The sequence below is a fragment of the Anomaloglossus baeobatrachus genome, chromosome 4 (genome assembly GCF_048569485.1).
Source record: "Anomaloglossus baeobatrachus isolate aAnoBae1 chromosome 4, aAnoBae1.hap1, whole genome shotgun sequence".
NCBI classification, from domain to species: Eukaryota; Metazoa; Chordata; class Amphibia; order Anura; family Aromobatidae; genus Anomaloglossus; species Anomaloglossus baeobatrachus.
Window position 1 is genome coordinate 201,767,712 of NC_134356.1, and position 144,179 is coordinate 201,911,890.

Here is a 144,179-nt window from a genome sequence, read left to right on the forward strand (position 1 = left end):
AAATAGAGCACTAGGCTGGTGCAGCCACAGGAATGTGGAAAACAGAGACAATAATGAACAGGGAGATAAGGATTGATGTGGAGAGCTTATTAAAAACTTATTAGAAACACAGGACCTATGAAAGCTCAATGTTCCAATGGGACCCGAGAAGAGAGGGCTAATCCACAGAAGGCGACCACCGAGGCAAACAGGAAGGGGAGGGGGGGCACTGGGGTAAAACACTGAAGGGGGGGGAGAAAACGGAGGGGGGCAAGATCATCAAAAATGATAATAAAAAGTTACCAAGAAAAACGGGGCCAATGGAAAATGGCAGGGAATCTAAAGTGCATACTAGCCACTGACCCTACAAAAAAGTTCCACCATACCTAACATGTGGGGGTCGGCACCCTACCAGTCCATACGCCCTTGGTGCCCCCACTCGGGCGTCGACTTTCCCTCCTAGTGAGACCCTAATCCTAAGGTGCTCCTAGGAAAGAGGTGAATGAAAGGGATTCATTTAATCCCATCGGCACCATTGTATCCAGGGTGTAAATCCAGAAGCATTCCTTCTGGAGGATGATCTTGTCCCAGTTTCCACCACGTGGGGGAGGGTGGATCAAATCAATACCCATTACCTTAAAGCTTCCCAGATCACCATTATGGGAAGTGTTAAAGTGTCTTGCCACTGGTGCATCGTTTTTGTTGATGATATCATTCTTATGCTCCCCTACTCTGCGCCTCAGCTCCCTGATGGTCTTGCCCACATATAGCCTACCGCATCCGCAGCTTACCTTATACACCACCCCCTTTGATTTGCATGTTATGAATGACCTCAAGGAATACACTTTACTGCCTTTTGAGTTTTTAAATTCTTTTCCTTCCTCCACATACTTGCAATTGATACAGTCATAGCACTTAAAACAGCCTTTAACCTCACTCTTTTTCATGGCTGATTTGTTATCTTGAAAGTGGCTATGAACCAATCTGTCACCCAAGGATCTCGCCTTTCTGAAGGTGATCGATGGGTGACCGAAAAGATGTTTGTCAATTGTAGGGTCCATATGTAATATGGGCCAGTATTTAGACAGTATTCTCCTTAGGTCCATTGCACCATTATTAAATGTTGTAATAAACCTCAAAGTACCCGGGGTGGCAGTATTATGGCAGTTAGAATTTAGTAGACCACTACAATCCAAACTACAAGTGGATTTATACGCCTTCATGATGACCTGCTCAGGATAGCCCCTCTCTCTCAGGCGTCCCATCAGGTCAACTGACTGTGTTTCAAAGGTGGCATCATCTGAGCAATTTCTCCGCATCCTTGTAAATTGTCCCTTGGGGATACCCCTTTTTAGGGGGCCAGGATGGGCGCTCTCCCATTTTAACAGGGAGTTGGAGGAGGTGGCCTTTCTATACATTGTTGTTCTTAGATGGCCCTTTGGTCCTTTTTCGACCAAAACGTCTTGGAACGCCAGCTTATCTCCGCCTATTTCACTAGTGAAGCGTAGGCCTATGTTGTTATTATTCAATTTGGTCATAAACGCGTGGAAATCCACCTCTGAGCCCTTCCAGATAACGAAGACGTCGTCTATGTATCTAGCCCATAAGACGACGTCCTCGGTATCCACCAGGCCACCAAAGACCACCTTCTCCTCCCACCAGCCCAGGAGGAGGTTAGCATACGATGGGGCACAGCACGTCCCCATCGCAGTCCCCCTGAGCTGGTGGAAGAACCTCCCATCAAAGGTGAAAACGTTCCTGGTTAGACAAAAAGTGAGGGCCTTGATGACAAAGTTATTGTGCTGCACATATTGGTTCCCTCTAGTACTGAGGATATACCTCACCGCCTCCACCCCAGCCTTGTGGGGGATAGATGAGTAAAATGCCTCCACGTCAATACTACACAGTAGCATGCCTTCCTCGAGAAAGATGTCATCAATTCTACGTAGGAAGTCGGTGGTGTCCCTCAGATATGAATTGAGGGAAAGCACGAAGGGTCTTAAAATCCTGTCTACATACACGCTCAGTTTCTCTGTTATACTGCCAATGCCTGACACAATAGGGCGGCCCCTCAAGGGGTTACACCCCTTGTGTATTTTTGGCAAAATATAGAACGTTGCCATTACTGGAAAGGGGGGCAGTAGGTATTCAAACTCGTTTTTGTCTATGATATTCAAGTCAAGAGCTTCATCAGCATGTTCTTTAATTCATTTTTAAATCTCAAAATTGGACTTGAATCAAGTCTGGCATAACATGCCTCATCATTGAGGATATCAAGACAGATGCTTTTATAATCCTTGGAGTCCAGTATCACCACGTTGCCCCCCTTATCAGAGGGCTTAATGGTGATACTGGAGTCCTTTTCCAGACCTTGTAGACTGAGCATTTCAATCTTTGACAGGTTATTAGAGATGAGCGAACCGGTCGCGGTTCGGCTCGAGGTGGTTCGCCGAACGGAGGTCTCGTTCGAGTTCAGTTCGTCGAACGTTCGACGAACCGAACTCGAACGTATAGGCTATAATGGGAGGCAATCACAAACACATAAAAATGCATTATAAATGTACACAAACAGTTAATAAACATTGCCATAACACTTACCGGTCCTCGCGATCCCTTCTGCACTCTGTCTCCTGCCGCTATTCCATCCGATGATCGCTGAATCCTCCCGGTGACCTGCACTGCCAGCAGAGATGCAGGACCTATCGTGACGTCAAAATAGCCATGTGACCAGTCATGTGGCTATTATCTCATTGGCTACAGACTGGTCACATGACTATGACACGTCATGTAGGACCTGCGAGTGCATCTCTCCGGTACACGGTGCACATATGTGTATCGCCGTGTACCGGCGACATGCTCTAGCACACGGTCGACTCCCCGTTCCGTTAGGGACCGGCTGACACAGCCGGTCATTAACGGAGATCACCGTTGCCATAGCAACGCAGTTAGCGGTGACGTCACCGCTAACCGCGGCTCCGAGAGCACCGTTGCTATGGTAACGCGTCTGTCAGCGTTACCGCTAGCAGCCAGCAGTGATCACTCACGGAGTGAAGGCTGCACGCTGCTGCACGATTGTAGTGAGCATTGTAGTGAGGATGGAGGTTCCCCAGCCCCAAGTGATGAGCTGGTGAATCTCATCCTTCCTCACTACAATCGTCACTACTACTACACTAGAAAGAAAGAAGACAGAAGAGCAGGGTCGTGGAGGGCTGACAGGGGGTAATAAAGATGGAGTCTCTAATGTGTCTGTGTATTTATTTCTATTAAAGTATTTTTCCTCTGTGTGGTGTCTTTTTTTTAACCCTTTATTGGAGATTCTTAATGGCCGGGTCAAACGTGCCTGACATTAAGAATCTCTGGCTTAATACTGGCTAGTAAAACAAAGCCAGTATTAACTCATGATTACCCAACAAGCCACCCGGCTCCAGGGCTGTTGGAAGAGTTGGATACAGCGCCAGATGATGGCGCTTCTATGAGAGCGCCATTTTCTGGGACGGCTGCGGACTGAAATCCGCAGCAGAGGCGCCCACAAACCTCGGGCTAACCTGTGCTGCGTATTCCAATCCCCAGCTGCCTAGTTGTACCCGGCTGGACACAAAAATAGGGCGAAGCCCACGTCATTTGTTTTTTAATTATTTCATGAAATAAGTGAAATAATTAAAAAAAACGGGCTTCCCTATATTTTTGGTTCCCAGCCGGGTACAAATAGGCAACTGGGGGTTGGAGGCAGCCCGTGGCTGCCAGCTGTACCTGGCTAGCATACAAAAATATGGCGAAGCCCACGTCATTTTTTTGGTGGGCAAAAAACTTCTGCATACAGTCCTGGATGGAGTATGCTGAGCCTTGTAGTTCTGCAGCTGCTGTCTGCTCTTCTCCATACAGACAGACAGCAGCTGCAGAACTACAAGGCTCAGCATACTCCATCCAGGACTGTATGCAGAATTTTTTTGCCCCCTGAAAAAATTATGTGGGCTTCGCCATATTTTTGTATGCTAGCCAGGTACAGCAGGCAGGTACGGCTGCCCCCAACCCCCAGTTGCCTATTTGTACCCGTCTGGGAACCAAAAATAAAGGGAAGCCCTTTTTTTATTATTTCATGAATTTCATGAAATAATTAGAAAACAAATGACGTAGGCTTTGCCCCATTTTTGTGTCCAGCCAGGTACAACTAGGCAGCTGGGGATTGGAATCCGCACCACCGGTTGGCCTGAGCTTTCTGGGCCCCACTGCTGCGAATTGCAGTCTGCAGCCACCTCAGAAAATGGCATTTTCATAGAAGCGCCATCTTCTGGCGCTGTATCCAACTCTTCCAGCACCTGCCTGCTATACCTGGCTAGCATACAAAAATATGGCGAAGCTCACGTCCTTTTTTTGTAGTTTTTTGGCAAAAAAAATAAAAAATGCTTCCCTGGATTTTCCATTGCCAGTGAAGGTAACACCAAGCAGTGGGGGTTAGCAGCCAGTAGCTGCTTGGATTACCCTTAGCTAGCAATACAAAAAATGCAGCGGGAGCCCATATATATTTTTTTTAATTATTTATTTAAATAACTAAAAATAAAATGGGCTTCCCTGTATTTTGATTGCTGGACATCACAGTGCTGTAAAAATAAATCTTTAAAAAAATGACGTAGCGCTCCGCGGTATTTTTGATTCTCAGCGCAGATAAAACAGACAGCTATGGGTTGCCACCCCCATCTGCCTGCCGTTACCTTGGTTGTCAATCAAAATACAGGGAAGCCCATTAATTTTTTCTATTTAAAAAATAGTTAAAAAAAAAAATTACGTTGGGTCCCCCCATTTTTGATAGCCAGCTAGGGTAAAGCAGACGGCTGTAGCCTGAAAACCACAGCTGGCAGCTTTACCGTGGTTGGGGATCCAATGTGGAGGTCCCCTCAGGCTCTTTTTTATAATTATTTTATAAATATTAATAATTACACAATAAAAGTAGGGTCCCCCCCAAATTGGATCACCAGCCAAGGTAAAGCGGACAGCTGTGGTCTGGTATTCTCAGGGTGGGAAGGTCCATAGTTATTGGGCCTTCACAGCCTAAAAATAGCAGGCCGCAGGCACCCCAGACGTGGCGCATCCACTAGATGCGCCAATCCTGGCGCTTCACCCCAGCTCATCCCGTGCCCTGGTGCAGTGGCAAACGGGGTAATAAATCGGGTTGATACTAGCTGTAAAGTCACCTGAGATCAAGCCCAGCAGTTTGTGATGTCATGGCGTCTATTAGATACCCAACATCATAAACTGTCAGTACTAACAAAAACAAAAAATCGACAAAAGAAATTTATTTGAAAAAACAGTCCCCAAAACATTTCCTCTTTCACCAATTTATTGTAAGAAAAAAAATAAAGGGGTCCCACGACGACTCTGGACCGTCTAGAATATGGGGGGGAGACACTCAGGGAACGTATCCCCCATTTTCTAGGAGTGCGGACCCTTCATGTGAGGAGTGTGGGTGCAATGAATCTGCACTCACTCTCCCCGGGTCCACAGCAGCAGAGTCCATGTCATAATGGTTGCTACCAAAGCTGCAATGCCCTGCTCATGAGGTAAGGGCATGCCTAATCAGGAGAACTACTGTAGAGGAAGCTCTGCTCACTGGTATATAGGTGCTCAGAGGTAATAATAGATAAAATTAGTGAGTAACCTCGGCACTCTAAATCTCCCAGACTAAGTCAGTAAGTCCCAATGGATAGTAATGCAAAATCACTCTTTATTGGTCCGTATTAAGAACATTTTTTTTTTCATAAGCATATATGTTTTTGTCCAAAACAAGTTACAAATGACGTTTCGGCCTGAGCCTTCGTCAGATTGGACTTATCTGCATGTAATCATGAAAAATGACAATAATCAGTATCACATAAGAGTGAGAGAACAATAACATAAACTCGAACAATGTAGAGGTACAATTGGGATGCAGCAAAAAAATTGCAACACAGCAAGAAATGAAACACATGATACAAATGTCATAATACAGTACAAGGACAATATAGTAATGACAAATATGGGGTCAGAGTAGGCTTAGACAGCTCTGGTACGAAAGAGATGTCAATCATAAAGTAACATGTGCAGTAGGTGTAGAGCTACAGTATGCATGGCAGAGCTAATGGGTAGACTGACCATAGAAAAAGAACGGTGAAAAAGTGGAGAAAAAGTGGAGAAAAAGTGGAGCATAAGAGGAGAAAAAGTGGAGAAAAAAGTGGAGAAAAAGTGGAGAAAAAGTGGAGAAAAAGTGGAGATTAAGAGGAGAAAAAGTGGAGAAAAAGTGGAGCATAAGAGGAGAAAAAGTGGAGAAAAAGTGGAGCATAAGAGGAGAAAAAGTGGAGAAAAAGTGGAGAAAAAAGTGGAGAAAAAAGTGGAGAAAAAGTGGAGCATAAGAGGAGAAAAAGTGGAGAAAAAAGTGGAGAAAAAGTGGAGAAAAAGTGGAGCATAAGAGGAGAAAAAGTGGAGAAAAAAGTGGAGAAAAAGTGGAGAAAAAGTGGAGCATAAGAGGAGAAAAAGTGGAGAAAAAGTGGAGAAAAAGTGGAGCATAAGAGGAGAAAAAGTGGAGAAAAAAGTGGAGAAAAAGTGGAGAAAAAGTGGAGAAAAAGTGGAGCATAAGAGGAGAAAAAGTGGAGATTAAGAGGAGAAAAAGTGGAGAAAAAGTGGAGCATAAGAGGAGAAAAAGTGGAGAAAAAGTGGAGCATAAGAGGAGAAAAAGTGGAGAAAAAGTGGAGAAAAAGTGGAGCATAAGAGGAGAAAAAGTGGAGAAAAAAGTGGAGAAAAAGTGGAGAAAAAGTGGAGCATAAGAGGAGAAAAAGTGGAGAAAAAGTGGAGCATAAGAGGAGAAAAAGTGGAGAAAAAGTGGAGCATAAGAGGAGAAAAAGTGGAGAAAAAAGTGGAGAAAAAGTGGAGCATAAGAGGAGAAAAAGTGGAGAAAAAGTGGAGAAAAAGTGGAGCATAAGAGGAGAAAAAGTGGAGATTAAGAGGAGAAAAAGTGGAGAAAAAGTGGAGCATAAGAGGAGAAAAAGTGGAGAAAAAGTGGAGCATAAGAGGAGAAAAAGTGGAGAAAAAGTGGAGAAAAAGTGGAGCATAAGAGGAGAAAAAGTGGAGAAAAAAGTGGAGAAAAAGTGGAGAAAAAGTGGAGTATAAGAGGAGAAAAAGTGGAGAAAAAGTGGAGCATAAGAGGAGAAAAAGTGGAGAAAAAGTGGAGCATAAGAGGAGAAAAAGTGGAGAAAAAAGTGGAGAAAAAGTGGAGAAAAAGTGGAGCATAAGAGGAGAAAAAGTGGAGAAAAAGTGGAGCATAAGAGGAGAAAAAGTGGAGAAAAAGTGGAGCATAAGAGGAGAAAAAGTGGAGAAAAAAGTGGAGAAAAAGTGGAGAAAAAGTGGAGCATAAGAGGAGAAAAAGTGGAGAAAAAGTGGAGAAAAAGTGGAGAAAAAATGGAACATAAGAGGAGAAAAAGTGGAGATTAAGAGGAGAAAAAGTGGAGAAAAAGTGGAGAAAAAGTGGAGCATAAGAGGAGAAAAAGTGGAGAAAAAGTGGAGCATAAGAGGAGAAAAAGTGGAGAAAAAGTGGAGAAAAAGTGGAGCATAAGAGGAGAAAAAGTGGAGAAAAAAGTGGAGAAAAAGTGGAGAAAAAGTGGAGTATAAGAGGAGAAAAAGTGGAGAAAAAGTGGAGAAAAAGTGGAGAAAAAGTGGAGCATAAGAGGAGAAAAAGTGGAGAAAAAAGTGGAGAAAAAGTGGAGAAAAAGTGGAGCATAAGAGGAGAAAAAGTGGAGATTAAGAGGAGAAAAAGTGGAGCATAAGAGGAGAAAAAGTGGAGAAAAAGTGGAGCATAAGAGGAGAAAAAGTGGAGAAAAAGTGGAGAAAAAGTGGAGCATAAGAGGAGAAAAAGTGGAGAAAAAAGTGGAGAAAAAGTGGAGAAAAAGTGGAGAAAAAGTGGAGATTAAGAGGAGAAAAAGTGGAGAAAAAGTGGAGCATAAGAGGAGAAAAAGTGGAGAAAAAGTGGAGCATAAGAGGAGAAAAAGTGGAGAAAAAGTGGAGGAAAAAGTGGAGAAAAAAGTGGAGAAAAAGTGGAGCATAAGAGGAGAAAAAGTGGAGAAAAAGTGGAGAAAAAGTGGAGCATAAGAGGAGAAAAAGTGGAGAAAAAGTGGAGAAAAAGTGGAGAAAAAGTGGAGCATAAGAGGAGAAAAAGTGGAGAAAAAAGTGGAGAAAAAGTGGAGAAAAAGTGGAGCATAAGAGGAGAAAAAGTGGAGAAAAAGTGGAGCATAAGAGGAGAAAAAGTGGAGAAAAAGTGGAGAAAAAGTGGAGAAAAAGTGGAGAAAAAGTGGAGAAAAAAATGGAGAAAAAGTGGAGAAAAAGTGGAGAAAAAGTGGAGAATAAGAGGAGAAAAAGTGGAGAAAAAGTGGAGAATAAGAGGAGAAAAAGTGGAGAATAAGTGGAGAAAAAAATGGAGAAAAAGTGGAGAAAAAAATGGAGAAAAAGTGGAACACCCTTTGGTACCTTTCATGTGGCACTAAGGGATGCTTAGCTTTGTATTTAGCCAAAAAAATGAAAAAAAAATGACGTAGGGTTCCCCCTAGTTTTGTAGCCAGCTAGGGTAAAGCAGACGGCTGCAGCCTGCAGACCACAGCTGGCAACCTCACCTTGGCTGGTAATCCAAAACTGAGGGCACCCCACGCTGTTATTTTAAATTAAATAAATAATTAAAAAAAAAAACACGTAGGGGTCCCCCAAAATTGGATCACCAGCCAAGGTAAAGCAGACAGCTGGGGCCTGATATTCTCAGACTAGGGAGGTCCATGGTTATTGGAATCTCCCCAGCCTAAAAATAGCAGGCCGCAGCCGCCCCAGAAGTGGCGCATCCATTAGATGCGCCAATCCTGGTGCTTCGCCCCAGCTCATCCCGCGCCCTGGTGCGGTGGCAAACGGGGTAATATATGGGGTTAATACCAGATGTGTAATGTCACCTGGCATCAAGCCCTGGGGTTGGTGAGGTCAGGCGTCTATCAGATACCCGACATCACCAACCCAGTCAGTAATAAACAAAAATAGACGACAAACACATTTTTATTTGAAAAAACACTCCCCAAAACATTCCCTCTTTAACCAATTTATTAGAATGAAAAACAAATCCAGGTCTGGTGTAATCCAAGGGGTTGCCATGACGATCCACACTGTCCCAGTCAATGAAGAGCAGGATGTTCCCCATTGGCTGGGAGAGCAATGCAGTGACCTGAGCTAACATCAATGGGTCAGCCCAGGTCACTGCAGGGCATGACAAGTGCTGCTGTCAGCGAGGTACATTACCTGCGCTGATCTCCAGCACTGCCGACAGCCCCTGTCACTGAGGTCAATGACCGGCGCCTTCACATCAAGTATCGCGAGAGGTCCGTGACGTCTCGGGTGGGAAGCGAGAGGTGATGTGACAAGCGGCGGCCATGGAGGACAGTGACAGCGCTGAGGTCTGGATGGCGGGACTTCACCACCGCAGGTAAGCCGAGCGGGGGGGGGGGAGGGGGGGTGCGTGTGTGAGAGTGTGTGTGTGTGTGTGTGTATATGTATGTATACATGCCGCGGGCAGGAGGGGGCGGAGCGAGCTGAGCGGGAAGTGTGGGCTTCCTGCACGTAACTAAGATAAACATCGGGTTACTAACCAAGCGCTTTGCTTGGATACCCGATGTTTATCTTGGTTACCAGCTTCTGGCAGGCTGCCAGCGATGGCTCCTGCACACTGCAGCTGTAAAAAGCCCTGCTTTTTGCTGCTAGAACCGTTCTCGAACGTTTCTAGAACTATCGAGCTTTTAGCAAAAAGCTCGAGTTCTAGTTCGATCTCGAACAGCCCAAAAATCACTCGAGCCTAGAACTGGAGAACCACGAACCGCGAACCGCGCTCAACTCTACAGGTTATACTGACCCCTACGTGTTCCTGTACTGTTTTTTATGTCCTCAGTAACCAGATTAATGAAAACATCTATAGCATCAGTCTCCGCAAATGTAGGAGGCGTTTTCATGCTTTTATTTTTGAGATCCGTAAACGGCCCTTCACCCAGATCATTAGGGTTAGTATCACTCAAATGGAAGAGTAATCTAACGTCCTGTACAAGATCTTCTGGGATCCCTAGTTCTGCTGATGTTTTCTCATTTTGTCTACCAAAAAACTTTTTCCATTTAAGAAGTCTGGCGAATAAATTAAGATCTTTTATTGCTGTAAACTCATTAAAGTCAGTGGTGGGGACAAAGGACAAGCCTTTGTTTAGAACAAGTAGCTCAGTATCAATGAGGGGTCTAGAAGACAAGTTTATCACCTGGGTAGCTCCACCCATTACATGGGATTTATTTGACCTTTGCTCCTCAGGTGATATTGGTTGTCTAAAAAAAAAACCCTATCTTTAGGTTGGAGGGCTGCAGGGGGAATTTTAGGCTTGGGGGGGTCAATATCCATCGGCCTCCCCAGTCTGGGAATACCAGCCCCCAGCTATCGGATTTATCATGGCTGAGTTTCAAAATTGGGGGGGACCATAATCTGTTTTTTTTTTTAATTATTTATTAGAACATTTATTTAAAAAGCCACATAGGGTCCCTATTATTTTAATACACAGCCAAGATAAGCAAATGGCTGGGGACTGCAGCTTGTAGTCATATGCTTTAGCTGCACTGGGTATCAATAAACGGAGGACCCTACGCCAATTTTTTTTAAATTCATTTATTTATTTTTATACTCTGTTAGGGGACCCAAACAGCTTATATGATTCCAACCAATCACAATCGCTGTGAAACAGGGTGGGGGAGTGGTCTGACTACAACCAATCACAGACACAGGGACTGATGTTATGTGGGCAAAGTAGTGAATATGTGTGAAAGTTAATGAGAGGACCCGGAAGTAGTGTTAGAGCTGCACGAAAACTGGAATGTCCTGTTTTAACAATTTTGCTTCCTTTGTTTCTTTTACAGTTCTTTCCCTGGCCATTCACAGCCATACCAATACTTGACATGGCAGGGATGGGGCTGTAAGTGGATGGTTTATGCAATAGTGTATAGTAAACATGCACAGTTACCGAACAAAACTGAACTTTGACGATTTTTGAGAAAAGTGTTTGTGAATCCAATCCTGACCAGAATGAGCCAAGGCCTTTGCCAAATTTGAGATTTGTGAACCTTTTTAAAACAAGTTCACTCACCTCTACTGTTGAGCTGCACCAATTCTCTGGAATGCACTACTCAGGATAATTAAATTAATTTCCAATACCTGCAGTTTTAAGCGTGTCTTTAGAATTCATTTCTTAAGACTGATCTATCTCATCACCGCATTTTATTCTTGCAGATTTTCTTGGATGTATTGATGCAGAAAATAATCTGTAGCATGTCAATTCTTTTCACATTTTCACCTGTGTTTTTCCACATTGACAGTGATGACAACTACATGCAAAAGACTAATCATAAATGCATGGCAAAAACTCATCAAAAACACAAGTTTTAGCACTGCAATTTTCCTGTCAAGAGATGCAGAAATGGTGTAAAAATGTCTGCAACCAAATTCCCTAATGTGCGCACATAGCCTTATATTGATGGCTGGACCATACATGACAAACACTTTCTACCATTTACCTTTTGTGTCTCCCCTATCTCTTCATAGATTGTAACCTTGAGATCAAAATCTTCACTCCTCTTGGTATCTGTTGAATTATGTGTAGGGCTACCAAAACCCAAACTGTAAAGTTCAGGGTTCGTACTGAACACCAGTTGTCCAGATATTGGCCCTCAGCACCACTGTCGGGACAAAGGGCTGGCAGGGTAGGCAGTTGCCTAGAAAGCCCCCTGATATCATAAGGGAGAGGCGCAATCTTCCCTGCACACAGTAACCAAAGCACAGCGCATGGAAATCCCTGTGGCGCTGGGTCAGGTCCGGGCATTGAAAGAGAGAGGAGAAGAGAGGAACGTGGCCAATGAACGCTTTCTTATCAGTGTTATGAGAGCTCACTGCTGCTGGTTTCTCTCCTACTTCATGGAGCGAACCACTGGTGAACAATAGAGCAGGGCTTACATTGCACTCAGTGCATCCTCTACTGGCCTCAGAATTTCAGGGTGAAAGTAAAGGGTGGGGTAGGAGGCTCACCATATGGACAGCACAGCAGGAGTAGGAGCTGTTATCAGTCCTGTCTGTGCCCTGTCCTCTCACAGAGATTCCTGTAGCTGCTTTTCAGCTGCTCTGTTACTGTTGCACTGCTAGACATTATAGAGTGTGTGTGTGTGTGTGTGTGTGTACATATATCCATATATGTGCATGAGGGTGTATATAAGTGTGTATATACATCTGAGTGTATATATGTATGAGTGTGCTTACATATATGAAAATACATGTATGTGTGTGCGCGTGCTTGTGTATATATGCAGTATATGATAGTGTTTGTGTGTATGTATGTGTATAGTGTGTTTGTTTGAATGTATAAATATGTCTGTAATTGTAAAGAGTAGGAAAATTAACACTGCGTGTACTAAATCTCGGCCAGTCATTTCCACAAGATACAGACATGACTGGCTCCATGTGTTTATCTACATGGTGGATGGGTGCAGGAGCCGCCCGTTGTTGACATACACTGCCTTGGTCCTTATTCAAGCCAGACTAGTTCATGCTGCGAGCATTGTGAAAAATGATGCACAGCAGTCAGGTTATTATTGCGCACACTGACAGCACACTGACAGAAAACGCATTTGTTAGAATGAGCCCTTAGGCTCAGTGACCTCTGTTTAGCATATGTGCCAGGATACATACAAATTGTGTCTTCAGGAAGAAATGAGACGACCTCTAGCGCCACCTATTGGAAGTAGCAAACCTAAAAGTCAAAAGTGACCCTTTAACGAGCCTAGTGATATGACTTAAGATTTATGCCAGATCTGAACCTCAATTTGCAAAAACGGTGTTTCGGGGTGATTGCCCCTCGTCAGTGCAAAGTATGAGATCTGATCTGGCTGTATGAGATGTAGGATACATATAGGGGACATACAGACATACATTAATCAGTTACCTCCTTTGGGTGCCATACAGCGACTTCCTTAACTCATGGTAAAAATGAAAATGTTTATTGCATATGTCTTTTGCAAGATTTGTTTTGTTCAGTTTGCTATCCATGTGCTCACTATGCCAAAGATTGATCCAATACTAACCTGGGCATCTTATTATTGGTCCATGTGAGAAATATTACAACGTGCACATTCCAGTTTATAGACTACCCTAGTGCATTTCAATAACAGGCACCTCCTGTTTCTGGGTGAAATATCCCCTGTGCATTACAATACCAGTGAAGTGGATGAGATTTTTCTGAAATCTTACCTACATGCTATGGAGAATATATGGACCGCTCGGGTCCGTGCTCATCAGTGGGTGGCTCGAGCTCCTCCCGGACCCGGGGGTCACGTCGCTCAGCGGTTGCATTGGTGACGGGACCTCGGCCTCCTCTGCCGCAGGTCCTTCCTCCAGTCTGCCTCTCCGGAGGCTGTGAGATCTGAAAGGTGGTCAGGAATTATTTACAAACGGGACTTTGCTGCCGGCGCAGCCTCCTCCAGCCACTTTCCCTCAGTCCACTACAGGGCAGCACGGGTCCCCAATGCCCCTTCACTCATGGGTGACACTGTCCATAAAGACCCCGTTCTCCACTGCATGCGGTGCGGGTATGGTGAGCCGGGCTCTGGAACAGGAACTGTCCTCACTCCTTCAACTCCCTGCCGTCCTCCACTAGGGGCTCCGAACCCTGATGGCGCCCACTGGGACTCCAACCGCAGCGGCGTTCAACAAGTCGAGCAGGGTCCTCCTCCTTCCATCCGTGTGCTGGATGGCGTCTCCCGGGAAAATGGGGACGTTCAACAAAGGCAGGAGGTTTACTGCAGGAGCGGGTCCTTTAAAACTTGCAACTTTAAAACTGTAAAACGTTGGAACTGAAGGGGTTAACTTGCGGCTGTTCTCACCATTGCAGGGGACCGCACTGCGCCATCGTCGGATGGGTTATTGGGCTCCCCTTCCAGGTGCAGTATTTCCCTGGGCTGTAAACTTCCAGCGGGAACAGCGGCGGGGGCAGTGTACATGGTACCTCTTCCTCCATGAGTTGTGCTACCCCGGGCTTGCTGGTCACGGTTCTGGCGGGCTCCAGCTTCCAGCTGATGATGGACGACATGGGGGTCTGCGTGGCTTTGTCCCGGCGTGGCACGGCTGCGGCGGCCCTCTGCTCACGGGCCCACACCACGGCAACCATCCTTCGGACCTCCGCCTTCCAGTCAAGCACCTGCTGCAAACTTTGCGCCCTCACCTTCACGCAGAATCGACCCAGCTCCCGCTCCAACCAGGCAGCGATTCCTGCAGGGAGCTCGCCTGGGCCGCAGTCCTCATCGTCAAAGGCTACTACACCTCTGCCACTTCTGGGTCCCGCCACTCCGGTGACGGGCACCACTCCATTCGCCTCCCGGAACGCCGACATCCTTGCCTTCTCCCGCGGGCATCAGTAGCTGCCCATTCGCCCGCTCCCCCTTGGTCTTTTCGGGGCACTTCGTTCTCTTTCTGTTCAGCTTCACTTTTCAGTCGCACAAACTTCTACACCGCTCTATTCCCAGGGGGCGGGGCTTCAACTCTCATGCTATTTTCGCGGAGAAGAGAGGCCTGGCGGGAAACTTCACGCCAAGGGATAGTGACAAGATGACGGATTCTGAAATTTTTCAACGGGTCACCGCTGACTTCTGCTTCAAGGCGCACTTCCACCGGTAACTGGATGGGTTCAATCCTGTTCGTGATGCCAGAAGAGTTGATGTGTACCGCCCCGGGGCTCGTACGGCTGCCGAGCCACTCGGGTCCATGCTCGTCGGTGGGTGGCTCGAGCTCCTCCCGGACCCGGGGGTCACGTTGCTCTGAAAGGGAGCTGGCGCTACGTGTAGGGATTTCGGTGGGGAAGGTTCACGGCCGAGGCCTTGGAGTTTAAAGTTGTAAGTTCATGACGCCACCCATGGGTTGTGGTGAATGTGCGCAGCACCGCTGCCGTTAACTAGGCTCCTGGGGACGGTGTTATGCAGCCTGGTGTTGACCCCTCCATGGGCAGGGGGTGATGGTCCCGAGGCCCGGTGGTTGTGAGGTGCGGGCAAGATGGTGTGGTGCGATGCGCGGCCCGAGGGCACTGTTGTACTCACTATGACAGATACACCGGAGTGTCTGGTAAACCAAAAAGGATGGTGGTCGGTGCCCGCAGCCGGCTGCGCTTTGCCCCTTTCTCAGGTTGGTGGTTCCCGCCTTTCTCCTGCACCTCTGTGGTAGAACTTGACTGCCTATGCTTCAGCAAAGGTAGTCCGCTCCCAGGCTTGATGTGTGTCGGGGAACCCGTTTGCCCGCAGGCACTGGCCCATGGGATCTCTCTGCCTGTGCGGTGGCTTTCTATCCCCCTCGGTGGGCTGTTGACATCTTTCGGGTCTTGGGACGGGAAAGGACCTAAGGTCCAGACCTCAATCAGTGAATTCAACATGGTCCAGTGGCTTCTGGAACTCGTTCTGGGTCTGAGTACCCCTCCTGGTGCTCCGGTTCCCAGTTGTCTCCCCGGTTCGATACCGGCGGGCCACTACCCTGTCCCGGTCCCTTACAGTTCCACCAGCCGTCTTCCCGGCTCCTGCAGGCGGCAACCACCGTCTGCCTCCTTGCCACAGTACCAGGGCTATGACCCCGGCACCGGTCAGTGTTGTTGCTGCAGACCTGACGCCACAGGCCTGCTGCACTTGAACTCCACTCCACTGTACCCTCTGCACTCTCTGCAGTGAACTGTTTGAGTCCTGTCTCAGGTCCTCTGGACTCCTCGATGGGCGTGGCCAACCGCCTGGCTCCGCCCTCATGGTGTGACCATTGAACCCTAAGAGAGGTGACAAGGGTTTGTAGGTTGGCTGCTGTCACCTTATTAGGGGCTGGTGTTTGAGCAGGGGGTTTACCTGTGACTACCTGGCTACTCCAGGGCGTCACATATATGTAGCAGAAATTGACCAGCACTGTTGATTTGTCATCTGTAACATGTGATTTTCACCTGCAGACCTCACTGGGAGCATTCGGAACCATATGAGCTGATAATTTATTGTAGTATCCTCCTTCTTAAAGGGAAGCACAAAATGGCTCTACAAGCTAATCACAGCACCTTGTCGGGGACATGTCCCTAAGAATCCTACTTTTATTGTCCAAATCTATTGCCGTGCTTCCTACTTTTTTCCCATCTATCTCTGCCCCCTCTTCTTAAAAGGGATATTATGAAGTTTGGAAGTTATCTACTATCTGTAGGATAGGGAATAACTTTCAGATCGCTGGGGGTCTTACCACTGGGACCACCACCAATGCAAGAACCACGGCTTTGCACACTGTCGCTCCCTTCATTGTATTGGGACTGTTGGAAATAGCTCAGTGTTGTGCTTTACTGGTCTTCCGCACTCCCATATTTATGAATGGAGCAGCAGTGTGTGTGATCAACCATCACTGCATTTACACGGGGCTCCTTAGAGCCCTGGTTCTACGGATCAGGGGGATCACAGTGATCAGAAAGTTATCTTCTATTCCATGGATAGGAGATAACTTCCAAACTTGGGTATATCCCTGTAATTGACTGTTCTGGCCTTACTGGAGCCAAAGGAGGGAAAAGGAGATAGTGGTTAAACTAGTAGATGGAAAAGTGAAATGAACTGCCCGGTCATGACAAGGGTGCACTAAGTGCAGTTTTGGCCTTTTTTAATAAAAAACACACCTTGTAAAGGTATGATATTTGTTGGGGCCGTGTCGCCTATAAGATGCTGAACTTGGTTTGAATAGTCACTTTATGGTGAGAAAATTCTTTTCATTTTCTTTAGCTGAACAGTAAATATCTAAACAGTTTGGCCCATAACCAACATTTATCACCTAATCACAGGATAGATGATGAATGTTTGACCTCTGGGGGTCCAGCAGTCAGGACATCCAATGACATAAGCGGTGCATGGGAGAGGAGGGGGTAGATTTGTTGCAGAGTTTTCAGAACTTTAATTTTTACTTGGGAAAGAGGTAAAATTGGAGGCTAAGGCTGACTGGATACTTGAGAGTGGTGCAACCTGGTATAAGCTTGGGGTTATTAAATCATTTAAAAAAAAATCTAACTAATTAAACATTCATATAAAGAAAGAATATATACTTATAGTATAAGTTCATTTCACAGATGGTTTCCATGCTGTAGTGCTAAGATGTTAGTGGCCATCAGGAATCCATATTGGTAGTCTGTCTTTAAGGAACCCTTTAAGATATTAGACAGTAACAGTTTAGTTTATATCAGCTTGTTTTTCTGTAATTTTCCCAAACACCTGGAGTCATAGCTCGAGTATCAATGTTTAGTGAGAAAGTACATGTTCATAGTTTCACCCAGTACCACATAGTTCTCTTATCAATGTTTAGTGAAAATGTACGTGTATATACTATGGTAAAATATCTGGTACCTGGAGCCTTTGGCATGTCTCATCCGGTGACGTATTTGTCTGGTGTAGATTGACATCTAAAGAGTTGGCCACTCAGAAGAGGGATATATTGGATAAATGGAACCTGTTAGAATTTGTGTAACACTTGGTTAAGTTGGGAGTGAGTGTTTCTGACAGACATGTGGAGTTTCATTCTGTGGCATTCCTGTGGGATCTGAAGAGCTGATTGACAGCTCCCCTAGGAGACCTAAGTACTTTGATACAGTCGCCCTGCCATCTCTTCAGGATCTGGTAAGAACGTTCCCTATAGGGGATCCAATGAGAAATACGTTTTCCCTGATCCTTATGAAGCAGTCTTGAGACACTATTGCTTGTCATTGTGGTCTCTAGTATTTGGCAACAAGAAGGTATGTGTCTCTGTTTGTTGTTCTGATCATCCCTTGGGTAATCTGTAGGAGGCTCCCTATTTCTTCTGAAGGTTGCCATCTTGGATTCCTATTACCAAGGTTGATCTGATTTGGGCTCGTCTAGGTATGCCCTGATATAGCACTGGTATATACTGTGTGCTGTTTTGCTCTTACTCACTTGTGAGCTGCTGCTCATTTTTATATCTATATTTATTAAACGTTATATTTTAGGTCTTGTTTATCCTATTGTTCACTGCTCCTCTTGGATTCAGCTATTTACACTAACACTTGGTTAAGCAAGCATTTGTTTTCAAGTGAGATATAAACCAGAGGTTCCCAACTCCAGTCCTCAAGGCACACCAACAGTGCATGTTTTCAGGATTTCTTTAGCATTGCATGGGTGTTGGATTCAGCACCTTTGCAGGTGATTAAATTATCACCTGTGCAATACTAAGGAAATCCTGAAAACATGCACTGTTGGTGTGCCTTGAGGACTGGAGTTGGGAACCTCTGATATAAACTGACGAAGATTCCAGCAAAGTCAGAAGCCTGTTTACCTGTGGACTAAAAGGGGATGCCCATGACACCACAGTGTGGATCCCAGAAGTTTCTCTGTCTTTGCTGTTTTGCTTCTCACAACTGATGCTCCCGGACAGGTGATGTGTGTTATTCCTGGTGTAGTTTTTTCTATGTAAGTATTTTACCTTTGTAATTGATGTTATGCAAAAGTGTACTGAATATCACACTATTTCCTATTTTAAATACTCGACAAAACACATGCTTTGTTTGTGGGAAGTGGAACATTTTTCTTATCTGCCTAGGACACAAAAACATCTTGCTCCATCCCTGCCAAACACAGACTTTTACCTGTACATCCAATTCTTGTTCGTGTTTGTCATCGTAACACAGTGCTTATTGAAAGACTGCAGAGCAGCCAATCAGCAAGCTTTATCAGTGAGGGCACATCTGGACCCATCACAGCCATGTCAAGTATTGGCATGGCTTATTATTTGCCGGCGTACCAGCTGAATTTTTTTTTTAATACAAAAAAATTACATGGGTTTCTGCCCTATTTTTGATAACAAGTGAGGGGGTTATAAATGGATGAAAGATGGTGTCTGTGTTTTTTAATTCAAGTTAAGGATTTTTATATGTTTATGTTTATTTCGTTTGACTTACAATGTAAGAAATGAGGGTATCTCATAGACACCCCTCCATTACTAATCTAGGTCTTGATGGTAGCTGTGATTTTTTGACAAATTACAGCTATCATCAACCCCATATATTACCTGGCTTGCCACCACACCCAGGCAATAGGGCTGAGCTGGGTAAAACACAGAATTGTGCATCTAATGGATGTGCCAATTCTGAGGTGGCTGATGGCTGGTATTTTTAGGCTAGGGGCTGGGGAGGACCAACTATCTATCCATGGCTCATCCCACCCTGATAATATCAGCCCCCAGCTGTTTTCTTTACCTTGGCTGATTATCAAAAATAGGGGGATCCCCAAGTTGATCCCCCCCCTCCCCTATTTTTGATAACCAGCAAAGATAAAGCAGATTGTTGGGAACTGCTATTATCAGGGTGGGTAATACCATGGATATTGGCCTCTTCTCAGCCTAATATCAACTCTCAACTGCTGCTTTATCTTGACTGATTTTCAAAAGAGGTAGGGACCCCACACCATTTTTAAAAAATATTTATGTATTTTTACACTACAACACAGCAAAATGGTTTGCAAACAATCACAGTCACCAGCACAGAGAGTGGGCAGGGGAAGCAGTGAATATTTATGTATTTTAATGAGTGGGCCCAGAAAAGAGTCTGTCTGTTGTGTTATCTTTGTAGAAACATTGTATTTATAACTGTTTAGCTCTTACCCTATTTTGCTTCCTTTTGAAGCCCCGCAGCCCTTACTTTGATCATTTTACAGTCATTTTACAGCACAGAAGTTTGGGTCCTCATTGACTTGTATGGGGTTTGGCATCTGGGGTCAAGTTTGTTTCACATTCTGTTCCCAAATTTTTTTTTCAAATCCGGTCGAACCCAGTGAACTCGAACATCCATGGGTCCGATGATCTCTATGTGTTTCTCTGTAATGATTTTATTTTCTGTACAATTACCCTTTGAATTGTAAAGTGCTGAGAAATATTTTGGCACTAATGAAATAAAAATGATTAATATTATTATTATTATTTATGTAACAAAAAAATGCTTGATCCATAAGGTACAAAATAGGTCATTTGTTGAAGGGAGATAGAATATTGAAAAATCAGCAAAATCATCAAATGCAAATCACTCTAGTGATCATTTGCTGCATCTGACAGTACAATATTAACTTTAGGCAAGTTGTGTGAATACAATCATGTGACTTTATTTGAATGTCATGAGTTCTGCTATTTCTCACCTGCTTTTCTAATAAAAGGAAGTAGCGATTTGTGTTATTTGTACTAGTTGCCTTAGCAAATGACTCATGCAACAGTTAGCTCTAAAGAAAAGTTGCATACAGTGGGAAAATAAGCATTTGATACACTGCCGATTTTGCAACTTGTCCCAACCGCAGAGAATGAAGATCTGTAATTTTTATCGTAGGTATACTTCAACTGTGACAGACAGAATCCGACCCAAAAAATCCAGAAAATCAAATTGTTTGATTTTTAAATAATTAATATGCATTTTATTGCATGAAATAAGTATTTGAGTCAATAGAAAAACAAAACTTAATATTTGGCACAGAAAATGTTTGCAATTACAGAGGTCAGACATTTCCTGTATTGACCAAGTTTGCACACACTGCAGCAGGGATTTTGGCCCACTCCTCCATACAGATCTTCTCCAGATCTTTCAGGTTTGAGCTGTCTCTGGGCAAGATGGAATTCCAGCTCCCTCCAAATATTTTCTATTGGGTTCAGGTCAGGAGACTGGCTAGGACATTTCAGGACGGAGCCACTCCTTAGTAGAGATGAGTCACCCCCCTAGAGTTCAAGTTCGGTTCGGTTCGTCGAACGGTGCCCCGTTCGACGAGCCATTCGACAAGCCGTTAGATGAACCTCTCGAACCCCATTGAAAACAATGGGAGGCAATCACAAACATCTAAAAACACTTGGAAAACACCCTTAAAGGTGTCCAAAAGGTGACAAACAACTCCCAAGACAACACAAACACATGGGAAAGTGACAAGGACATATACTCCTGCAAAAACAAAACAGCTGGATGAGGAAAAAGAGGATGAGGCACAGATATAGGCATGGCATGCCTTTCTAAAATCATGTAAAACACAGCAAGGAGACTCCAAGCTGAGTCTCCCTTTTTTCCCAAAATTGGGCCACACAGACACCCCTTCAGTGGCATCACTTGTGCCCCAGTTGCAGACTTGACAGGTAGATTTGCATCAAGCACATTCAAAAATACGCCAGCCTTAACCATCCCCAGGATGACAAAGTCTTTGCTAATCCCAGATCTGTTCATCTTGGATCATTTTAAAAACACCGCAAGGAGACTCCAAGCAGAGTCTCCCTTTTTCCAAATATTGTGCCCCACAGACACCACTTCACTGGCATCACTTGTGCCCCTGTTGTACACTTCACAGGTAAATTTACATCAAGCACATTCAAAAATACGCCAGCCTTAACTGTCCCCAGGATGACACCGGGGTAGGTAGCAAAGTCTTTGCTGAACCATGACTTGTTCATCTTGGCTCGTTTTTAAAAACACTGCAAGGGGACTCCAAGCGGAGTCTCCCTTTTTTCCAAAAATTGGGCCACACAGACACCCCTTCAGTGGCATCACTTGTGCCCCAGTTGGAAACTTGACAGGTAGATTTGCATCAAGCATATTCAAAAATACGCCAGCCTTAACTGTCCCCAGGATGACACTGGGGTAGGTAGTAAAGTCTTTGCTGAACCATGACTTGTTCATCTTGGCTCGCTTTTAAAAACACAGAAGGGGGACTCCAAGCAGAGTCGCCCTTTTTTTCCAAAAATTGGGCCACATGCACCACTTCAGTGGCAGCAATTGTGTCCCTGTTGTACACTTCACAGGTACAGTTGCATCAAGCACATTAAAAAATACGCCAGCCTTAACTGTCCCCAGGATGACACCGGGGAAGGTCTACAAAGTCTTTGCTGATCCCAGATCTGTTCATCTTGGATCATTTTTAAAAACACCGCAAGGGGACTCCAAGCAGAGTCTCCCTTTTTTCCAAAAATTGGGCCCCACAGACACCCCTTCAGTGGCATCACTTGTGCCACAGTTGCAAACTCGACATGTAGATTTGCATCAAGCACATTCAAAAATACACCAGCCTTAACTGTCTCCAGGATGACACCGGGGAAGGTCTAGCAAAGTCTTTGCTGATCCCAGATCTCTTCATCTTGGATCATTTTTAAAAACACCGCAAGGGGACTCCAAACAGAGTCTCCCTTTTTTCCAAAAATTGGGCCCGACAGACAGCACTTCAGTGGCATCACTTGTGCCCCAGTTGTACACTTCACAGGTAGATTTGCATCAAGCACATTCAAAAATACGCCAGCCTTAACTGTCCCCAGGATGACACCGAGGTAGGTAGCAAAGTCTTTGCTGAACCATGACTTGTTCATCTTGGCTCATTTTTAAAAACACAGCAGGGGGACTCCAAGCAGAGTCTCCCTTTTTTCCAAAAATTGGGCCACACAGACACCCCTTCAGTGGCATCACTTGTGCCCCAGTTGCAAACTTGACAGGTACATTTGCATCAAGCACATTCCAAATCCACAAGCCTTTACTCTCCCCAGGATGACACAGGGGTAGTAAAGTCCTTGCGGATCCATGACTTGTTCATCTTGATGAACGTTAGTCTGTCCACATTGTCAATGGACAGCCACGTGCGCTTATCTGTCAGCACACACCCAGCAGCACTGAAGACACGTTCTGAGACAACGCTGGCAGCTGGACACGACAAGATCTCCAAGGCGTAAGTGGCGAGCTCAGGTCATTTTTCAAGATTTGAAGCCCAAAATGAGCAAGGCTCCAGTTGCAAAGTCATGGCATTGATGTTCATTTGGAGATACTCCTGTATCATCCTCTGCAGCCGTTGACTATGTGTCAGACTTCTTGTCTCTGTTGGCCTTGCAAAGGATGGTCTAAAAAAATTATGAAACGATTCCATAAAATTGCTGTTACCAGCAACAGATACGGTGCTGCTAGTACGGTTAGACTGTTGATGTCGAGACTGTCCCATGTTTGTCAAGTTACAACTGGGAGATTCACTCCGTGCACCACTGGTGTTTGGTGGAAAAGCCGAGCTAAGATTGAGTAACAGCTTCTACTGATACTCCTGCATACATGCGTCCCTTTCTATGACTGGAATTATATCACAAACTTGTACCGGGGATCTAATAGTGTGGCAACCAAGTAGTCATCATCACTTCTAATTTTGACAATCCGAGGGTCATGTTGGAGGTAGTGCAGCAAAAAGGCGCTCATGTGTCTTACGCATCCATGCAGACCAAGTCCTTGCTGTGTTTGTGGCATAGAGGTGCTAACCGTGTTTTCTTCCTCTGACATCTCCCCCCAACCTCTTTCAACTGAAATGTGACCAAGGTCTCCCTCATCTGCTGAGTCCTCCATGTCCATGGACAGTTCGTCCTCCATTTCTTCATGTTCTCCTGCACCTTCCTCAACATTTTGGCTGCTACCATGCGCCCTTGTTAATCCCTCTCCTCCATCGTCCCATGCCTGCCGCCTTGGTGATGATGAACGTCTGGACCTTGGGGATGTTGTTATCCCTTGCGCATATGAATCCTCATGTACTTCCTCCCCTTCCTGGTGAACCACCCCCTGACTCCGAATAGTGTTTAGCGTGTGCTTCAGCATGAAAATGACTGGAATTGTCATGCTGATAATGGCACTGTCAGCGCTAAACATATTCGTCGCCATGTCGAAACTGTGCAGAAGGGTGCATAGGTCCTTGATCTGAGACCATTCTATCAGGATGATCTGCCCCACCTCTGCATCTTGTTGGCCCAGGTTATACGTCATGACGTTTTGCTCCAGTGCTCGGCGGTGCTGCCACAGTCGCTGTAACATGTGGAGAGTCGAATTCCAGCATGTCAGCACATCGCATTTCAGGCAATGAACCGGCAGGCCGAAAGACTTCTGGAGCGATGCAAGTCGCTCAGGTGCGGCGGTTGAACGGCAGAAGTGAGCAGACAGTTTTCGTGCCCTGTGCAGAAGGACATCTAGGCCGGGATAGTGTGTTAAAAATTGCTGGACGACAAGGTTCAACACGTGAGCCATACAAGGTACGTGTGTCACCTTGCCCAGGCGAAGGGCCGCACCCAGGTTTGCAGCATTGTCGCACACAGCCTTACCTGGCTGCAGGTTGAGTGGAGACAACCATTTATGAAACTCGGACAGCAGAGCTGACCACAACTCAGCCGCTGTGTGACTCTTATTTCCAAGACATTTCAAGCTAAAGACAGCCTGATGCAGTTGTGCTCTGCTGCCAGCATAGTAAGGAGGTGTGTGTGATTTCTTGTGCTCAGTTACAATGCTGGTGGCCTGACCAAGCAGGCTTGGGGTGGAGGTGGAGGACCCAGACGAGGTTGAGGAGGCAGAAGCGTTGGAGGAACTTATACATACAGAGGATTGACGCACAAGTCGTGGGGACGGCAAGACTTGTTCAGCAGATCTTCTCCATCTATCACTATAGTTATCCAGTGCCTAGTCAGCGACATGTAACACCCCTGTCCATGCTTACTGGTCCAAGTATTATCGGTGCTGAAATGCACCCGTTCACACACAGAATTTCTCAAGGAAGCAGCGATGTTGTGTGCGACATACTGCTGTAGCGCAGGCACACCTTTCTTAGAGAAGTAGTGGCGACTGGGCATCTGGTACTGGGACACAGCGACGAACATAAGGTCTCGAAAATCCTGTGTGTCCACCAGGCGAAAAGGCAGCATTTCGGTAGCCAAGAACTTACAGAGGGATAAAGTCAACCTCTTAGCTTTGTCATGGGTCGGAGGAAATGGCCTTTTATTTGTCCATATCTGAGGGACAGAGATCTGGCTGCTGTGTGTAGACGGTGGTGAGTAGGGTGTCCCTGGAAAAATGCAGGTTTGTGAGGAAAGTGCAGGCGTAGACATGATGTTGCCTTCATCCAACGTTGGTGCTATCTATGTCTGAGAGAGCTGTACACCCGCACTTGTTTCCCCTTCCAAACCAACTGACGACCTACCAAGCAAACTGCCTGTTGCGGTTACAGTGGTGGAAGGTGTGCATGGAAAACCAGGTGTGACAGCTGTCCCCACAGTCCTAGAAGATGAAGAGCGCACAGATGCACTGGAAGGGGCAGGCGGTGGTTGGCCCGCTACGCTAGGCTGCATTGCAGCACAGTGAGCTTCCCACTGGGAATTATGCTTGGTATTCATGTGACGATTCATGGAAGAAGTTGTCAAACTAGTGAGCTTTTTGCCTCTACTTATAGATTCCCGACAAATTTTACAGATCACATGATTTGGAAAATCCTTTGCAATGTCAAAAAAGGACCAGGCTAGGCAAGGCTTAGAGGACATGCGACCTGTAGAGCCACCCCGACTTGTGCTCAGAGGCAGAGTGGTAGCTGAGGATGCAGTTGTAGACGTGCTACCAGTACTCCGACTCTGTCCAGGAAGGCGCAAGGTAACTTTGTCGTCAGTTACATCCTCCTCCCCCACCTCTGTTGACCTCCTCAAGTGCCTGACTATGGGTTGACAGTAAGTGGGATCTAGAACTTCATCATCAAGCGTTGTGTTTGCACTCCCCTCACCCTCAGACCTAGCATCTTCCTGCCCTGACCGAATATTTAAGTTGTCATCCCAATCTGGTATTTGTGTCTCATCGTCATCAGTATATTCCTCATTGTCTCCACCAACAGGTGTTACAGTTTGGGAATGAGGGTCTACATTATGCTCATAAACTTGGTCATCAGGGCCTGAATCTGAGTCACAAAGCTTCTGGGCATCACTGCAGACCATTTCCTAGTCTGTACTCACTGTAGCTTGGAAGCAGACCTCTGATTCCCAGGCTATAGTGTGACTGAACAGCTCTGCAGACTCAGCCATCTCTGTTACACCATACTGTGCAGGGCGGGTGGAGACTTGAGAGCTGAGAGAAAGCAAGTGTGATTGGGATGACAACTCAGAGGACTGTTTTTTGTTATGTGGTAGTTGAGGTGGAGGAGAGGGCACTTGTTGGAGCACTTGAGATCCATTCAAGCATGTTCTTTTTTTGTGCATCATCTACCTTTCTTACAGTTGTTCGGGTCCGTAAAAAAGGGAGCACATCAGATTGTCAACGGAAAGTAGTAGACATCTTACTTTTGCTGTAAGATGGCTTATCTTCAGCAGATGTTAATGTAGCTTTGCCACCTTCCCCACGGAAACAAACTTTTTTTCCTTTTCCAACACGCCTGTTCCCCTTTCCACCAGCATCTGTCCTTTTGCCACTCATTTTCTTAGTGACAAGATTAGCCACTTAAAATGTGGTAGCAAAAATTGAGAGGTGGTGTAGATTGCAGGTGGTCTAGCTTTATTGACAGCTGTAGAACCAACACTGAATATCCCTGACAATGCAACTATGGCCCTAAAACTTGCAGCATTGTTTGCTATAAGAATAGCATAGCAAAATGTGCATGAGGGTTGAATGCAGAGGTGCTGGGACTTGCTTGGCACAAGTGGGACACAAAATTAGTATAGCAGACAGTTTGTGGATGCCACTAATTTTCAGCACTGTTTGCTATAAGAATAGCGTAGCAAAATGTGCATGAGGGTTGAATGCTGAGGTGCTGGGACTTGCTTGGCACCAGTGGGACACAAAATTAGTATAGCAGCCACTTTTAGGATGCCACTAATTTTCAGCACTGTTTGCTATAAGAATAGCGTAGCAAAATGTGCATGAGGGTTGAATGCTGAGGTGCTGGGACTTGCTTGGCACCAGTGGGACACAAAATTAGTATAGCAGCCACTTTTAGGATGCCAATAATTTTCAGCACTGTTTGCTATAAGAATAGCGTGGCAAAATGTGCATGAGGGTTGAATGCAGAGGTGCTGGAAAATGCTTGGCACCAGTGGGACAACAATGGAGTATAGCAGCCTTTATTTGGATGCCACTAAGTTTCAGCACTGTTTGCTATAAAAATAACGTAGCAAAATGTGCATGAGGGTTGAATGCAGAGGTGCTGGAAAATGCTTGGCACCAGTGGGACAACAATGGAGTATAGCAGCCGGTTTTTGGATGCCACTAAGTTTCAGCACTGTTTGCTATAAAAATAGCGTGGCAAAAGTGGGCAGGTGGGTACAGTGGCTGGGTTCTCTGGGTCAGTGGACATAAAAGGAAGCCTCACTTTCTATCCGTCCTAATGGTGAAATGCAGCAAGGAATTCCCTGAGCTTAGGTAGACAGACGCTGTTATCTGAAGCTGTATACAGCGTTTCCACGGACCTGACTGTCACCTATGGCTCTGAGCCCGAGGAAATGAGCCCTGAAAAGGGCTGAAATAAACTTCTGTCCCTAATCTGTAGAGCGCTGTGTGTATAGTGTACACAGCCGGAGCGGCGACAGCAGCTGCGTGAGCATTGACTGTCACCTACACGCAGAAAGCAGATAATGGCGCCGTGAGGGAAAATGGTCGTATTTATAATGCACGGACATGTGAAATTCACAAATCGCCATTATCCCCCGCACACTATACGCTGAAATTAGATAATAGTGTGAATCACAGAGTGGCTCACAGTATTACAGTGAAAAGCCAGCTAGTAACTAGCTAGGCTTTTTGCTGATCGAACCGTTTTCGAACGTAACTCGAGCTGTCGAGCTTTTAGAAAAAAGCTTGCGTTCGAGTTCGATCTCGAGCAGCCCCAAAATCACTCGAACATAAAATTGGCGAACCTCGAACCTCGAACATCGCTCAACTCTACTCCTTAGTTGCCCTGCCCCAGCCACAACCTATCTTCAATGCTCTTACTGAAAGAAGGAGGTTGTAGGCCAAAATCTTGCAATACATAACCCCATCGAATCTCTGTTTAATAAGATGCAGTTGTCCTGTCCCATTTGTAGAAAGTGCCACCAAGTATAATGTTTCCTCATGCATCATGGCTGGGACAGTGTTCTTGGGGTTGAAGTTGTCGCGGGCGGGGAGGGACGCCGCTGCGCTTGCTAACGCTCGGGTCCGGCGCTGCTGCAATGGCTGCTCGGTGGCTCGAGCGGTGGGCCGGATCCGAGGACTCGAGCAGCGCTCCTCGCCCGTGAGTGAAAGGGGGTAGTTTGGTTTGGGGGATTTGGTCCGTGACGACACCCACGGGTTGTGGTGAAGGTGGGCACCACCGCTGCTGGTGACGGGGATCCCGGGAGCGATGGTAGGGAGCAGCTGGGATGTTGTTCTCCCCCTCCGTGGGTAGGGATTGGTGGTCCCGGGGCCCGGTGAGGTGTTGGGGAGGCAGGGTTAGGAAGGTGCAGGGTCGCCTGGACTGCGCAGCGCGGTGCCGGATGGCACGGTTGTACTCACTCAGCCACAAATGTACGCAAAGTCTCTGGTAAACCAAACGGCTGGATGGACGGGTCCCGCATCCGGCTGCTGTGACTTCTCCCGGACGGTTGGTGGTGGCTGCCTTTCCCTGCACCTCGGTGTATGTTCGGTCCCGATGGATTCCCACCGGTAACCCGCTCCCCAGCGTATATATGTGCCGGAGGAGCCCTTTTGCCCGCAGGCTCTGGCCCTTGGAACTCTAGCTGTGGCGGTAGCTGTATTTCCTTCTGCTGGTTGGACGGTTGCCTTCAATCGGGTCTTGGCTGTTAGGAAACCCCTGGGGTTCCGGTCACTGACGGATTTGACCTCTAATGGCGACTCCAAGCCTGGTCGAGGTCCATAGGCCCTGCCTGTGTGTGCTGGCTTCACTTCGCTCCCCGGTTCGGTACCGGCGGGCCACCGCTTGTCCCCGGTCCTACGGTTCCGCATTGATCTGCCTCTCCTGCAGACGGCCACCACCGTCTGCCAACCTTGCTCTTAGTGCCCGGGCCGCACACCCGGACACGGTCAGTTTGCTCCTCACTCTTTTACTCCTCTAGCTGTTCTGCTCTTACTCCCACACTGAACTCAACTCAACTCCCTTCCTTTTCCCGCCTCCAGGACTGTGAACTCCTGAGTGGGTGGGGCCAACCGCCTGGCTCCATCCCACCTGGTGTGGACATCAGCCCCAGGAGGGAGGCAACAAGGATTTTGTGTCTGGCTCATGTGCCTGTCTCAGGTTGGGGGGTGTGTGTTGTAGTACCTGTGACGACCTGGCTAGTCCAGGGCGCCACATACTCATGCCTCCTCCAAACATGGTGAGTAGAGTTTATACCAAAAAATTCTAATTTAATCTCATCTGACCACATGACCTTGTCCCATGTCTCCGCTGGATCATCCAGATGGTCATTACTGAAATGTAAATGGACCTGGACATGTGCTGGTGTGAGCAGTGGGACCTTGCGTGCCCTGCAGGATTTTAATCCATGATGGTGTAGTCATTACTAACAGTAATCTTTGAGACTGTGGTCCCAACTCTCTTCAGGTCATTGACCAGGTCCTTCAATATAGTTTTGGGCTAATTACTGACCTTTCTCAGAATCATCCTTACCCCATGAGGCGAAATCTTACATGGAGACCCAGACTGAGTAAGATTGACAGTCATCTTGGGTTTCTTCCATTTTGTAATAATGGCGCCAACAGTTTTTGAGTTCAAACAGGTGCAATTAATACAGGCAATGAGTGCAGAGTAGGAGGGCTTCTTAAAGAAAAACTAACAGGTCTGTGAGAACCAGAATTCTTGCTGGTTGGTCGGTGATCAAATACATTTTTTTTGTGAAATAAAATGCAAATTGATTATTTAAAAATCATACAATATGATTTTCTGGATTTTTTTATTCTGTCACAGTTGAAGTGTACCTACAATAAAAATTACAGACATTTCTATTCTATGTAGGTGGGAAAACTTGCAAAATCGGCAGTATATCAAATACTTTTTTTACCCATTGTACCGTGAATGTTTTCATGTAGATTATTTAATCTCTGTAACATATTTTGGAAGCAAAAAAATAATGAATAAATATGATCATGAATTAAAATGTATCACAAAAAGTGGGCTTTATCAAGACAGGATTTTTATATACAAGTGAGTAAGATGCGCCAAGTTTACTAAGGGTCATATGCCTGCATTTGGCACATCTCTTATGCCGGCGTCACACGGTACGATATATCGGGCGATATGTTGTCGGGGTCACGTCGTTAGTAACGCACATCCGGCATCGTTAGACATATCGTAGCATGTGACACCACTGAACGACTGTTAACGAGCAAAAATACTCACCTTATCATTGCTCATTGACACGTCGTTCATTTTCAAAACGTCGGTCCTCCTTCTGTGCGCTTACAGCAAGATGGAATTGCAGCTGTATATTGCTCAGGCCAAAAGACTACCACTACTCCAGCAGGATACAGCTAAACCCCCACTAGGTGGAGGCAACACAGGTGCAGGTGGAGCCATTCACACGCACTTCCAAATATGGAGGAGGTGATGGCTGGATGGTAAAACTGCACACTGGTGGCTTGCATAGAGCACTGTTCACACTAGCAGACGCACAGTCACAAACCCGCAGCCTATTAGGTGACGCCCATACTATTAGATCAGGCGGGCTGCCAAGCCGTACCCCCACTGCGCGCTACGTAGGGACAGAAACTCTGATAGCAAGGCCTAACAAAAAGGGGCCTGGCTGTATCCTGTACAAAAAAGTTTGAGGTTTTTTGTTAGCGTTATGGCCATAAGACGTAAGCCTACAACCCTCGTCACGGGAACCTCATGCTTGTAGGTCCCTACACTACATATGATATAAAAAAGCAAAAAGAAAATATCATTACTTACAGCAAGATGGAATTGCAGCTGTATATTGCTCAGGCCAAAAGACTACCACTACTCCAGCAGGATACAGCTAAACCCCCACTAGGTGGAGGCAACACAGGTGCAGGTGGAGCCATTCACACGCACTTCCAAATATGGAGGAGGTGATGGCTGGATGGTAAAACTGCACACTGGTGGCTTGCATAGAGCACTGTTCACACTAGCAGACGCACAGTCACAAACCCGCAGCCTATTAGGTGACGCCCATACTATTAGATCAGGCGGGCTGCCAAGCCGTACCCCCACTGCGCGCTACGTAGGGACAGAAACTCTGATAGCAAGGCCTAACAAAAAGGGGCCTGGCTGTATCCTGTACAAAAAAGTTTGAGGTTTTTTGTTAGCGTTATGGCCATAAGACGTAAGCCTACAACCCTCGTCACGGGAACCTCATGCTTGTAGGTCCCTACACTACATATGATATAAAAAAGCAAAAAGAAAATATCATTACTTACAGCAAGATGGAATTGCAGCTGTATATTGCTCAGGCCAAAAGACTACCACTACTCCAGCAGGATACAGCTAAACCCCCACTAGGTGGAGGCAACACAGGTGCAGGTGGAGCCATTCACACGCACTTCCAAATATGGAGGAGGTGATGGCTGGATGGTAAAACTGCACACTGGTGGCTTGCATAGAGCACTGTTCACACTAGCAGACGCACAGTCACAAACCCGCAGCCTATTAGGTGACGCCCATACTATTAGATCAGGCGGGCTGCCAAGCCGTACCCCCACTGCGCGCTACGTAGGGACAGAAACTCTGATAGCAAGGCCTAACAAAAAGGGGCCTGGCTGTATCCTGTACAAAAAAGTTTGAGGTTTTTTGTTAGCGTTATGGCCATAAGACGTAAGCCTACAACCCTCGTCACGGGAACCTCATGCTTGTAGGTCCCTACACTACATATGATATAAAAAAGCAAAAAGAAAATATCATTACTTACAGCAAGATGGAATTGCAGCTGTATATTGCTCAGGCCAAAAGACTACCACTACTCCAGCAGGATACAGCTAAACCCCCACTAGGTGGAGGCAACACAGGTGCAGGTGGAGCCATTCACACGCACTTCCAAATATGGAGGAGGTGATGGCTGGATGGTAAAACTGCACACTGGTGGCTTGCATAGAGCACTGTTCACACTAGCAGACGCACAGTCACAAACCCGCAGCCTATTAGGTGACGCCCATACTATTAGATCAGGCGGGCTGCCAAGCCGTACCCCCACTGCGCGCTACGTAGGGACAGAAACTCTGATAGCAAGGCCTAACAAAAAGGGGCCTGGCTGTATCCTGTACAAAAAAGTTTGAGGTTTTTTGTTAGCGTTATGGCCATAAGACGTAAGCCTACAACCCTCGTCACGGGAACCTCATGCTTGTAGGTCCCTACACTACATATGATATAAAAAAGCAAAAAGAAAATATCATTACTTACAGCAAGATGGAATTGCAGCTGTATATTGCTCAGGCCAAAAGACTACCACTACTCCAGCAGGATACAGCTAAACCCCCACTAGGTGGAGGCAACACAGGTGCAGGTGGAGCCATTCACACGCACTTCCAAATATGGAGGAGGTGATGGCTGGATGGTAAAACTGCACACTGGTGGCTTGCATAGAGCACTGTTCACACTAGCAGACGCACAGTCACAAACCCGCAGCCTATTAGGTGACGCCCATACTATTAGATCAGGCGGGCTGCCAAGCCGTACCCCCACTGCGCGCTACGTAGGGACAGAAACTCTGATAGCAAGGCCTAACAAAAAGGGGCCTGGCTGTATCCTGTACAAAAAAGTTTGAGGTTTTTTGTTAGCGTTATGGCCATAAGACGTAAGCCTACAACCCTCGTCACGGGAACCTCATGCTTGTAGGTCCCTACACTACATATGATATAAAAAAGCAAAAAGAAAATATCATTACTTACAGCAAGATGGAATTGCAGCTGTATATTGCTCAGGCCAAAAGACTACCACTACTCCAGCAGGATACAGCTAAACCCCCACTAGGTGGAGGCAACACAGGTGCAGGTGGAGCCATTCACACGCACTTCCAAATATGGAGGAGGTGATGGCTGGATGGTAAAACTGCACACTGGTGGCTTGCATAGAGCACTGTTCACACTAGCAGACGCACAGTCACAAACCCGCAGCCTATTAGGTGACGCCCATACTATTAGATCAGGCGGGCTGCCAAGCCGTACCCCCACTGCGCGCTACGTAGGGACAGAAACTCTGATAGCAAGGCCTAACAAAAAGGGGCCTGGCTGTATCCTGTACAAAAAAGTTTGAGGTTTTTTGTTAGCGTTATGGCCATAAGACGTAAGCCTACAACCCTCGTCACGGGAACCTCATGCTTGTAGGTCCCTACACTACATATGATATAAAAAAGCAAAAAGAAAATATCATTACTTACAGCAAGATGGAATTGCAGCTGTATATTGCTCAGGCCAAAAGACTACCACTACTCCAGCAGGATACAGCTAAACCCCCACTAGGTGGAGGCAACACAGGTGCAGGTGGAGCCATTCACACGCACTTCCAAATATGGAGGAGGTGATGGCTGGATGGTAAAACTGCACACTGGTGGCTTGCATAGAGCACTGTTCACACTAGCAGACGCACAGTCACAAACCCGCAGCCTATTAGGTGACGCCCATACTATTAGATCAGGCGGGCTGCCAAGCCGTACCCCCACTGCGCGCTACGTAGGGACAGAAACTCTGATATCAAGGCCTAACAAAAAGGGGCCTGGCTGTATCCTGTACAAAAAAGTTTGAGGTTTTTTGTTAGCGTTATGGCCATAAGACGTAAGCCTACAACCCTCGTCACGGGAACCTCATGCTTGTAGGTCCCTACACTACATATGATATAAAAAAGCAAAAAAAAAAAAAAAAAAAAAAAAAAAAAAAAAAATTCATTACTTACAGCAAGATGGAATTGCAGCTGTATATTGCTCAGGCCAAAAGACTACCACTACTCCAGCAGGATACAGCTAAACCCCCACTAGGTGGAGGCAACACAGGTGCAGGTGGAGCCATTCACACGCACTTCCAAATATGGAATTGTTAGGCCTTGCTATCAGAGTTTCTGTCCCTACGTAGCGCGCAGTGGGGGTACGGCTTGGCAGCCCGCCTGATCTAATAGTATGGGCGTCACCTAATAGGCTGCGGGTTTGTGACTGTGCGTCTGCTAGTGTGAACAGTGCTCTATGCAAGCCACCAGTGTGCAGTTTTACCATCCAGCCATCACCTCCTCCATATTTGGAAGTGCGTGTGAATGGCTCCACCTGCACCTGTGCTACTCACCGCTGCTCCTCTCACCTCCACGGAGCAACTGAGGTGAGTAGCGCGATCAGCTGAGCTGTCACTGAGGTTACCCGCGGCCACCGCTGCATCCACCGCTGGATCCAGTGACAGCGGGTAACCTCAGTGACAGCAGCTGATCGCCGGCTGTCTTCAGTTGCTGTGTGGAGGTGACCGGAGCGGCTGTGTCTGCTGCAGCTCCGGTCACCTCCATGCAGCAGCGCTGGAAGCGACGCTGGAACATCCTGGATTACGCCGGACAAGGAGGGCTTTTTGGGGCTGATTAAAGTGGTGAACCAGGGAATGTGTTTGTGTTTTTTATTTATAATAAAGGATTTTTTCGGGTGTGTGTGTTTATTTACTGTAATTTACAGATTAATCATGGAAGGTGTCTCATAGACGCCTGACATGATTAATCTAGGACTTATTGGCAGCTATGGGCTGCCAATAACTCCTTATTACCCCGATTTGCCAACGCACCAGGGCAAATCGGGAAGAGCCGGGTACAGTCCCAGAACTGTCGCATATAATGTATGCGGCAATTCTGGGCGGCTGTTGGCTGATATTATTAGGCTGGGGGGCTCCCCATAACGTGGAGCTCCCCATCCTGAGAATACCAGCCTTCAGCCGTATGGCTTTATCTGGCTGGTTTTAAAATTGGGGGGGACCGCACGCCGTTTTTTTTAATTATTTAATTATTTATTTCACTACACAGTATAGACACGCCCACCGGCTGCTGTGATTGGGTGCAGTGTGACACCTGTCACTCAGCGTGGGGGCGTGTCTCACTGTAACCAATCATAGGCGCCGGTGGGCGGGGAAAGCAGGGAATACGAGATTGTTTAATGGGCGGCCGGCTTTTTCAAAACAGTAAAAGCCGCCGGAGCAGTGTGAACGCCGTGCAGCGCCGGGGATCGGGGAACGGTGAGTATGAGAGAGGGCTGCTAACTTCAGTCACTCAGGAGATTAGCGGTCACCGGTGAGTCCTTCACAGGTGACCGCTAATCGGGACGCGACACAGACAGAGCCGCAGCATGACAATGAAGTCGGGTGAAGTTCACCCGAGTTCATTCTGACAGTGCGGCTCTGTCTGTGTCTGCTGTCATCTGCCATTCAGCTCTGCTACATGGCTGTCTGTGGCTGCTGTCAGCGGCCATGTAGCAGAGCTGAATGGCAGATGACATAGTAAAAACGCATCCCTACACATTACACACGGTTGTCAAGTCAATAAATAAAAAAAAAAAAGGGTGCCCAATGCATACGTCACAGAACACATGATCTAAAGGATCGCACACAAAATTGATCAATTTAACATAGACTACTAACGCTCGTGTGACAGCAAATGAACGACCTACGTGCAATCTCATTAGATCGCATATGCGACCTGGGCGTGTCACATCGCATACGAGATCGCATACCTAATTGTAAGGTGTAAAGCTAGCTTAAAAGTCCCATATAGGAACTAAGTAAAAAGTGAAAAAAACATTGTAAAAATCTAAAAAAAATCAGAAATTAGAGAACAAAAAAATGGCAAAAACCCCCTCATACAAATAAATATGTATATTTATGTAAAAAAAAATAAAAAATACCCATATTTGGTATTGCTGCGTCCGGAAAAAAATGATCTATAAAACTGTGACACTAGTTAACCACTTCAAAGAACACCTAAAAAAAAGTATCAAAAACTATGTATATTTATCATACAGCTGATAAAAAAGTAGAATAAAATGCAGTCTCATATGTAAATAAATATAGTATAGCTGAAAATTAGTTTTTATTGTGTAAAAGTGATGTTTGCCTCTTGATGTAAGGCCTCCTTCACACGTCCGGATAAGTCATGTATGTGTTACAGCAATACTGGTGTAATCAGTGCTTGCCATCAGTGTGTCATCAATATGTCATCAATGTGTCATTAATGTGTCTTCCATGCTTTTCTGGTGTGGCTAAAGAAATAAAGATATTACAAAGCTTCTCCTATACTTTCAATGTTAAACAGGTACAGCACACGCCATAGAGATGTTACACGGATGCAATCTGTGTGCTATGTATTTCTCATAAACCCATAGATTTGTATGGACCCATGTCATCCATGCTGCCAACATAAAATGGGCACGGTCCATGTGAAAACATGAAAATTTGAGTAGCACCACAGGTTAAAATGGGTAACGTGTGGTATCTGTGGGAAAAAAAACGGATACCACAAAAATCGGTTTCAAGCACATGTGAAGGGGGCCTGAACAAGTATGTGCCCATTCACAAGTGACAAGCAAATATCATGAAAAACAATGCAGAATGAATAGTATATTTGAAAGTTGTATAACTTTTGTCGTCTTCTGAGTTCTATGCTCCCATGTCCTGTAATGCAATCCGTTTTGGGATACTTATGGAAAATGCAATAAACAGATCTGTTCCATATACTCTCTATTGACTTTAACGGAGATGGATCCATTAATGGATAGTCCAAATGTGTCATCCGTTAGCGCCAATCCATTAGTGTTCTGTTGTTAAAAACGGACCAAATGTTCTGCATGCAGGACGTTTTTCCAACGGATCCATATCGAGATGTCTAACAGATCCATTAGTGTATAATGGGAGTCAATAGGTAACAGATCCATTAGTAATGCATCCGCAAGCCCATCTGTTAACGGATCCGTTGATCATAAATGCTATATAGATACAATAGAATACAATATAAGAATCTATTAGAATAGGATAAGTGATGGATAGATAGATAGATAGATAGATAGATAGATAGATAGATAGATACAGTAGATAGATACAGTAGATAGATACAGTAGATAGATAGATAGATAGATAGATAGAGGGATAGATAGAGGGATAGATAGAACAGACAAGAATAAAAGATAGATATAATAGATAGATATGGTAGATATAATAGATAGACCAGATCCATTAGATAGATATAAGGAATAAATAGATAGATAGATAGGTAGATAAATACAGTAGATCGATAGATAGAATCATAGACAGATAGATAGATAGATAGATAGATAGATAGATAGATAGATAGATAGAGAGAGAGAGAGATACATTCGCTGGTTGGCTAACCCTAACCCTAACCAGCTGTCTAAACCATCTCTGTTTCTCTCTATCTAGAGCTTTTAGACCATTTTTTAAGTGATTAACAATGGATCCGTTTTTGGCTCTTTTGACTTACATTATAACGGATTCGTTAACGGATTGCTTAAAAATATCATCAGATATTAACGGATCCGTTATTAATGTTTTTAAATGGAGCCAAAAACGGATTGAATAAATGACATCGGAACTCAGCCTTAGGATTATTTACATAGTCAGTAGTCAATACCTTTTATGTGCTTTACCCTCATGTGATCTGCAGCAGAGTTGAATTTTGCATTTGAATGTTACATAGACAGTTAATATAAAGTCATCAGCTGATAGTAGTAAGGCTTGTAGAAAGATGCTAATTGTCATCCACACAAATAGTGAAAAACTTTAACCTCTTCCCTACCCATCATGTAGATGGACATCACATGTCCAGAAAGAGTGTATGGAACTGGATAACCCCTTAAGGCTATGTGCGCACTGGGAAATGGAATTTTCTTGAGAAAATTCCGCATGCTCTTAAAGATTACCGCACCCGCGGTAAAAAACCGTGGCAAACCTCATGCTGCGGTTTCACCGCGGTATTGTTCGCGGTATTGCCGCGGTTTTGCCGCGTGCGGGTTGGAATGTGCTTTATTGCATTCAATGCAATAAAGCACATTGAAAAAAAAAAGTTTAATTCTGAGATAGTAGATAGATAGACAGAAGAATAGATAGAGGGATAGATAGATAGACAGATAGAGGGATAGATAGATAGATAGATAGATAGATAGAGGACAGATCGCTACATTTCCCACGGTCGTCAGTGAGTTCACATTACCGGCCGTGGGAAATGACCGGTAATTACCTCTGCTGTCTGCTGCATTCATTCAGCGCTGTGTCTGTGACAGTCGCGGCTGGATGTAAGCAGTGCAGGACCTGTGGATTACGCCGGAGCTTTGGTGCGGGAGGGGTTAATAAAATGGTGAACGAGGCTTGTTTGTTTTATTTAAAATAAAGGATTTTTCGGTGTCTGTGTTTTATTCACTTTACTTACGGGATGATCATGTCAGCTGTCACATAGACGCTGCCATGATCAAGCCTGGAGTTAATGGCGGTGATCCACCACCATTAACCCCTTGTATTACCTTGCCACCACTGCTACACGGCGGCAGGAAGAGCCGGGGGACACTCCGGTGCTGCCGCATAATGCATGCGACAGTGCCAGGGCAGCTGCGCTGATATTCTCGGCTGCAGGAGGGGGAGTGAGGCGGGGGACATTAACCCTGCCCCTCTCCCTCCCCAGCCTGAGAATACCGGGCCGCCGCTGTGTGTTTACCTCGGCTGGACGGTAAATATGCAGAGGAGCCCACGTTCTTTGTTTTCTATATTTCCGTTTTCTTTCTATGTGTGTTCTATGTGTCTGTGTCCTGTGTCTGTGTTCTGTGTCTGTGTTCTGTGTCTGTGATGTCTGTCTGTGTGTGTGTCTGTGTGTTTACTCTCTGCACGGCTTCCTCTTCCTGTAATGACATCACTTCCCTGCAAAACCGCAGACAGGCGATGTACATTACCGGAGGTAAACCGCGAAATACCGCAGGGAATAACGCAGGAAAACGCAGTGAACCGCACAGAATTTGCTGCCTGCGTTATTCCCTGCGGGATTTCACGATTAACATTGGAGTCAATGTAGTGAAATCCCGCAGCGAAGTGCGGAAAAGAATTGACATGCAATTGTTTTTGCTGCGGGAATCCCGCAGCAAAATATGCAGCTGTCAAATTCCGCCCACTGCGCACAGGATTTTTTTTGCCCATAGGTTTTGCTGGTGATTCACTGCAGAGATGTTATGAACATTTTCTGCAGCGAAACATGCAGCAAAACCGCAAAAAATCCGCGGCAAAATCCGGTAAGTGCGCACATAGCCTAAGCCTGCTTTCTCCTTCCTAACCAGCCAAATGTTTCAACTCTGTCATTTCACTTTATATGGTAGTAACTCTAGAACACTCCACCCAGGTGATTCTGAAATTGTTCCATGTTAGTGGTAAATTTAAGTTAACATTTTTTTCGTTTATTTGTGAAAATTTGAGAATTTTGATGAAAATTGTGCATATTTTGATATTTTTAAACTTTTAATTTTATGCCCTTAACCCCTTCCCAATATTGGACAAACTGGGTAAATCCTGATGGTCAGTGTGTTCCTGACCATGAACGTACCCAGTGTGTCCTTGCAATCCAGTGCTCGTTAACACTTACCTGTGGCAAGTAACAGGTGTGGACAATATGAAAATCACACCTGAAACCACATAGAAAGGGGAGAAGTTGGCTCAAGCTTTGCATTGTATATCTGCCAAATTAAGCATATAAAACAAAAAAATGAGTAGAAAACAGTCTGAGTACTTGAGAACTACAACTGTTTCAACATATCAACAATCTTAAGGTTACAAATCCATCTCCAGATATCTTGATGTTCCTTTGTCCACAGTGCGCAACATAATCAAGAAGTTTACAACCCATAATACTCTAGGTAATTTACTTGGATGTGGATGGCAGAGAAAAAAAATTTAAAGGTTGCAATGCCGGATAGACTGGATGGTGAATAAGCAGTTTCAATCAAGTTTCAAAGAAATCAAGCTGTCGCACAGGCTCAGGGTGCATCAGAGTCAATGCAAACTATCTGTCATCATTTGAATTAAATTAAACACTATTGCAGGAGACCCAGGAGAACCCCACTGCTGTCACAGAAACATAAAAAATATAGACTGCAGTTTGCCAAAATGTATGTGAGTAAGCCAAAATCCATCTGGTAAGGCGTCTTGTGGACAGATGTGATCAAGATAGAAATTTTAGGTAAGACACATCATTCTACTGTTTATTGAAAATAGAATAAGGCCTACAAAGAAAAGAACACAGTACCTACAGTCAAATATGGTGTAAGTTCAAAGATGTTTTTGGGTTCTTTTCTGCCTCTCATCCTGGGTGCCATGACTGTGTGCAAGGTATCAAGTAACCTGAAAATTATAAAAGGATTATGGGCCACAATGTAGTGTCCAGTTTCAGATACCTGGGTTTGCATACTAGGTCATGGGTGTTCAAGCAGCACAATGACCCCAAAAAATAATTAAAGAAACACCCAGAAGTGGATGGAAACAAAGCCCTGGAGAGTCCTGAAGAGGACAGCAATGAGTTTGGATCTAAATCTCATTGAACACCTGCGGAGAGATCTTAAAATTGCTGTTGGGAGAAGACGCTTTCAAATATGAGAGACCAGGAATAGTTTGCAAAAAAAAGTGGTCAAAAATTCCAGTTAAAGAGGAGGAAGAAGATTGTTGATGGTTATAGGAAGCGTTGATTGCAGTTATTTATTCCAAAGGAGTGAAACCAAATATTAAGTTGAGGGTGCCAACAAATTTGTCTGGACCATTTTTGGAGTCTTGAGTGATATGATGTCCAATTGTCCTTTTTTAAATGTGTTTTGTGTTTCAATACACACAAATAAAAAAAACATGTGTATAGCAAAACATTTGTAACTGCAATAATTTTCTGGGAGAAATACTTAATTTTCTTGAACAATTTCAATGGTGCCAACACCTTCAGCCTTGACTGTACTTATATAAGTGGTTTAGTTAGGGTTGGGGAGGTCACAGACTTCTCTTAACAAATTGTCCAAGGTCACATAACAGTTCCTTCAGCAACATTGTGGCTCCTGAAGAAATGGTCACACAGATCATCTGACAATCCATGTTTTGTAATCACTTCCTCCTTTAAATTCATATGTTTTATGAATTTGTCATAGCTAATATTAGGCAGCAATATAATTTTGTGCACCACTGACCTTATTTTACTCTGCACTTTTCCTCGATGAATTGCTTGTTGCATGACACTACGGTTGGCTAGTAGATGTCTATCAGCAGCGAAATGTTGTTCTTCTTGTTAGGTAGTGTGCTAAAGATTGACATTTTCTAAGAACACTTTTTCAGTACTCGAAAACATGCATAATTTGAACTACAAAGTGAGGCTATGGTAAGAGGAAAGAGAGAAGGGAGGATATAGGGCTATAGTTAGAGGGAATAGAGAAGGGAGGATATAGGGCTATAGTTAGAGGGAATAGAGAAGGGAGGATATAGGGCTATAGTTAGAGGGAACAGAGAAGGGAGGATATATGGCTATAGTTAGAGGGAACAGAGAAGGGAGGATATATGGCTATAGTTAGAGGGAATAGAGAAGGGAGGAAATAAGGCTATAGTTAGAGGGAACAGAGAAGGGAGGATATAGGGCTATAGTTAGAGACAACAGAGAAGGGAGGATATATGGCTATAGTTAGAGGGAATAGAGAAGGGAGGATATAAGGCTATAGTTAGAGGGAATAGAGAAGGGAGGATATAGGGCTATAGTTAGAGGGAACAGAGAACGGAGGATATAGGGCTATAGTTAGAGGGAATAGAGAAGGGAGGATATAGGGCTATAGTTAGAGGGAATAGAGAAGGGAGGATATAGGGCTATAGTTAGAGGGAATAGAGAAGGGAGGATATAAGGCTATAGTTAGAGGGAATAGAGAAGGGAGGATATAGGGCTATAGTTAGAGGGAACAGAGAAGGGAGGATATAGGGCTATAGTTAGAGGGAATAGAGAAGGGAGGATATAGGGCTATAGTTAGAGGGAACAGAGAAGGGAGGATATATGGCTATAGTTAGAGACAACAGAGAAGGGAGGATATATGGCTATAGTTAGAGGGAATAGAGAAGGGAGGATATAAGGCTATAGTTAGAGGGAACAGAGAAGGGAGGATATAGGGCTATAGCTAAAGACAACAGAGAAGGGAGGATATATGGCTATAGTTAGAGGGAACAGAGAAGGGAGGATATAGGGCTATAGTTAGAGGGAACAGAGAAGGGAGGATATTGGACTATAGTTAGAGGGAACAGAGAAGGAAGGACATAGGGCTATAGTTAGAGGGAAAAGAGAAAGAAGGATATAGGGCTATAGTTAGAGGAACTAGAGAAAAGAGGATATAGGGCTATAGTTAAAGGGAACAGAGAAGGGAGGATATATGGCTATAGTTAAAGGGAACAGAGAAAGAAGGATATTGGACTATAGTTAAAGGGAACAGAGAAAGAAGGATATTGGACTATAGTTAGAGGGAACAGAGAAGGAAGGACATAGGGCTATAGTCAGAGGGAAAAGAGAAAGAAGGATATTGGGCTATAGTTAGAGGAAATAGAGAAAAGAGGATATAGGGCTATAGTTAGAGGAAAAAGAGAAGGGAGGATATAGCACTATAGTTAGAGATAACAGAGAAGGGAGGATATAGGGCTATAGTTAGAGGGAATAGAGAAGGGAGGATATAGGGCTATAGTTAGAGGGAATAGAGAAGGGAGGATATAGGGCTATAGTTAGAGGGAACAGAGAAGGGAGGATATATGGCTATAGTTAGAGGGAACAGAGAAGGGAGGATATATGGCTATAGTTAGAGGGAATAGAGAAGGGAGGATATAAGGCTATAGTTAGAGGGAACAGAGAAGGGAGGATATAGGGCTATAGTTAGAGACAACAGAGAAGGGAGGATATATGGCTATAGTTAGAGGGAATAGAGAAGGGAGGATATAAGGCTATAGTTAGAGGGAACAGAGAAGGGAGGATATATGGCTATAGTTAGAGGGAACAGAGAAGGGAGGATATATGGCTATAGTTAGAGGGAATAGAGAAGGGAGGATATAAGGCTATAGTTAGAGGGAACAGAGAAGGGAGGATATAGGGCTATAGTTAGAGAGAACAGAGAAGGGAGGATATAGGGCTATAGTTAAAGGGAACAGAGAAGGGAGGACGTAGGGCTATAGTTAGAGAGAACAGAGAAGGGAGGATATAGGGCTATAGTAAGAGAGAACAAAAAAAGGAGGATATAGGACTATAGTTAGAGAGAACAGAGAAGGGAGGATATATGGCTATAGTAAGAGAGAACAAAGAAAGGAGGATATAGGACTATAGTTAGAGAGAACAGAGACGGGAGGAAATAGGGCTATAGTTAGAGGGAACAGAGAAGGGAGGATATAGGGCTATAGTTAAAGGGAACAAAGAAGGGAGGACATAGGGCTATAGTTAGAGGGAATAGAGAAGGGAGGATATAAGGCTATAGTTAGAGGGAACAGAGAAGGGAGGATATAGGGCTATAGTTAGAGAGAACAGAGAAGGGAGGATATAGGGCTATAGTTAGAGGGAACAGAGAAGGGAGGATATTGGACTATAGTTAGAGGGAACAGAGAAGGAAGGACATAGGGCTATAGTTAGAGGGAAAAGAGAAAGAAGGATATAGGGCTATAGTTAGAGGAAATAGAGAAAAGAGGATATAGGGCTATAGTTAAAGGGAACAGAGAAGGGAGGATATATGGCTATAGTTAAAGGGAACAGAGAAAGAAGGATATTGGACTATAGTTAAAGGGAACAGAGAAAGAAGGATATTGGACTATAGTTAGAGGGAACAGAGAAGGAAGGACATAGGGCTATAGTCAGAGGGAAAAGAGAAAGAAGGATATAGGGCTATAGTTAGAGGAAATAGAGAAAAGAGGATATAGGGCTATAGTTAGAGGAAAAAGAGAAGGGAGGATATAGCACTATAGTTAGAGATAACAGAGAAGGGAGGATATAGGGCTATAGTTAAAGGGAACAGAGAAGGGAGGACGTAGGGCTATAGTTAGAGAGAACAGAGAAGGGAGGATATAGGGCTATAGTAAGAGAGAACAAAGAAATTAGGATATAGGACTATAGTTAGAGAGAACAGAGAAGGGAGGATATATGGCTATAGTAAAAGAGAACAAAGAAAGGAGGATATAGGACTATAGTTAGAGAGAACAGAGACGGGAGGAAATAGGGCTATAGTTAGAGGGAACAGAGAAGGGAGGATATAGGGCTATAGTTAAAAGGAACAGAGAAGGGAGGATGTAGGGCTATAGTTAGAGGGAATAGAGAAGGGAGGATATAAGGCTATAGTTAGAGGGAACAGAGAAGGGAGGATATAGGGCTATAGTTAGAGAGAACAGAGAAGGGAGGATATAGGGCTATAGTTAAAGGGAACAAAGAAGGGAGGACGTAGGGCTATAGTTAGAGAGAACAGAGAAGGGAGGATATAGGGCTATAGTAAGAGAGAACAAAGAAAGGAGGATATGGGACTATAGTGAGAGAACAGAGAAGGGAGGATATATGGCTATAGTAGGAGAGAACAAAGAAAGGAGGATATAGGACTATAGTTAGAGAGAACAGAGACGGGAGGAAATAGAGCTATAGTTAGAGGGAACAGAGAAGGGAGGATATAGGGCTATAGTTAAAGGGAACAAAGAAGGGAGGACATAGGGCTATAGTTAGAGGGAATAGAGAAGGGAGGATATAAGGCTATAGTTAGAGGGAACAGAGAAGGGAGGATATAGGGCTATAGTTAGAGAGAACAGAGAAGGGAGGATATAGGGCTATAGTTAGAGGGAACAGAGAAGGGAGGCTATTGGACTATAGTTAGAGGGAACAGAGAAGGAAGGACATAGGGCTATAGTTAGAGGGAAAAGAGAAAGAAGGATATAGGGCTATAGTTAGAGGAACTAGAGAAAAGAGGATATAGGGCTATAGTTAAAGGGAACAGAGAAGGGAGGATATATGGCTATAGTTAAAGGGAACAGAGAAAGAAGGATATTGGGCTATAGTTAAAGGGAACAGAGAAAGAAGGATATTGGACTATAGTTATAGGGAACAGAGAAGGAAGGACATAGGGCTATAGTCAGAGGGAAAAGAGAAAGAAGGATATAGGGCTATAGTTAGAGGAAATAGAGAAAAGAGGATATAGGGCTATAGTTAAAGGGAACAGAGAAGGGAGGATATATGGCTATAGTTAAAGGGAACAGAGAAAGAAGGATATTGGACTATAGTTAAAGGGAACAGAGAAAGAAGGATATTGGACTATAGTTAGAGGGAACAGAGAAGGAAGGACATAGGGCTATAGTCAGAGGGAAAAGAGAAAGAAGGATATAGGGCTATAGTTAGAGGAAATAGAGAAAAGAGGATATAGGGCTATAGTTAGAGGAAAAAGAGAAGGGAGGATATAGCACTATAGTTAGAGATAACAGAGAAGGGAGGATATAGGGCTATAGTTAAAGGGAACAGAGAAGGGAGGACGTAGGGCTATAGTTAGAGAGAACAGAGAAGGGAGGATATAGGGCTATAGTAAGAGAGAACAAAGAAATTAGGATATAGGACTATAGTTAGAGAGAACAGAGAAGGGAGGATATATGGCTATAGTAAGAGAGAACAAAGAAAGGAGGATATAGGACTATAGTTAGAGAGAACAGAGACGGGAGGAAATAGGGCTATAGTTAGAGGGAACAGAGAAGGGAGGATATAGGGCTATAGTTAAAAGGAACAGAGAAGGGAGGATGTAGGGCTATAGTTAGAGGGAATAGAGAAGGGAGGATATAAGGCTATAGTTAGAGGGAACAGAGAAGGGAGGATATAGGGCTATAGTTAGAGAGAACAGAGAAGGGAGGATATAGGGCTATAGTTAAAGGGAACAGAAAAGGGAGGACGTAGGGCTATAGTTAGAGAGAACAGAGAAGGGATGATATAGGGCTATAGTAAGAGAGAACAAAGAAAGGAGGATATAGGACTATAGTTAGAGAGAACAGAGAAGGGAGGATATATGGCTATAGTAAGAGAGAACAAAGAAAGGAGGATATAGGACTATAGTTAGAGAGAACAGAGACGGGAGGAAATAGGGCTATAGTTAGAGGGAACAGAGAAGGGAGGATATAGGGCTATAGTTAAAGGGAACAAAGAAGGGAGGACATAGGGCTATAGTTAGAGGGAATAGAGAAGGGAGGATATAAGGCTATAGTTTGAGGGAACAGAGAAGGGAGGATATAGGGCTATAGTTAAAGGGAACAGAGAAGGGAGGACGTAGGGCTACAGTTAGAGAGAACAGAGAAGGGAGGATATAGGGCTATAGTAAGAGAGAACAAAGAAATTAGGATATAGGACTATAGTTAGAGAGAACAGAGAAGGGAGGATATATGGCTATAGTAACAGAGAACAAAGAAAGGAGGATATAGGACTATAGTTAGAGAGAACAGAGACGGGAGGAAATAGGGCTATAGTTAGAGGGAACAGAGAAGGGAGGATATAGGGCTATAGTTAAAAGGAACAGAGAAGGGAGGACGTAGGGCTATAGTTAGAGGGAATAGAGAAGGGAGGATATAAGGCTATAGTTAGAGGGAACAGAGAAGGGAGGATATAGGGCTATAGTTAGAGAGAACAGAGAAGGGAGGATATAGGGCTATAGTTAGAGGGAACAGAGAAGGGAGGATATAGGGCAATAGTTAGAGGGAACAGAGAAGGGAGGATATTGGACTATAGTTAGAGGGAACAGAGAAGGAAGGACATAGGGCTATAGTTAGAGGGAAAAGAGAAAGAAAGATATAGGGCTATAGTTAGAGGAAATAGAGAAAAGAGGATATAGGGCTATAGTTAAAGGGAACAGAGAAGGGAGGATATATAGCTATAGTTAAAGGGAACAGAGAAAGAAGGATATTGGACTATAGTTAAAGGGAACAGAGAAAGAATGATATTGGACTATAGTTAGAGGGAACAGAGAAGGAAGGACATAGGGCTATAGTCAGAGGGAAAAGAGAAAGAAGGATATAGGGCTATAGTTAGAGGAAATAGAGAAAAGAGGATATAGGGCTATAGTTAGAGGAAAAAGAGAAGGGAGGATATAGCACTATAGTTAGAGAGAACAGAGAAGGGAGGATATAGGGCTATAGTTAAAGGGAACAGAGAAGGGAGGACGTAGGGCTATAGTTAGAGAGAACAGAGAAGGGAGGATATATGGCTATAGTAAGAGAGAACAAAGAAAGGAGGATATAGGACTATAGTTAGAGAGAACAGAGACGGGAGGAAATAGGGCTATAGTTAGAGGGAACAGAGAAGGGAGGATATAGGGCTATAGTTAAAGGGAACAGAGAAGGGAGGACGTAGGGCTATAGTTAGAGAGAACAGAGAAGGGAGGATATATGTGTTATGGTTGCTGCGAGCACTGGAGACTATGTCCAGATTTCTTGCTACTGCACATGTGCGAGCGCTGGAGACTAAGTCCAGATTTCTTGCTACTGCACATGTGCAAGCGCCGGAGACTAAGTCCTATCTTGGAGCCATTGCACATGTGCGGGTGACATCATCGCTGACACGAGGTCACATGTCTCTGACACCTTCTATGCCGATTGGTCGCTGGTCATGTGCTTGTGACGCCTTGCTCGGTGATAGGCCAGCATGACGTCACTCCTGTCGTTCTGGCAGCGGATTGGCTCTGGTGTCCTCCATCTTGGATGAGGCACAGAGTCTATATAAGACCCTGACACACGCCGCATGGCGCTCAGTCCTCTTGGTTCATGCATAAGAGTAGACGCTCTGTGCGCATTCCTCTAGGCATTCCTCTGTCTATGTTAGGTGAGCGCTACCGGCAGGGTAGCGTTCTTATACCGTACAGCTTCGGCTGCTGTCCGTATCCTTACCTCTTAGGGGAGCGGACATAGGCAGGTGCCTGAGGCACATGGTCTGGCTGGGCCTTGTGATTCGACTCGTAGGTGGACGTTGCCGCTAGGGTAACGTTCCTTATACTGCGTCTGGCAGTTGTTTGTATCCTCGCACACTAGGGGAGCGAACAGAGGTAGGAGCTTTGTGCGGCTTACGCTGCTGTTCGTCTCTTTTGCACCACTAGAAGAGCAGACCTAGGCAGGTGCCATATCTAGTGGTTCGTGTCCTCGCACACTAGTGGAGCGAACGCAGGTAGGAGCTTTGTGCGGCTTACGCTGCTGTTCGTCTCTTTTGCACCACTAGAAGAGCAGACCTAGGTAGGTGCCATTTCGCACACATTGCCTTTGTCTCTGTGATTATTAACAGAGATCATTCCACACACCCTCCAAGTAAGGGAGGAATTGCTTTACTTACTTATTATATCCTTCTGTGAGTTAACAGAGGTATTGCACTCTGCCATAGTCTGCAGCAAAGTCTTTGCACGGTGGACCCTGACTGTCTGATACTCCTTTAGGTTATTATCAGACAGCCCCCCGTAACATTAGGACTGAGCCAAGGGTCTGGCAGTTATGGCAGAATATCAGCAGTTACACCGTTACATACAAGTACTTGAGTCACGGCTCAAGAGTATAGAGGATAAACCTCAGACCATGGTGACAGCTGCACATGATCCTCGACTTGCTCTGCCAAACAGATATTCTGGCGGTGCCAGATCATGTCGTGGTTTCATTAGTCAGTGTCAGATACACCTAGAGGTCAACTCTTCTCGCTTCTCTACGGAGAGGTCCAGACTCCAGAGTAGGCTTTATCATCTCCTTACTTCAGGACAAAGCCTTAGAATGGGCGACTCCCCTATGGGAGCGCTCTGATGTGGTTACTCTGAGACATCAAGACTTTCTTGATGCTCTTAAGGCGGTATTCATGGGTCCGCAGGTTACCCATGATGCGGCTCTGAGACTGTTAGATCTATCTCAGGGTTCGTTATCCACTAGTTCTTATGCCATTGCTTTTAGAACTCTGGTGGCAGAACTAGATTGGCCAGAGAAGGTGTTGATTCCTATCTTCTGGAGAGGGTTGGCAGGCTATGTCAAGGATGCTCTTGCTACTCGTGAGGTCCCTGCTTCTCTGGAGGACTTGATCACAGTAGCAACGAGGATCGATGTACGCCATAAGGAACGTAGACTCGAGGTCTCTTCCTCACGCCCTAAGCATCGGGCTATTCCAGTTGTTGAGGGTCCACTACCATCTTCTTCAGCATCTGAAACATCTCCCACTCCTATGGAGTTAGGTCATACGTCCTCCAGACTACGCAAGTCTGGTCCTCCTATATGTTACGTATGTCGTCAGGCTGGGCACTATGCCAACAAGTGTACTAGTCATCAGGGAAACTCCCTGGCCTAGTAACCATTAGAGGGGGGTTACTAGAGACGTCTTCTGCACCCTCTAAGTGTTGTATCCCAGGTCAGCTCTCGTTATCTGAGAATACATGGCCTATTATGGCTTTTGTGGATTTCGGAGCTGACGGGACTTTTGTGTCCTCAGGATTTGTAAAGGGACACAATATTCCCTCTATCATGTTAGAGGCGCCTATTCCTGTCCGTGTTGTTAATGGAACTATGTTGTCTGACTCCATTACATTGAGGACAGTTCCCTTGCGCCTTTCCCTGTCTCAGGGTCACATAGAGGAGATTTCTTTTCTTGTTTTGCCTGAGGGTATAGACGACGTCCTTCTGGGTCTTCCATGGCTTCGGACTCATGCTCCTCACATTGACTGGGAGTCTGACAGCATTATTAGTTGGGGTTCGAAATGTCAGTCCCGATGTCTTCCCTTACCACCTAAGGTCGTTGCGGTTGCATCAACTGATCTCTCTCCCATACCTACACCCTATTTGGATTTCGCTGACGTGTTTTCCAAACAGGGTGCTGAGGTTCTTCCACCCCATAGGCCGTATGACTGTGCCATAGACCTTATCCCAGGTTCGGTTCCACCTAAAGGCAGGGTTTACCCCCTGTCGATACCTGAGTCGGAGGCCATGTCGACCTATATAAGAGAGAGTTTAGAGAAGGGGTTCATTCGTAAGTCTGTCTCTCCCGCGGGAGCTGGGTTTTTCTTTGTTCGGAAGAAAGAGGGTGATTTGCGTCCCTGCATAGATTACAGGGGTCTCAACGCAATCACAATAAAGAACAAATACCCATTACCTTTAATTTCGGAGCTCTTTGACAGACTGAGAGGAGCTCAAGTTTTTACAAAGTTGGATCTGCGGGGTGCGTATAACTTGGTACGAATTCGAAAGGGTGACGAATGGAAGACCGCTTTTAACACCCGAGACGGTCACTATGAATACCTCGTCATGCCTTTTGGGTTATGTAATGCACCCGCAGTATTTCAGGACTTCGTAAACGATGTGTTCAGGGATTTACTGTTATCCTCAGTAGTGGTGTATCTGGACGACATCCTGATTTTTTCTCCTGATCTGGAGACTCATCGTCAGGATGTCGTTCGTGTCCTTTCCCGTTTAAGGGAGCACTCATTGTTTGCTAAACTCGAGAAATGTGTATTCGAGCAGTCCTCATTGCCTTTATTGGGTTACATTATCTCACAAGAGGGCCTGGCTATGGATCCTGCGAAGCTCTCTGCTGTCCTGCAATGGTCCGAACCTAATTCCTTGAAGGCGGTGCAACGCTTCTTAGGATTCATAAATTATTACAGGCAGTTCATACCCCATTTTTCTACTTTGGTGGCCCCTTTGGTGGCCTTGACTAAGAAAGGTGCTAATCCCAAAGCCTGGTCTACTGAGATATCTCAGGCTTTTGAGGCAGTAAAAAGACACTTTTCAACTGCTCCCGTTCTTCAAAGACCCGATGAGAGTAAGCCCTTCCTCTTAGAGGTTGATGCCTCTTCAGTGGGTGCTGGTGCGGTCTTGTATCAAAAGAACGGTGCAGGTAGAAAAAGGCAGTGTTTCTTCTTTGCTAAAACCTTTTCACCGGCAGAGAGAAACTATACCATTGGGGATAGGGAACTGCTCGCCTTGAGATTAGCCTTGGAGGAGTGGCGTCACTTGCTGGAAGGAGCGAAACATCCTTTCCAGGTCTATACAGAACATAAGAATCTGACGTACTTACAAACCGCTCAGCGTCTGAATCCTCGCCAAGCCCGCTGGTCCTTGTTTTTCTCCCGCTTTCACTTCTCCATCAATTATCTGTCTGGGAGTAAGAATAACAAGGCAGACGCTCTGTCTCGCTCTATGGTTTCTACCCAGGAAGAGATTGACGAACCTCGTCTTATCCTTCCCTCCAGGGTTTTTCATACGCTCTCCCCTGTGACGTTAGACCAAATCCCACCGGGCAAGACCTTTGTTCCGCCTGATCGACAGAATGATATACTGTCATGGGCCCACACCTCAAAGGTGGGTGGGCATTTTGGTATTAGGCGGACACGAGAGTTACTGGAGAGGTGGTATTGGTGGCCACACTTAGCCAGCCACGTCAAGAGATATGTCGGTTCCTGCTACTCATGTGCTCGCAACCGTCCATTACGGCAGAGACCGGCTGGGCTCTTGCATCCTTTACCGGTGCCAGATAGACCATGGGAGGTGGTAGGCATGGACTTTGTGGGTGATCTTCCATGTTCACAGGGACATAGATTTGTGTGGGTCATTACGGACCATTTCTCCCAGATGGTTCATCTCGTACCGTTATCGAGAATCCCATCTTCCAGGGTACTAGCCAAACTATTCCTCAAGCATGTCTTTAGGCTTCACGGGATGCCAGATCGTATCATTTGTGATAGAGGCCCGCAATTTGCTTCCCGTTTCTGGCGAGATCTTTGTAGCCTTCTGCAAATTGAGTTGAATCTCTCTTCGGCATACCATCCGGAGACCAATGGTTTGGTTGAGCGTACCAATCAATCTATGATTATATACCTTCGACACTTTGTTGCTGAGAACCACAATAACTGGTCCTCCCTCCTACCCTGGGCAGAATTTGCCCTTAACAATTCGCTGGCTGAGGCCATTGGGCAGACACCGTTTGTACTCAATAATGGGCAACACCCTAGGGTACCGGTACCGTTTCCCGCTGCGGCACCTCCTCCTCTTGTGGCCGACTGGGCAACTAATGCCAGAGAGGTTTGGGATCGGACTCAAGAGTCGATCCAAGCAGCTAAGGACCGTATGAAGACGGTGTCCGATCGGTTTCGTCGCCCGGCTCCTGTCTTTTCTCCAGGGGACTTTGTGTGGCTCTCTGCAAAACACGTGAGACTTAGAGTGAGCTCTGTCAAATTTTCTCCTCGCTTCCTGGGTCCTTATGAGGTTCTTCGACAGGTAAATCCTGTAGTCTACCAATTGAAGTTACCTGTCCATCTTAGGATTCATGACAAATTCCATGTCTCACTGCTAAAGCCGGCTATTTTACCTCACGCTCGTGAAGTGCACTCTCCTGCCTCTGATTCCTCTCGCTCTAGCTATGAGGTACGAGCCATAGTTGGTTCTAAGATGGTTAGAGGGCGCAGGTTCTTCTTGATAGATTGGGAGGGCTATGGCCCGGAACATCGCTCTTGGGAACCTGAGGAGGCTGTCCATGCTCCCGACTTAGTTGCCGATTACCTGCGTCGCCGGGAGGGGGACCCTTGAGGGGGAGGTACTGTTACGGTTGCTGCGAGCACTGGAGACTATGTCCAGATTTCTTGCTACTGCACATGTGCGAGCGCTGGAGACTAAGTCCAGATTTCTTGCTACTGCACATGTGCGAGCGCCGGAGACTAAGTCCTATCTTGGAGCCATTGCACATGTGCGGGTGACATCATCGCTGACACGAGGTCACATGTCTCTGACACCTTCTATGCCGATTGGTCGCTGGTCATGTGCTTGTGACGCCTTGCTCGGTGATAGGCCAGCATGACGTCACTCCTGTCGTTCTGGCAGCGGATTGGCTCTGGTGTCCTCCATCTTGGATGAGGCACAGAGTCTATATAAGACCCTGACACACGCCGCATGGTGCTCAGTCCTCTTGGTTCATGCATAAGAGTAGACGCTCTGTGCGCGTTCCTCTAGGCATTCCTCTGTCTATGCTAGGTGAGCGCTACCGGCAGGGTAGCGTTCTTATACCTTACAGCTTCGGCTGCTGTCCGTATCCTTACCTCTTAGGGGAGCGCACATAGGCAGGTGCCTGAGGCACATGGTCTGGCTGGGCCTTGTGATTCGACTCGTAGGTGGACGTTGCCGCTAGGGTAACGTTCCTTATATTGCGTCTGGCAGTTGTTCGTATCCTCGCACACTAGGGGAGCGAACAGAGGTAGGAGTTTTGTGCGGCTTACGCTGCTGTTCGTCTCTTTTGCACCACTAGAAGAGCGGACCTAGGCAGGTGCCATATCTAGTGGTTCGTGTCCTCGCACACTAGTGGAGCGAACGCAGGTAGGAGCTTTGTGCGGCTTACGCTGCTGTTCGTCTCTTTTGCACCACTAGAAGAGCAGACCTAGGTAGGTGCCATTTCGCACACATTGCCTTTGTCTCTGTGATTATTAACAGAGATCATTCCACACACCCTCCAAGTAAGGGAGGAATTGCTTTACTTACTTATTATATCCTTCTGTGAGTTAACAGAGGTATTGCACTCTGCCATAGTCTGCAGCAAAGTCTTTGCACGGTGGACCCTGACTGTCTGATACTCCTTTAGGTTATTATCAGACAGCCCCCCGTAACAATATGGCTATAGTAAGAGAGAACAAAGAAAGGAGGATATAGGACTATAGTTAGAGGGAATAGAGAAGGGAGGATATAGGGTTATAATTAGAGAGAACAGAGAAGGAAGGACATAGGGCTATAGTTAGAGGGAAAAGAGAAAGAGGATATAGGGCTATAGTTAGAGGAAATAGAGAAAAGAGGATATAGGGCTATAGTTAGAGGGAAAAAGAAGGGAGGATATAGCACTATAGTTAGAGAGAACAGAGAAGGGAGGATATAGGGCTATAGTTAAAGGAAACAGAGAAGGGAGGACGTAGGGCTATAGTTAGAGAGAACAGAGAAGGGAGAAAATAGGGCTATAGTTAGAGAGAACAGAGAAGGGAGGATATAGGGCTATAGTTAGAGGAAATAGAGAAAAGAGGATATAGGGCTATAGTTAGAGGGAAAAAGAAGGGAGGATAAAGCACTATAGTTAGAGAGAACAGCGAAGGGAGGATATAGGGCTATAGTTAAAGGGAACAGAGAAGGGAGGACGTAGGGCTATAGTTAGAGAGAACAGAGAAGGGTGGATATAGGGCTATCGTTAGAGGGAACAGAGAAGGGAGGATATAGGGCTATAGTTAGAGCGAACAGAGAAGGGAGGATATAGGGCTATAGTTACAGGGAACAGAGAAGGGAGAATATAGGGCTATAGTTAGAGAGAACATAGAAAAGAAGATATAGGGCTATAGTTAGAAAGATCAGAGAAGGGAAGATATAGGACTATAGTTAGAGGGAACAGAGAAGGGAGGATATAGGGATATAGTTAGAGGGAACAGAGAAGGGAGGATATAGGACTATAGTTAGAGGGAACAGAGAAGGAAGGATATAGGGCTATAGTTAGAGGGAACAGAGAAGGGAGGATATAGGGCTATAGTTAGAGGGAACAGAGAAGGGAGGATATAGGGCTATAGTTAGAGGGAACAGAGAAGGGAAGATATAGGGCTATAGTTAGAGAGAACAGAGAAGGGTGGATATAGGGCTATAGTTAGAGGGAACAGAGAAGGGAGGATATAGGGCTATAGTTAGAGGGAACAGAGAAGGAATGATATATGGCTATAGTTAGAGGGAACAGAGAAGGAAGGATATAGGGCTATAGTTTGAGGGAACAGAGAAGGGAGGATATAGGGATATAGTTAGAGGGAACAGAGAAGGGTGGACATGGGACAGTTTATTGAAATGGTCTGGAGAAAATGGAAGGACTTTTAAACAATGAACTTGGAAATAGGACATGAAGAGAGAAGTCGGTTTTTAGCTTCCATTTGAGCCTAGCCAGGCCAGAGCACCCATATTTTGGCAGTGGAGCATATAAACAATGATACTCATCCAAGAAGGTAAGAAGAGTGCAAAACTAAAAATGAAGGACAATATGTAAGTAGTATTAGGGCACATACAAAATGTATGCATCATCTTTTTTACTCCTAAGAACAAATATTACAAATCAAAATACATTTTTAAATACAATTCTTAACCCTGTGTAATAGATAGGAGTGCATTGACCAGGTTCAGCTATTGGCCACTGAACAACCAATTATATTTCCTAGGAAATCAATAGCAGTGCCTTTGTTCACAGACAAAAAGTAGTGCACATGCTGACTGGCAAAAAATGGAGCATATGCAAGGTTTCACAGTCAGTACCCATGGTGTAACAACAACTCATGGCTGCCAATGTAGCATAAGAGGTGGCATTCACAGTGACATTAGGATATTTGGCATTTTGTAGAAAATGTTATTGCATATCTGCTGCACAGCCATTGAGCCATTACATCTGTAGTTCCATATTTCCATAAAATTTTGATAAATATGAATACTAGAGATGAGCTCTGCTCATTGCTCAATCGAGCATTGGGGTACTCGCAGAGCTCGGCCGAATATTTTTGGGTGCTCTGATGTGTCGTACATGAAACAATGGCCACAAATCACAGGCTTGTTTCACTGAATGATAGGAGCAGGCATCCTTGGGAGAGCCTTCTGTAGTCTCTGAATGGTTCTCCCTGTGGGTTAAAACAACATTTTTGGATGCAGTATGTCCAAAATCAAACCCCACCTTGGAAATGCTCTGTTTATGACTGGCTGTATGTGAGCAGAGAGATGAATTGCCCAATCATTGACTTTCATTTTACTCGTTACTCAAGTTGATCACTTTCAGAGTATCTGACTTGCTCGACTCAAGGACCGAGCTACCGCATTTTTGTGCTCGCCCATCTGTAATAAATACACATGGTAGACTTATACAAAATACTGGTTCCATGTTTCCTGCTGATTGAGATAACAATTTAAATTAGATTAACACCTCCTCCAAACTAAAGAGCAAAACATCATAAAACAAAATCATCTGCAGCAATCAGGTAAATTGAATGACATATCAGTAAATTATTTTCTGATGACTTCAAGTGACTGAAATTGGATGTTTTTCTGCTCAAGCCACATAAATGCTGCATCTAATAACATTACACTGGGGCTGCTGAGGAACAGTGATGGCATCAATGCTGGTGCCGGCTAACTCCAGGCGGGGACTGAAGGTGGGTATTATTGACTTTGCTTTTTTGCCAATCTATGTCCCAACATTACATTATCTTGAACAACTCCTTTAAATTAACCCAAACAAAGTTTTCATATTATTATTATTATTATTATTACTATTATTTATTTTTAGCCCGCCATTGACTCCATGCTAAGTTTGAAAAGTGTTTACATACAAATACAATTAAAATATATAATATAACTACGGTATATGAACTAAAAGGAACAGAATAACATTGACAAACTGGTACAGATGGAAGAGGACCCTGCCCTTGTTGTCTTACAGTCTACAGGGTGATGGGGAGGAGACAGTAGATTGGGGGAATTATTTATTATAATTATTTATTTTCAGAGCATCATTGTTTCCATGGTGCCATATACGTATGTGAATAGGAGATTACCTACAAATTAAAATAAACAAACTAATATAGACAGACTGGTACAGTGGGGAGAGTACCCTTCCCTCTCTGGCCTACAGTCAAAGAGTAAGGGAGAAAAAAACAGTAGGTTTTTCGATGATGGCAATGTGGCAGTGGGATCATTGCAAGTTGTAAGTTTTCTTCAAGATATGGGTTTTCAAATTCCACCTGAAAATTGCAAATGTGGTGGATATAATCGGAGCTGTTGGGGCGCAGAATGCCAGAGGATGGGGGAAACGCGAGAGGCTTCAGAAGACGATTGGGTGAGGAACACACAAGTGTGGAGGAGAGACGGAGGTCTTGGGAGGACCAGAGATTATGCCTGAGAAGATATTGGGAGAGCTGATTGAGATTAATGGAGGAGACAGGTTATGGAAGGCTTTGTAGGTCAATGTCAGTAGTTTTAATTGAGAGCCAATGAAGGGATTTGCAGAGGGGAGAAGCAGAAGAGTAGTGAAGGGAAAGGTGGATTAGTTGAGTGGCAGAGTTAAGGGTAGACTTAGAAGGTGTTAGATTTTTAGAAGGAAGACAACAGAAGAAGATATTGTAATAATCAAGACAGGAGATGATGAGAACATGTACTAGCATTTTAGTAGATTCAAGATTGAGGAAAGGATGAAATCTAAAATCTTTTTTTGAGCTGGACAAGACAGGAGGTTGAAAGAGCTTGCATGTGTGATTTGAAGAAAAAGGCAGAATCAAGGGTTCCTCCGAAGTAGCAGACTTTGGGTATATTGGAAAGTGTGATGTCATTTATTGTGATTTATAGATCACGTATGGGGAGTTAAGTGAAATGAAGGACTGAAGATTAGTTTGGTTTGTATACATTGAACTTTAGGAAGTGGAATGAGAAGAAGGAGGATATGGCTTATACACTGTATAAATCTGGACAGCAGCTGAGATCTAAATCTGCGCATGCACCGCCACTGGCAAGATTGCTAAGAGGCCTACAGTGACATTAAAAGAGCGGCAATAAGTTCTGGCAAGTACTGGTTGTGTACTGCAAGTGACAAAAATCTCCTGTATTCTACATATGTCTCGCCTGTGCAGTAGGGTGGCAAGATGGAAGCCTTTTTTTTTTACAAAGAAAAACATCAAAGCCAGGTTATTTTTAGTCAAAACAGACATAAAAAAGCATGTGGGAGAACTGTGTTTTGGTTCTGATGAGACCAAAGGCCCCGTCACACAGAGATAAATCTTTGGCAGATCTGTGGTTGCAGTGAAATCATGGACATATTGTTCTATTTGTACACAGCCACAAACCTGGCACTGATTGTCCACAATTTCACTGCAACCACAGATCTGCCACAGATTAATCTCTGTGTGTGACAGGGCCTCAAGACTGAACTATTTGGCCATAATTTACTTCACACTGTACGCATAGTGAAGTATCTTCAAGGCAGTATTATGCTTTGGAGCTGTTTTTCGATAGCTGAAACTGGGCCTTTCGTCAAGGTGAAGGGAATTATGAACAGTTCCAAATAGTCAATTTTGTCAGAAAATAATTAGATCTCTGCTACTAATTTCATCTTTAAGCACAACAACGACTCTATGCATACCAGCAAATGAACAAAAGAATAGTTTCACCAGAAGAAAATCAACATTTCAGAATGACCAAACCAGAGATGTATGGGTTGACCAGAGGAGAAAGTACACAGGAGATCCCCTCGCAATCTAGCGTTACTGCAAGGAAGAGTGGGAAAAGATTGCCAATTCTAGATGTGCCGTGGTGATAGAGTCTTAAGTGGGCTTTACACGTTACGAAATCGTTAATGTATTATTGTCGGGGTCACGGTGTTTGTGATGCACATCCGGCGACGTTAACGACATCGCAGCATGTGACACGTACGAGTGACCTTAGTCGATCGCAAAAGTGGCCAAAATCGTTCACCACGGAGAGGTCGTCCTGAATCAAAAAATCGTTAATTGCTTATTACCGATGTTGTTCGTCGTTCCTGCGCCTTCACACATCGCTATGTGTGACACCGCAGGAGCGACGAACATCTCCCTACCTGCCTCTACCGGCAATGCGGAAGGAAGTAGGTGGGCGGGAAATTACGTCCCGCTCATCTCCGCCCCTCCACTTCTAATGGCCGGCCGCTTAGTGACGCCGCAGTGACGTCGCTATGACGCCAAACGGACCTCCCCCTTGAGGGAGGTATTGTTCGGCAGTCATAGCGACGTCACTGCACATGTATGTACGTGTGACGTTGCCGTAGCGATAATGTTCGCTGCGGCAGCGATCACACAATATTGCACGTACGACGGGGGCAGGTGCTATCGCGCTCGACATCACTAGCCGATGCTAGCGATGTCACAGCATGTAAAGCCCGCTTTGCTCAATAAGACTGAACGCTATCATAAATTCAAAGGGTACTTCAATAAAGTACTAGATTAAGCATACTTATGTAACCACATTATTTTTTTCTTTATTTTCTTTTTCAATTGAATTGTACAGACTGAAGGTGGAGAGTGATTGAGTGAATGTTATATACTCGGACAGTGTCCATATTATGTCTTTACAGTGACCTGCTTTCAGGAATAGGACAACTGTGCTGTACATCTTGGAGACATCACTATGCTGCTGCAGCGCTGCCCCTGAGAGATACTTCAGACTGTTGTCTGAGGCAACATGCTCATCTCACCTTATGGAAGTTGCAGCCCTATGTATACACATTTTAGATCATCATAGTCCTACTTATCTACATATTTTTTATATTTCTGCATTATCTTTTTGGGAAAAAACAATGAACCAGGCATTAACCAGAATCACTGAGCGTGTTCTTTTTCTGCTTAGACATTTTAAGCTATTTTCCAGGTGTTGTTTGGTACATTTTAATGATAATACCATAAAAATGAATTATTTCATCATTCTACTTACTAAGTGACTGGGATTAGGCCAATTCAGCTTTTCCATACTCCTCTGCTCACATTGGACTTTGTTTCAGAAACAAAAGTTTTATCAACAGTGACATAGCGGAGCTTTAAACATAAACCAAACACTATTTATTACTATAATTAGGTCCAGAAATAGTAGGAAAGTGACACAGGTTTTGGCATTTTAGCTTTTTATCAAAATATATTCAAGGTACAGTTACCTAATCAATATGTGCTTAAAGTGCAGACTGAGCTTTAATTTGGATGTATTCACATATTAATTGGACTAAGGGTTTAGGAATTACAACTCTTTAATTAGTAGCTGTCTCTTTTTCAAGCAGCCAAAAGTAATTGAACAATTTTTTTATTTTTTTTTAAAAACTCATTAATGGGCTGCATGAGCTATTCCCTCATTAATCCATCATCAATTAAACAGGTAAAAGGTCTGGAGCTGATTCCATGCATGGCATTTGCATTTGGAAACTGTTGGTGTGAACCCGCAATATGCGGTAAAAGGAATTCTCAATTGAAGAGAAACAGACCATCATTAGGCTGATCAAAAAAAAGAAGAAGAAATCCATCAGAGAGATAGCAGAAATATTAGAATTGGCCAAATTAAGAGTTTGGTACAATCTGCTAAAAACAGAGCACTCTGCTGAGCTTGGGAACTGAAAAAGGTCTGGACATCTATGAAAGTCAACAGTGGTGGATGATCATAGAATCCTCTCTATGGTGAAGAAAAACATCTTTACAATAAGCAACTTGAGTGACTCTCAAACTATCTAAGGCTATGTGCGCACAGTGTGTTTTTCGCGGCGTTTTTGCGCGTTTTTCGGGTGCGTTTTTGGGCTCAAAACTGCATGACTTTGCTTCCCCAGCAAAGTCTGTGAGTTTTCATTGTTGCTGTCCACACACAACTTTTTTTGTAAGCTGCGTCTTTGAGCTTAAAAAAAAAATAGACGTCAATTCTTTCCTGCGTTTTTCCCCCTTTGCAATGCATTGGAACAAGGCAGAAAAACGCAGAGATCAAAAACGCAGCAAAGCGCAGCCAAAAACGCAACAAAACGTGGGGGGGGGGTTTACATGTTTTTGCGGCGGGTGTGTTTTTATGCTTTTTTGTGCATTTTCAGCGGCTAAAAATGCACAAAAACGCAGCGTCAAAAAAACAAAGCGTGCACACATAGGCTAAGGCGGGCTTTGCACACTACGACATCGCAGGCCGATGCTGCGATGCCGAGTGCGATAGTGCCCGCCCCCGTCGCAGCAGCGATATGTGGTGATAGCTGGCGTAGCGAAAGTTATCGCTACGCCAGCTTCACACACACACTCACCTGCCGTGCGACGTCCCTGTGGCCGGCGACCCGCCTCCTTGTTAAGGGGGCGGGTCGTGCGGCGTCACTGCGACGTCACACGGCAGGCGGCCAATCAGAGCGGAGGGGCGGAGATGAGCAGGATGTAAACATCCTGCCCACCTCCTTCCTTCCGCATATCCTACGGAAGCCGCAGTGAGGCCGGTAGGAGACGTTCCTCGCTCCTGCGACTTCACACACAGCGATGTGTGCTGCCGCAGGAGCGAGGAACAACATCGGACCATTGCGTCAGCGTAATTATGGATTACGCCGACGCTGTACCGATGATACGATTACGACGATTTTGCGCTCGTTAATCGTATCATCCAGCCTTTACACACTGCGATGTCGCATGCGATGCCGGAAGTGCGTCATTTTCAATTTGACCCCACCGACATCGCACCTGCGATGTCGCAGTGTGCAAAGTGCCCCTAAGTCTACCATAAAGAGAAGACTTTAAGATAGCAAATACAGAGAATTCATCACAAGGTGCAAATGTCGCGGGCGGGGAGGAGGGTGTCAACGCTGCGCTCTCCCACTGCTTGGGTCCGGCCGCCGCTGCTCTGCGGCTACTGCTGCTCGGTGGCTCGAGCGATAGGCCGGATCCCGGGGACTCGAGCGGCGCTCCTCGCCCGTGAGTGAAAGGGGTGATTTGTTGGTGGGGGATTTGATTTAATGTCCGTGACGCCACCCACGGTTGTGGTGATTGTGTGGACACCACCGCTGCTCTGTCTGGGGATCCCGGGAGTGGTGGTATGGAGCAGCTAGATGTTGGTCTGCCCCTCCATGGGTAGGGGGTTTTGGTGGTCCCGGGGCCCGATGACGGGGGTTTAGAGTGGTGGACAGGCGGGTTATGGGGCCTGTGGAGGTGCAGGGATGCAGGGGCAGCGCTGTGCCGCACGGCACGGAGGTACTCACTCAGCCCAAGGAAGATGACACAGTTCACGGTAAACAAACGGCTGGTTGGACGGGTCCCTCGGACGGCTGCGGTGTAGATGTTCCCTGCAAGTTAGCGGTGACTGTCTTTTCCCTGCACCTAGAAACGGTTGTTGGTAGCGATGGATTCCCACCGGTAACCCGCTCCCCAGCTTGGATATGAGCCGGAGGAGCCCCTCTTCTTGCCCGCAGGTGCTGGCACTGGGAAACTGGTGCCTTGGTGGTGGCGGTGTCTCCCCTTCACGGTTGGACTGTTGCCTTCAATCGGGACTTTGCTGCTGGGAGACCCGGAGGTCCCCTTCACTGACGGATTTGGCAAATTACGGCGACTCCTAGCCTTGCCGGGATCCGAAAGGCCCCTGCCAATGGTGCTGGCTTCTCTTTGTATACCGCTCCGGTACCGCCGGGCCACCATCCGTCCACGGTCCTTTCGGCAACCTCCGATCAGCCTCTCCTGCAGATGGTCACCGCCGTCTGCCAACCTTGCTGTCTCAGTCCGGGGCACACACCCGGACCAACTTCAGGTTCCTAACTGTCACTTTCTCTTCCACCTTAACTTCTCTCTCTTGCTCCTCTACCACTTCACTTCAACTCCACTCTCCACTGAACTCTCAACTGAACTCTTCTCTCACTTCCTCCTCCAAACTCTAACTGCCTGTGTTTTCCCTCCTCCAGGACTGTGGACTCCTCGGTGGGCGGAGCCAACCGCCTGGCCCACCCCCTGGTGTGGACATCAGCCCCTGGAGGAAGGCAACAAGGGTTTTGTGTTCTGACCTTGGTGTTCCTGCAGGGATGTGGGGTGTGTGGTGGTGTCATGACCTGTGACCCCTGGCTTGCCCAGGGCGTCACATTAATCATTAATAAGCCTTAAAAATACAAAGGCCAGATTAGCCAAGAAAACATCTAAAGAAGCCAGCCCAATTCTGGAAAAGTATTCTTTGGACATAAAGCTAAGATAAACCTGTACCAGAATGATAGGAAGAAGAAAGTATTCAGAAAGCTTGGAATTGCTCACAATTCAAAGCACCCAACATTCTCTGTAAACCTGTAATGTCTGCCTGGGACCACTGTCTCAGGATGGCTGTCACAAACAGATTAGAGGCTAGCCACTCAAAAACCAGGACCTTGAGAACCATGAAACCTTTTAACCCCTGTAGAATCTGGAATTACTACAAGGCCTAGGAGGTCGCTGCCTATGGAAGGCTGCAATCCCGAGAAGAGTAGCCATCAGGCAGGGTCAAACCAGGAGGTACAAAAAAGGACAAAATCAGCAGGGAAGAATATAGTCAGGGGGTTAAGGCCGCTTTACACGCAACAACATTGCTAATGCGATGTTGTTGGGTTCACGGAATTCGTGACTCATATCCGGCCTCGTTAGCGACGTCGTTGCGTGTGAAAAGTACGAGCGACCGCTAACGAGCCAAAATACTCACCTTATCATTGCTCGTTGACACAGTGCTCTATTCCCGATTATCGTTGCTGCTGCAGGCATGATGTTGTTTGTCGTTCCTGCGGCAGCACACATTGCTATGTGTGACACCGCAGGAACGAGAAACCTCACCTTACCTGCGGCCGCCCGCAATGAGGAAGGAAGGAGGTGGGCGGGATATTCGTCCCGCTCATCTCTGCCCCTCCGCTTCTATTGGGCGGCTGCTTAGTGACGTTGCTGTGACGCCGAACGAACCGCCCCCTTAGAAAGGAGGCGGTTTGCCGGTCACAGCGATGTCACTAGGCAGGTAAGTAGTGTGAAAGGTCCGAGCGATGTTGTGCACCATGGGCAGCGATTTGCCCGTGATGCACAAACGATGGGGGCGGGTACGCATGCTAGCGATCTCGCTAGTGAGATCGCAGCGTATAAAGCGGCCTTTTGGCTGAGGTGAAACCAGAGATGGCAGTGAAGTACAAAAACGGCAGGCAGGAGAGTAGTCAGGGAACAGGCAGAGGTCAAAACACAGGGATCAAATATACAGAGCAGGATGCGAACCTGAGAAGCAGTAATACCTAGACTATATCTGGCAGGGAGCATCAGACCACTAAAGGTATAGGAAGGGTGTGATGCCTTCCAATAGGCTAGAGCTGGAGCTAATAACTTCAACTGGAAGGCACACACCAACATAGTCAGCCAGTGGTACTGCAAGTCCCAGGCCTACCAAGCTTGGTGGATGGGCAGAGACTGCACTCACCAGAGCTACTGGTACTGACTCTGCCTTTATCACTGCCACTGCCCACAATGGAAATGCAGCAGCGCCTGGAGGCCAGAGCAAAAATCACAGCTGCAGGCTCTGGTGGAGACGTGCCAAAAATATGGTGGAGGCAGTGTGATGGTATGAGCATGCATGGCTTCCAATGGCACTGGGTCACTAGTGTTTATTGATGACATGCCTGAAGACAGAAGCAGTAGGAAGAATTCTTAAGTGTACAGGGATTTCATGGCTTTTCCCACTCTGATAATACCAGCCACAAGCTGCTAGGTTTACTTTGGCTGGTTATCTAAAATGAGGGGTATATTTATTTATATAATTTAAATTATAACTTAAAAAACACCATGGGATCCCCTCTATTTTTGATAACCAGAAACTGTAAAGCAGACTGCTGTGGGTTGCAGCCCATAGACATTTGTTTTACCAGCGCTTGTTATCACAAAGAGGGCAGGAGCCCACGCCATTTTTTAATTTTTTTTTTTTTTTTACACTACAATAAAGCAAACTGGTCTACAAACTACCACAGAAGCTGATACAGAGGGTGGGGACATATATCGCAGTCTGCAACTAATCCCAGGCGTTGGCACACAGGGTGGGGCGAGGGAAGCAGTGAACATTTATGACGCTTAATGAGAGAGCCCAGAAACAAGTCTGAATGCTGTATTATCTTCCAGGAAACACTGTATGTATAATTTTTCTATTTTATCTCCATTTTGCCTCCTTTTGCAGCCCCCTAGTCTTTACTATGACCATTTACAGCCACTTATTAGCACAGAAGTTTGGGTCCCCTTAGACGTGTAGGGGTTCATTGTCTGGGATAAAGTTAATGTCAAGTTCCCAAACCAAACTTTTTTTTCAACTGCAAATTTGATGAACCCGAATATCAATGGATCTGGTGATCTCTAGTCCCAACAGGTGTCAAAACTAAAATGCAACTAATTCAGCCACCTGTGATACAATCTAGCCTTCCTGGCTTGCTTCCTGCCTACTGGTCATACGCTAAAGTCTACGACAAGAAGGAGGTGGAGATATTACTTCCACATAGGCTGTATGACTACCCCATTGACTTGCTTTCAGGGTCCTCTACTTCTCAAGGTCTGATCTATTATCTATAACTGGTAGAGACCCAAGCCATGTCTGAGTACATCAAAGAGAACCTGGCTAAAGGATTCCTCCAAAAGATGTCATTCTAGGCAGGATCAGGTTTGTTGTGAAAATAAGGATGGAATTCTTTAAAGGAGTCTCAACACGATTAATAACAAGTATTCCATTGCCTCTAATTCTTTTGCCTTTATGAAAGGCTTAGAACTTAATCCATATTCGTAAGGAAGAAGAGTGGAAGTCCACTTTCAATACCCTTGGGATAGTCACTACAAATATTGTGTTATAACCTTTGAGCTCAGTAATGCCTCAACTGTTTTCCAAGAATTCATAAACAATATCTTCAGAGATTTCTTCTACTCCCGTGTGGTGTTGTAGCTCGATATCCTAGTTTTCTCTCCGGACCTGACTACCCACAGGAGTAATAATTGCCAAGTAGTGCAAAGACTGGGAGAATTGGCTATATGTCAAGTTCGAGAAGTGTGTCATCGAGCAGTCCTCACTCCCCTTCTTAGGTGATAGTGTCGCGGGCGGAGGAGGGGACGCCGCGCTCTCCCACTGCTGCTCGGGTCCGGCTGCCGCGGCTGCTGCGGCCTGCTGCTGCTCGGTGGCTCGAGCGATGGGCCGGATCCCGGGGACTCTAACGGCGCTCCTCGCCCGTGAGTGAAAGGGGATTTTGGGTGTGGGGATTGGTTATTGTCCGTGACGCCACCCACGGTTGTGGTGATTTGTTGACACCACCGCTGCTCTATATGGGGATCCCGGGAAGGATGGCATGGAGCAGCCAGTTGTTGTATTGCCCCTCCGTGGGTAGGGGTTGGTGATCCCGGGGCCCAGGGATTAGGTGGGTGATGCAGGGCTTGGTGGGCGCAGGGACGCGGGGGGCAGCGCTGTGCCTTGCGGCACTGTGGTACTCACTCAGCCTGAGACGTTGACACAGTTTTCGGTAAAACACACGGCTGGAAAGACGGTTCCCACGGACGGCTGCACTTGCTTTCCCCAGTAGGTGACGGTGACTGTCCCTCTGTCCTGCACCTAAGTTGATGATGGTTGCGATGGGTTCCCACCGGTAACCCGCTCCCCGGCTTGGCTATGGGCCGGAGGAGCCCTACTTTGCCCGCAGGCGCTGGCCCTGAGAAACTGGTGCCCTGGCGGTGGCAGTGTCTCTCCATTACGGTTGGACTGTTGCCTTCAATCGGGACTTGGTTGTTTGGAGACAGACGTCCCCTTCACTGATGGATTTGGCAAATTATGGTGACTCCTAGCCTTGCCGGGATCCGAAAGGCCCCTGCCCTGGTGCTGACTGTTCTTCGTATACTGCTCCAGACCGCCGGGCCACTACCCGTCCGCGGTCCTTCCAGCAACCTCCGAGCAGTCACCCCTGCGGACTATCACTGCCGTCTGCTGACCTTGCTGTCACTGTCCGGGCACACAGCCGGACCAACTTCAGGCTTTACTACTGTCACTTCAGCTTCTCTCTTTAGCTCCACTACTGCTTCCTTCTACTTCACTCCCCTAACTCTATCTGCCTGGTTCCTCCCGCCTCCAGGGCTGTGTACTCCTCGGTGGGCGGAGCCAACCGCCTGGCCCACCCCCTGGTGTGAACATCAGCCCCTGGAGGAAGGCAACAAGGATTTTGGTAGCCTTGGTGTTCCTAACTGGGGTGTAGGGTGTGGTGGTGTGATGACCTGTGCTTGGCCAGGGCGTCACAATAGCATCTTGGATACTGGACTGAAGATAGATTCTGATTAAATGTTTGCAATTCTCAAATGGCTTTGTCCTTCTGACATCAAAGTAATACAACGGTTCTTAGGATTTGCAAACTACTACTGCCAGTTTATCCTTTATTTTTTGTTTATGACCTCTCCAGTTTGAGCAATTATCCACAAGGGCACAAATGCTAAGATTTGGATTACAGAAGCTTAGACTATGTCATGAATGTGTCTTGCTCTAGGGAGACCTCTGAAGGGTTTGGGATCAGAAGGTCACAACACCTTTTTACTTGCAGATCCACTACTAGTAACTGAGTGAAATCTACTTGCCTTTAGTGCTGTAGGGGTTAAGGATTCTTTCCTATCTGGCTGTCCTTTGTAGCCTTAAGGCCCCGTCACACTAAGCAACATCGCTAGCAACATCGCTGCTAACGAACAACTTTTGTGACGTTGCTAGCGATGTTGCTGTGTGTGACATCCAGCAACAACCTGGCCCCTGCTGTGAGGTCGTTGGTTGTTGCTGAATGTCATGGGCCATTTTTTAGTTGTTGCTGTCCTGCTGTGAAGCACAGATCGCTGTGTGTGACAACGAGACAGCAACAACTAAATGTGCAGGCAGCAGGAGCCGGCTTCTGCGGAGGCTGGTATCCACAGTAAACATCGGGTAACCAAGAAGCCCTGTCCTTGGTTACCCGATATTTACCTTCGATACCAGCCTCCGCCGCTCTCACTGTCAGTGCCGGCTCCTGCTCTGTGCACATGTAGCTAGCTGCAGGACACATCGGGTTAATTAACCCGATGTGTGCTGTAACTAGGAGAGCAAGGAGCCAGCTCTAAGCGGTGTGCGCTGCTCCCTGCTCTGTGCACATTTAGCTGCAGCACACATCGGGTAATTAACCCGATGTGTGCTGTAGCTAGGAGAGCAAGGAGCCAGCGCTCAGTGTGCGCTGCTCCCTGCTCTCTGCACGTGTAGCTCCGTGCGGTGGTAACCAAGGTAAATATCGGGTTGGTTACCGATATTTACCTTAGTTACCAAGCGCAGCATCTTCCACGCGGAGCTGGGGGCTTGTCACTGGTTGCTGGTGAGCTCACCAGCAACTCGTGTAGCCACGCTCCAGCGATCCCTGCCAGGTCAGGTTGCTGGTGGGATCGCTGGAGCGTCGCAGTGTGACATCTCACCAGCAACCTCCTAGCAACTTACCAGCGATCCCTATCGTTGTTGGGATCGCTGGTAAGTTGCTTAGTGTGACGGTACCTTTAATCCCAGGTGCAGCTCTTTTGTGACCACTCCCATTTCCTATAAAACGTTATCTATCTTACTATCTACTATCTGATGCTGGTTATAAAATTTTCTCTATTATGCTGACCACTTTGGAAGGAGCTAGTCTCTGTATGAAGCCGAAGTTGTGACAGTTACACCTGTGGTTTATCGCTGCATTGGAGAAGCTTGGAGTGTTTTCCTTTTGTGTCTATTTTCCCTTTGTCTCAATTCCCTTGTGTTGTATTAGTGCAGTGGTGAGACTCGTGCTCTTGGAGGGCTTCTTACTAGCAAGGATGAGTTCAGGGAAAGAGATGGCCTAGGCACATAATTGGAAAGACCCATATAAGGATGTTAGTGAGTGCAGCAATTAACCTCAGATGAGTGGCAGGAGGTGACCCAGCTCCCTTCTCCCTAGCACAAGGGCTCACTATTGTGGAGGATTACAACCTGGGGATATATATTTCCTGCACATATGCATCTCAGTTTATTTTACCTACTGAGTTTGTCATAAGTACTAAAACTGTGAACATATCTGTCTTTTTGGAGAGTGAGGCAGGAGCCAATATGGTGGATTCTTGGCTTGCATTGACTCACAGATTCAAGACTTCTCTGATTAAGTCCATCCCCATATTTGCCATTGATTCAGTGTGTCTCGGTTAGGGAAGTTTTATGCAAGTGGTGCATAATGTAAACTGAGCATAGGTGTTCTTCACAAGGAGCTCCTTTTGTGTTATGTTTTAGAAGGTCTTCCTACTCCTATCCTATTGGGACTTGCATGGCTAGTTATGCATAATCCAGTGGCAGCCTGCCAGTCCAGACAGATAGTCAGATGGAGTGGGTCCTGCAGGAATAATTGCCTGTATACGGTTATCTCTGTGGCAGCAGGGTTCTTTTTTATTAAGAAAAAAGATGGAAGTCTACATCCTTGTTTAGACTTTCAAGAGTTGAATTAAATTACCATCCATGACTATTATTATTATCTCCCTCTCATCACTGCTTTATTTAATCAGATTGTTGGTGCTAAATAATTATCCAAGTTGGATCTCAAAGGGGAATATAATCTGACTAGAAACAAAGAAGGGGATGAGTGGAAAATGTCCTTTAACATGCCTGAAGTGCATGCCTGAAGTGCATTATGAAAACTTGGTCATGCCTTTTGGTTTGAAAAATGCCCCTGCTATTTTCAAACATTTTGTCAATTACATTTTCAGTTACATAGCAGTAAGGTTTGTCGAAGTATATCTATATGCTATTTTTATTTATTCGTCCAACATCAAAACACATCACATGTCATGCAGATGTTACATTACAATAAACTGTATGCTAAACTAGAAAAGTGTATATTTGCCCTGCAGAAGGTGCAATTTTTGTGCTTCTTGGTGACATCTAATGGTTCCGGATGGATCCAAATAAGGTCCGTGCTGTTCTCGAGTAAGATCCTCCTGAAAATCTGAAAGCAATACAACGCTTTCTGGTGTTTGCTAATTTTTATAGGAAGTTCATCCAGAATATCTTGTTAATTGTCAAACCCCTCACTAATATGACAAAGAAAGTTTTCTGACTTTTCAAGGTGGTCCAACCTCGCCTGATGGGCATTCTCTGTCTGGAAGGGATGCTTTGCTACTATACCTGTGCTTGTCTAACCCAATGTCTTGCAACCATTGATTGCTGAGGTTGATGCGTCTGAGTTAGGGGTTAGGGTGGTGTTATCTCATGGGCCATCTCCTAGTAGGTAAAATCTATGGGCCTTTTTTTCACAGACATTGTCGCCAGCCGAAAGGAACTACGAGATTGTCAGTAGGGAATTGTTGGCCATTACACTGGCATTTAAGGAATAGCATAATTTTTTAAAAGGGACAGTTCACCCTGTTACTGTGATTACTGATCATAAAATCTTCTCAACCTCTAGTTTGCTAAGTGCCTTAATCCTAGACAAGCTAGGTGGTCTTTATTTTTTACCAGGTTTAATTTTGTAGTTATTAAAATGAGCAAAACTCTCAAGGTTCGATTTGGTTCGGGTTTGCCAAATTCACCTGTGATCGTCGAATGGTTAGACAAACATATCCAAACCACATTGAATTCAATGGGGGGCAAAAACAAAGGCATAGGCAACACCTTTAGGGGGGCCCAAAAGCTGTAAAAACAGCTCAAACTGTTTTACAGGGCAGCCACACTGTTGTGGTAAACCGTTAGCTTCCTAGACAACATAAGAAATATTGAGGTGTATGAGTGACAGTCTGACAGGTGTAGGCCTGGTGCTGTGAGACCAGTGCCACTTCAGACAACACACAACTTGGAGACCCAATTTGGAGTCTCGATATTTCCAAAAATTAGGGGCAGACACCAAGAAAAGTGGCATCAATTGCCCCAGAGTACAAATAATTAACAACCTCATGTCCTATTAGTTACCTACTAGCACTCCAAGATACATGATTTATACACATTTATTGGACATCCCTAGATGACCAAATTAAGGAGTAACGCCATTTTTCAATAAAATCAATCTTTATTTAAACATATTTTTTTTAAAATATTTTAGCAAAAAAGGTACCGTATAAAAGAGAGGCACGGACAGGCACATAATTAGATCCCTATATTAGTAACTGGGATATTTACACCCAGGCAGGTAAATGTATATCTGATTACAGCCAAAAACCAAATATTAAATGAATCTAGTGATTATACCAATTATTAATACCAGTGTACCATATTCATTGCTGCACAAATCTCCACATATATAATTTAAGACAAGTATCATATGCCATATGGACCAAGAGCAGACTCTGCGGTTCCACCTGCGTTTTTTCATCTGCAGTGCATAGATTTTTTCATGCAGGGTTCCTCCATGAATAATCTGTACTCATGCGAATAAATAAATAAAAGAGTATGGAGGTTCCCTAAGCACGAATCAATTCCATTGAATGCAGTATAAATTAATGAACGCACAGGGTGGTGTCAGCAGAGCCTGCTCAGGCTCACAGATTACATAGAATTCATGACACTTAGAAACATACAATGTGCAGCAATAAACCATCTATGATAACGACCGCACAAACCATGCAAGTCCAAAAATCAACTAGAGATTAGTGTAATTAGGCTGACAAAATACATGATAATATCATAATATTACATCACCTGACTGGGAAGTATCCTGCCGTGACCTTCGCACTCCAAAGGAGTGCGAAGGTCACGGCAGGATACTTCCCAGTCAGGTGATGTAATATTATGATATTATCATGTATTTTGTCAGCCTAATTACACTAATCTCTAGTTGATTTTTGGACTTGCATGGTTTGTGCGGTCGTTATCATAGATGGTTTATTGCTGCACATTGTATGTTTCTAAGTGTCATGAATTCTATGTAATCTGTGAGCCTGAGCAGGCTCTGCTGACACCACCCTGTGCGTTCATTAATTTATACTGCATTCAATGGAATTGATTCGTGCTTAGGGAACCTCCATACTCTTTTATTTATTTATTCGCATGAGTACAGATTATTCATGGAGGAACCCTGCATGAAAAAATCTATGCACTGCAGATGAAAAAACGCAGGTGTAACCGCAGAGTCTGCTCTTGGTCCATATGGCATATGATACTTGTCTTAAATTATATATGTGGAGATTTGTGCAGCAATGAATATGGTACACTGGTATTAATAATTGGTATAATCACTAGATTCATTTAATATTTGGTTTTTGGCTGTAATCAGATATACATTTACCTGCCTGGGTGTAAATATCCCAGTTACTAATATAGGGATCTAATTATGTGCCTGTCCGTGCCTCTCTTTTATACGGTACCTTTTTTGCTAAAATATTTTAAAAAAAATATGTTTAAATAAAGATTGATTTTATTGAAAAATGGCGTTACTCCTTAATTTGGTCATCTAGGGATGTCCAATAAATGTGTATAAACCAGAGTACAAATAGTATAATGGTGCTGATGGATGCATGGGACAAGGTCTGGAGCAAAGCATGGCCCAGCATTTCTAGCTTAAAGTAAACCTGTGAGGTCCAATATGCACCCTGAATCATGAGCAGTTCTAGATGAATATTTCTAATTCCTCACTTCCGTGAGATCCGGTCCGGAAACCGTGCACAGGCAGGGTACCTGGACCCTAGTTAGAAGACGGTTGCAAGCCCCTTCTCTAATTCACATGGCCGGGAGCAGGTTTCAGGCCTAGCTCCAGAAGTTCAGGCCAGATATAGCGACCGGCAGACCACCGCGGGGGATAGGGTATCTGATATCACCCACTGAAATCCCAAGGGTCAGTGTTCACGGGCAATGGCTCCTCAGGTACACAACACACCGGGAGCGGATTTCTCCCATTCCACACGGGTTAAATCAACACAAGAAAAATTGCAGAGTGCCGGAAGAATGGACATCGGTACACCATCCTGGGTGTGGGTCCCGAGTACACCCGGATGCGGTGGCCGGCCACTGACACCTTGGTTTACCAATGGACTTGTGTGCAATTATTCTACAGTGAGTACACCAACACTCCCCGATCCAGCCCAGTGCGCCACCTCCGGCTTACATCACTCCCCTTGTTATGGACACTGAGCCCCGGGGCAACCATCTCTACCCACGGAGGGGTTAACATCCAGCTGCCATCCCATCGCCCCCGGGTGCTCCCCAACTGCAGCGGTGGTGCTACATCTCACCACACACCGTGGGTGGCGTCACGAAGTACTTGCAACAATCCCGTACATATACATCCCCTTTTTATTTGAGTGTCCGCACGACCCCCGGATCCAGAAATCCCTCGAGCCACTGCAGATCCGGATCCGAGCAGCCAGGCTGCTACTGACGTGGGGGTGACACACCTCAAAACCTGGCATCACGAACAGGATTGTAACCCATCCACCTACCTGGTAGAAGTGTGCCTTGTATTGGACTGTGAACGGTGATCCGTTTGAGAATTTTTCGACAGCCGCCATTTTGCCGCCATTTTTGGGCGCGAAAAACAACAAGCCCGACGTCTTCTTCCCCATAAATGGAGCAAAGTTGAAGCCCCGCCCCCTGGGAATGCGGGCGGAAGTGAGTGACAGGAAGCGCAAAGGACAGTGGGTCCCGCGACACTGCTGTCGAAAAACCAAGGGGGAGGACCGAAAAAGTGGCATGTGATGCAAGAAGATAAAAGGCAGGGACACCAGCACTTTGCCAAAATCCCATTCCTGGAAGAGCAAGCGGCAGGCTGTCTCAGGGGTCCGACAATCAGCAAGTGGAGAGGGCTGTTCCTGGGACCGCCGACTGGACTGAAGTGCAGACGGAGAGGATGTGTCGGAGGATCCAGGCCCAGGAGCATTTTCTGATGACACGGTGGACCACCGAGATGAAGGGATTGGCTGCCGCCATCCGGGCATGCGAGATAGAGATGGCCTCGGAGGAGCTGGTAAGCAGTGACCCACGCCCCTATGTTCCCCAGGAACCGGCCGTCACGGTTGAGGGGCCCGGCTTGCTTCCGTCCGCCACGTCACCTCCCTCGCCTCCCGTGTCCGCGGCCGGTGCCCCGATCGGCCCGCTACCTCCAACACCGGCAGCGGAACCCGTCATATCTACCACAGAGGCCCCAGCCATGGGGACCTCGGGCCCTGTCAGTATCCCCGCTCCGACACCCATCCCGGCCCCGCGCCGGACCGCAGTCATAAAGACATCCCCTCTGACCATGAGCCCAGCCGCAGAGCTGATGACATCATTCTCGGCCCCGGCAGTCTGCCCAGCCGCAGCAGAGATTGTGACGGCTCCGGAAATCCGCCCAGCCGCGACGGAGATGACAACGGCCCCGGCAGTCCGCCCGGCCGCAGCGGAGGTGGTGCCCACCCAAGAGTCACCCGCGGCAACTGCACAGGTCATTCCCTAGTGCCTAGTCCCGGCTATGGAGCAGCCGGGATGTACCTGCAGGGAAGAGGAGAAGGCCAATGAGAGATGGAGTCCTCGGCAGAGTGAGAAGCTGGTTGTGCTCGGCACTGAGGACATCCATGTGGCCCGCGCCCCTGAGCAGGAAGCGGAGCATGGAGCCCGTGCCCCATACTAGGAGCGACAGAAATGGCAACTGAAACAGGAGATTGCCACCAGGGAGAAGCGGCAGGCCGAGGTGCTGGCGCATGCCTACCAGGAGAAGGACAATCTTCGGCAGGCTACCTTCCGGGTGCGGGGCCCGACTCACTGAGGGCAAGTGCGCCACTTTAACCCCCAAAAGGGATGGGGGTTTACCTTGACTGGATTCCAAAATCTTCGTGTTCCGGAGGGATGTGGCCCCTCATCTACCTACAGGTCACCTGGATAGGGAGTTGGAGCCCGGGGACCTAGTCAGTTATACCCGGCACTGTGGGGAGCAAGGGTGGTTTGCCCTCAATGTGAAAGAATGGGTAGTGGTAAATGAGAAACCCTGCCTAGGTTCCCACAGCTTCCTGTATGAAGACCAGGAGTGAAAGGTAGCGGTTCCCGGCTACCCATTCAGTGTTAACGTTTAACCCCATTATTTAATTATAGACTATGACCTCAGAACTGGCGAGGTCAACCCAAAACTTTCTGGGTCTTGTAAATACCCAGACCTACCTTCTTGTTATTCCTCATCACCTACGTTGCCTCTGGAGAGGTAGATTTGAGGAAGGGCCTGCGGTAGAGTAGGCCGAGTCCCAGTCACTAAAGAGACAGGTGGCTAACCTCCAGGCCAAGGGTCCCCCGGATTTGGGGCCCTTGAGATGGACTGTCGGGTAAGGAACTTTTTACCCAGCAGAGTAGGCGTTACCTGGAACACCTGTGATCTGGGGAAAAGGGGTGCCCACCATTCTTAGCGGTGGCACCAAGGAACCAGATGGTTGGGTGGCGGGTGAGAAAAAATGGGAATGTAAAGTTTTACTGTTATGTAACGTTCAAGAATATGTGCTTCCCATAAAGGGAAGAAGTGTTTTGCAAATGTTTTGTTATATGTTTTATCTTTCCCGTTTCTTAGAAAATAAATGTCAGTGGTCGGATAGCCCGTGAACGGGCTGTATTCAACCAAGGGGGAATGTGACGCCCTGGCGCCGCCAGGTGGAGTGGAGTGGAGTGGAAGTGACAGACTGTCAGGAGGAAAGCTGAGCCTAGTGAGGGTGGACAGGGTAGTGGCCTTGGTCTACTGGCTAGGTGGCAAGCAGTGGACCGTGTCCAAAGGCGATGAGAGTACGGTCGCGGGAGATCCAGAATGGACCGGGAAAGGGTTGGATCCCGCCGGTCCCGACAGCAAAGATCCGGTCCAGAACCGTGCACAGGCAGGGTACCTGGACCCTAGTTAGAACATGTTGCAAGCCCCTTCTCTAATTCACAAGGCCGGGAGCAGGTTTCAGGCCTAGCTCCAGAAGTTCAGGCCAGATGTAGCGACCGGCAGACCACCGCGGGGGATAGGGTATTCGAAATCACCCACTGAAATCCCAAGTGTCAGTGTTCACGGGCAACGTCTCCTCAGGTACACAACACACTGGGAGCGGATTTCTCCCGTTCCACATGGGTTAAATCAACACAAAATAATTGCAGAGTGCCGGAGGAAAGGACATCGGTACACCATCCCGGGTGTGGGACCCGAGTACACCCGGACGCGGCGGCTGGCCACTGTAACCTTGGTTTACCAACGGACTTGTTTGCAATTATTCCACAGTGAGTACACCAACGCTCCCGGGTCCGGCCCGGCGTGCCACCTCCGGGCTACATCACTCCCCTTGTTATGGACACTGAGCCCCGGGGCAACCATCCCTACCCACGAAGAGGTTAACATCCAGCTGCCATCCCATCGCCCCCGGGTGCTCCCCAACTGCAGCAGTGGTGCTACATCTCACCACACACCGTGGGCGGCATCACAAAGTACTTCCAGCAATCCCGTACATATACGTCCCCTTTTTATTTGAGTGTCCGCGCGATCCCCGGGTCCGGAAATCCCTCGAGCCATTGTGGATCCGGATCCGAGCAGCCAGGCTGCTACTGACATGGGGGCAGCACATATATATATATATGAATTGAAGATCAAAATTAGAGAACAACACACAATTTCCTAAATATTAAGGTCATTGTGTAGTCCTATGGGATTATATCCTAACATGAGTAAACTCGCAGTATCTTAAGCTTATTTTCTACATTTAATTTTTTCAAAAGCACTTAATAAAAAAATAAATTAGATAAATGAAAAAGAACACTGATTAAAAGTAGAGAACACTTTCAGATACCTGCAAGTTATTGCTGATAATCTGCCATCTGGTACTAATTTCCTAGCTTATGTGGCAAACCCTATTTAACCCCTTCACGACCATGGGGCATACTGGTACGTCCTAGTTTTACATGACTTAACTACCAGGGACATATCGGTGTGGCCTAGCAATCACGGGGATACAGGGGGCTGTGCACTTGCGATCGTGGCCAGTGATTCAGCTTACCTGATAGCTGAGCCCCTGCCCTTGCAGCTAGTGATGGTGCCTGTGCCATCTATAGCTGTGCAACCCCTTAATTGCTGCGATCAATATCGATCGCGACACTTAGAGGATTGGGAGAGGGATATTGCTCCTTCTCCCCTCTGATCGGGACCTCCGCGATGTAATCATGATGTTCTGGGGTCGTCATGATGACTTCCAGGTCACCTGACTACAGAGAGCCTGTGTGATCATGCCTGTTGTGTGATCACACACACTCTCTCAGTGCAGTGCTGAAAGCTGCGATGTCCTACAGTGATCAAGCACTGCAGATCATTGCAGCTGTAATCAGAGCACTGTGGGGTGCTGTCCCATAAAGGGACTAAGTAAAAAAGTTAAAAAAGTTTTAAAAAAGTAAAAATTTTAAGAAAAATCTGAAAATGAAGAACAAAAAGAAAATTAAAAAATATTCCAATACTTATTTTTGTGCAATTAAACAAAAAAGTACACATATTTGGTATTGCCGCATCCATAACAACCCGATCTATAAAATTGTCACACTAGCTAACCCCTTCATTGAAAACGATTAGAAAAATAAATAAAAAAACTGTCTTTTCAACATAGAGCTGACAAAAAAGTGGAATAAAACGTGATCATAAATATATATAAATATAAATGAATAATAAAAATAATAAAACTAAATGAATATATAAATAAAAATGGGGAAATTAGCAATATACAACAAAGATCCAAAAATTTACAATTGTCAGGGTAGCTGGACCAATCACTGAGTCATAAAACAGAGATTCAGACCTAAAACATAACTTTTACTAATCCATATAATAAAAAATGAACATTAGTTCATAGGTTAAAACCACGGTTCCCAATCGTCTCAAAAATTGGACGACCAACCAGGATCAAAGTATGGAACTAGTGAGAACCTAAGCAGCACATTAAGCCTCAGCTGGTTTGCACATCCGTGTATCAGTCTATCAGCACAGATTACACACAGATAAATATATATACCTGCGCTGACTATAACGTATGCGTACTATAACCACCTGAGGTACATACACAGATTACCTGTCATATTGGAACCCCCATCAGGGGAACTCACACTGTGTATATTAATCGGCAGATTATTATAGAGGAATTTAAGAGTAAATAAATATATTCCTCTCCAAGTAGGAATGGTCTTACCAAATTCCAGATTTTATGGCAGGCATTAGTTGTCGGATTACCAACTCATAAACGGAGGGCTGTTTCTCAGCACATCAAGTCCCATATAGTTGGATAGCCGCAGTCAGGCAAATAAAACGGTTCCCACTCCCAACGTTTCAATGTGGATCATCAGGGGAGTCCAGGTGGGATATCAGCAGTGGACGTCACTAAACATCACTTTTTTCGTGACCCTCCACACTGCCCGATTCACTATAATATCAATAAGCATATATCAGAACAAACGCCCAGGGAACTGCCTAGCAGGCCGCATTCGTCATGCCCCATGGTTTCAATTACTCACCGCATCCAGGCGCGTGCAACACCTAATTCAAGCTTGCCGCGCTTAACATCCGGAGTGACGCTCCAGATATAGCACGGCGCATGCGCGGATTAGTCAGCGTGGTGACGCGCACTCCCAGAATACCTCCGAACCGGAAGTTACGCGTCACCACAGGCAGCGTCGCTGAGGAGACGTCACCGTCCTCAACCAATGTCGTCACTTCCGGGTAAGTGGAACGCAAACCGCTCCACCCGGAATACTTATGTTTATGCTGCCTAGCAACCATCGTATTTTGCTACCGCGGTTGCATTAACAAATAGGCGGCATTAGGCCAAAGTCCATATTCAAATGCCGGTATACATACACTGTCGACGGCCAGGTTAGTTTATGAAAAAGATAAACCAAGACACATTAGGCTGGTATGGCCAAACTGATGTATATATAAAGAACACAGAGAAAACAGAGAGAAAAACACACAAGGAGATTAAGGTTTTCATTGTAGAATAGGCTCTGGCCCATTCCACAGCCACCACCAGAGCAAGGTCATTAGAAAAACTAGTCCATACACAATCAGTGTTCTATAGGGGCTCCCAGAGAGAGGGTAAAGAATTAAGAATTAAGAATTAAGAACGACTGCTCGTATAGCCCCCGTTTGGGCCCCCTCTGGCCCTATCTGGCCCCATTTGGCTGCCCAGGTAACTTTACCCTCTCTCTGGGAGCCCCTATAGAACACTGATTGTGTATGGACTAGTTTTTCTAATGACCTTGCTCTGGTGGTGGCTGTGGAATGGGCCAGAGCCTATTCTACAATGAAAACCTTAATCTCCTTGTGTGTTTTTCTCTCTGTTTTCTCTGTGTTCTTTATATATACATCAGTTTGGCCATACCAGCCTAATGTGTCTTGGTTTATCTTTTTCATAAACTAACCTGGCCGTCGACAGTGTATGTATACCGGCATTTGAATATGGACTTTGGCCTAATGCCGCCTATTTGTTAATGCAACCGCGGTAGCAAAATACGATGGTTGCTAGGCAGCATAAACATAAGTATTCCGGGTGGAGCGGTTTGCGTTCCACTTACCCGGAAGTGACGACATTGGTTGAGGACGGTGACGTCTCCTCAGCGACGCTGCCTGTGGTGACGCGTAACTTCCGGTTCGGAGGTATTCTGGGAGTGCGCGTCACCACGCTGACTAATCCGCGCATGCGCCGTGCTATATCTGGAGCGTCACTCCGGATGTTAAGCGCGGCAAGCTTGAATTAGGTGTTGCACGCGCCTGGATGCGGTGAGTAATTGAAACCATGGGGCATGACGAATGCGGCCTGCTAGGCAGTTCCCTGGGCGTTTGTTCTGATATATGCTTATTGATATTATAGTGAATCGGGCAGTGTGGAGGGTCACGAAAAAAGTGATGTTTAGTGACGTCCACTGCTGATATCCCACCTGGACTCCCCTGATGATCCACATTGAAACGTTGGGAGTGGGAACCGTTTTATTTGCCTGACTGCGGCTATCCAACTATATGGGACTTGATGTGCTGAGAAACAGCCCTCCGTTTATGAGTTGGTAATCCGACAACTAATGCCTGCCATAAAATCTGGAATTTGGTAAGACCATTCCTACTTGGAGAGGAATATATTTATTTACTCTTAAATTCCTCTATAATAATCTGCCGATTAATATACACAGTGTGAGTTCCCCTGATGGGGGTTCCAATATGACAGGTAATCTGTGTATGTACCTCAGGTGGTTATAGTACGCATACGTTATAGTCAGCGCAGGTATATATATTTATCTGTGTGTAATCTGTGCTGATAGACTGATACACGGATGTGCAAACCAGCTGAGGCTTAATGTGCTGCTTAGGATCTCACTAGTTCCATACTTTGATCCTGGTTGGTCGTCCAATTTTTGAGACGATTGGGAACCGTGGTTTTAACCTATGAACTAATGTTCATTTTTTATTATATGGATTAGTAAAAGTTATAAATAAAAATGCCATCACTGAAAACATCATCTTGTCCCGCAAAAAACAAGCTACCATACAACTCTGTCAGCTAAAAAATAAAAAAGTTATAGCTCTCAGAATACAGCATTGCGAAAACTTTTTTTTCCTATAAAATAGTTTTAATGGTGTAAAAGTGGCAAAACAAACAAAAAAACTATATAAGTATGGTATGCTGTATTCATACCAACATGAAGAATAAAGCTATCTTATCACTTTTATGGCATGGTGAACAGCATAAAAAAAACCTATTCCTGAGTTGCTGTTCCTTCTTGATTCTGCCTCACAAAAAGTGGAATAGAAAGCAATCAAAAATTATGTGGCTAAAAATGGTGCCAATCAAAACACCAACCTATCCCGCAAAAAGTGAGGTCACATCAAACAGCAGGTGTATGCGACCCCTCCACCACCATTGCAGGACCTACGATGACATATCACAGATGTTTGTGCAAACGTGTCACCTACCATATTGCACAACGTGCAGCAAGATACAGTATGCTGTCCAGAGTCCAGATGTGCATTGCAGCTGACGGTGGCCACTTTTAGCATCAAAGTTAAATGAGCGCCATATGCGTGACCAGCATTTGATGTTTTTTGGGGGGGTCATGGGTTTCATATCATAGCATTTCTGTATGCAAGGCGTCGATTCGTATTGATTTGATGATGCCCTACAATTTTTTAATTCACATTTTTTCTCTATCTCGTTCCGTTTACAAGATAAAAATGCTAACTCCGTTGTTTTCCACCAGGTGGCGCTATAGGTGGGTTCATTGCATAGCGCATGGCTACTTTACTATACTTAGACACCACTTCTATAGCTTCCATAACTTCTATAGCTGCTGACGTTCTCAAGTTAATGGCGGTGGACACAATATGGGTGGACACACTGTATAAATTGGTATAGCAAAATACCAACCACTGGCAAAAAGATCAGGTAATTTATGTTCCTAACTGTAATACTATTAGGCCCATAGAAGAGATACACACACCCCTAAAATGTCCAGATGGGTTATTTCTGAGCATACTGTATCTGCATCTCATGGGCTAACAGTTATACCTTATTACTAAATAAAGCATCATCAATCTAAAGCCAGCTTTACACCTTACAATTAGGTATGCGATCTCGTATGCGATGTGACACGCCCAGATCGCATATGCGATTGAATGAGATTGCACATAGGTCGTTCATTTGCTGTCACACGAGCGTTAGTAGTCTATGTTAAATTGATCAATTTTGTGTGCGATCCTTTAGATCATGTGTTCTGTGACGTATGCATTGGGCACCCTTTTTTTTTTTATTTATTGACTTGCCAAGCGTGTGTAATGTGTAGGGATGCGGTTTTACTATGTCATCTGCCATTCAGCTCTGCTACATGGCCGCTGACAGCAGACACAGACAGCCATGTAGCAGAGCTGAATGGCAGATGACAGCAGACACAGACAGAGCCGCACTGTCAGAATGAACTCGGGTGAACTTCACCCGACTTCATTGTCATGCTGCGGCTCTGTCTGTGTCGCGTCCTGATTAGCGGTCACCTGTGAAGGGCTCACCGGTGACCGCTAAACTCCTGAGTGACTGAATTGAGCAGCCCTCTCTCATACTCACCGATCCCCGATCCCCGGCGCTGCACGGCATTCACACTGCTCCGGCGGCTTTTACTGTTTTGAAAAAGCCGGCCGCCCATTAAACAATCTCGTATTCCCTGCTTTCCCCGCCCACCGGCGCCTATGATTGGTTACAGTGAGACACGCCCCCACGCTGAGTGACAGGTGTCACACTGCACCCAATCACAGCAGCCGGTGGGCGTGTCTATACTGTGTAGTGAAATAAATAATTAAATAATTAAAAAAAACGGCGTGCGGTCCCCCCCAATTTTAAAACCAGCCAGATAAAGCCATTCGGCTGAAGGCTGGTATTCTCAGGATGGGGAGCTCCACGTTATGGGGAGCCCCCCAGCCTAACAATATCAGCCAACAGCCGCCCAGAATTGCCGCATACATTAGATGCGACAGTTCTGGGACTGTACCCGGCTCTTCCCGATTTGCCCTGGTGCGTTGGCAAATCGGGGTAATAAGGAGTTATTGGCAGCCCATAGCTGCCAATAAGTCCTAGATTAATCATGTCAGGCGTCTATGAGACACCCTCCATGATTAATCTGTAAATTACAGTAAATAAACACACACACCCGAAAAATCCTTTATTATAAATAAAAAACACAAACATATACCCTGGTTAACCACTTTAATCAGCCCCAAAAAGCCCTCCTTGTACGGCGTAATCCAGGATGGTCCAGCGTCGCGTCCAGCTGTGCTGCATGGAGGTGACCGGAGCTGCAGAATACACCGCCGCTCCGGTCACCTCCACACAGCAAATTAAGACAGCCGCGCAATCAGCTGAGCTGTCACTGAGGTTACCCGCTGTCACTGGATCCAGCGGTGGCCGCGGGTAAGCTCAGTGACCGCTCAGCTGATCGCACTACTCACCGCTGCTCCTCTCACCTCCACGCAGCAACTGAGGTGAGTAGCGCGATCAGCTGAGCTGTCACTGAGGTTACCCGCGGCCACCGCTGCATCCACCGCTGGATCCAGTGACAGCGGGTAACCTCACTGACAGCTCAGCTGATCGCCGGCTGTCTTCATTTGCTGTGTGGAGGTGACCGGAGCGGCTGTGTCTGCTGCAGCTCCGGTCACCTCCATGCAGCAGCGCTGGATGCGACGCTGGACCATCCTGGATTACGCCGGACAAGGAGGGCTTTTTTGGGCTGATTAAAGTGGTTAACCAGGGTATATGTTTGTGTTTTTTATTTATAATAAAGGATTTTTTCGGCTGTGTGTGTTTATTTACTGTAATTTACAGATTAATCATGGAAGGTGTCTCATAGACGCCTGACATGATTAATCTAGGACTTATTGGCAGCTATGGGCTGCCAATAACTCCTTATTACCCCGATTTGCCAACGCACAAGGGCAAATCGGGAAGAGCCGGGTACAGTCCCAGAACTGTCGCATATAATGTATGCGGCAATTCTGGGCGGCTGTTGGCTGATATTGTTAGGCTGGGGGGCTCCCCATAACGTGGAGCTCCCCATCCTGAGAATACCAGCCTTCAGCCGTATGGCTTTATCTGGCTGGTTTTAAAATTGGGGGGGACCGCACGCCGTTTTTTTAAATTATTTAATTATTTATTTCACTGCACAGTATAGACACGCCCACCGGCTGCTGTGATTGGGTGCAGTGTGACACCTGTCACTCAGCGTGGGGGCGTGTCTCACTGTAACCAATCATAGGCGCCGGTGGGCGGGGAAAGCAGGGAATACGAGATTGTTTAATGGGCGGCCGGCTTTTTCAAAACAGTAAAAGCCGCCGGAGCAGTGTGAATGCCGTGCAGAGCCGGGCCAGGGATCGGAGATCGGTGAGTATGAGATAGGGGGTAAGAGGGATAGACTGACATGGACAGAGAGAGAGGGACAGAGATAGTGACGGACTGACAGAGATTAGTGAATGACAGACATTGTGAGGCGCTTCAGAACGCAGCTTTTCAGCTGCGCTCTGAAGCAGACCTTTTTTAAGCTGCGGTGCAGAGCGCACACCTGCGCACATAGCATCAGACACCAAAATCGTATGAGGGATGTCACACGTTACAATTCACTAGGTTCATACAACAAAACGTCCAATGTATGAGGAATAAACGACGTGTATGCGATCACCGTATTTTCGTTCAATCTTGATTGCACGTAGGTGTCACACGCAAATACGTCACGAACGATGCAGGATGTGCGTCACTTACAACTTGACCCCCACGACGGATTGAAAGATTTATTGAAGCGTGTAAAGCAGGCATTAAATATAATGTAAGTGCTGACATATTTCCTTAGAGATGTCATTTAGCTGTGAAATTTACAAATATTACATAGATTATTTTATTGAATTATTGTGATTGGTTATTTTGTCTGAGGTTTGACTGTTTACTTGATTGGAGAGATTCCAGTAGGACTTCATGATTGCACCAGATTACTATGTACACTGCGCTTTTTCAGAGTAGTGTATACACCTATAGGGAAGTAAGAAATATAGAGAGTAAGACATCAGCTCTGATTTCTCTATGGAAAGTCTGGCTGTGTCTGACAGCTGGCTATCGACTCCCACAGTTTATAGTTACATAGATTGAAAAAAGGCCTAGGTCTATCTAGTTCAACCTTCCGCCACCAATTATATATTTTGTCATTAAATAATTTATAATTGACAATGTTGTGTGTATTGAGGAAATAATCCAGCCCTTCTTTAAAAGTTGTTATATGGGTAGTGTATGTCATTACTACCTCTTGTGGTAGAGCATTCCACAATCTGACTACTCTAACTGTAAAGAACCCTTTCCTATTTAGCTGCCAAAATTGCCTTTCTTCCACTTGCAGTGAGTGACCCTTGGTCCTTAGTATTGTCTTTGGAAGAAATAATCATGTTTCAGTCTTTGAATTGATCACACATGTATTTATACATATACAGTCATATGAAAAAGTTTGGGCACCCCTATTAATGTTAACCTTTTTTCTTTATAGCAATTTGGGTTTTTGCAACAGCTATTTCAGTTTCATATATCTAATAACTGATGGACTGAGTAATATTTCTGGATTGAAATGAGGTTTATTGTACTAACAGAAAATGTGCAATCCGCAATTAAACAAAATTTGACCAGTGCAAAAGTATGGGCACCCTTATCAATTTCTTGATTTGAACACTCCTAACTACTTTTTACTGACTTACTAAAGCACTAAATTGGTTTTCTAACCTCATTGAGCTTTGAACTTCATAGGCAGGTGTATCCAATCATGAGAAAAGGTATTTAAGGTGGCCACTTGCAAGTTGTTCTATTTGAATCTCCTATTTGAATCTCCTATGAAAAGTGGCATCATGGGCTTGCCACTTGGCCTGCCACTTCTGGGCTTAACAAGAACTGTACCTGTGTTCTTCCATTTCCTTACTATGTTCCTCACAGTGGAAACTGACAGTTTAAATCTCTGAGACAACTTTTTGTATCCTTCCCCTGAACAACTATGTTGAATAATCTTTGTTTTCAGATCATTTGAGAGTTGTTTTGAGGAGCCCATAATGCCACTCTTCATAGGAGATTCAAATAGGAGAACAACTTGCAAGTGGCCCCCTTAAATACCTTTTCTCATGATTGGATACACCTGCCTATGAAGTTCAAAGCTCAATGAGGTTACAAAAACAATTTAGTGCTTTAGTAAGTCAGTAAAAAGTAGTTAGGAGTGTTCAAATCAAGAAATTGATAAAGGTGCCCATACTTTTGCACCAGTCAAATTTTGTTTAAATGCGGATTGCACATTTTCTGTTAGTACAATAAACCTCATTTCAATCCATAAATATTACTCAGTCCATCAGTTATTAGGTATATGAAACTGAAATAGCTGTTGCAAAAACCCAAATTGTTATAAAGAAAAAAGGTTAACATTCATAGGGGTGCCCAAACTTTTTCATATGACTGTAAATGAGATCTCCTCTGAGTCGTCTTTTTTCTAAGCTAAACAAATCCAACTTTTTCAATTCTTGCAATAATCTAGTTGCCGCCTTTTAACCGACTATAACTTCTGAATATCCTTTTTAAAATATGGAGCCCCAAAACTGGATCACATATGCCAGATGTGGCCTTATAAGTGATTTATAAAAAAGTAACGATGCGTTGGGATCACGGGTTCTAATTTCTCTTTTTATACACCCTAAAATCTTGCTTGCTTTTTGCAGCTGCTGCTTGACATTCAGTACTGCTATTCAGCTTACTTGTAACCAGAATCCACAAGTCCTCCTGTTCTGTTGTCTGGAGCTTACTTCCATTTAATGTATATGCAGTGTGAGATGCCGAGGGGAGAAGTACTAGAGAACAGGTATATTTCCCCTCGGTTCATTTCATATGTCTCCATGTATTGATTGTGGAGCAGTCGGCGCATGCAAATGGGCTGGAAAAAGCTGGGAACATTATATCTGGCTCAGCAATAAGTTAGTCACTGAAGCCTGTTTATTTCAGTGTAATTTTGGGCTCGGTTTTTCCTGGAGCAATCAGTAGGAATGGCAGTGGGACTGGTTGCTCCTTTCTCTACATTCAATCCAGGTTTTGATCCCTCACTGGATCAGCTGAAATAATCAGGAGGCATTCAGTGAAAGGAGCCTGCTGAGGATAGCAGGACAGGCTCATGGCTGCTGGGGCTGAGACTCCATACCTTCGCCTGCTGTGCTGAGGAACCGACACAGTAAGAGAATACTGTTTTGTTTGTTACGTAGGTTTATTTTGTAGTTAGCATTCTGTTGTTAGTTAGTGGCCAGACGGCCTTAGACATTTATTTTCCTGTTTTTGCATGTGTAACACTGAGAGATAAGTGTACACAACAAACACGGCAGTGGCCGTATCTGTGTGGAAAATGCCAGTCTGCCACTGACATCTGTGACTCCATAGCCACTTGCTTGGACCAAAGCAAGGATCCCAGCTAAACTATATTCCCTGTCTCACAGCAGCTATAGGATTACTCCTTCCTAGGTGGATTACTTTACATTTATCAATCTCATTTGCCAAGTATCTGCCCATCCTGACATCTTATCCCGATTGTTTTGTAATATTGTACTATCGGGGTCTGTTTTTAATATCCTACATAGTTCTGTGTCTTCAGCAAAGACTGACACTTTACTATCAATCCCATCCACAAGGTCATTAAGAGAGAGATTAAAAATCGGTCCTAGTGTTGCGGGCGGGGAGGACGCCGTCGCTGCTGCGCTCTCGCTAACGCTCGGATCCGGCGCTGCTGCTGCTGCTCGGTGGCTCGAGCGGTGGGCCGGATCCATGGACTCGAGCGGCGCTCCTCGCCCGTGAGTGAAAGGGGTGGTTAGTTTGGGGGATTTAGTCCGTGATGCCACCCACGGGTCACGGTGAAGATAGGCACCACCGCTGCTGATGATGAGGATCCCGGGAGCGATGGTAAAGAGCAGCTGGGATGTTGTTTTCCCCCTCCGTGGGTAGGGGTTGGTGGTCCCGGGGCCCGGTGATGTTGTGACGGGGAGGCAGGGTTGGTGAGGTGCAGGGTTGCAGGGACAGCGCGGCGCGGTGCCGGATGGCATGGCTGTACTCACTCAGCAAGAAAGGTACAAAGTCCTCGGTAAACCAAACGGCTGGATGGACGGGTCCCGCAGCCGGCTGCAGTGCTTCTCCCCGGACAGGTGATGGCGGCTGTCTTTCCCTGCATCTTGATGTTCTCTTTCTGACTATTATGGATTCCCAGCGGTAGTCCGCTCCCCGGTGTATGGGTACCGGAGGAGCCCGTTTGCCCGCAGACGCTGGCCCTTGGGTCAAGTGCTTACTTCTCACTCTTCAAACTCCTACACTGTTCTGTCACTTTTCCCGCCTCCAGGCCTGTGAACTCCTCGGTGGGTGGGGCCAACCACGTGGCTCCGCCCCACCTGGTGTGAACATCAGACACTGGAGGGAGGCAACAAGGATTTTTGTTTGGCTGGTGTCTCTGTCTAATGGGGGTGGGGGGTGTTTGTATGTTATCTGTATAAAATATAGAAATGTGGCACTCCTTCTATAGTCGCTGGTGCTTGGATAGGGTCCCACCCCAGATCAAAAAATTGAAAAAAATCCAGCACTCACAGCATTCAACTGAAATTGTTTTATATTTTATTCATTGATCTGTGTAATTATTAAAGACGTTTCGGTCATCCGACCTTCATCAGTTTACACTACAATAAAAAGATACATAATCTTTTTATTGTAGTGTAAACTGATGAAGGTCGGATGACCGAAACGTCTTTAATAATTACACAGATCAATGAATAAAATATAAAACAATTTCAGTTGAATGCTTTGAGTGCTGGATTTTTTTCAATTTTTTGATCTGGGGTGGGACCCTATCCAAGCACCAGCGACTATAGAAGGAGTGCCACATTTCTATATTTTATATAGTATATCCTTTAGTGTGTGCACCCTCATTTTTTCTTATAATATGGCCAATGTGGCGTTTTCTTATACTGCGGATGAAATGGCAGATATTATGAGCCGTACCACAGTGCAGAGTGATTTTTTGCATATTCCTACTTCTGAGCTTCGAACCCGTGATTTTCAGAAGGAATCTAGAAAATTACAAAATTTGGAATTGCACTGTGCCACTATTGCAGAATATGTACGTGTTCAAAGAATTCCAAGAGGACTACGGGTTGGTGTAAGACCGACCATCTTCAGTGACAACCCTGATTTTTGTAATTGTTTTGAACAGATTCTTAACAAATGCTCTTTTGATTTAATGACTTTGACTTTGGATTATTTAAACCAAGCGATCATTACTAAACGTGAAGAGATTGTCGTGATTGAGCAACAATTAAATTCTACCTCTTCGGCTGAAGATCTGGCGAAAATCAAAGATCAAGTCACAAGAGATTTACAAATTCATAAAATTGAAAGTCAAAAAATTAAAAGAGAAAAATTCTTACGGGATACTGAGGACTATAAAAATAATCGAGTTTATCGGTGGCGGGATACATCCTCCAGAGTGTTTCCAAGACGTTTCCAATATTCCTCTAGTGATAATTCGGCTTCGGATTCGGAATTTTCCTTCACCAGACGACCAAAACCACATTTTTTAGGTCAAAGAAGCCGCAGAGGTCAAAGAGGAAACCTAGGCGGGAGGGAAAACGCCACCGAACCTGCAAGAACAACGATGGTTACCAGATCCCAGGTACGCCGGATACCATTGTAGTTAACATTTCTTCTAAGAATTTGTTACCGGATCAAATTAGTCTTCTTCAGAAGGGTTTATCTTTTTGCCCTTCCTACAAATTTAATACATTCCAGTTACAAATGGACTTACTAAGATTTTATCGAAATTTACGTATTAAGGCCCATTTTTCATCATTATCTGATATAGGTCTGAGACCATCGACACAATCTACGTCTATTGCTCCTATCAATATCCAAGGATTGGGACTCAAAACTAAGAGCACTTTCATGCCTCCCAAAAATAACCCTCCAGTGGAAACGTTCATAGGCTTATTGGAACATGACATTACGTCTTTTTTCAAAGATGTGTCTAATAAATCATTACACTGTCCTTCCAATTTTTCAGATAAGGATAAAAATGCGTTGGCATCTCTTATGCAGGATAAAGACATAATTATCAAACAAGCCGATAAAGGCGGAGCTTTGGTAGTTATGGACAAATCCATGTATTTACAGGAAATACTGAGACAATTGGGGGACAGTAATGTTTATGGAATATTGGCAAGTAACCCGACGAACAGGATTCGAGATAGGATTAGATCTGTGACCGGCCACTATCTACAAAAGGGAGTAATAGATCAGAAGACATTTGATTTCTTACAAAAGCAGAATCCAATCATTCCTGTTTTTTATGTCCTCCCCAAAATTCATAAGACCTTGGTGAACCCTCCTGGTAGACCTATAGTGGCGGGCACAGACTCTATCCTTTCCCCTTTAGCTATCTTACTTGAGAAAATTATTACTCCTTTGACTAAAAACATTCCTTCTTTCCTGTTGGACACTGGTCACTTCCTAGAGGTGATTCGTGGGCTTGATATCATTCCACTTGATGCTTTTCTCGTGACTTGGGATGTGACAAGTTTATATACGTCTATTGTACATCAGAAGGGCATGTCAGCAGTTCGTGATTTATTGTTACAACATAACTTTTCAAGTGATACAAGTGATTTCTGTCTGGACTTATTACAAATAGTGTTAACTGAAAATTTCTTTTTGTTTCAGGACATCTATTATATTCAAAAACAGGGGACCGCGATGGGGTCCAACGTAGCGCCCCCGTATGCAAATACGTACATGTCTTACTTTGAAGATACATTCATATATCCACATAAGGGATTCCAAGAGCACTGCAAGTGTTGGAAGCGATTTATTGACGACGTTTTTTGCATATGGGTTGGCCCGTTGGATTCCATCATGGAGTTCCATAATTACATTAACAGCATTTGGTCTGAACTTCAATTTGTTATACAATATGATTTACATCATATCAATTTTTTAGATGTCACTGTTACGAAATTAGAGAATGGACATTTACAAACTGATTTGTACATAAAGTCGACGGACAGGAATAACTTACTCGCATATGATAGTTGTCATCCCAAGGCCATGAAGAATTCTATACCTAAGTCCCAGTTTCTTAGGGTACATAGGATTGTTAACCAACAAGAAATTAAAGATACCAGATTACAGGAGATGAGGACTAAGTTTCTGGCGAGGGGTTATCCACAGGAGGTTTTGAATAGTGCTAGTGTGAATACCGAATCTTCTATTGGTAAGACTAGAGATAAACGTTTGGCTTTCGTTCATACTTACCATCCCTTCTCTTACAAAATTCATAAATTCATCAGAGGTCATTGGAACATCTTGCGTAAAGGGTACCCTGAGGTGGAAGAATTTAAATCACCTTTTCTTCCTTGTTTTAGACGACCGTCCAATCTCAGTAATAAATTGGTGAGAGCTGATGTGGGCGCCGGTGTGACTGGACCCGTTCAAACTCATCTTTATACCCAGAGACGTGGTACTTTCCCATGTTTAAATTGTGCCCAATGCAGTAATGTGTTGAAAGGTGATAGAGTTTTGCATCCCTACAGTGGTCGGGGTTATCCAATTAGAGGTTTTTTCACCTGTGAGACATCTTATGTTGTATATGTAGTGAAGTGTCCTTGTGGCCTACTCTATGTAGGCGAAACCACCCAGACTGTTAAGGAACGTATATCACAACATAAATCCACCATTAGGTGTGAGAGATTGACTTTACCTCTTCCATCTCATTTTCATAAACAGGGACATAGTGTTAGTCAATTACGGTTTCAGGTGTTGGAGCAGGTCTTGCCAAATAGAAGAGGAGGCGATAGGGTTAAAAAATTGAAACAAAGGGAGGCGTATTGGATTTTTACTCTTCAGACTTTGGAGCCCAAAGGCCTTAATCGTGATTTCGATACTTCTAGTTTCTTATAGCTTTACATTCATTTATGCCTACTTATTATTATCTTTTTCAGAGGAGTTGATCACTGACTTGATGATGACCGGTCCCTTTAGGTATTTTGTTATAATCTTCTTCCTGTTTCTTTCTTAACATAATCCTTTTTCCTGCTTTTTCCCTAGTTTTAGTTTTCTCTACACATTACTAATTTTCCCTTGATCCCTTTCTTCCATAGTCTCTCCTTCCCCTTCCCTTCTTCCCTTCCCCTTCCCCTTCCCCCCCCCTTCCCCCCGCCCCCCCCTTCCTTTTCCATTCCCCACCTCCCTTTCCTTCCCTTTCCCCCCCCCCTCCATTTTCTTATGTACATTCCCCTTAGCTTTTCTCTTTTCTTTTTTTCTTTTTTCCTGTTTTTTACTAGGGTTGACTATAGTTGATTAAAAATAATTAAAAATTATTAAATTGATTTCGAATAAATACACCATTCCCTTAGTCCTCTTATTTTATTTTCTTCTATCTTTTCTTTTATTTGACCTTTTAGGTAATTTGTCTTCAAATAATGTTACCCATAGAGTCTCTTATTCATTACACTATTTTGGGCTTAATTACCCTTAGTTCATGGTTATTACATAAGGGGACATTGCCAGTCAGCGCAATTTTAGCGCTTGCCAACCATCTGATTTACATGTTGCCAACCAGGATCGTCACTTCCGGTTTGCGGACCGGAAGTGACGTTCCGTGGTTAGGAGTGGCTGTCTGTGTATGTCTACAATTGCCAACCATCAGGATTTACACATTGCCAGCCGGTGACGTCACTTCCGGTTTTCGGACCGGAAGTGACGCTCCGTGACGTCACTTCCGGTCTCCAGACCGGAAGTGACGCTCTGTAACTTGTTAATGAGCTAATTGAACGGTCTATTTAAATCTGGACATTGGACTGTCAGATTACATTGACTGCAGACCCGGACGGGCAGCTTTTTCCTCTGGTCCAGCTTTTTCATATACTTCTACAGAGCCCTTTCTGGTGAGTGTTCATTGCTTGGTATTTCTGTGTATTGTCTGTTTTATTAGAGTAGAATAGTGTCTCAGTGCTGGTGCTTAGGCTCTTTGTCCTTCTATATTAGCAAGATACATATTTTTGGATAAATTTTTGGGTTTCCTGTTTGGTTTCCCTTTTGTTGTATAATGGTTCTATTATGCTACATTTTATCTGTATTTCAATTATATCTTTAGGTGGACATTATATCTGCTAGTGAAGCGGCTCAACTGACAGATTCTTCACTTTTGTCTTTTTGTTGACATTTTTTGTATATCATAGTTCATGATTCATGCATTATAATGTGGTGAATATTTCTGCCCTTTTTTGTTACCATGATTGTATAATGCCATTATTTCTGTATACTTAAAAATCTTTTATGTATCTTTTTATTGTAGTGTAAACTGATGAAGGTCGGATGACCGAAACGTCTTTAATAATTACACAGATCAATGAATAAAATATAAAACAATTTCAGTTGAATGCTTTGAGTGCTGGATTTTTTTCAATTTTTTGTATGTTATCTGTGACGACCTGGCTAGGCCAGGGCGCCACATTCCCCCTTGGTGAAATGCAGACCATCCGCGGGCTCCCCGTCCATCACTGGTTTTATTTTTCAACTGTAAAAAGATATAAATAACATGTAAACATTTTCAAACATGTAAGCATTTCTTGTAAGGACACTTAAACGTTGCACATATATAACATTTTTAATAATAACGGACGGACGGATGTCTTCCGCTCTCTCACCCAAGCAACCTAGCCCTGATGCTGCCCCTAAGAAGTGGGCTGCACCCCTTGACCCCAGTCCAGGTTCAGGCTGCCCGAGCGGGAACGGGTACGGTGACTCGCACCCGGCTGTCACTTCAGGGGACCCCACGTCCTTGGGGGACCCCTGACCCCCGGAGGATGGCCACCGGTCCTGGTGGTGGCTGGGCCCCAGCCTGCTTTGCTGCGGGCCCTTCCTCCAATCTGCCTCTCTGGAGGTGGCTCCAACGGAATATCACCCCTCAACTTATTTACAAGCCCACTAGTCCGTGGGTGGCCTGCCAGTTCTCGGCCATGTCCATGAGTAGTCTCTCATGCAGGTTGTAAAAGCACACAGGGTCCCTCCGGGGACAACTTGCCGGCAACGGCCGGAATAATCACATGGATAATCAGGTAAAGGTTCACGGTTCATTAAACTCATTCATCCACATATTTACACACTTAACATATGACACCCCTAAATGGTAGTTTCCCTGTACCTAAGCAGGGGTTGGCCTAGGTTGGGGCGTGTGGACCTTCTGGGCCCAACGCTATCAGTGGAGGGCAAGGGGACAGAGGAGACAGTCAGCTCCTCTTCCCGTCTACTGTGTGGGGCCGGCGGCGACTCAAGGGGACTGGGTACAGGTGGAGCCCTGGGCACTGGTTCACTGGCGGGTACTTCCATCTCCTTTTCCTCCACGGGTTGTGGGAACATTATCACCGGAATGAGCACCGCGCCATTCTGTGTAGGCCAGTCCACTGGGAAATCACCCATTACTGTGTGGATCACCTCTTTATCCTTCTCCCCGGTTGGTCTGGGGGTTGGAACTTAAGCTGCTATCTTCAACGGCGATGGGCACCTCTTCAGGTGGTCCCTGGACACCGTGGCCGAAGTCTTCCCCTGGTCATGACTAATCTGGTAGGCCTTCTCATTCTCCCATTCAGTGGGTTGTATGACATACGGGGTCTTTTCCCACTGGTCGTCGAGCTTATGGGTTCTTCTTTTTCGTTTCAGCACTACATCTCCAGGTTTAAAGGGGCCAGCTGGAGCCCGCTTGTTGAAATACTGTTCCTGCTGTTCCCGGCTCCGACACAGGTTCCTTTCCACGTACTCCTGGACCTGTCGGTACTGCGCTCACCGCCGAGTGTCCCATCCAGCAGTCGAAGGGAGGGCTTCTGGAGCTTCCAAACCCATTTCTAGGTCTACTGGCAGCCGGCCTGGCCGACCTCTCATCAGGTACGCTGGTGTACATTTGGTAGAGCTAGAAGGGATGTTATTGTACATATCGGCCAGGTCAGGCAGCTTTTCTGGCCACAGGTTCCGCTCTTCTAGCGGTAACGTCTTGAGGAGACCCAGGACCAGATGGTTCATCTTTTCACACATGCCATTGGTCTGGGCATGGTAAGGCATGGTCCGAATTTTCTTGCAGCCGTACAACTGACAGAATTCTTGAAACACCTCCGCTTCAACAGCCGGGCCGCGATCGGTAAGCACCCTCTCCGGGTACCCGTGCGGTCGGCAGAAATAGGCCTGAAATGCTCTAGTGGCGGTACGGCCAGTCAGGTCCTTGACTGGGACAACCACCATAAATCTTGAATAGTGGTCTACAATGATCAGAGCGTAGGTGTATCCACTTCGGCTAGGGGTGAGCTTCACGTGGTCGAGGGCGACCAGCTCCAGCGGCTGATGCGTAATGATTGGGTGCAAAGGGGCCTTCTGGCTGGCCTCGTCCCTTCTCCTCAGTGCACAGGGACCACACTCTCGGCACCAGGCCTCCACAGACTCTCGCATCCCACTCCAATAGAATCGCTCCCTCAACAGCATCTCCAGTGTCTTCCACCCAAAGTGCCCAGCACCGTCATGGTAAGCCCGTAGAACTGTGGGCACACTAGCTTGGGGAACCACCAGCTGACGAACCTTCTCATGGGTCTTCGGGTTGATCAGTTCCCGATACAGTATCCCCTGGTCCAGATGCAGCCGGGCTTGTTCTTTCCACAGCCGTTGGGCCTCAGGCGGAGTAGCGGGGTCCAGCCCAGTGGAACCTTGTTCAATCATGGTCTTGACCACTTGGACGGCAGGCACTTGGTCTTGGGCTTCTTGCCATCCCTGACTTGGCAGCGGGTCTAGGCTCGCCTGTTGCTGCTGGACATGCAGCTTCTCAACTGGTGGCCGGTGGAATGCGGGCAGCTCGATTTCTTTGCCTTCCGGTCCCTCATCCGATAGGTGGGGCATCCGGGATAGCGCATTCGCGTTGGTGTTCTTGCGGCCAGCTCGGTACTTGATCGTGAAGTCATAATTAGACAGCCGGGCTACCCACCGCTGCTCCAACACGCCCAGTTTGGCCGTGTCCAGATGGGTTAACGGATTATTGTCCGTATAGGCGGTGAACTTAGCGGCTGCGAGGTAATGGCGGAATCGCTCAGTAATGGCCCACACCAGAGCTAGGAACTCAAGCTTGAAGGAGCTGTAATTCTCAGGGTTCCTTTCCGTGGGCCGGAGTTTTCTGCTGGCATAGGCGATCACTTTTTCCCTTCCGTTCTGGACCTGGGACAGGACGGCTCCCAAGCCTACATTACTGGCATCGGTGTAGAGGATGAATGGGAGATTATAGTCTGGATACGCCAGGATTTCTTCCCCTGTCAAGGCCGTCTTCAGCTGGCAGAAAGACTCTTCGTGTTTCGCTTCCCATGCCAACGGGGTTCCAGAGGGCCTGCCACCCTTTGGTCTGTCCCACGAGCAGGTCTTGCATGGGGGCGGCAATCTTCGTATACCCCTTAATGAAGCGACGATAGTAGCCCACCAGGCCCAGGAACTGTCTCACCTCTCTCACCGTGGTCGGTCTCGGCCAGTCCTGAATGGCAGTGATCTTCTCGGGATCTGGGGCGACGCCTTCCGCGCTCACCACGTGTCCGAGGTACTGTACCCTGGGTTTCAGTAGGTGGCACTTAGAGGGCTTCAACTTCATCCCATATTTGGCTAGGGACGCGAACACTTCAGCCAAGTGTTCCAGATGAGCCTCGTACGTCTGGGAGTACATGATCACATCGTCCAGGTACAGCAGGACCGTTTCGAAGTTGAGATGTCCCAGGCAGCACTCCATGAGCCGTTGGAAGGTTCCAGGGGCATTGCACAGCCCAAACGGCATGCTGTTGAACTCGCAGAGTCCCATGGGAGTTGCGAATGCCGTCTTCTCATGGTCCTCTGGCGCAACCGCTACCTGCCAGTACTCGCTAGTAAGGTCAAGGGTAGAGAAGAAGTTAGCAGTTCTCAGTGCAGCTAGCGACTCTTCGATACGGGGGAGAGGGTAGGCATCTTTATGCGTGATCTGGTTGATCTTCCGGTAATCCACACACATTGTCATGGTGCCGTCCTTCTTCTTGACCAGCACCAGCGGGGCTGCCCAGGGACTACAGCTATCCTGAATGACCCCTGCCTCCTTCATGTTCCTCAACATGTCTTTAGCGCATTGATAGTGTGCTGGCGGAATGGACCTGTACCTCTCTTTGATGGGTGGGTGTAGGCCTGTAGGGATATGGTGTTGAATCCCCTTAATCCTCTCGAAATCTAATGAGTGCTTGCTGAAAACCTGTTCATACTCTTGCACTACCCTGTATACCCCCTCTTTGTGATGTGCGGGTGTGGTTTTTGTACCTACGAGTAGTTCCTGGCACCACCCCTCCAACTGTGCAGAGGGTGTATGGCTACTGACAGGAGATGCCGAGGTAGGAGGGACAGCTTCATGAATGGTGTGAGGGTCTAAGGTGAGCAACTTGGCGAGGGTAGCATAACGGGGGAGCCTGACTTCCTCCTCTCCACAATTCAGCACTCTTACAGGCACTCTCCCCTTCTTAAAGTCAACCACCCCTCTGGCCGCCATCACTGTGGGCCAGTGTTCCGAAGGCATGGGTTCCACCATTGCCGGGTAGTCGCGCCCCTGGGGGCCTACTGCTGCCCTGCACCAGATCATCATTTCACTCCGGGGTGGCACTATTAAGGGGGCCACATCCATCACCCTCACTCCACCAATCTCTCTGCCAGTCGAGCTCACTTGTTGCCGATACAGCAGGGCCCGGATCTCATGCTGCACAGCCCTCTGTTGGCCCCCTCCTGCGGTGGCGGCCAACTGCTGCAACAGATTCAGCACCTCACTCATGCAATGCTCCATTACGTTGGTCCCCAAGATTACTTTCGGGGTATGATCACTGGGTTCATTCATTACCACAATAATCCCTTGATTCTTTAACTCTGCACATCCCACAGTCAGGGTCACTTGCTTGTAGCCCACCTGGGTTAGCGGGAGTCCATTGGCTGCAATCAGGGTCAGGCTATCATCAGAGGGGGCAAGTTCGTCAGTACCCCAATACTGCTGGTACAGTGTATATGGTATAGTGGTTACCTGTGATCCTGTGTCCAGGAGGGCCATGAGAGGGACGCCGTCCACTGACAGTGGAATGATAGGGCGAGTTACGACGTACCGGTCTTGCCAATCAGGGGGGCCGTTGGTGTCTACTCCTGAGGATTGTCCCTTGGCCCCAGGGGTTGCTCGTTTAACGGGCACCGTCTAGAGTAGTGGCCAGGCTTGCTGCACCTGTAACAGATAGGAGGCCCATACCGTGAGTCATTGGTCCTTCTCCGCTGCATGCAGGGGACGTCCTCCGGGCTGTCGGCGTGCTGGATCCCTCCTGGGGGCTTGACTCTCGTCAGAAGCTGGAGTGCGGCGAGGATCTTGGCTAGGTCTCCATCCATGCGGCGGACCTGGGCTGCTAGTTCCTCCATCATCCCGAGGGGTGCAGCAGGGGCCGGTAGAGACGGAGGTGGAGGTGCCACCGTGATAGGAGCAGTCTCAGCTGGCCACGGGGCCGCCTCAGGAGCGTCTGGTGCTGGGGCCTGCAGGGCCTTGATGGCCTGCTCTTTCAGTACCGCAAAGTCCAGATTGGGGTGTTCCAAGGCCCACAGCCGCAGCTGCTTGCGATCTTCCACGGACCCCAGCCCCTGCAGGAATTGCTCTACGAGCATTTTATTACTGTCCACATCATTGATAGTGTCCACCCGCTTCAGCGTATGGAGGGCCGTTTGCAGGCGCAGGGCATAGTCTCTTACATTGTCCGCAGGCTGTTGTCAGCACTGATAAAACTGCATCCTCAGCTCCGCTTCGGTGCGGGTCTCAAAATCGATTTGTAGTTTTTCAAAAATGGTAGTCACCGAGGCCCGGTCCGCGTCGGTCCAGGTCTCTGCCTCCTGCTTAGCTGCCCTAGCACTACCGCTGCCCGTTGCCTATCAGGCAAGGGATATAAATCGAGGACCAGGCTAATCTTTTTCCGGAACACCTGCAAAGCATCAGGCTTCCCATCGTACTGCGGCAGCCAGGTAGCACCGGGCACATAGGGCAGGAAGAACGGCATCACCTGGGCGACCGCCGGACCCGCGGCCCCCCCCGCTCTTGCGACCGGAGCAGGGGCTATCCCGTTTCCATCTACGGGTGCGGCGGGAGCTGCAACCCCCACTCCTCCAACAGCTCCGTCGGGCGCAGACATCTTCTTCCCGTCCCCGATTGGTACTCTTCAGCACTTCCGTTTGTTGGGGGTGGGGCTTCGCTTTCGCGTCTTCCCTACTTGGAGAAGATGCTCGAGCGGGAGCTTTTCGCGCCAAGATGGCGGGGCTTCAAAATTTTTGGCCGGACAATGCCGGCAGAGATTACAAGGCGCACTTCTACTGGTAAGAATCCTGTTCGTGACGCCAAGTTATCGCAGGCGGGGAGGACGCCGTCGCTGCTGCGGTCTCGCTAACGCTCGGGTCCGGCGCTGCTGTGGCTGCTGCTGCTTCTCGGTGGCTTGAGCGGTGGGCCGGATCTGTGGACTCGAGCGGCGCTCCTCGCCCGTGAGTGAAAGGGTTGGTTTGGGGGATTTAGTCCGTGACGCCACCCACAGGTCGTGGTGAAGATAGGCACCACCGCTGCTGATGACGGGGATCCCGGGAGCGATGGTAAGGAGCAGCTGGGATGTAGTTTTCCCCCTCCGTGGGTAGGGGTTGATGGTCTCGGGGCCCGGTGATGTTGTGACGGGGAGGCAGGGTTGGTGAGGTGCAGGGTTGCAGGGACAGCGCGGCACTGTGCCGGATGGCACAGGTGTACTCACTCAGCAAGAAAGGTACAATGTCCTCGGTAAACCAAACGGCTGGATGGACGGGTCCCGCAGCCGGCTGCAGTGCTTCTCCCCGGACAGGTGATGGCGGATGTCTTTCCCTGCACCTTGATGTTCTCTTTCTGACTATTATGGATTCCCAGCGGTAGTCCGCTCCCCGGTGTATGGGTGCCAGAGGAGCCCGTTTGCCCGCAGACGCTGGCCCTTGGGTCTCTAGCCTTAGGCTGTAGCTGTATACCCTCACGGTGTGGGTGGTTGCCTTCAATCGGGACTTTTGCTGTTGTGAAACCCCTGGGGTTCCAGTCACATTCGGATCTGACTATTGTAGGCGGCTCTAAGCCTGGTCGGGGTCCGATGGCCCTGCCTGTGTGTGCTGGCTTCACTTCGCTCCTCGGTCGGTACCGGTGGGCCGTCGCCCGTCCCCGGTCCTACGGTTCCGCGTTGCTCCACCACTCCTGCAGACGGCCACCACCGTCTGCCAACCTTGCTGTCAGTGCCTGGGCCACAAACCCAGACACCCAAGTGCTTACTTCTCACTCTTCAAACTCCTACACTGTTCTGTCACTTTTCCCGCCTCCAGGCTTGTGAAATCCTCGGTGGGTGGGGCCAACCACTTGGCTCCGCCCCACCTGGTGTGGACATCAGACACTGGAGGGAGGCAACAAAGATTTTTGTTTGGCTGGTGTCCCTGTCTAATGGGGGTGGGGGGTGTTTGTATGTTATCTGTGATGACCTGGCTAGGCCAGGGCGCCACACTAGCACAGATCCCTGCTGTATTCCACTGCTGACTATAGCCCATTTAGAGAATGTACCATTTATGACTACTCTTTGTTTCCTATCTTTTAGCTAATTCCTTACCCACTTGCTTATAGTTTCCCCTAGTCCTTGCTACTGGAGCTTCATCACAAGACTGTTATTTGACCCAGTATCAAATGTCTTTGCAAAGTCCAAAAAAATCACATCAGCTGCATTACCAATATCCATATTTGTACTTACCTGCTCATAGAAAACTAACATGTTGGTTAGACACGACTTATCTTTCATGAATCCATGCTTGTTATCAGTTATTATATTATTCTCTCTAATATATGATTGCATGTCATCTCTTAACATGCCCTTTAAAAACCTTACACACCCCTTTCAGACTTATCGGACTGTAGTTGCTTGGATCCACCCTCTTACCTTTCTTAAATATCAGTACCACATCAGCCATTCCCTAAAAAAGAGGTACCAAACCTGTTACAAGAGAGTTAAAGAAGATAAGATACAGTGGTCTGTTAATTACCTCACTCAATTACATCAATATACGTAGATGAATACCATCTGGCCCAGGGCATTTGTCAATGTATAATTTACTCAGACACAGGTGTGAAGCCCCACCGGTGCAGTGTCGGTGCATTACCTTCAGGGACTCCACGTAGATGGATCTGTCTGGTCACAGGTAGGAAACCTTCTTTGTAGTTTGTCGTGACGCCACTCTCAGATTTGCGGTCAGTGGGGACCGCCACTGCAGGTTGAGGGACGCCTGGGGCTGATGGTGAGTGCAGTTAGTTGGAATAGCCTCCTGAGAGTGAGGCAAGCCCCAGGGCCTGTGTAGGATGTGTAGAACTACAAGGCGCAGAATGACTCAACACAGGCAGAGTGTCTTTCAGGGTTTTTACTCACAGTTGATAGGGTGAGTAACCCGGGCGTAGCTGGGATTAACCAGACTGGAACCAGGTATCCTTCAGGCTGACTTCTGATGGTGACTACCAACTCGCCTTCCTTAGCCCTTTTTGGTTTGGAGTGACCCCGACTTTTAGTCCCTATGGGGGTCACCCAGGGAAGATGCTGCAGCCTCTCTCCCCTTCGTTTGCCGTTTGCTTGTCGCCTGGACCAGGCCACTCCAGCTACTTGCCTCCTGTGACCTATGGGCCCTATCTGTGGCTACGTGGCTGCGGCTTTTGTGGTGTTGTGGCGTGGGCTTTGAGAGCCCCACACCGGCAGGTTTAGCAAAAGAAAGCTGGATCTATCTCTGCTTCGGGATCTGCCGCCCGTTTGGGCCTGGTACTCCCTAGCAGTCTCCTTACTTCCCACTCCGTTGCTCTCTCTCTAGCTGAGATGGGTTTCGGGTAGCACCCCTAGTTGACCGTTCTCCCCCGTCGGTAGCCACTGCGCGGACGCTGTCAGACTACAGCAGCCCACGGGATCTGCTCCTCACTCGAGCTCCCTGGACTCTGCACTGAACCGGCTCACATCTGGGACCTTCACTTCTGCTCCTGTCTGAGCTCCACTTTCCTGCTCCTCACTCCTCCACACTCTGCTTCAGACTGTTTACTCCTCCTTCTCTTTTCCCTTTGTGCCTGCCTACGCCACCTAGCAACCAGATTCTCTTACCACACCCCTTGAGAGGAGATGGAGGCTTTTGGCCCCCTCCACTATTCCAGTGGAGGTCAAGGCTTTTCCCCCTCCTGGGATCCCCAGGGGTCCTCTCAAAGGTACATGTGTGAGACCTGATCACTATGCGCCTGTGTAGTCACACCTCGGTCAGCCTTCTGGATTACCTGTGTTGTACTGTCCCCAGCATGGGTGCAGTACTCAGTGGTGCCTGACCAGGTCAGGGGCGCCACATTCCCCCTTAGTTATCACCAGCACGTCCTCGGGCTGCAAGACAACATTTTAAAATGCATAAAACATTAAAACATGTAAAACATTTTTAAGATCACCAGGTACCATACATCACCACCCTCCACCCACAAGTCCGCTAACCCACCCAAAACCCTTTCACGTTGGCCGCGCCTTCAGCCACTTCTGGCAGGATGTAGAGGCGGCTTTCATGGGCTGGTGGTTTCAGGGTATACCTGGCCTGGTGGATCCGCGCCTTCAGCCTCTTCTGGCAGGATGTAGAGGCGGCCTCCACAGTTGGTGCTGACCAGGTACCCTCTTTGTGGTGGAGAGCCAGGCCCCATAAACAGGCATGCTCTCTGGTTGCAGGTGAGCCAAGGCCCTATATACGGACGTGCTCCCTGGTTGCAGACGAGCCAAGCCCCTAAACAGGCTGGCTCTGGTGGTGGTGGTGCCCTTTGGTGTAACTATTTACACTGCGAGAGTTTGTGGCTATAGCCAGTTCATAGCCTTAAGGTTCATTTCTCACAATAGTTTATGTGGGCACATCTCTTTAACTTTAAAACGTTGCAAAACTTCAAAACTTTTCAAACTGGTAACTTGCTTTACTTTATGTGGATTCCTCTTCACCAGGGCTTGGGCCTGTAGGGCTGCGGCACCTGTTGGTTTCTCCATCTTGGTCATCAATGGGTTCCTTTTCTTTTCTTTCCTCTGTATCTTCTGTATCTGTTTCTTTCTCTGTATCTGTTTCTTTTTCTGTATCTGTTTCTTTTTCTGTAGGACATGGTGTTACGTCTAGCGCATACCACCCTCTTTCTCCTTGATGCATGGTAAATTGTACGGAGTCTCCTGTACGCAGGTTCCTTCCAGGATGTCCTCTGGGCAAATTAGCTCTGACGTCTCTCCTATTGACAAAAATGCCTTCTTTGATACCAGGTGCTACGATGAACCCGTATCCTGACTTCAGGCTAAAGTCTTCCACAATTCCTCTACAAAGGGGTCCTCTGACCTGTGCTTTGGCTCTTCTCAGGAACCGTTTTTCTTCTAGGTCTCTGGCCGTTATTTCATCTTTCTGGTCTGGAGACTGCGGTGCAGGGAAAGACTGGGTTCTGCTACGGCGCCGTGTCTTGCGGGCTTGATTCTGCTGGGCTGTTACTTCAATGCCTGCAGGCCCCCAGGTGAGGTTTCTGGTCAGATCTTCGTCAGCAGACGGTGTCAGGTCTTCTTCATCCCAACGGGAGTATGGCAACATCTCCGGCTCTGGGCATGGGTCCACAGCTGGTGGCTCCTGAGTCAACTCCTCAACTTCCTGGCCTCCTCTCCCCCTTAGTTCTTCCTGGCACTCCTTTGGTGGCAGTGCTGGGGATGGACTTCCTTCAGCAGGCCCAGGCGGGGGACTCTTTGGCGTGATTGCTGCAGGGGTTGCCGGAATCCTCTTGGGGGTGTGCGGAGGGAGTATGTACTGGTCCACCAACCATTGTGGAAACTTGGCCTCCATGTCAGCCTTCAGCTGCCAGTACACGGGGTCCTCCCCCAGCGTGGGCTTTCCAGCAGGGACCTCTTTGGACTGGGGAGCGGTGTCTGCTCTGGCCTTGCAGGCCGGGGTTAATGATGATGCAATCTTATCTTGGCGGGCCGCGCCTGGCATGGCGGCGGCCTGGTCTTGGCGGGCCGCGCCTGGCATGGCGGCGGCCTGGTCTTGGCGGGCCGCGCCTGACATGGCGGCGGCCTGGTCTTGGCGGGCCGCGCCTGGCATGGCGGCGGCCTGGATCAGCGTCGCTGTTGCAGTGGGCTCTGTGCAGGCTGGGCTGGGCGTCGCTGCAGCGATCTGGGCTTGGCGGGCCGCACCTGGCGTGGCTGCGGCCTGGTTCAGCACCTCACTTGCGGCGCGGACGAGCGTTGCTGCGGCGGTGGGATCTTGGTGGGCCGGGCCTAGCAGGGCAGCGGCCTGGGTCAGCGTTACGCCTGCGGCGCGGATGAGGGTCGCGGTGGCAGCCGGTTCTTTGCGGGCCGGGCAGGGCATCGCTGCAGGGACCGGGTCTTGGTGGGCCGAGCAGGGCATCGCTGCGGCGGCCTGGGCTGGACGGGCCGCACCTGGCGTGGCTGCGGCGGGCGCCTCCTCGGGGACCGCGGGCGTGGCAGCTGGGGTCGGGGCATCCGGTCCGGCAGGGGCAACACAGGACTCACCCATCGTTGGCAGCATCGGGGTCTGAGTCGTTGCCACTCGGTCTGGCGCTCGGCGCGCGGCTCTCCCTTCATAGGCCTGAACCGCGGCAGCCATCTCCAGAAGTTCCATGCGTTCTTCTCTGATCTGCTCCACGACCCGGGTCTCCAGTCGGTCGCAGAACTGGGCCAGCTCCCGATACCACCAGGCAGCGGAGCCCGGTTCTGGGTTTCTGCGGTCAGACGCCATTTCTTCTGCGCCCTCTTCTGCACGATTTCCCAGCAGTGGACTCGTCGTTGCCTCTAGTAGCAAGCTGTTCAGTTTCCGCTCTGCCTCTTTCAGCAGCTCCTCTCCCAGCAGCAGGCTTCTGGCTTCCTTTCTGTCCCGACGTCTCTGGACGCTTCCGCTCTCTTCACAAGCGAGGTCAGAACTCTGCAGGGGATCTCTGGGTAGCCACACCTCTTCGTGGGCGGTAACTTCTTCCAGCGCGGGCTGCTGTTGTTTTTCAGCGCGCTTTTCATGGTGGCAATATGGCGGCGCTTCCAATTTTTCAAGCGGACCGCCCAGGCACATGGTCACCTGTCTGAACAGGTCTAGTCCTTATCCTGTTCGTGACGCCAGATGTGAAGCCCCACCGGTGCAGTGTCGGTGCATTACCTTCAGGGACTCCACGTAGATGGATCTGTCTGGTCACAGGTAGGAAACCTTCTTTGTAGTTTGTCGTGACGCCACTCTCAGATTTGCGGTCAGTGGGGACCGCCACTGCAGGTTGAGGGACGCCTGGGGCTGATGGTGAGTGCAGTTAGTTGGAATAGCCTCCTGAGAGTGAGGCAAGCCCCAGGGCCTGTGTAGGATGTGTAGAACTACAAGGCGCAGAATGACTCAACACAGGCAGAGTGTCTTTCAGGGTTTTTACTCACAGTTGATAGGGTGAGTAACCCGGGCGTAGCTGGGATTAACCAGACTGGAACCAGGTATCCTTCAGGCTGACTTCTGATGGTGACTACCAACTCGCCTTCCTTAGCCCTTTTTGGTTTGGAGTGACCCCGACTTTTAGTCCCTATGGGGGTCACCCAGGGAAGATGCTGCAGCCTCTCTCCCCTTCGTTTGCCGTTTGCTTGTCGCCTGGACCAGGCCACTCCAGCTACTTGCCTCCTGTGACCTATGGGCCCTATCTGTGGCTACGTGGCTGCGGCTTTTGTGGTGTTGTGGCGTGGGCTTTGAGAGCCCCACACCGGCAGGTTTAGCAAAAGAAAGCTGGATCTATCTCCGCTTCGGGATCTGCCGCCCGTTTGGGCCTGGTACTCCCTAGCAGTCTCCTTACTTCCCACTCCGTTGCTCTCTCTCTAGCTGAGATGGGTTTCGGGTAGCACCCCTAGTTGACCGTTCTCCCCCGTCGGTAGCCACTGCGCGGACGCTGTCAGACTACAGCAGCCCACGGGATCTGCTCCTCACTCGAGCTCCCTGGACTCTGCACTGAACCGGCTCACATCTGGGACCTTCACTTCTGCTCCTGTCTGAGCTCCACTTTCCTGCTCCTCACTCCTCCACACTCTGCTTCAGACTGTTTACTCCTCCTTCTCTTTTCCCTTTGTGCCTGCCTACGCCACCTAGCAACCAGATTCTCTTACCACACCCCTTGAGAGGAGATGGAGGCTTTTGGCCCCCTCCACTATTCCAGTGGAGGTCAAGGCTTTTCCCCCTCCTGGGATCCCCAGGGGTCCTCTCAAAGGTACATGTGTGAGACCTGATCACTATGCGCCTGTGTAGTCACACCTCGGTCAGCCTTCTGGATTACCTGTGTTGTACTGTCCCCAGCATGGGTGCAGTACTCAGTGGTGCCTGACCAGGTCAGGGGCGCCACATTGGCGTACTTCTTCTTGTGTTAAATTAGCTTACCAAATCTGACTATCTTTAATGTTATAGGCAGTAGACTAGTGGATAGAGTGCTCGCTTATAAAGCATAACTTCTGGAGTTCCAATCCTAGCTCCAATAAAAAAAATTTTTTATTTTAAATTATAATTATTATTTATTTATAAAGTGAAAGTAAATAAACACAAACACACACAGCGAAAAATCCTTTATTTGGAATAAAGACGAAAAAAAATTCATTTACCTCTTTATTAATCAACAAATACCCCTCCAGGTCCAACGTAATCCACACGACACTGTCAGCTCGGCTATATGAAGCTGCAGCAGCACCGTAGAACACGATCGCGCTGTATCAGCTCCACGTAGCAATGAAGTAAATCGCGCTGTCAGCAATGCAGAAGTCAAGATGACCAAATCTGCCTATCTTTATCATTAGATGCAGTAGATTAGTGGATAGAGCGCTCGCCTAAGGAGCATAACTTCAGGAGTTCTATTCCTGTTCCTGATAAAGATTTTTTTATTTTTTTTTTATTTTTAATTTTAAATTATAATTATATATTTCTAATTATAATTTAATTTAATTATGCACTGAGGGGAGGAGCCGGACATCAGCTGTGAGCCGCGGGACACACCTCTCAAATCGGAACAGTTCACGGAATGAGGCTGCATTGCTCTCTCCTCTCTCTCCTCTCTCTCTTCTCTCTCTCTTCTCTCTTTCTCTCTCTCTCTTTTTCTCTCTCTCTCTATCTTCTCTCTTTCTCTCTCTCTCTTTTTCTCTCTGTCTCCCAAGGAGAGGGAAGAAAGTGTTTCAAGGAGGGCTGAGAAAGCATACTATAGACAAGGAGAGGGAAGAAAGTGTTTCAGGGAGAGCAGAGAAAACATACTATGGACAAGGAGAGGGAAGAAAGTGTTTCAGGGAGGGCTGAGAAAGCATACTACAGACAAGGAGAGGGAAGAAAGTGTTTCAGGGAAGGCATAGAAAACATACTATACTATAATATAATTATTATTTATTTATAATGATAATTTAATTTAATTATGCACTGAGGAGAGGAGCCGGACATCAGCTGTGAGCCGCAGCACACACCTCTAAAATCGGAGCAGTTCACGGAATGAGGCTGCATTGCTCTCTCCTCTCTCTCTCTTCTCTCTCTCTTCTCTCTTTCTCTCTCTCTCTCTTTTTCTCTCTCTCTCTCTCTATCTTCTCTCTTTCTCTCTCTCTCTTTCTCTCTCTCTCTTTTTCTCTCTGTCTCCCAAGGAGAGGGAAGAAAGTGTTTCAAGGAGGGCTGAGAAAGCATACTATAGACAAGGAGAGGGAAGAAAGTGTTTCAGGGAGGGCAGAGAAAACATACTATGGACAAGGAGAGGGAAGAAAGTGTTTCAGGGAGGGCTGAGAAAGCATACTACAGACAAGGAGAGGGAAGAAAGTGTTTCAGGGAGAGCAGAGAAAACATACTATGGACAAGGAGAGGGAAGAAAGTGTTTCAGGGAGGGCTGAGAAAGCATACTACAGACAAGGAGAGGGAAGAAAGTGTTTCAGGGAAGGCAGAGAAAACATACTATACTATAATATAATTATTATTTATTTATAATGATAATTTAATTTAATTATGCACTGAGGAGAGGAGCCGGACATCAGCTGTGAGCCGCAGCACACACCTCTAAAATCGGAGCAGTTCACGGAATGAGGCTGCATTGCTCTCTCCTCTCTCTCTCTTCTCTCTCTCTTCTCTCTTTCTCTCTCTCTCTCTTTTTCTCTCTCTCTCTCTATCTTCTCTCTTTCTCTCTCTCTCTTTCTCTCTCTCTCTTTTTCTCTCTGTCTCCCAAGGAGAGGGAAGAAAGTGTTTCAAGGAGGGCTGAGAAAGCATACTATAGACAAGGAGAGGGAAGAAAGTGTTTCAGGGAGGGCAGAGAAAACATACTATGGACAAGGAGAGGGAAGAAAGTGTTTCAGGGAGGGCTGAGAAAGCATACTACAGACAAGGAGAGGGAAGAAAGCATTTCAGGGAAGGCAGAGAAAACATACTATATTATAATATAATTATTATTTATTTATAATTATAATTTAATTTAATTATGCACTGAGGAGAGGAGCCGGACATCAGCTGTGAGCCGCAGGACACACCTCTAAAATTGGAGCAGTTCACGGAATGAGGCTGCATTGCTCTCTCCTCTCACTCCTCTCTCTCTCTCTTCTCTCTTCTCTCTCTCTCTCTCTTTTTCTCTCTCTCTCCTCTCTTTTTTTCTCTTTCACTCTCTCTCTCCTCTCTCTTTTTTTCTCTTTCTCTCTCTCTCTTTCTCCTCTCTCTCCTCTCTATCTCTCTCTCTCTTCTCTCTCTCTTTCTCCTCTCTCTCTCTCTTCTCCTCTCTCTCTCTCTTTCTCTTCTCCTCTCTCTCTTCTCCTCTCTCTCTTCTCCTCTCTCTCTCTCCTCTCTTTCTTCTCTCTCTCTCTCTCTCTCTTTCTCAGACCTGGCGATGATCAGCTGATGCGGTCACCTGACGGAATCAGCTGACACTATAAGTCGAGCGGTGAGGCTGTCTTTTTACCGCCCAGCTGATGCTGTCGGACAGGGGTCTGCACAGAAGTGTGTAGCTTTTTTTTTGTTTTTTTTGCACTGATGCATCAGCTGATTGTATAAAAGCTGTTTATACAATCAACTGCTATGTTATGTGATTCAGGCCCTTGAACCTGACACATCATCTGATTGCTTTGCCTTCCAGCAAACCGATCAGATAATATTGGATCCGGATTGAACGGCGCAGGACCCTTGACCCAGGATTACTGAGGAGGGGGGTTCTTTATTTCAATAAAGATGGAGTCACTAATTGTGTTGTGTTTTATTTCTAATAAAAATATTTTTCTGTGTGTTGTGTTTTCTTTTTTTTATCTGTACTAGAAATTCATGGTGGCCATGTCTAATATTGGCGTGACCCCATGAATTTCGGGCTCAGGGCCAGTTGATAATATACAGCTAGCCCTAACCCCATTATTACCCAGTGAGCCACCCGTCACCAGGGCAGCTGGGGGTGTTGGATACAACGCCAGAAGATGGCGCTTCTATGAAAGTGCCATTTTCTGGGGCGGCTGCGGACTGCAATTCGCAGCAGGGGTGCCCAGAAAGCTTGGGCACCCTGAGCTGCGGATTCCAATCCCCAGCTGCCTAGTTGTACCCGGGTGGGAATTAAAAATATAGAGAAGCCCTTTTTTTAATTATTTCATGAATTTCATGAAGTAATTAAAAAAAAAAAACGACGTGGGCTTCGCCCCATTTTTGTGTCCAGCCGGGTACAACTAGGCAGCTGGGGATTGGAATCCGCAGCACAGGTTAGCCCGAGCTTTCTGGGCGCCTCTGCTGCGAATTGCAGTCTGCAGCCACCCCAGACAATGGCGCTTTCATAGAAGCGCCATCATCTGGCGCTGTATCCAACTCTTCCAGCTGCCCTGAAGCTGGGTGGCTCGTTGGGTAATTATGAGTTAATATTAGCTTTGTTTTACTAGCTAGTATTAAGTCAGAGATTCTTAATGTCAGGCAAGTTTGACCCGGCCATTAAGAATCTCCAATAAAGGGTTAAAAAAAACACACCACACAGATAAAAAATACTTTAATAGAAATAAATACACAGACACATTAGAGACTCCATGTTTATTACTCCCTGTCAGCCCTATATGATCCTGCTCTTCTGTCTTCTTTCTCCTTCAACCCATGCAGCTCTGCTACATAAGACAGCACTGCATGGGGGAAGACGCTGCTTCCAGTGCAGTCTATGTCACTCAGTGAGTGACCAGCAGCTGCGTGCTGTAAGCGGTAACGTCACCGCTGACAGGCGCGTTGCTATAGCAACGGTGATCTCCGTTATTGACCGGCTGTGGCAGCCGGTGAATAACGGAACGGGGAATCAGAATGGGGAGCCGACCATGTGCCAGAGCATCTCGCCGATACACAGGGATGCACAAATGAGCACCGCGTACTGGACAGATGCACTGACAGGACCTATCAATGACGTCTAGCCATGTGACCAGTCTGTAGCCAATGAGATAATAGACACGTGACTGGTCACATGCTTTTTTGACGTCACGGAAGGTCCTATCATCAGTGCTGGTTACCAGGAGGACGCAGCGATTATCGGAAGAAAAAGTGGCGGGAGACAGAGTGCAGGACGCGTCGCGGGGACAGCTAAGTGTTATGGCAATGTTTATTAACTGTATGTGTACATTTATAATGTGTTTTTATGTGTTTGTCTGCCATTGGTTTCAATGGGGTCCGAGAGGTTCGTCGAGCCGTTCGCCGAACCGAACTCGAACGCGGCCTCCGTTCGACGAACCGAACTCGAGCCTCTAGAGGCTGGCTCATCTCTACCCATGATGCACAAACGACGTGGGCGGGTGCATGTCGCTAGTGATGTCGCTGCGTGTAAAGCAGCCTTAAGTTTTTACTGGACTCTAGTATTTGCCCCATTTATGTTCGGTATCCCCAGTTACCATGATATTGTCCCAATCTACACAATTAAGCTTTTCTCTTAATTTATTGAAATCAGCTTTCAACAAATTGATTTCAAGCTTCAAGATTTCAGCTTGAAATTAACTGAAATCAGCTACGTGATCTGATCGCATGCTGTTGCTTTATCATAGAGTGACGTGTAAGAACATCACTACAGAATAGTACGTGGAATGCCCCGACTTTTATCATCTGTGGCCAGTCTGTAAATGGACAAAACTGTTTTACACAAACAAATATATACTATAGGGAGATACATTATTATGAATATAATGAATTGGGGGACATGCAGTTTTCATAGTTTCATTGTTTTTAAAGTTAAATGTAGACACAAGTACAGAGGAAGGCAAAAACTCCACAAGGCAGATACTAATTGCTCCTATATAAGTGTAAAAATTCCTTCAACTTGTAATATTACATTTTTTAAGAAAGACATTCAGGACCTCTTTCTACTTTTGTAGTCAATAAACCATTACATCATTTGACAGAGAGTCCCATAATCTCACTGCTCTTAAGCTGGTGTCACACATAACGACGACGACAACGACGTCGCTGCTACGTCACCATTTTCTGTGACGTTGCAGCGACGTCCCGTCGCTGTCGCTGTGTGTGACATCCAGCAACGACCTGGCCCCTGCTGTGAGGTCGCCGGTCGTTGCTGAATGTCCAGCTTCATTTTTTGGTCGTCACTCTCCCGCTGTGACACACACATCGCTGTGTGTGACAGCGAGAGAGCGACGAAATGAAGCGATCAGGAGCCGGCACTGGCAGCTGCGGTAAGCTGTAACCAGCGTAAACATCGGGTAACCAAGGGAAGACCTTTCCCTAGTTACCCGATGTTTACGCTGGTTACCAGCCTCCGCTCTTGCTGCCAGTGCCGGCTCCTGCTCTGTGCACATGTGGCTGCAGTACACATCGGATAATTAACCCTATGTGTACTGTAGCAAGGAGAGCAAGGAGCCAGCGCTAAGCAGTGCGCGCGGCTCCTTGCTCTCTGCACTGACATGTAGCTGCAGCACACATCGGGTTAATTAACCCGATGTGTACTGTACCTAGGAGAGCAAGGAGCCAGCGCTAAGCGCGGCTCCCTGCTCTCTGCACATGTAGCACAGCGACGTTATGATCTCTGCTTCTGCTGTGTTTGACAGCTAAGCAGCGATCATAACAGCGACTTACAAGGTCGCTGTTACGTCACCGAAAATGGTGACGTAACAGCGACGTCGTTGTCGCTGTCGCTTAGTGTGACACCAGCTTTACAGTTAAGAATCTTTCCTATAGATGTAGATGCCTCTTTATCATCATCGCATACCAAGGTGTAAAAAGATCATTAAAAATATCTCTGTACTGTCCCTTCATATATTTCTACACTGTAATAAGATCACTTTGCAGCCCTGATTTTTCAAAACTGAATAATCCTAAGTTTGGATAAACTGTTTTAATATTGCAGTCCATCTATTCCCCTAATAATCATGGCCACCTTTCTTTGCACCCGCTCTTATGTATGCCTTCTATAATAAGGCCCAAAATTGTACACAGTATTCTAATTGTGGCCTCACTAGTTACTTGTATGCAAGCAAAATGATGTTCTTGTCATCAGCATTTATGCCCCTTTCAATGCAACCCATGACCTTATTTGCTTTGGTAGCAGCTACCTTACATTAGTCACTAAAGATGAGTTTGCTGTTTATCCGAAGTCTTTTTCATTGACTGCTTTACCCAGATTTTTACCTTTTAGTACTTAGTTATACATGTTATTTATTCTGCCCAAGTGCATGACTTTAGATTTATTTACATTAAATTTCAATTTTCAATTCTGATCCAAGCCCCCAGCTTACATAAATCTGTAATATTAGACTATGATCAGGTGTGTTGATTACTTTTCAGGGTTTAATATCATCTGCAAATACTGAAATTCTACTTTCTATGCCCTTTATTAGTATGTTAAAAAGAAAACGGCCAAATGCCGACCCCTGCGGTACTCTGCTGTTAATTGTGACCCAATCAGAGTGTGTTAAATTAATATCAACCCTTTTGTTTCCTATCAATGAGCCACTTGTTAGCCAAAATACACATTTTTTCCCTCTAGCCCCATCGCTCTCATTCTATTTACCCACCTTTTATGTGGCACTGTAGTGTAATAGTAGCTTTCACTCTACTCAGAAGTTTCAGGGATTCTATTTGCGCTGGTGAGACTAAAAGAAATGCTCATGCATGTGGTTTTCAACGGTCTCCAAATAAAGGTGGGACTGACATCTTTTTAAAAGTCCATAAATATAGACATTCCATGCATAAATGTAGGCGTTTCTAAAATAGATAACCAAAAACCATCTAACAAGGTGCAAACTATACTATACAGTGTGTCCACCCATATCCTGTTCACCGCCATTAACTTGAGAATGGCGGCAGCTATAGGTATAGAAGTGGTGTGTAGGTATAGTAAAGTAGCCATGAGCTACACAATGAAACTACCTATAGTGCCACCTGGCGAAAAACAACGGAGTTAGCATTTTTATCTTGAAAACGGAACGAGATAGAGAAAAAAAGTGAATTGCAAAGTTGTAGGTCATCATCAATTCAAAGCGAATCGACACCTTGCATACAGAAATGCTATGTTTAGAATGTGTAAAACTCACAAGACTGCGGACGTGAAGCGATACCTCATGGAAAACTTCCTACAAGTCATTGGGTATGGTGGCTGCGTGGAGTGGCCTCCACGCTCACCTGACCTGACCCCATTAGACTTCTTTCTGTGAGGTCACATCAAACAGCAGGTGTATGCGACCCCTCCACCAACATTGCAGGACCTGGACCTACGATGACGTATCACAGATGCTTGTGCAAACGTGTCACCTACCATATTGCACAACATGCATCAAGATACAGTATGCTGTCCAGAGTCCAGATGTGCATTTTAGCTGACAGTGGCCACTTTGAGCATCCAAAGTAAAATGAGTGCCATATGCGTGACCAGCATTCAATGTTTTTTGGGGTCATGGGTTTCATATCATAGTATTTCTGTATGCAAGGTGTCGATTCGTATTGAATTGATGATGCTCTACAATTTTTAATTCCCTTTTTTTCTCTATCTTGTTGCGTTTTCAAGATAAAAATGCTAACTCTGTTGTTTTCCACCAGGTGGTGCTATAGGTGGTTTCATTGCGTAGCGCATGGCTACTTTACTATACCTAGACACCACTTCTATGCCTATAGCTGCCACCGTTCTCAAGTTAATGGCAGTGGACAGGATATGGGTGGACACACTGTATATACCTCAATCGAACCTCATAGAAGTATTTTCCAAGTGGAAAATATATATGGTTAATATATAAAAAAGCATCAATCTTGGGGAAAACTGGTAAGGCAGGGATCCACATATTAAACTAAATTCATATTAGAAAAGGACACAAATAAGCCAGAATCATATTAAAAGTATATTTTTATTAAACACTATAATATAATGAAAAAAGGCATAATACATAGCTGCATAATAAGTAACTACACTCCCTGCATCCACCCAATTTAGTCACAGCCCTCAACAGTTCTCTTTTAGTGTGTTCCCCGGAGAATTACTACACTGTAAGATTTTGCAGGTTTTGAAGATGCTTGCTCCTCCTCGTTACTCTAAAAGTATCAAACTCCGTTGAAAAATTCAGGACTTCCAGGTATAGTAGTAGCCCCTCTACAATATATCTTATTAAAACATGTCCAAGCTTAGTATTTTGTGATCATTATTACCCAAGTGACCCTCAACCTCGTACATTTGATTTTCTGAGCCGATTGGTAAAATTAGGTCTAGAAGTGCACCGCCTCCTAGTCACGCCCTTGAGTCTTGCACGAATTGGGAAAGGTAATTGTCAAAAACCTGTGTCCTCTGCTGGACCTGCAGGTTTACGCTCCCTAATTTATATCACGGTAATTGATGTCCCCTATAATAATTACTTTACCTTGATTTTCTGCCTCATCTGTTTGCATTATGAGGCTATTTTTTGCTTCTTCCATCATATTTGGAGACATAACAAACCCCTATCAGTATTTTATTATTATTTTGCCTACTTTTATTTCCAACTTTAGGGACATTTCTATGAGCCTCACATATATTATAAAATAGGATGGGTTTTAGAGATGATTTTATACATAAGCAAATCCTTCCCCTTGCTCATTGTCTTCATTATCCTCATGATATACAGTATACTGTATATTCTTTGTCCAACAATATTATTTCAAATTAATCAACCTTGTTGGTATGACTTTGAGCATTAGTATACATGCAATTTATGTATTTTTTTGTATCGCTATTTCTTAGTGTATTAAATCTTGTAACCCCTTCTCCATGCCATTCGCACGTTCATAATTTTGGCCTAGGTAATTCATTATCTACACCATCTTCCCCCTCCTGCACAGAAAATGCTTTATCCTAGTCCCTAATTTAAACACTTTTCCAATTGTGACGCCCCAGGGCTGTGGCATACTCAGTCCTGAGTGTGTGTGGCACACAGGGGAGTCGTGGTCGCGGCCGATGCCCGGTTCCGTAACCCTGGGGGTCAGTCTGATGAAAAGGAGGTGAAAAATGGGAGAAAAATAAAATAAAGTAAGAGTTTTTCGACTACGCCACTTGCGGTGTGCAGCCAGGTTATTGAAGCAGCTGCTGCAGGGTCTTTGTGGGGCTGGTGGAGTAATGCAGCTTAGGTGTTTTGGGCCCTCTGCAAGCAGGGCTAGGCCCCAGCAGTGGATGATGGGGGGTTATAGTAAGAAACAGTCAATGTATCTGTACGGAGGCAAGAAGGAAACAGTCCATACCAGTATCGCAGTTTCAACTTGCCTTTTACTTTGGGCTTTGTATCTGGACCCGCTGGTGCCGGTTACAGGTGTTCCCGATCCCCTTGTTCTCCATACCAACTGTGACCTGGGTTAGCTGTCCTCTGTGCACTCTCATTGGTATTGGGCTCCTGTAGCTTAGAGCTTCTGGGGGAGCCCCTCTGTTTCAGTCTTGGTCCTATCGCAGGCACCCTGGACTATTTAAGGGGTTCAATCCCCGGTCCCCTCTTTGCTGCTGATACTTCAGACTCTTTGGTTGGTGAGAGACCCTGGAGATCCTCTTACCTGGCAGATTTAACAGTTGACCATAAAGTGTTCCGCTGTCCTATGGTCTGCACCTCGCCTCGTGCTGAGTCCTGTGAGTCTAGGTTCCAGACTTCCACAGGCGCCCCACGGTTCCTGGAGTATTACCCTTCCACAAGTACCCCACGGTTCCTGGAGTCCTGGTTCCTTACTCCACAGTCCCTCACTACTGTTACAGCACTCCGTTGTTACTTCAGGTCTTTCACTTTTCCTTTACACTTTTCCTTTCTTTACTTCCCTCCTCACTCTCTCCTTCACTTCTAACTCTCTCCTCTACTTCTCTTCTAACTACTTCTCACAACTGGCCACTTCCTCCCACCAACTTCCCAACTGACCACTGGCCCCTGCCCTTGCTGGGTCTCTCCATACAGATTGGGTGGTAACTATCCAATCAGTGCCCATCCCTTTTATCTGTTGCTAGGCAGTCTCCCAGTTTGGAATTGGGGTTATGCATGTGGCCTGAGGGTGCTGGTGTGTTGACTGGCACGGATATTCCGGGGTTTAGGTTTCCACGTTCACATTTTGTGGCACCTGATACCTCAGGGGTGCTAAACAACCTTCTAGCCATTCTCTCCTCCAGCACAGCTGCACCCTCCCAATTGAGGTGCTGACCATCCCTAACGTAGCCGTGGTCAACAATGAAGTCGGTTAACTTGTTAAGGAACCCAAAAAATGTCTTTTCTACACCAATTATTGAGCTACTTACTCATCTTTCTAATCTCCCATAGCTTCTAAGGCATAGTGTGGCGCCCTGGACTAGCCAGGTAGCCACAGACAAAACACACACACACCCCCACCCCCGGACAGTAACATTAGTCAGACACAAAACCCTTGTTGCCTCCCTCCCTCCAGGGTCTGATGTCCACACCAGCAGGTGGGGTGGAGCGAGGCAGTTGGCCCCACCCACCGAGGAGTTCACAGGCCTGGAGGCGGGAAAAGCAGTAGTTGAGTCCAGGAGGTGAAAGTGAGAGGTCACGTACTGCGAGTGTTTGGGTTGGAGCCCGGGCACTGAGAGCAAGGTTGGCAGACGGTGGTGGCCGTCTGCAGAAGTTGGTGGAACTCCGCAGAGCCGTAAGGACCGGGGCTGGGCGGTGGCCCACCGGTACCAGACCGGGGAATGGAGTGAAGCTAAGCACACAGGCAGGGCCATCGGACCCCGACCAGGCTTGGAGCCACCGTGAATAGTCAAGTCTGAATGTGACAGGAACCCCCGGGGTTCCCTAACAACTAAGTCCCGATTGAAGGCAACCGCTCACACCATGAGGATATACAGCCACCGCCACCAGCTAGAAATCTGAGGGCCAGCGCCTGCGGGCAAAATGGGCTCCTCCGGTATCTATACACCGGGGAGCGGACTACCGTTGGGAAGCCATTGGAGTCATCACAGTACACAAAGGTGCAGGGAAAGATAGCCGCCATCACCTGTCCAGGGAGAGACACTGCAGCCGACTGCGGGACCCGTCCATCCAGCCGTTTGGTTTACCGGAGACTTTGTACATCCATTGCTGAGTGAGTACACCCGTGCCATCTGGCACCGCGCCGCGCTGTCCCTGCAGCCCTGCACCTCACCGACCCTGCCTCGCCGTCACACCATCGGGCCCTAAGAGCACCAACTCCTACCCACGGAGGGGGAAAACAACATCCCAGCTGCTCCATACCATCGCTCCCGGGATCCCCGTCACCAGCAGCGGTGGTGTCCATCTTCACCACAACCCGTGGGTGGCGTCATGGGCTAAATCCCCAAACAGACCACACCCTTTTCACTCACGCGCGAAGAGCGCTGCTTGAGTCCCTGGATCCGGCCCACCGCTTGAGCCACCGAGCAGCAGCTGCAGCGCCGGACCCGAGCGTTAGTGAGCGCAGCGCCCCGCCGCCCGCGTCACATAGCAAGTGGTTCATGTAGTATTTCAGAGAATACTACCTTAAAGGTTTTTGCTTTAAGCTTTTGGCTTAATTACCTGAAATAGTTTTAAGGAACTAAAATCTACCTCTAACTTTGTCACTAGTGCTGATCTCCACCATAACCGCTGGGTCCTCACCAGCCCCTATATGTAATCTGTCAACCCAATGTGATGTAAAACTTAATCTCTAGGAATACTAAACACTTTATGACAATTCCAGTATTTGTGATCGATTGCCTTGTCTTCAAGTACCTGTCTACCTTGCTCTATGCTCTAATTAGGAGTAGACACTCCTCCGGCTTTCAGAGGACATGTGATGCGAAAGCAGTGCTACCCCTGAACTGACACCTTTCTCCTCTTTGCCAACTTAGCAAACTTGTTGAGGTGTACCAGATCAGGACTGGCCTCTCTGACACTCTTGTCTCTACTCCACCTTCTAAGGCTATGTGCGCACGTTGCGTACTGGCCCTGCAGAAATTTCTGCAGCGATTTGAACAGCACAAGTGCACTTCAAATCGCTGCAGAAACAAAAGCCGATTTCATGCGCTCTGCATGTAGCCCTTCCCAGCCCCTCCCATAGACAGAGCGGGGACAGAGAGGCAGAGCACATGAAAGAAGTGACATGTTACTTCTTAGAATGCGTGCTTCGGGCAGCAGCCGAAGCGCTGCGCTCTAATACGCCACGTGCGCACATCTCCTGCATAATCTTCATAGATTATGCTGGGGACGCAGGACGCATGCAGTTACGCTGCGGTGCAGATCGCAGCGTAACTGCATGCAATTACGCAACGTGCGCACATAGCCTAACTGTTACCCAGCTACTGCCTCACTGTCCTGCAGCTCCATACCATGATCCTCCCCCACATCTACTTTCCATATTGTGTAATGATCTCATTGTTGCAAGTTGTTCATTTAGATCCAGTACCTAGGCTTCCAAATGTACAATGTGCGCAGCGCACATCTAGCTCAGCAGTATGCACCCTCAAACTGCTATTCATTGCTGGTATAAATATGATAAGATGTACACTAAAAGACATTATCAGGAGCATATCCAGTGTTAACTCAGCAAGATGAGTAAGATGATTTTAGGGCCCCATAAATACTGCAGCAATCAGTTGTTGAAAGAACATTTTGCCCTATCACCATCAGCTGATCTATGATATGTTTGCAGACTATCAAGAATGACTGCACGCTTGTTCGATCAATATTAAGCTCGTGTATTTGAGTCATAACATCTTATCTCCTTTGTTTGTTAACATTGTAAGACCTGTGGAGTGTGGGTACAGGTTTTCATATCCTATTAAAATATAGAATGAGGCTAACATGTGCAGGGCTCCCTTTCTCTAATAGGAAAAGCATCTTTTTGTGCTACCTGTATGTCATGTACATCCGTGAGTACTATAAAACGTCAGTAAAATGCAGGCATTTGTACTATTCTCAGTACAATATATAAAATTATCCATCCATATGTGTTCAGTCAAGTACCCTGAGGCAGAAAAATCTACAAAAACATTTTACAATAGGTCATCAATGCAATATTTTAAGTATTAGGTGAATAGAGATAACAGATAGATTTTCACAATGTGGGAACTGCTATCACCTCCCAACCTTCCCTGATTCAGAGGGACTGTCAGAGATTTGAGCACTCACTCCCCTCTGTTCAGTGCTTTGGTCCCAGCTCCTCCTCTCCATTCAGTGAATAAATTAACTCAGATCATGGCATAATGCTCTGGTTTCTGGGGGTAGAACTCATCAGCTTTGTCCATAGCCAGGAGCTCTACCATTGAGCCACTGCCTGTTTTGAGGAGCATAGGAGAATTTGGTTATTATTATTTTTATCTAATATTATAGCACCATTTATTCCATGGCACTTTATATGTGAAAAGCGGTACACAAAATAGGGACCAGTACAATAATCACAAACAAAACAAGGTACAGACTGGTACAGGAGGGCTCACAGTCTACAAGGGATGGATGAGGATACAGTAGGTGAGGATGTAGGTGGTCATGCGAGGGTTACTGCAGGTTGTATGCTTGTCAGAATAGGTGGGTCTTCATGTTCCTTTTGAAGCTTTCCATGGTAGGTGAGAGTCTGATGTGTTGGGGTAGAGCATTCCAGAGTATGGGGGATGTACCGAAGAATTCTTGAATGCGATTGTGGGAAGAGGAGATGTGAGGGAAGTAGAGAAGGAGATATTGTGAGGATCAAAAGTTATGTGTGGGTAAGTACCAGGAGATTAGCTTCGGTGGTTAGTAGGTCATTGGTGGTGTTAGTTAGCACAGATTCAGTGGAATGATACCTTCAGAAGCCAGATTGTAGCCGGTCAAAGAGGGAGCAGGAAGAGAGGTGGGAGGAGAGTTCAAGATGGACATGCTGTTCCAGTAGTTTTGAGACATAGGGGAGAAGTTATATGGGGCAATATTTTGACACAGAGGAAGGGTAAAGGGATGGCTTTTTGAAGATGAGCGTGATGGAGGTGTGTTTAAAGCATGAAGGGAATACACCAGTTGCTAGTAATAGATTAAAGAGATGGGTTAGGATTTAGAGGTTGGGGGTGAGGTGGGATGGGAGAGGGTGAAGTACACAGGTGGGGAGATAATCTTCTGTCATGGGGAGAAATTGGATTTGGAGGAAGAGGGCTTAGTAGTTATGAAGAGGGGCTGTGGGGCTTGTGGGCTAAAGCTTGCTCTGATGTTGACAATCTTCTACTTAAAAAAAGAGGCAAAGTCTTCAGCTGAAAATAGAGGAGAGGCAGGTGGTGCCATGGGACGGGGAGACAGTTGAAAGTGTTGAATAGCTGTTTAGGGTTAAGATAGGGAGGATATGAGGGATGAGAAGTAGGTTTGTTTTGCAGTAGTGAGTGCAGACTTGAAAGTGGTGAGGGTCTTTTTGTATGTGATGAATTTGTCGGTGGAATGTGACCTCTTCCATCTGCGCTCAGCAATCCTGGAAGCCTGTCTCAGTTCAATAGTCTGGCTCATGTGCCAAGGTTGCTTGTTGATTGTGCGGGTTTTGGTATGAATGAGGGGGATAGCCGGTTGGAGAACTTACTTGACTTGTATTGCAGGCAGAGAAGCCAGAAGCAAATTATTTAGCTACATAGATATATATATATATATATATATATATATATATTCTCTATCTCTATGTAGCTGAAGGAAAAAGGCTATGTCTGCACGCTGCATCTTTGTGGTAACCACATAATTTCATCCTGTGGTCACAGCAATGCAGCCTGGGGCTCAAAAATGCATCTAAAAAATAAACGCTTTTTTGTCCAATGTGTTTTTGAATTGAAATCTATGCCTATAAGGGCTCAAAAACGCTGACAAAAACGCAGAAAGAATTGACATGCTGTATCACGACAAAGCATGGTGACCACAAAGATGCAAACAAAAACAAATAGCTGCAATGTGTGGGCAGCAATAATGAAATCTCATAGACTTTGCTAGGGAAGGAAATGCATGCAGTTTGGTGACCCAAACTGCACTCAAAAACATGGCAAAAAAGCTGCAAAAAATGCAGCGTGCGCATGAGGACAAAATCAGATTCTTTTGTTTCAATAAAACTACTATAAAGAACTTAGAAAAAAATACAAATATTTAGAAAAAAAAGTCTTCATTTTCACTTTGCTTGGAATCAAACCAGCAACTGTAAACCATGTTTTAGCAGCCCTAGCTGTTGAACCACAAGCACTGAAGATATCAGTGGAAGGAGTTGATATACAGTCATGGCCAAAAGTTTTGAGAATGCTACAAATATTAATTTTTACAAAGTCTACTACTTAAGTTTTTCTAATGGCAATTTGCATATACTCCAGAATGTCATAAAGAGTGATCAGCTTAACAGCAATTACTTGCAAAGCCAATATTGGCTAAGAAAATGAACTTTAACCCCCAAAGCACATTTCAACATCATTGCATTCCTGCCTTAAAAGGAGCAGCTAACATTGTTTTAGTGATTGTTCCATTAACACAGGTGTGGGTGTTGATGAGGACAGGGCTGGCGATCAAACAGACATGATTAAGTAAGAATGACACCACTGGACACTTTAAAAGGAGGCTGGTGCTTGGTATCATTGTTTCTCTTCAGTTAACCATGGTTATCTCTAAAGAAACACGTGCAGCCATCATTGCTCTGCACAAAAATGGCCTAACAGGGAAGAGTATCGCAGCTAAAAAGATTGCACCTCAGTCAACAATCTATTGCATCATCAAGAACTTCAAGGAGAGAGCTTCCATTGTTGCCAAAAAGGCTCCAGGGCGTCCAAGAAGGACCAGCAAACGCCAGGACCGTATCTTAAAACTGTTTCAGCTGCGGGATCGGACTACCAGCAGTGCCGAGCTAGCTCAGCAATGGCAGCAGGCTGGTGTGAGTGCCTCTGCACACACTGTGAGGCGGAGACTGCTTGAGCAAGGCCTGGTTTCAAGGAGGGCAGCAAAGAAGCCACTTCTCTCCAGAAAAAACATCAGGGAGCGACTGATATTCTGCAAAAGGTACAGGGAGTGGACTGCTGAGGACTGGGGTAAAGTCATTTTCTCAGATGAATCCCCTTTTCGATTGGGACATCTGGAAAACAGCTTATTAGGAGAAGAAGAGGTGAGCGTTACCACCAGTCTTGTCTCATGCCAACTGTTAAGCATCCTGAAACGATTCATGTGTGGGGTTGCTTCTCAGCCAAGAGAATCGGCTCACTCACAGTCTTGCCTAAAAACACAGCCATGAATAAAGAATGGTACCAGAATGTCCTCCAAGAGCAACTTCTCCCAACTGTCCAAGAGCAGTTTGGCGCCCAACAATGCCTTTTCCAGCATGATGGAGCACCTTGCCATAAAGCAAAGGTGATCACTAAATGGCTCATGGAACAAAACATAGAGATTTTGGGTCCATGGCCTGGAAACTCCCCAGATCTGAATCCCATTGAGAACTTGTGGGCAATCATCAAGAGACGGGTGGACAAACAAAAACCAACAAATTCTGGCAAAATGCAAGCATTGCTTATGCAAGAATGGACAGCTATCAGTCAGGATTTGGTCCAGAAGTTGATTGAGAGCATGCCAGGGAGAATTGCTGAGGTCCTGAAGAAGAAGGGTCAACACTGCAAATATTGACTTGCTGCATTAACCCATTCTAACTGTCAATATACCCTTTTGGTACTCATAATATGATTGCAATTATATTTCTGTATGTGATGTAAACATCAGACAAACACAATTAAAAACCAGAGGGCAACAGATCATGTGAAAATATAATTTTGGTGTCATTCTCAAAACTTTTGGCCATGACTGTAGTTGAAGCTGCAGTGTAGCCTCTTACTACATTGTACATTATATAGGACATAGAGGTTTTATATTCTAATAAAATTTCTAAAAACCATAAAAAAATTAGAACAATGTAATTTTGATTGTGCTTTTTTTTATAAATTAATAAACAACATAAATCAGCAAATAACATGGACATATTTGGTGTCATTATAATCCTAACAACCCGAACAACACAGCGATCACATTATTTATGGAGATCGGTAAATGGTGAAAAAACATGGCACAAATGATTATCTTTCTTTAATAAACCCATTAAAACATTAAAATGTATCGCTGAGGCCGTGTTCACATGTAGCGTAAAATGTGGGGGTTTTTTTCTGCAAGTATTCGCACCACGCAACGCAATAACAATCTTCTCTGATTATTGCGTGTTTGCTGATTTTTTTTATGCGTTTTCCCAGATATTTGATACATGTTTGAGATTTCATGAAATGACGTCACTGAACTCTGTGGTTTTGCTGGTGGTTTCAATGTGGTTTCAATGTGGAGCGTCATAAAAATGCATTGAGAAAACTGCAGTTACTTTAAGTGCAGAATCAAAGCATTTATGTACAATAAAAACACTTAAAAATGCAGATTCATATCTGCACCCAAACCGCATGAAATGGGGAAAAGATATAAAAAATGCAGCAAAAATGGAATAATCAGAAAAGATTTTTATTGTGTAGTTAAGAGCAGACACGTGCAGAAAATAAAAAAAATCACAGTATTTATGCAACTTGTGAACACGGCCTTACATGCACGTAAAAACAACATGTCATATAGTGAAGCTTTTATTAATATGAGAAAGTTCTGGCTGATACAACTATGAATGCATGAATGAATGAACAGATTGGGTAATCTGTAGAGTTGAGCGCGGTTCGCGGTTCGAGGTTCTCCAGTTCTAGGCTCGAGTGATTTTGGGGCCTGTTCTAGATCGAACTAGAACTCGAGCTTTTTGCAAAAGCTCGATAGTTCTAGAAACGTTCGAGAACGGTTCTAGCAGCAAAAAAACAGCTAATTCCTAGCTGGCTTTCCGCTGTAATAGTGTAAGTCACTCTGTGACTCACACTATTATGACATTTCAGCGTATAGTGTGCGGGAACAGCGCCTTCAGATCACTGCTGTTTGTATAATGGCAATCGCCATTTTTTTTTTTTTTCCTTGTCTTCCTTCCCTAAGCGCGCGCGTGTAGTGGGGCGGGCCAGCATGTCAGCCAATCACAGACACACACACAGCTAAGTGGACTTTTAGCCAGAGAAGCAACGGCATGTGTGATAGGATGTTCATGTCACATGTCCCTGCATTTTAAAACCGGACATTTTCCTCCAGGACGCCATTATCTCTTCTGCATCCTTGGTGTCAGACATCACTGGCGCAGCTCCGTCCTGAGTCCTATCGCTGATACAGCTGTATGCGCTCCATACACAGCGCTGGACAGCATAGGGATAGCACTTTCCATCAGTCCTTTTAAGGGCTCGTACCGGCAGGGTCAGAGCCATAGGTGACAGGTCCTGAAAACAGCGACAGCATCTGTCTAGCAAAGGTCAGGGATTTCGTCGCTGCATTTCCCCATTAGGAGGGAATAGAAAGGCAGGCTTCCTTTCCTCTACCCAGAGCCCCACAAACCTGGCACTGTACCCTCCTGTCCTCTGCACACTCCAACTCATTATAACTAAGCCATTATACTAGCAAACACTCAGTGTACCTAGTGGCATCCTAAACGTGGCTATTGGACTTTTGTCTAGTCACACTAGTGCAAAGACATTTGCAGCACCTCTACCTGCATTGCACACTCCAACTCATTATAACTAAGCCATTATACTAGCAAACACTCAGTGTACCTAGTGGCATCCTAAACGTGGCTATTGGACTTTGCTATAGTCCCACTAGTGCAAAGACATTTGCAGCACCTCTGCCTGCATTGCACACTCCAACTCATTATAACTAAGCCATTATACTAGCAAACACTCAGTGTACCTAGTGGCATCCTAAACGTGGCTATTGGACTTTGCTATAGTCCCACTAGTGCAAAGACATTTGCAGCACCTCTGCCTGCATTGCACACTCCAACTCATTATAACTAAGCCATTATACTAGCAAACACTCAGTGTACCTAGTGGCATCCTAAACGTGGCTATTGGACTTTGCTATAGTCCCACTAGTGCAAAGACATTTGCAGCACCTCTGCCTGCATTGCACACTCCAACTCATTATAACTAAGCCATTATACTAGCAAACACTCAGTGTACCTAGTGGCATCCTAAACGTGGCTATTGGACTTTTGTCTAGTCACACTAGTGCAAAGACATTTGCAGCACCTCTACCTGCATTGCACACTCCAACTCATTATAACTAAGCCATTATACTAGCAAACACTCAGTGTACCTAGTGGCATCCTAAACGTGGCTATTGGACTTTGCTATAGTCCCACTAGTGCAAAGACATTTGCAGCACCTCTGCCTGCATTGCACACTCCAACTCATTATAACTAAGCCATTATACTAGCAAACACTCAGTGTACCTAGTGGCATCCTAAACGTGGCTATTGGACTTTTGTCTAGTCACACTAGTGCAAAGACATTTGCAGCACCTCTACCTGCATTGCACACTCCAACTCATTATAACTAAGCCATTATACTAGCAAACACTCAGTGTACCTAGTGGCATCCTAAACGTGGCTATTGGACTTTGCTATAGTCCCACTAGTGCAAAGACATTTGCAGCACCTCTGCCTGCATTGCACACTCCAACTCATTATAACTAAGCCATTATACTAGCAAACACTCAGTGAACCTAGTGGCATCCTAAACGTGGCTATTGGACTTTTGTCTAGTCACACTAGTGCAAAGACATTTGCAGCACCTCTACCTGCATTGCACACTCCAACTCATTATAACTAAGCCATTATACTAGCAAACACTCAGTGTACCTAGTGGCATCCTAAACGTGGCTATTGGACTTTGCTATAGTCCCACTAGTGCAAAGACATTTGCAGCACCTCTACCTGCATTGCACACTCCAACTCATTATAACTAAGCCATTATACTAGCAAACACTCAGTGTACCTAGTGGCATCCTAAACGTGGCTATTGGACTTTGCTATAGTCCCACTAGTGCAAAGACATTTGCAGCACCTCTGCCTGCATTGCACACTCCAACTCATTATAACTAAGCCATTATACTAGCAAACACTCAGTGTACCTAGTGGCATCCTAAACGTGGCTATTGGACTTTGCTATAGTCCCACTAGTGCAAAGACATTTGCAGAGCACCTCTGCCTGCATTGCACACTCCATCTCATTATAACTAAGCCATTATACTAGCAAACACTCAGTGTACCTAGTGGCATCCTAAACGTGGCTATTGGACTTTGCTATAGTCCCACTAGTGCAAAGACATTTGCAGCACCTCTGCCTGCATTGCACACTCCAACTCATTATAATTAAGCCATTATACTAGCAAACACTCAGTGTACCTAGTGGCATACTAAACGTGGCTATTGGACTTTTGTCTAGTCACACTAGTGCAAAGACATTTGCAGCACCTCTACCTGCATTGCACACTCCAACTCATTATAACTAAGCCATTATACTAGCAAACACTCAGTATACCTAGTGGCATCCTAAACGTGGCTATTGGACTTTTGTCTAGTCACACTAGTGCAAAGACATTTGCAGCGCGTCTACCTGCATTGCACACTCCAACTCATTATAACTAAGCCATTATACTAGAAATTTTTGCTGCCAGTTTAAGGGCCGTAGTTGCATTGTCAGGGATATTTATTCTTTATTATTCTGCTGTTAATAAAGCTAGACCACCACTGCAATCTACACCACCTCTCAATTTTTACTACCACATTTTCAGTGCACAATCTTGTCGCAATCAACATGAGTGGCAAAATGACAGATGCTGGTGGAAAGGGGAAGAGGCGTGGTGGAAAAGGCAAAAAAGGTTTTGTCCGTGGGGAAGGTGGCAAAGCTCCATTATCATCTGCTGAAGATAGACCATCTACCAGCAAAAGTAAGATGTCTACTACTTACCGTGGACAATCCGATGTGCTCCCTTTTTTACGGACACGAACAACAGGAACAAAGGTAGATGATGGCCAAAAAAGGAAAATGCTTTAATGGATCTCAAGTGGTCCAACAAGTGCCCTCTCAGCCACTTCAAGTACCGCATCCAAAAAACACCAGTCCTCTGAGTTGTCATCCCAATCAAACTTGCTTTCTCCCAGCTCTGAAGTCTCCATCAGCCCTGCACAGTATGGTGGAACTGAGATGGCTGAGTCCACAGAGCTGTTCAGTCACACTATAGCCTGGGAATCAGAGGTCTGCTCCCAAGCTACAGTGAGTACAGAACAGGAAATGGTCTGCAGTGATGCCCAGAACCTTTGTGACTCTGATTCAGGCCGTGAGGACCAAGTTTCTGAGCATAATGTTGACCCTTTGTCACAAACTGTAACACCTGCGGTTATAGACAATGAGGAACATACTGATGAAGATGAGACGCAGATACCCGATTGGGATGACAACTTAAATATTCGGTCAGGGCAAGAAGAGGCTCGGTCTGAGGGGGAGGGGAGTGCAAACACAACAATTGATGATGAAGTTCTAGATCCCACCTACTGTCAACCCACAGTCAGGCACTCGAGGAGGTCAACAGAGGTGGTGGAGGAGGATGCAACTGATGACGAAGTTACCTTGCGCCTTCCTGGACAGAGTCGGAGTACTGGTAGCACGTCTACAACTGCATCCTCAGCCACCACTCTGCCTCTGAGCATTATTCGGGGTGGATCAACAGGTCGCATGGCCTCTAAGCCTTGCCTAGCCTGGTCCTTTTTTGACATAGAAAAAGATCGCCCAAATTATGTGATGTGTAAAATTTGTCGTGATTCTGTTAGTAGAGGTCAAAACCTCAGCAGTTTGACAACTTCTTCCATGAATCGTCACATGAATAAATATCATAGGTCCCGGTGGGAAGCTCACTGTGCTGCAATGCGGCCTAGCAGAGCGAACCATCCACGGCCTGCCCCTTCCAGTGCATCCGCGCGCTCTTCATCTTCTAGGACTGTGGGGACAGCTGTCACACCTGTTTTTCCACGCACAACTTCCACCACTGTAACCGCAACAGGCACTTTGCTTGGTAGGTCGTCAGTTGGTTTGGAAGGGGAAACAAGTGAGTGTGTACAGCTCTCTCAGACATCGATAGCACCAACGTTGGATGAAGGCAACATCATGTCTCCGCCTGCACTTTCCTCACAAACCTGCATTTTTCCAGGGACACCCTACTCAACACCGTCTACACACAGCAGCCAGATCTCTGTCCCTCAGATGTGGTCAAATAAAAGGCCACTTCCTGCGACCCATGACAAAGCTAAGAGGTTGACTCTATCCCTCTGTAAGCTGTTGGCTACCAAAATGCTGCCTTTCCGCCTAGTGGACACACAGGATTTTAGAGACCTTATGTCTGTCGCTGTGCCCCAGTACCAGATGCCTAGTCGCCACTACTTCTCTAAGAAAGGTGTGCCCGCGCTACACCAGCATGTCGCACACAACATCACCGCTTCCTTGAGAAACTCTGTGTGTGAACGGGTGCATTTCACCACCGATACTTGGACCAGTAAGCATGGACAGGGACGTTACATGTCGCTGTCTGGGCACTGGGTAACTATGGTGATAGATGGTGAAGGGTCTGCTGCACAAGTCTTGCCGTCCCCACGACTTGTGTGTCAATCCTCTGTCTGTCCAAGTTCCGCCACTGCTTCTGCATCCTCCACCTCATCTGGCTCCTCCACCTCCGCCCCAAGCCTGCCTGGTCAGGCCACCAGCGTTCTCACTGCGCAGAAGGAATCACGCACCCCTCATTACTATGCTGGCAGCAGAGCGCAACGGCATCAGGCGGTCTTTAGCTTGACATGTCTTGGGAATAAGAGTCACACAGCTGAGGAGTTGTGGTCAGCTCTGCGGTCCGAGTTTAATAAATGGTTGTCTCCACTCAACCTGCAGCCTGGTAAGGCCGTGTGCGACAATGCTGCAAACCTGGGTGCGGCCCTTCGCCTGGGCAAGGTGACACACGTACCTTGTATGGCTCACGTGTTGAACCTTGTCGTCCAGCAATTTTTAACACACTATCCCGGCCTAGATGGCCTTCTGAACAGGGCACGAAAACTGTCTGCTCACTTCCGCCGTTCAAGCGCCGCAGCTGAGCGACTTGCATCGCTCCAGAAGTCTTTCGGCCTGCCGGTTCATCGCCTGAAATGCGATGTGGCGACACGCTGGAATTCAACTCTCCACATGTTACAGCGACTGTGGCAGCACCGCCGAGCCATGGTGCAATACGTCATGACGTATAGCCTGGGCCAACGAGATGCAGAGGTGGGGCAGATCACCCTGATGGAGTGGTCTCAGATCAAGGACCTATGCACCCTTCTGCACAGTTTCGACATGGCAACGAATATGTTTAGCGCTGACAATGCCATTATCAGCATGACGATTCCAGTCATTTACATGCTGGAGCACACGCTAAACACTATTCGGAGTCAGGGGGTGGGACAACAGGAAGGGGATGAACTACAGGAGGATTCATATGCGCAAGACATAACAACATCACCAAGGTCCAGACGTTCATCATCACCAAGGCGCCAGGCATGGGACCATGGGGGACAGGGATCAACAAGGGCGCATGGTAGCAGGCGAGATGTTGAGGAAGGTGCAGGAGAACATGAAGAAATGGAGGACGAACTGTCCATGGACATGGAAGGCTCAGCAGATGAGGGAGACCTTGGTCAAATTTCAGTTGAAAGAGGTTGGGGGGAGAGGAAGAAAGAACGGTTAGCACCTCTATGCCACAAACACAGCGTGGACTTGGTCCGCATGGCTGCGCAAGACACATGAGTGCCTTCTTGTTGCACTACCTCCAACATGACCCTCGTATTGTCAAAATTAGAAGTGATGATGACTACTGGCTTGCCACACTATTAGATCCCCGGTACAAGTCCAAATTTTGTGACATAATTCCAGCCATAGAAAGGGACGCACGTATGCAGGAGTATCAGCAGAAGCTGTTACTCGATCTTAGATCGGCTTTTCCACCAAACAACCGTGCAGGTGCAGGGAGTGAATCTCCCAGTTGTAACTTGACAAACATGGGACGGTCTCGTCATCTTCAACAGTCTACCCGTACCAGTAGGACCGTATCTGGTGCTGGTAACAGCAATTTTATGGAATCTTTTCATAATTTTTTTAGACCCTCCTTTGCAAGGCCACCAGAGACAACAAGTCTGACACATAGTCAACGGCTGGAGAGGATGATACAGGAGTATCTCCAAATGAACATCGATGCCATGACTTTGCAAATGGAGCCTTGCTCCTTTTGGGCTTCAAATCTAGAAAAATGGCCAGAGCTATCCAGTTACGCCTTGGAGATTTTGTCGTGTCCAGCTGCCAGCGTTGTCTCTGAACGTGTCTTCAGTGCTGCTGGGTGTGTGCTGACAGATAAGTGCACGCGTCTGTCCAGTGACAATGTGGACAGACTGACGTTCATCAAAATGAACAAGTCATGGATCCAGAAGGAATTTACTACCCCTGTGTCATCCTGGGGAGAGTAAATTTTATTTGGAATGTGCTTGATGCAAATCTAGCTGTGAAGTGTACAACTAGGGCACAAGTGCTGCCACTGAATGGGTGGGTGTGTGTGTGGGGCCCAATTTTTGGAAAAAAAGGGAGACTCCGCTTGGAGTAACCCTTGCTTACATTGTTTTTAAAAGAAGCCAAGATGAACAGAGCTGGGATCAGGAAAGACTTTGCTACCTACCCCGGTGTCATCCTGGGGACGGATAAGAATGGCGTATTTTTGAATGTGCTTGATGCAAATCTAGCTGTGAAGTGTACAACTGGGGCACAACTGCTGCCACTGAAGGGGTGGGTGTGTGTGGGGCCCAATTTTTGGAAAAAAGGGAGACTCCGCTTGGAGTAACCCTTGCTTGCTGTGTTTTTAAAAGAAGCCAAGATGAACAGAGCTGGGATCAGGAAAGACTTTGCTACCTACCCTGGTGTCATCCTGGGGACGGTTAATTAGGCCGTATTTTTGAATGTGCTTGATGCAAATCAAAACATCATGTTTGCAACTAGGGCACAAGTGCTGCCACTGATGGGGTGTCTGTGTGGCTCAATTTTTGGAAAAAAGGGAGACTCCGCTTGGAGTAACCCTTGCTTACATTGTTTTTAAAAGAAGCCAAGATGAACAGAGCTGGGATCAGGAAAGACTTTGCTACCTACCCCGGTGTCATCCTGGGGACGGTTAAGAATAGCGTATTTTTGAATGTGCTTGATGCAAATCTAGCTGTGAAGTGTACAACTGGGGCACAACTGCTGCCACTGAAGGGGTTGGTGTGTGTGGGGCCCAATTTTTGGAAAAAAGGGAGACTCCGCTTGGAGTAACCCTTGCTTACATTGTTTTTAAAAGAAGCCAAGATGAACAGAGCTGGGATCAGGAAAGACTTTGCTACCTACCCTGGTGTCATCCTGGGGACGGTTAATTATGGCGTATTTTTGAATGTGCTTGATGCAAATCTAGCTGTGAAGTGTACAACTGGGGCACAACTGCTGCCACTGAAGGGGTGGGTGTGTGTGGGGCCCAATTTTTGGAAAAAAGGGAGACTCCGCTTGGAGTAACCCTTGCTTGCTGTGTTTTTTAAAAATGATCCAAGATGAACAGAGCTGGGGTCAGGAAAGACTTTGCTACCTACCCCGGTGTCATCCTGGGGACGGATAAGAATGGCGTATTTTTGAATGTGCTTGATGCAAATCAAAACATCATGTTTGCAACTGGGGCACAAGTGCTGCCACTGATGGGGTGTCTGTGTGGCCCAATTTTTGGAAAAAAGGGAGACTCCGCTTGGAGTAACCCTTGCTTGCTGTGTTTTTAAAAGAAGCCAAGATGAACAGAGCTGGGATCAGGAAAGACTTTGCTACCTACCCTGGTGTCATCCTGGGGACGGTTAATTAGGCCGTATTTTTGAATGTGCTTGATGCAAATCTAGCTGTGAAGTGCACAACTAGGGCACAAGTGCTGCCACTGAATGGGTGGGTGTGTGTGGGGCACAATTTTTGGAAAAAAAGGGAGACTCCGCTTGGAGTAACTCTTGCTTGCTGTGTTTTTTAAAAGGAGCCAAGATGAACAAGTCATGGTTCAGCAAAGACTTTGCTACCTACCCCGGAGTCATCCTGGGGACGGTTAAGTATGGCGTATTTTTGAATGTGCTTGATGCAAATCTAGCTGTGAAGTGTACAACTAGGGCACAAGTGCTGCCACTGAATGGGTGGGTGTGTGTGGGGCCCAATTTTTGGAATAAAAAAGGGAGACTACGCTTGGAGTCACCTTGCGGTGTTTTACATGATTTTAGAAGGGCGTGCCATGCCTATATCTGTGTGTCCTCTTTTTCCTTGTCCAGCTGTTTTGTTTTCGCATGAGTATATGTCCTTGTCACTTTCCCATGTGTTTGTGTTGTGTTGTGAGTTGTTTGTCACCTTTTGGACACCTTTGAGGGTGTTTTCTAGGTGTTTTTATGTGTTTGTGATTGCCTGCCATTGTTTCCTATGCAGTTCGAGTTCGGTTCGTCGAACGTTCGACGAGCCGAACTCGAACAGGACCTCCGTTCGGCGAACCGACCTCGAGCCGAATCGGGACCGGTTCGCTCATCTCTAGTCATCTGCTGAACGGTACTTACTTCCAAATGGGTGTGGCTAGGGGTGTGGTTAAAATTTGCCATGGCGTGCTTTGTTACTCTTTCTCTTCTTCAAACGTTGGGAGGTATGCTATCACGATAAACTAATTCTCTATAGCATAATATAAATTAATATCAATAATAATCTATAGCATAATGTGATGCTAGTCACTACTTACGCATCGTATAAACGGAAGGATGGATGGTTAGACAAGTCGGGGTCAGGTAACAGGATGACACGACAGGACACAGGGAATAAGTAGAAATGCAGTCCAGTCACAGGCCGAGGGTCAGAATTCCTGGAGCAGACAGAGATGTGGTTCGGTAATGGTCCAAGGTCAGGTGTCAGGAGGTAATGACAAGAACAGGGAGTGGGCAGACACGAGTCTAAAGGGTACTTTACACGCTGCGATATCGGTACTGATATCGCTAGCGAGCGTACCCGCCCCCAACATCGCTAACACCTGTTACAAGGACTTACCTTCCCTGCGACGTCGTTCTGGCCGGCGATCCACCTCCTTTCTAAGGGGGCGGTTCGTGCGGCATCACAGCGACGTCACACAGTAGCCATCCAATAGCAGAGGAGGGGCGGAGATGAGCGGCCGGAACATGCCGCCCTCCTCCTTCCTCATTGCCGGTGGACGGAGGTAAGGAGATGTTCGTCATTCCCGCGGATCCCACATAGCGATGGGTGCTGCCGCAGGAACTACAAACAACATCGTACCTGCAGCAGCAACAATATTAAGGAAATGAATGAGGTATCAACGAGCAACGATTTTTCACGTTTTTGCGCTCGTTGATCGTCGCTCATTGGTGTTACACGCTGCGATGTCGCTAACGGCGGCGGATGTGCGTCACTAATGATGTGACCCCGACGATATAGCGTTAGTGATGTCGCAGCGTGTAAAGCACCCTTAAGAATGGTCCAGTGTCAAGAAGCTTAAATCAGAACACCAGCACAAACATAAGCCAAGAGCACAACTGCAGACCCAGAGAATATGATTGGCAAGATTAAAGGAATAGAGCAATTACCAGAAAGGTGGAATACCTGATTAATAGCACCTCCCACAACCTGCATGTAATCCTGTGCTGTCAAACAACCTGTAAGCTAGTGTTCTTAGGCTATGTGCGCATGTTGCGTTTTTTCATGCGTTTCCACAGCGTTTTGAACTGCATCGTTTTAATGCAAAATGCATGCGTTTTGCAAGCAAAGTCTATGGGAAATAGGAATATTTTGCGCGCACTATGCGTCCTAAACACTCCGTTTTTCGTGACATTTGTCAAAATCTCTGCGTTTGAAGAAGCAACATGTTTTGAGCGTTTTGGCAGCGTTTTGGTAACATTGAAGTCAATGAGATTTATCAAAACGCATCCTAAATCAAATTTCTAGCGTTTTACATGCCTTTTTGATGTAAAACGCATGTTTTTTGTCATTATAGTGAGGTCAAGAGGTTTCTTTTTGCCCTCACATCCAGCCCGACTCAAAAAAAAGAGTCAAACAATAATTTTACTTTATTTAGAACATAATTATTAAATCTCAATTAGCATTTTCGGAAAGTTATCATTATAGTGCATGATTTAAAGGTTTATTTTTTTTACTTTTTTCCTAGTGTTTGAATGTTCTAACTTTATTTAGTAGTGTCTTTGTATTGAAAACTCATCCATGTTAAGCACTGAAAATGCATGTAAAACGCGGTCAAAACGAGCGCAAAAACGCAAGCGTGTTTCATGCGTTTATGTGGTGAAAATGAAATTTGACAATAACAAATTCTGCCAGAGGATGCGTTCATTTCTGCAAGTTACAGAACGCAATGTGCGCACATAGCCTAAGAAACACAGCAGACCATCTCCAAATGCAAGATGCTCTGCACAAAGGAAACATGTCACTGCCGGCTCAGAAGTTGAGGAAGGGGTCTCAGAGAATCACCTGTGTGCACGGTGTCCCGCACAGGGGAATCATCATGGCACATATGTTATATAGCAAACACAAGCAAATGAAAATACTTTTCATAGATTTTTTGCAGAAATTTCTTTTTAATTTTGCACTACTTTAGAATGAATTTATAAGCTGCATAATTCTTCCAATAAATAATAAAGAGTTAACTAGCAATTTGATTAATTTTTGATATAATTAACTCTTAAATAGCTGCTTCACAGACTTTTGGATCTCAGCAACATTTGGCCATATACTTATTTTTATTTTTTTTTTATTTTTCTCTCTCTCTCTCTCTCTCTCTCTCTCTCTCTCTCCTAACCACTGAGCCACCATGCCGCCCAGATATAAATGTAATTATAATGTCTGTCTCCCCCTCTGTGTATATCTCTCTGTCTCTCTCTATCTCTTTGTGTGTCTGTCTCTTTCCCTGTTTGTCTCTGACTGTCTCTGTCTCTTTCTCCGTCTGTCTCAATCTCTTTCCCTGTCTGTCTCTTTCCCTGTCTGTCTCTTTCCCTCTCTTTCCTTCTCTTTCCCTGTCTGTCTCTTTCCCTCTCTTTCCCTGTCTGTGTCTTTCCCTCTGTCTCTTTCCCTGTGTCTGTCTCTTTGTCTGTCTCTCACCTGTCTTTGTATGTCTCTTTCCCTGTCTATCTGTTTCCCTGTCAGTCAGTCTCTTTGTCTGTGTCTGTCTCTTTGTGTCTGTCTCTTACCCTGCCTTTGTCTGTTTCTTACCCTGTCTGTGTCTGCCTCTTTCCCTGTCTGTGTCTGTCTCTTTCCCTGGCTGCATTGTGACACATCAACATTCCATTTAAGGGCGTGGCTGCGCATTTTTCTGAAGTTCTGGCTGCACTGTGGCTCCCAGCTCCATTCGCTTTAATGGAGGCAAGTTTTTTGGTGGATAACTGTAAAGCGCGGGGTTACAATTTCCCCTCAAAACATAGCCTATGACGCTCTCGGGGTCCAGAAATGTGAGTGTGCAAAATTTTGTGGCTGTAGCTGTGACTGTGCAGATGCCAATCCCGGACATACACACATACACACACACACATACACACACACACACACACATACACACATTCAGCTTTATATATTAGATATACTGTATATACTGTGTATGTATATATATATATATATATATATATATATATATATATATATAAATATAATGTGCCGCCCCCACTCCAGGAGCCATGCTGCTTGGATCCGGATCTGCGGTATGGCTCGAGGGACTCTACCGGACTCGGGGGTCACGTGGACACTTCGAATAAAAATGGGACGTATTTGTACGGGTGTTGTTGAAAACTGTTTGTGATGCCACCCACAGTGTGTGGTGAGATGTAGAACCACCGCAGCTGCTGTGGGACTTCCGGGGGCGATGGGCAAGCAGCTGTATGTAAACCCCTCCGTGGGCAAGGATGGATGCCCCGGGGCCCAATGTCTCTGTGCAGGGGATGATAATAGCACGGACTGACGCACCCAGTCAGACCGGGAATGTTACTCACAGTTGAATAAATCACACAAGTACTTTGGTAAACCAAGGTGATGGTGGCCAGCTGCCGCAGATGGGTGTATCTGGTCCCACACCCGGGCTGGTGGTCAATGCCCCTTTCTTCTGCACTCAGTGTTTTCTGTAATGGACTTCCCGGTGTGTAATGCAGGAGTCCGCTCCCGGTCCTTTGGTTGGGAGCCGTGCGCGTCAGACGCTGACCCGTGGGATCTACTGGGCCCTGGCGAATGCCCTATCCCTCTCGGTGGATGGTTGTCTACTTTTCTGGACTTAGGTTGGGACAGGACCTAAAATCCTGCCCTCAATTGGTTAATTAGCTAGGCCGTTGGTGCCGGTCCTGGCTTCAGGGTCCAAGTACCCCCTTTTGTGCATGGTTTCTGGGTCGGTTCTCCGGTGACCGGTTCTCCAACCCTGTCCCGGTCCACCTCGGATCTCCGGAAGCCGTCTTCCTGTCTCCTGTTTGACACTGACCACTGTGTCTGCCACCTAGCCAGCACGCTGGGGCTCCAACCCCGATGACTTTCCACTCTGGCTTGTACTTGAACTTCCACTCCTCCCAACTACTCCTCTCCATTTGAACTACGACTTTCAACTCCTCACTTCTCATTACTGTTTTTTCCCGCCCCAGGTTCTCCAGACCCCTAGGTGGGCATTTCTCATCCGCCTGCTCCGGCCCACTGGTGTGCCTGTCCTACCCAGGGGGGGTGACTAGGATTTTGTCGGCTGTGAGTAACCCTTTGTGGGACGGTGTTATGCGGGGGCCTAGTGTGTAGTCTCCCCATCTCCTGCTGGCGCTGACCACTATATGCCACCTAGCCAATGTGCCGGGGCTCTGAACCTGACACCTGTCAGCTTCGCCTCCACACTCCTCTCGACTCTAAACTTAACTCACTGTTTTTCCGCTCCGAGCTCTCCAGACCCCTATTTGGGTGTTCTCCTTCCACCTGGTCCCGCCCACTGGTGTGTCTGTCCCTCCCTGAGGGGGTGACTAGGATTTTGTCAGCTGGTTTAACCCTGTGTGGGAGCGGTGTCATACGGGGGCCTGCACTGTGTTACCTCCTGGTTTTGCCAGGGCGTCACACACATATATATATATATATATATATATATATATTAATAATTTTATTCATTTATATAGCGCTATTAATTCCACAGCGCTTTACATATATTGGCAACACTGTCCCCATTGGGGCTCACAATCTAGAGTCCCTATCTGTATGTCTTTGGAGTGTGGGAGGAAACCGGAGTATCCGGAGGAAACCCACGCAAACACGGGGAGAACATACAAACTCCTTGCAGATATATATATATATATATATATATATATACATACAGTACATACCAAAAGTTTGGACACACCTGCTCATCACTAGAACAATTATTAAGAGGAGACTTTGTGCAGCAGGCCTTCATGGTAAAATAGCTGCTAGGAAACCACTGCTAAGGACAGGCAACAAGCAGAAGAGACTTGTTTGGGCTAAAGAACAAAAGGAATCGACATTAGACCAGTGGAAATCTGTGCTTTGGTCTGATGAGTCCAAATTTGAGATCTTTGGATCCAACCACCGTGTCTTTGTACAAAAGGTGAACGTATGGACTCTACATGCCTGGTTCCCACTGTGAAGCATGGAGGAGGAGGTGTGATGATGTGGGGGTGCTTTATTGCTGACACTGTTGGGGATTTATTCAAAATTGAAGGCATACAGAACCAGCATGGCTACCACAGTATCTTGCAGCGGCGTGCTATTCCATCCGGATTTCGTTTAGTTGGACCATCATTTATTTTTCAACAGGACAATGACCCCAAACACACCTCCAGGCTGTGTAAGGGCTATTTGACTAAGAAGGAGAGTGAAGGGGTGCTACGCCAGATGACCTGGTCTCCACAGTTACCAGACCTGAACCCAATCGAGATGGTTTGGGGTGAGCTGGACTGCAGAGTGAAGGCAAAAGGGCCAACAAGTGCTAAGCATCTCTGGGAACTCCTTCAAGACTGTTGGAAGACCATTTCCGGTGACTGCCTCTTGAAGCTCATAAAGAGAATGCCAAGAGTGTGCAAAGTAGATATGAAAGCAAAAGGTGGCTACTTTGAAGAACCTAGAATATAAGACATATTTTCAGTTGTTTCACACTTTTTTAAGCATTTCATTCCACATGTTTTAATTCATAGTTTTGATGCCTTCAATGTAAATCCACAATTTTTAGAGTCCTGAATATAAAGAAAACTCTTTGAATGAGCTGGTGTGTCCAAACGTTTGGTCTGTACTGTACATATACAGTATATATATATATATATATATATATATATATATATATATATATATATATACATATATATATATATATATATATATATATATATATATAAAAGCAAGGATGGTTGACCTTAGGGAGATCAACATCCACCACTGCGGAGACACCATCACGTGTTTCTCAACGCAGTGATTCTAGAGCAATGCCCCCTGGGAAATATTCAAAGCAAAAGGCCTGCGGAGACACCATCACATGTTTCTCAACGCTGGCAGGAAACTAGCCAGGTCTTTCACCGGGAAGGAACAACCACGGGAAGGGCAGTCTCCAGTCAAGGAGACCACCTATGCCAAACATGGTATCCATCCACAGACAGCCATTTCGGGGTATTTGCCCCTCATCAGTGTGGAGTAGGAATCTGGCTAGTGGGACATTGCCTAGTAAAAGACTATGTGAGCAAGGATGGTTGACCTTAGGGAGATCAACATCCACCACTGCGGAGACACCATCACGTGTTTCTCAACGCAGTGATTCTAGAGCAATGCCCCCTGGGAAATATTCAAAGCAAGAAGGCCTGCGGAGACACCATCACATGTTTCTCAACGCTGGCAGGAAACTAGCCAGGTCTTTCACCGGGAAGGAACAACCACGGGAAGGGCAGTCTCCAGTCAAGGAGACCACCTATGCCAAACATTGCTCTAGAATCACCATGTTTGGCATAGGTGGTCTCCTTGACTGGAGACTGCCCTTCCCGTGGTTGTTCCTTCCCGGTGAAAGACCTGGCTAGTTTCCTGCCAGCGTTGAGAAACATGTGATGGTGTCTCCGCAGGCCTTCTTGCTTTGTATATATATATATATATATATATATATATATATATTTGTAGATAGATACTATAAGATGAGTGCACAAAGAAAAAATTAGACCTTCTTTAGGAGAGCATACAATATGGGTGTGTAGAGGCATAGCTAAGGGTTTGGTTCGTGGGGAGAACTCCTGAGTGGGACCCTAACCAGGTACTCTGATTACAACTATGGTGGCGCACCCTAGATGTAGGAGAAACTTAGCAGATGACCATACCGCTACTAAACAAAAACCTACAGAAAGACCTACACAAAACACTATAATGTCCACCATATGTTGACCATATAGTGATAGATACCAATCTTGCAGAACATTCTGGGATTACAGCACAGTTACAGTTAGGTCCAGAAATATTTGGACAGTGACACAATTTTCGCGAGTTGGGCTCTGCATGCCACCACATTGGATTTGAAATGAAACCTCTACAACAGAATTCAAGTGCAGATTGTAACGTTTCATTTGAAGGTTTGAACAAAAATATCTGATAGAAATTGTAGGAATTGTACACATTTCTTTACAAACACTCCACATTTTAGGAGGTCAAAAGTAATTGGACAAATAAACCAAACCCAAACAAAATGTTTTTATTTTCAATATTTTGTTGCGAATCCTTTGGAGGCAATCACTGCCTTAAGTCTGGAACCCATGGACATCACCAAACGCTGGGTTTCCTCCTTCTTAATGCTTTGACAGGCCTTTACAGCCGCCGCCTTCAGGTCTTGCTTGTTTGGGGGTCTTTCCGTCTTAAGTCTGGATTTGAGCAAGTGAAATGCATTCTCAATTGGGTTAAGATCTGGTGATTGACTTGGCCATTGCAGAATGTTCCACTTTTTAGCACTCATGAACTCCTGGGTAGCTTTGGCTGTATGCTTGGGGTCATTGTCCATCTGTACTATGAAGCGCCGTCCGATCAACTTTGCGGCATTTGGCTGAATCTGGGCTGAAAGTATATCCCAGTACACTTCAGAATTCATCCGGCTACTCTTGTCTGCTGTTATGTCATCAATAAACACAAGTGACCCAGTGCCATTGAAAGCCATGCATGCCCATGCCATCACGTTGCCTCCACCATGTTTTACAGAGGATGTGGTGTGCCTTGGATCATGTGCCGATCCCTTTCTTCTCCAAACTTTTTTCTTCCCATCATTCTGGTACAGGTTGATCTTTGTCTCATCTGTCCATAGAATACTTTTCCAGAACTGAGCTGGCTTCATGAGGTGTTTTTCAGCAAATTTAACTCTGACCTGTCTATTTTTGGAATTGATGAATGGTTTGCATCTAGATGTGAACCCTTTGTATTTACTTTCATGGAGTCTTCTCTTTACTGTTGACTTAGAGACAGATACACCTACTTCACTGAGAGTGTTCTGGACTTCAGTTGATGTTGTGAACGGGTTCTTCTTCACCAAAGAAAGTATGCGGCGATCATCCACCACTGTTGTCATCCGTGGACGCCCAGGCCTTTTTGAGTTCCCAAGCTCACCAGTCAATTCCTTTTTTCTCAGAATGTACCCGACTGTTGATTTTGCTACTCCAAGCATGTCTGCTATCTCTCTGATGGATTTTTTTTTTTTCAGCCTCAGGATGTTCTGCTTCACCTCAATTGAGAGTTCCTTAGACCGCATGTTGTCTGGTCACAGCAACAGCTTCCAAATGCAAAACCACACACCTGTAATCAACCCCAGACCTTTTAACTACTTCATTGATTACAGGTTAACAAGGGAGATGCCTTCAGAGTTAATTGCAGCCCTTAGAGTCCCTTGTCCAATTACTTTTGGTCCCTTGAAAAAGAGGAGGCTATGCATTACAGAGCTATGATTCCTAAACCCTTTCTCCGATTTGGATGTGAAAACTCTCATATTGCAGCTGGGAGTGTGCACTTTCAGCCCATATTATATATATAATTGTATTTCTGAACATGTTTTTGTAAACAGCTAAAATAACAAAACTTGTGTCACTGTCCAAATATTTCTGGACCTAACTGTATATTGAATGACTTACAGCTGACGTTTTTTCTTATGGAGTTGTTCACTTTTCCATCCTTTCCATCTGGCTCAGACTGACGTTACAACTTTTTCCAGCCACGACTCATATACAGAGATTATAACAAAGACACATTTAACTCCTCACATTTCCAGTAGAGTCCCCATTTATCCCCAACCTGGACAAACTCCTCATCCTACTAATACCATTACCATTATTAACCTAGGAAACTGTATTTTATCATGTACATTTTAAAATGTTAACGTATAAAAATGGATATAGAACCACAGCTGCCATCTGTGTCTGTATTAATGCAACTGCTGTGCAGTAATGTGTGTCCTCTAGATGGTAAAATAAACCTCTAGAACAGGGATTCTCAACTCCAGTCCTCAGGACCCACCAACAGATCATGTTTTCAGGTTTCCCCTCAATATTAGACAGGGATTAATTTCACAACTTGTGCAACATTAAGGAAATCCTGAAAACCTGATTGAGGAAAACCTGAAAACATGATCTGTTGGTGGGTCTTGAGGACTGGAGTTGAGAAACACTGCTCTAGAACATATTAGTGCCCTGTGCAAGTGCCCTAGAAAACAGTGCCCACATTTTGTTTCCTAGAAAATAGGAGGCTTATACTGCATATAAGGGGCTATATGGGGGCTCATGCTTTATGTAGAGAGCTTATGTGCGGGGTTCATACTGTATATAGAAGGTTATGTGGGGGCTCATACTGTACAGTATGTAAGGGGCTGTGTGGGGGCTTATGCTGTATGTAGAGAGGCTGTGTGCGGGGCTCATATTGTATATAGAAGGTTATGTGGAGGCTCATACTGTATGTATGGGGCTGTGTGGGGGCTTATGCTGTATGTAGAGAGGCTATGTGCGGGGCTCATATTGTATATAGAAGGTTATGTGGAGGCTCATACTGTATGTAAGGGGTTGTGTGGGGGCTTATACTGTATATAAGGAGTACTGTGTTTTTCACATACTGTAGATAGAGAGATGTCAGCATACTTAATTCTGCTCAATACTAAGTGATATTAAAGGGATTAATATTAATATAATAATTAATATTTTAATATTAATAAAGAGCATAATTCATTTTAGCCTTTTGGCTCAGACTCCACACCAGCCAAGGTCTCTTATTTGGCCCCTCGGAAAAATTAATTGCCCCTCCCCACCGATCTAAAACATTGCCATTATCTGCCATTATCATCCTAGCAAACTGTATTTTCTCCTATACATTTTAAAATGTTAATGTATAAAAAATCAATGTCACACATGTAAAATAGTCACATTCGGATGACACTATGGATGAAAAACATCCGTGTTTTATGGATGAAAATTGGATGAATTTTCATACACTCATCTGAACCCAGCCTTAAACTGAGACATTCATAAGAGCAGAATGTCATCAGCAACAATTAGATTGCAAATTTTAGATAATGGCCTGTATCTGTTCCAGGGAAGATCAAAGAGCTTTGATGGCAAACTTCAAGTTATGAAAGAACTTGGAGGCCAAATAATGCTGCTGCTTTTTTGATATATCAACAATTTTGATATAAGGGCTGAAAACATAAAGACTTTCCATATTGTCTTCCATTTTTGTACTTATAAATAGCATAATCATGAAATAGAGTAAGCCAATGTGCATATGAACAACCTTGTGAAACTGCTAAGAAAAACTAAGCATGAAAAAAGTCGAATGAGCCTCAAAGTAGAAAAGGTAGGTGTACTAATTTTTTTAATTAATATCATAACAAAAAGATGAAGACAGCCTATTGAACAAAGAGGAACGCACACCATACTTAACATGGTAGCATGCACGAAAGAGTCCAGGCCTGTCTAAAAAAAAAATGCAAATAGATCATATCCAAACCAATAAGAAATGATTAATACAGAAAATGGCCAAATAAGAGTTAATGCAAAGTGCAAACATATAGTATGACGCCCCCGTGTCAGCATCTGGAGCTGCTCGGATCCGGATCCGCGGTGGCTCGAGGGGCGTCCGGACCCGGGGGTCGCGCGGCCACTCGAATGAAGGGGGGTATTTACAGGGGGATGGTGTATGGAGAGTTTGTGATGCCACCCATGGTGTGTGGTAAGATGGAGTACCACCGCTGCAGCTGGGAGTACCCAGTGGCGATGGAGTGACCAGCCAGGTGTTTAACCCCTCCATGGGTAGGGGGAATGCCCTGGGACTCGGTGATAGCAGAGGGACGTGCTGTTGCGGAGGTAAGGGTCACTTGCGTACTCACGCAGTCCATGAAGCTGACACCGACAACTTAGTAAACCAAAGTTCTGGACACCTCTGCTGCCGAGCGGGAGCATGTTTGGGTCCTGTTTTTGCTGGTGTTGCCTGTTGATCTCTGACCTTTCCCTTGGCACCTTGTTCTCTTCTAGTTGGTCCCTATAGCTTGAAACTAATCGGGTCCCGCTCCCCAGTATGGCTAACTGAGGGAGCTTGCTCTCAGGCTTCACGCTTGGGATTTCCTGGAATGTTTTAGTGGAAAGTCCTATCCCCCTCGTTGCGCTAGTACCCCAATTTTGGAGTGGGTGGAGAGCGGATCTTGAAGGCTCCGTCCTCGTCGGGTGAATTGTCAGGTTGCGTGAAGCTACTCCCTGACCTAGGGTCCATGTACCCTGTCGTGCCCTGGTCCCTGCACGATGGTAGTACAAGGCCACCGGCTGTCTTCCACGACAATGCCGTGCACGTTGTCACGATCCCCTGTGACCGGGGGTCCAGCTCCTACCAGGCCCAGACCAACGTCTGCTACCTAGTACTTCCAAGGAGCCCAGCTCCTGACCTCCTCTCTCCTTCACTTCCAACACTACACTCCCTCTCCTTCTGACTGACTCCTGACACACCTGACCTCCCCTTACCAACCCCCCAAGTGGACGACCCTATACTACTCAGGCCGTCCACTGGTGTGTCTGGTGGGTGTGGTGCAGAGTGTTCCTAGGATTTTGATTAGCTGGTTTTGGCAACACCATAAGTTGGGACCCGTAACCAAGGAAGAGGTGGATATTGCACAGAAGGGCAGATTGCACAATACCCTGTGATGACCTGATAGGCCAGGGCGTAACATATAGCATCAAATCCAATAGTGGATATGAACATATGTGATAGGAAACAAATTCCATATCACAGATTATGGCCACCACATGCAGCAGATATTCTTGGTGAGAGATGTGATATACATAGTCACGTGGTCAGTAGTAAAGAGATCCTGTGTGTTAGGAACTTCATGAGATCTACATATTGTGACGTAGAAACAGCCCACCACTGTCAATCAACATGTGTCTGCCCAACAAATAAACAAAGATATGGCTAGCACATTGAATGTTGGAAAGTCTGAGTCACATGCACATGAACACATGCACCCTAGTTTTAGAACACGCAATAAGCCTAAACAAACAGGTGTACTTACATCAATGACAGCCAATTCCAGCCAGTATGGAACATATTTGGCGCACTGTTTGGGACATGGGTGAGTGATAATACACTGTGTTGTGTAAGCTATAATTGTTTTAATTATACCATGTGCTGTTAATGCCTTTTTCCTGAGATATTAAGAATTTACTAAAACTATTTTTCAATCTTTGGAAGTGCATTCCACTTTTTTGAAAGTACAGTCATATGAAAAAGTTTTGGCACCCCTATTAATGTTAACCTTTTTTCTTTATAACAATTTGGGTTTTTGCAGCAGCTATTTCAGTTTCATATATCTAATAACTGATGGACTCAGTAATATTTCTGGATTGAAATGAGGTTTATTGTACTAACAGAAAATGTGCAATCCGCATTTAAACAAAATTTGACCGGTGCAAAAATATAGGCACCTCAACATAAAAGTGACATTAATATTTTGTAGATCCTCCTTTTTCA